Source organism: Apodemus sylvaticus, chromosome 1 (assembly GCF_947179515.1).
Source record: "Apodemus sylvaticus chromosome 1, mApoSyl1.1, whole genome shotgun sequence".
Classification (NCBI taxonomy): Eukaryota; Metazoa; Chordata; class Mammalia; order Rodentia; family Muridae; genus Apodemus; species Apodemus sylvaticus.
Genome location: NC_067472.1, coordinates 18091909 through 18231949, shown reverse-complemented (window position 1 = coordinate 18231949; position 140041 = coordinate 18091909). Strand labels below are relative to the sequence as shown.

Sequence of the window (140041 nt, the reverse complement as noted above, 5' to 3'; positions counted from 1 at the left end):
ATCTGGCCTAGCTCTATCGCTTCTACTACCTGAATGGGTTACAGGCATCAGTGCAGGGACAGGACTTTCTACATTTGTCCTGGGGCTCTGAACTCAGACCCTCATGCTTCTGTGGCCAACAGTTTACTGAGGTATCTCCCTAGCTCCAATTTCTCCATTTTTAAATTGAGAAGATAGATTCTATATGTGAGGAAGAGGATTGAAAGAGTTGGCAAATGAATATTGCTGAATACAAAGTAACTGCTATTTGACTAAAAGCTGTATTTCTGTTAATCATCTACCGAGAAGCTTTTAGATTATTTTATTATTAATAAATATGATATAACAAGAGTCTGTGTTCTTATGGATTTTGTAGTACTTTGATTACTTACCAGTGATTGTTAGTGTTAAATGTCAACTTGGCAGAATCTAGAATCATCTGGAAGGTGGGTCTCTAGGTATGCTTGTGGGAGTTGACCTAATTGTATAAATTGAAGTGGGAGGACCATCCACCATGGGTGGCACCAGTTCCCAGGCCTAAGATCCTGGATTGTATAGAGACAGGGAACTGAGCAGACTCATTCAGTTATTGCTGTCTTTCCCTGACTACCTATGTGATATGACTAGCTGCTTCAAGCTCCTGTTTCTTTGATTTTTCCACTATAATGGACTGTACTCTTGGACTGCGAGCCCAACAAATAAACTCTTTATTTCTTACATTGTCTTTTTCTTAATAATTTAAAATTTTAATAAAGATATAATTACACAATTTCCCTTTCCCTCTCTTCCCTCCACACCCTCCCATGTTCCCCACTCATCTGTAAAGAAAATTAAACCATGACATTTCCAGGTAAATGAGTGCAACTAGAAAAGAGCATAATGAGGAAACCTAGGCTCAGGGAGACAAATGCTTTTTTTCTGTTCTCTCCAATGAGATTCCTAGCTCCAGATCTTCAGATGCAAGTACATGTCCTGGACTAAATGCAGAAAGTAGGAAACTAAAAAAGGGAGAATTGCCAGGCTCTGGGCCACACAAGCAATCGAGAGGGAAATAGCTGGTCTAAGTGATCAGAGAGAAGAGAATGGAGGATGGGGATGAGAGCTCTAATTAGGGAAGGGCAAGACAACAGGAAGGAGGTCTGGAACAGTCATCCAGAATCATAATATTAACTATCTACCTAAAAATACCTACAATACATATAAGTCGGTTTAAATATAGTTTAAGTGAAAAATTTTCCATCTGGACTCCCTCCAAGAGACAAAGATCATCTAACAAAAATCCTAACATGAGGCTTGAGAAGCCTTCTTTTCAATTGTTGGTGAGGGTTGTCTAAACAAGACTCCCATTACATAGGCTATTGCTATTGCACTGGGTTGCCCCTCAGAGGTGGAAAGTAAGTCCCCATTGCTAAAGTTAGCATATAATTCAGACATGGGACGCAGAGGTTCCTGAGCTGGAACTTGTCACATGCACTCGTAATACCTGAATATGTAAATACAACATGCTGAATCCATTCAGTGTCTATTGTGTGTATATGATTCCAGGACTGACTGCTTGATATTACATAGCCAATCAGAGGCCTCATTCTTGGGGAAAACTTCACCCTGTCTCATCAGTCTAGGTGTGGGCCCCTTGATAGTTCTCCCTTACAGTTCAGCATGTCTGGTCTTGTTTAGGCAACCATGTTGTGGTACTGTGTGTGGGGTTTGCTTTCTTGTCATTTCTAGGAGATATAATCTCACAGCAGGATATATATATATAGTTTTAAAATGAAAAGCTTTTGGACTGGGACTTATCATAATGACAAAGCATGTGCTTAATTTCTTGAGGGACATACATATACACTCTTTCTTCATCAGAGTGAGAGGCAAACCAGGGCAGTTTAATGCTGAGGTCTGCTAATTTCAATAATTACCCATTATGAATCTTGAAAACTGTTGATTTATATTCTTTTTTTCTTTGTGGAGGGAGCAGGTTAAAACAAGGTCTCCTGTGGCTGTTCTGTTGTAGCTCTGGCTGATCTCATGTAGTTCACAGTGGCCTCATATACCTGAGGTCTCCTAATTTCCCAGCCTGCACGTCCCAAGTGCTGGGATCACAGGCACATAGCACGATGCCTTGTTTAATGTGAAATTGTATTATACATGCTTCTTAAAAACTAGAGTTCTCTTATCAGACATTACTGTTTTATTTCCCTGAGATAACTATTCCGAAGGAAGTCATGTTCTTGCCCTTGTGGTTTTGCCAGGAGGCAAAGCTTGAGGAGGAGACCTGGCTCTGTTTGGATTTATGTATGAATTAGAGTTGCCCATCAGTATTAGACCAGTACCAGCATTTTCCTACAAATGTGAAAAAGCATTTTGCCTGGGGCACTTATGCTCACTCATGTCTTCATCTGTTGGTCCTACCTTGTACACATTTTCTTCTCATTGCTCCTAATTAGTGTGTGTATGTGTTTGTGTGTGTGTTCATTATTTTTAAAAAAAAATAAGGTGGAGAAGCTAGAGGACCAGAGAGCAGTTCCCAGCACCCATGTCAGAGGACTCATGGTCATGCAGCTTCAGGAGATACAACTTCTTTTTCTGGTATCAGTGAGCACTTTCAGTCACATGTACAACCCTTAACTGTACACACACACAATTTAAAAAATAAATTTTAAAAACTAAAATTAAATTTAAAAAAAAAAGATGACAATGAATCCAGGTAGACCACTAGATGTCAACCTCTGGCTTCCACATGCACATGTGCCTTCGAATGAACATGTGTGTGTATACCAAAAATTCACATGCACAAAATATTGGTTAATTTAAAGAGGAAATCATACAGTTAAACAATAGAAGAACCAGGATAAAAACACAGATAATCTAGAATCTGTGTTCTTAACGGCCACACTGTACAGCCTCTCAGCAAAACAGAATAAAGGTACTGTTTGTCTATACAATATATCATTCAATATATATTAAATTATGTTTATGGATATTACACTAAAACTGAAAATATTTATTGTAAAAACCTGAAAGAAATTTCATCACCTTAAGGAAGATATGTCCTCATCTATAAACAGGGATCTACATTAACCCTATGGTTAACCTGAAGATAATTTGGAAAGCAACTTGATACAATTTCCCAGTTTGGGGCACTGACCAAAATAGCATTTATGGTAAACAACACTGCCTCCAAAAAAGAGTTCCCTGACTCTCCAAATCTAGCTTTTTAACCATGGTTTAGTCTTTACAGCCTCCTAAATATAATTCATGTCTCATACTGCAGTAGTCTATTGAATTACTTTTTGTTGAAAGTAGAGCTTCAAAAGTTTGTTTATAATATCTTCCAAAGGACTTTCCTAAAGCATAGACCTCCTAACTCTTGCATTTCCGTGTAGAATGAAGTTCTCTGAAATAGACAAACAGCACTTACAACTAAAACTGGATAAATGGCACACAAGAAGTAAGGCCACCAGAAATCTGCAAACACAGTGAGAAATGCAAGGCCCAAAAATCCAGAAGTATGTTTAAAAGCCTTGGCCATTTCTGAACACAAGCTAGTTGCTGAGGCCTGTGACTGGAGTTGGAGAAATGATCAAAATCTTTTAGAGTTACCTGCCAGGAACGGACAGCATAACCGAGATATCAACATAACAGAGATATGGCAAACCGCAAACACTAATTTTCCTCACAGAGTATTTTCTAAAATACAAAATTAAAACTTTGCAAAATAAAGTAAAAGTTTCTAGAACCTATAAACACTTAGGATACAAGCTCTTGGTGGCATCAGGAGCCTTAGGCAAGATCAATAAAGGAGACGGCCTTGGAGATGATACTAATATCTACTACATTCTTCTTCACAACATACTCCACCATGGATGCCTTGAAGCTAAGAATACAGACTTACCAGTAGAAAAATAAAGAAACCAGAAGAGTTTTGTCAACTGTATAATCAGAAAGTTGAGTGACCCCTAACCCACAGCCATTAATTCCTCAAGACATCTATGAGACAATGAGGACAGTGTAGACTGCCTGTAGCTCCAGATAGTCTAGATTTTTGGGCTGGTCAATCTTTTGATCCAAGAGATCAAACAGCAACCACACAACAAGAGCCCATGTCAATGTCTTTTTAAGTAGTAATGTAGTGTTAAATATGTTATTTATGCTCAATCTAGCTTACAGACCATCAGAATTCTAATGTTAAGAATTCCTGGTTTAGGACCAACCAGATTAGGTAAAGCATTTTTCGAACAAACCCTGGTTTCCTGAGTTCCCCACACATGACCCACATGGTAGAAGAAAAGTACTAAACCCCTCAAGTTGTTCTCTGATCTCCAGGGCAGAGAGAGGCATGCACATATGTGAACATGATAGAATTTTTAAAAGATTTCCTGAAGTGAAGGAGAAACAAAGCCCGGGGAAGGAGAATCTGGGGAGCCAGAAAGGGAGGATGGGTAGGACGGACGGACCGGTGAAGTCGAGCAAGCAAGAAATTAATCTGTCTGGGCTCCAGCTAGGGAAATAGCTTGGGCTGTAGCTGTTTCTATGGCGACTTTACAGTACCATTTTTGCAACCAAGTTCTTAGGTTGGGCCCTACTCTTTCGTTATCCTCAGTCACCTGGCTGCAGCAACTGAGGGTCCTCAAGGAGGGTGGTACTCACCCTCCTTCTGTCCACCTGCTGCTCTCTGTCCCTCCCAGGGACACTGTCACTGAAGGCCCTCAGTCTCCTCTCAGGCGACTCAAGTGCATCCCAACTGCTGGAAGAGGAAAAGGACACTGCAGGTGCCCTCTGTGCCTGTGGAGCCTTCCTCACTTGGAGATGGAGTTTTCTCACTCCTTCGGGTATGACTCTTGGGTTTCCTCATCAGAGGCCACAGCCATGCGGCGCCCAGCATGGCAGCCGGCATAGAACCACACCGCCCTCCATAGAGCCCTCGCGAGGCAGGGCTGGTCTCCTCGGGGGCTTCGGTCATCTGACCCCATTCTCTGTTAGCTCCGCTGGCTGTCAAGCCTGCCTTTTCTTGTCACAGAAAGTCAGGGCAAGGCCAAACACGTGGTTCCAGAAGCTTGATGCGCAGAGGACTCCGAAGACCTGTGAGGAAACTCCCGACTTGCCTTGCGGGCTCCGGAAGACCAACTTCCGGGATGTGCGGAAGTTCCGCCCCCTGGCTGGCTGAGCCTCGCTGCCTTCCAACCTTCTTCAGGTCAGTGTGTCTGTACTCTCTGACCTGGCTGGCCGAAGCACAGCCAAAATACTGGCGCACCAGCAAAGGGCCACAGAGGGGAACACTAGGAGAAAGGCAGCCCTGTTTTCACCCTGCTCTGGGTCCTCGCCTCCTTCCTAGCATAAGGATGAAGTCTGGTGGTAAATCAGGGCTTTGTACAGGCCCTACAAGAGAGTCAAACAGAAAGATACAAATTCCCTTATAGATGCCACACACCCTCAATTCAGTTCCTGAAGATACCCTCCACCCCAGAGTAGAAGACCCTAGTCAGAAGTTTTAAATCTTTGTTCATATAGTCTCATATGTGAACACACACACACACACACACACACACACTCACACACACACACACGTTCTCAGTGCCTTGTGTTGAAGATGTGATGATGGGTCCCTGAAGGGCCAGAATCCAAAGCCTTGTTAGGAAAGTAACTAAACTGACATTTATAATTCAGACGTGCCCCGAGGACAACAGGGTTGTATCTGTGTGATAAATTGAAAACACTGTAGACGGAAATGTATTTAATACACTTAATCTATGGAACATCGGTTTAGCAACTCGGGACGTGAATGAGGAGCATGAAGAGAATCGTGCTGTGGCCACTATCAAGAAATATAACTCGGGGATTCCTGAAGTCCATCTTGAAGAATACACCTTAGAGACTTTGGTGGCCTTCTCTTAGTTGCACATGCGTCCTGGATACCCTCCATAGAAAAAAGTTCCAGGAGGGTTAGGACGAGATATCCCCCATAGAGTCAGGCATTTGAATCCCCGGCACCCAGGTGGTGACACTTTTTTAGATAAGAAGGTGTTCAGGTTTCAAAGCTATGTGCCATTCCCTATTTCTTCTCTTTGGTTTATGCTGTGGTTCAAGATGTGCACCTTCAGCTTCCTGGCCCTGCTGACTTGGCATCACTTCATTATCCTGTACTCGAACCTTCTGAAACCATAAATCCCAAATAAATGTTTCTCTATAAGTTGTCTTGGTTGTGGTGTTTTATCACAGCAATGAAATAGTAACTAATACATAGAGATGAGACAATGAATGTATTGGTTAAGCATTTGGCAGTTGAAGAGAGTCAAGATGAGGTGTAGGCGGTGGGAAAGGAAATCACTGAAATGACTCAGTTGTAGCTAGGTCTGTGATGTGGAACTTTGAAGCTACCTAATCCACCACTAATTTGGGATATTATAAAGTATTGCTGGTAGATTCCTTTTTCATATCAACAAAATTTTATTCTTGATGAGGAAACATTTAAGGTTCACTGTGCCAGCTTACAGATGCAGACCAGAGGGCTAGTGGAGATAAAACTGCTCAGAGGTATACTTAACATATACATAAATTACAAGGGCTCTTGTGACATAGTTCATATGGACTTATGGTATAGTTCAATACCCATTTTCAGCCTTGTTTAAGATATTTCTCAGAAAAGGAAGTTCAACACTTTCACAGATGGTCTGCCTAGTTATGTCAAAATTCCTGTGTGTCTGCCAACAAAAAGAAAATCAGAACCTTTTTATGTCACCTCTATTTCCTAGCTAGCTGTCCTGACGCAATGCCACAAATTGCTAGCCCATAAAATAAAAGTTAAAAGTGTACTAGCCAAGCACAATGGCTGTACTTCTCTAACCCCAGCACTTGGCAAATTGAGGCAGGAGGATAACAAGTTCAAGACCAGCATGAAAAACATAGAAATACCCTTCTGAACCAAATCAGCCTAATGAATATGTGTATCACTTTTCACTGCCACAAAGTCAAAACACCATAAATGGAACTGTCATGAGCTGGAAATATCTATATAATGAATGCTAGATGCCAAGAGACAGGGATCTGTTGTAACATAAGGCAGAGGATTTTGACTCACTATGAGGAAAATCACTAGAAGCATCTTGATGAATGTTCCAAGATGAAATCTGATGGATAACATTATGAAAGCACTTCTTTTTTGAAAGACTGCTTTTGTAGCATGAGTTTAATGGATAAGGACTAGGGACAAATTACCATGTTTAGAGAGAAACAAAATTTAGCTTACCCATCACACCTTCAAAACCAACGGAGTATTTTTTAAAAGAAAAATCAAGTAGTATAAAGTCCTAGAAAACTGTCTATTGTCAATAAACAAGCTTAAGAGAGTGATTTTTAAGCAAGAGGGTGGAAAACAGGGGTTGGGGTGTTCAGGCAGAAGCAGCAATGTGGCAATGTTTGGCAAAACTTGAAGACAAGAGAACATGTAACCAATAGAAGAAACTGGAAAATGTGTTCAAGATGGCTGAATCCTGAGGCAACGGAGGCAAAGAAGGAAAGATTATTGATGCGTGCCTTTGATCCTAGCATTGGAGAGGCAGAAGCAGAGGCAGAGGCAGGTGATTCTCTATGAATTGGAGGCTAGCCTGGTCTTCCAGGACATCCAGGGTTGCAGAGAGAAACTTTGTCTCAGGGCAGGGAGAGATTATTGTCTCTGCAATGAGAGAGGAGACCCAGTGGATAAGAGAATTGACTGCTCTTTCAGAGGACTGGGGTTTAATTCCCAAGCACACACGTAGTTACTCTATAATTCCATTTCCAGAGGATCTAAAGTGCCCTTCTGACTTCCGTGGGCACTGCACCCAGCTGGTACGCATACATGCACATAGGCAAAACACTCATACACAAAAAATAATAATACACTTTTTAAAATAATATTGGTTCTGAATGTAGCATATTCTCAGATCAAATCTCAGCTCTGCCACTTACTAATAAATAGAAATGAAACAGAAGGCTAGACAAAGCAACCCATGAAGGATTTTGGTTGGCCCTTGTAAGTAGTTCACATTTCATTCTATGAGCAATAGAAAACCATTGGAAGGTCCAAAACAGGACAATAGGTCTATGTTTTATAAATGTTACTCTGGAATTTGTCAAAAAATAATAATAATGGAGAACAGAAACAACAAAAAAGAACTTGTAGGGAAACAAGTTCTTCATACAGGGAAATTGTGTGTGAAGAAACCAAGGCCATGATAGTGAGCTAACCAAGTTCCTTATAAATATGTTTTCATTCCTGTTAATCAAAAGAAAAATGCTGTTGGTGATAATATTCACCTACATGAATAATAATTTCAATATACCTCCATGCCTTTCTTGTTGAAAGCCTCTCAGTTTTGACAGGGTATTTACAAACTCGCTCTGCATAGCAGCAGATAGCATGCGAACTAAAATGTTATCATGTTCCTTCATCAAAATACCTTTCTGTCGTATAACATAGGGTTGCCCTTGGATCCCATAACCTTGCCTCCACAGATAATAGACACAAAGTCCCTTGAATTTTTCATCTTCAAAAGGCATTGGAAAGATCAAGGGTGTGGCTCAGTGGCACATGTACACCACACACAAGATTTGGGTTCCATCCCAAGGAAAAAAAATTAAGGCTCAATTTTGGAAACACAGTAGCCTGTTTTTCCTAGTTAAGCAAGTATTTCTCAAGTCTCACTCCAAAATAATTATAAGATTATGTTTTGACTTCTGATAAATAATCTCTTTCAAGGTGCTTGCTACCGACCCCTTTCTTCCAACCCAATTCTCCACTTCCTAATAAACCAGTAAATACAACTCTTGTTTTACGTGCCTCTTCCAAGACTGTATCACACAAAGCACAACTCTAGTTCCTTCGTATGTTCTGCATCTATTTTGATCCTGGTTGCTCATTCCTCAACTATCCTCCCTAAATTTTCTATTTTCTACAATAAGAATGACTGATGAACTTCCACGTGTGGAGAAGAATTCCTTGCTTCAATTCTTCACTGGGGAAAAGATAGCATATAACTATACAAGTAATTGAGCTTCAGACCCTGTGCAACTTACTGTCAAGATATAATCCCAGCTCTGCCTCCTAGTTTCTGTGTATTGTGGGCCTGTTATGATGGAGCCAATGATAGTGCTACTGCATAGGATTTCTGTAATAAATGGGTTGATTCTTGCGAAACAGTGAATAATGTCGGGAATATTGTAAGAATACACTATTAACTAATGTCACCTGCTAAACTCTGTAATCAGGAATGGATGAGATAAGAAAGATGTTTTCTCAGGTCATCTAGAGACTGCCCTACCTAGGGATCCATCCCATGTGGAGACACCAAACCCCCACACTATTGCAGATGCCAAGAAGCACTTGCTGACAGCTGGTATAGCTGACCCTTGAGAGATTCTACCAGCACCTGACCAATAGAGATGCAGAAACTCACAGCCAACCATCAGACTGAGCCCAGGGACCCCAGTGGAAGAACTAGAGGAAGGACAAAAGATGATGAAAGAGATTGCAACCCCATAGTAAGAATAGTATCAACTGACCAATCACCCAGAGCTCCCAGGGACTAAACCAACAACCAAAGAATACACATGGAGGGACCCAAGGCTCCAGCTGCATATGTAGCAGAGAATGGCCTTATGTGGTACCAATGGGAAGGAAGGCCCTTGGTCCTGTGGAGATTCAATATCCCATCATAGAGGGATGTTAGAGTGGTGAGGTGGGAGTGGGAGAGTGGATGGAGGTGCATCCTCATAGACACAAAGGGGACGGGGTTGTGGAGGGGAAACCAGAAAGGGGGTATCATTTGAAATGTAAATTAATAAAATGGTTAATAATTTTTTAAAAAAAGAAAAAGGTCTTTTCTCAAGGAATAAAGATATAAAAATGAAAATTACACCGTGTGATGATACAATAAATAGGATAGACATGGAGACAGGAAATGCGATACTCACTGAAGGAAGAGACATGGGAAGGAACCCACAACTTGAGAAGCTGAACTAGGAGCATGGGGAGTTCTAGAAGCCATTAAGGAGGCAAAAGATTGGAGAACTGAAGGGTGGAGGGTTAGTCACCAAAGTCAAGATTCAGGTAAAGATGACATTCAGCAGAATCTTCTGGGTCCCTGAAACATGGATGAATTTATTTAAAATGTTGTAGGAAGCTACTGAAGTTTTAAAACAGGTAAACAATATTAATATTATCAAGTCTATGCTTTGAGAAACCTTCTAGATGTCTGTTCAAAACATAGTCAAAGGGCAACATTCCCTGATAACAGAATTTTAGCCTAAGAACTTTTAGGTCCCCAAAAGCCATCTCTGAAGTCCCTCCCCAGTTCAACAATCCATGATTCTATGCTCAATTTAAAATGAAGAGACTTTGGTTTTTCAGCCACTCATGCTGAATTATCCCTCCGCACCACTAGATTTGAACGGGTGAGTCACGTCTAATAAATGCTTTTAATTGTTCTTGTTTCTTGCCTCCAAATTCCCAAATGCTAATCAACAAGTTTCTCCTAATGAAGTGTCCAAAACTAAAAACAGCATCCCAGGTGCTATCTGTCATCACGGCCAGATGGAAAGAGACATTATTTCCCTGCTTTATGACAAGAGGCCAGTGTCATAGTTTTCTCACAATATTACACAGCAATCTTGTGTCTGATTTGCTGTTGAGCATCACCCTGGGGTCTCTACAACCATTACTGTTTTGCAGATGTTGCCCTCCCTGGAAAACCTTTTCCTTCCAATCACTTTTCCCCAAGTACCTGTACTTGACATTTTTCCAAGTCGAGTGTCAGTCTCTTTGCTATATTCCTAATGTTTTATATTCCTTTGGCTTGCCCTAGGTTCTGCAACATGTCTTCTTGTAAAGTCATCTGAGAATTTCATTAACATATTTGTGAACAGGATGTGGCTAGAAAAGAATTGTTGAGGGATCGTTCTTCTGTTTATTAGCCAGGTACTGTTTCCTAAAATGTAGAATAAGAATAAAGAATGACAAAGGGAAAAGGGAAGGAGGGAGGGATGGAGGGAGGAAGGAAAAGAGGGAACACTAAAATTATAAGGACATTGTAAGTACACCATATATAAAACTATATATGTAAATGAACAAAAGGCACAGTAGATGGTACAGTTATGACATAGTGTAAAATGTTGTGTGTAACGGAGAAATCTTGATCAGCCAAGTATTTAATCACTCTCTAGCTAAACTTGCCTCTGCTACAAATAGAAATGGTAATGATACCTATGCTAAAGGTTTTTCTGAAAAGAACTGAGTTACTTTATACCTAATGCCTAGTAAGCCTTCTGTCAATGCTGTCTGATATTTCCATGCCATATTCATAACTATAGTGATTTGAACATGCTTAGCCCATGCAAAGGCTATTAGGCACGGACACTATTAGGAAGTGTGGCTTTGTTGGAATACATACGTGTAGTCTTTTGGAGAAAGTGTGTCCTGTGGGGGGTAGGCTTTGAGAGCCTCCTCCTGGCTGCCTGTGGAAGACAGAAACTCTTCCAGGCTGCCTTTGGATTGAGGTTAGAACTCTTGGCTCCTCCAGCACCAAGGCTGCCTGCAGGCTGCCATGCTTCCTGCCATGATGATAATGGACTGAAACTCTAAGTCTGTAAGACAGCCCCAGTAGAATCTTTGCCTTTATAAGAGTTGTCTTGGCACGGTGTCTCTTCACAGCAATGAAACCCAAACTAAGACACTAACTTTATTTTTTTATTTGCATGTATTCATTATTTATTTATTCCCTCCTGCACATTTTGTGTGTGTGTCTGTGTGTGTATGTCTGTGTGTGTGTGTGTGTGTGTGTATGTGTGTGTGTACACACATATCTTTGGGTGCATACAAGCAACAGTTTGCACATGAGGTAAGGTCAGTTTCCATGTCTGCCCTGTCAGAGGGGAACAACAAACGACAAAAAAAAAAACAAATGACAAATGGGGTGGATGGTACTTGTCAGGCAGTGTGTGGAGGCGAATCTCTGGTGGAAATCTGGATATTTAACCAAAGGAATCTAAGTCAGCATATCTTAGTCAGCATATCTCAGAAATACCTGAAAAAAATCCCCATTTTTGTGTCACTATTCATAATAGCCAAGATATAGATCAGCCTGGATGACCACTAGCTGATGAATGGGTAAACAAAATGTGGTACAACCACAATAGAGTATTAATTAGCTGCCCATAGAAAAAAGATAATAATTTTGAAATGCAATGCATATGACTGGAGATCCTCACATGAAACAAAGTAGACACAGAAAGAGAAATGCCATGTGGAATCTAGATCTAAATATACATAGTATATGCATGTGTGGCATGAAAGAAGGGAACTGTTTGGGGTCAGGAAGATTCAGAGAGGGAAAGAAAAGGGGTGTCCAGAGAGGTTAATGGGAAGGTTAAATATGAGCAATACACAATAATATACATGCTTGATAATATAAACAAAAAATCCATGAACTGTGTGCTGATTTTTAAAAATATCAAAGAAGGAGGCCTGGAGAAATGGCTCCGTTGTCAGGAGCATGTACTTCTCCTGCCAAGGACTGGAGTTCAGTTCCCAGCACCTATCTCAGGTGGCTTGTAACCACCTGTAAGTCCTGCTCCAGGGACTCCAACATCTCTCTGTCTCCACAGGCACTTGCACTGAAGTGCACAGTCTTCCCACACAGAAACACACATGTATCCACACACTTAAAAATAAATTTAAATATAAAAACAATAAACCATAGGCTTTGGAGGGCTGGCAAGATGGCTCAACAGGTTTAGGGGGTTGCCACTGGGTCTGACAGCCTGGGATTGATCTGAGGAACCCTTGCACTGAAAGGTGTCCGCTAACCTCCACATGCGCATTATGGCGGACACACCCACCCATATATAAACACACAAAAATAGATGTAAAAAAATTTAATTGTAGGCTCAATGCAGATTCATTAGCAGTGTATTTCAGAGACTCACCCAACCAAATAGTTTTTTTCTCAATTATTATGAAGGTCATAAGGATGATGGGTATGATGCAGAGGGAACGTGTTAACAGATTATCATTAGGAATGTTATTAATATGTTTCACAGTTGTAAGAGTACTATAAAAAGAAATGGAAGACAGAAGACAATATTTTTTCTTGATCTCCAAATTTATAAACTTCTGTTTCCACTACATCTCATTTTGAGACATCGTTTTCTAGACTCTTCTCTGCAGATGGGTTTGAAGATACATCACTCCGTGGACTTTGAATATCTCCCTAGTTCAGTTAGTAAGTAGTTTCCATTCATGCCTGTCTTCTGGAACCTAAGCTCCAGTGTGTCGAGGATGGTGTCAACATCGAACCCAGGACCTAGCACTTCGTGAGTTAACACTTTTTTTGTTGTTGTTTTTCAAAGATGAGCAAGTAATGGCATGCGGCTAAGCATTCTAGTAAGTCTGTTCTGAAACAGCACATTTATGGCATTGGAGGCAAATATTATTTCCTCCCTCTCTCTAGGAAGTGGGGAATTGTTACCTTACAAACAAGGAAGACAGGGGACATTGGTTTCTGGGAGCTATTTTTGTAGGCTCCTCCTTAGGACAATCAGGATAGCTAAACCTGCCCCCAAGGATCCTTGCAGTTATAGCAGAGCCCAGGAAACGCAGTACTTTTCCAGGACCTCATGCTCAGCTAAAGGAAAAGTACTCGGTCTCTCTAGATTATCTTCACCTGGGGGTCATTAGCCCTTACATGCTGACTCACGAAGGGCTGGAGAGCTGAAAATTCATTTCACAGATGAGGAACTGGGCTCAGAAAACTAATTGATTTTCTAAGCCTAACACTTGTTTATAGATCTGATGAGACAGAGGAACAAGTTCACTCTTATTCCCCCCTCCCCCTCCCTAAGCCCTTTCCCTCCCTCTTCCTCCCCTCCCCCCATCTCTCCCTCCCTCTTCCTCCTCTTCCCTTTCCCCCTCCCCTCCCCCTCTCCTTCTCCCTCTCCCTCTCCCTTTCTTCTCACTCTAAACTGACTTTTGTGAGGGGCTGCAATGTAGCTTGGCAGAAAAACTCACACTTTGTGTGCCTGAGGCATTGATGGGGTACTTGAGAGCAGAAAAGAAGTGGCTAAGAGCAAGCATTATTATTTCTGCAAGAATTTTACATCAAAGGGAAAGATCTGGAATTGTTAAGTGACAGAAACAGTAGAATTTCGTAAATAACTAGAAAATATAGAAAATACAGGGAGCCCGAGTGTGTGTGCTTTTCTTATCCGTGTATAAATTTTCAAAAGAATATGCCTGAAGATTGCACACTTATCTCCGGTTGTTCTACAATTTATTTTATTCATGCTCGTCTGTGTTAAAATTTTATTATCATGAGCTCATGTATCAGAAATCTAGGATTTAAATCCCTAGTCTAATCTTTCTGGAAGAATTCATTTTGTTTGCTGCTCCATTCTTCATGGTGGAAGGAACATGAACAGAGTTCCAAAAATGTCTTACTAGCCATTTAGCCTACCCTGTAAAATGGACATAGTTATTTCTACTTCACGGGCCTCTCGTGTACACTTGATAAAAGTGTTAGGTGATTCTGTTATGATGATCAAGTCTTTGGCTTAATAAAGGTGCAAGAACCTTTATGATAAACCAGTGTCTTTGTGTTAGAAAATTCGGTTGAAGAGGAAAGAAATTTGCCAAGAGAGACATGAGAGATTTTGGTAAGAATGTATAACTTTGGGTCTACATAGAGAGAAAAGCTTGTGAACTTAAACACACACACACACACACACACACACACACACGATGTAAGTAGAATAGCTTATGCATTTGAAGAATTGGGAAAATATTTTGTGTCTTCCATTTCTTTTTAATATTTTTATTGCTTTTAACTTTTTTAAACTTATTTTTTAAGCTTCAAATATGTGGACTATTCATATATTCCTCCTCCTCTCCTCCCACCAACCCCCTCCGTGAAGATCCCACCCCCAGCCTGCGCCCTCTCAAATTCATAGCCTCTTTCTCTTTAGCTATCATTGTTATTATGTTGTTATTGCATTGCTAATATAAGAATTATATTGTTCATAACAAATAAGTATATAAGTACAATTTTCCGAGTTTATTTAATACTGCTCACATGTATGTACCTTTAGAGCTAATGGGCATGGATTAGATAGCCTATCAAGGTCCTCATTCTCCTCTCAACAGTCATTGATTGTCTGTTGCTCTTCATCTAGGGGTAGGGCCTTGTGAGACTTCCCCATACAGACTGTCATTTCTCGGGTTTCATTTAGGGAACTACACTGCTGAGATGTGACTGATGGGGTACATCTTCCCTGTCATATGTAGAAAACACTAACTGGCAGCAGACACCCTGAACCTTTACTTCCTACAATCTTCCCCTCTTCATTGGTGTCCCCAGAGCCTTAGTTAGACAGATGTAAGGTTGTATTACAGGTGGGCACCCCATGCATTTTAACCCTTTCATACTACTTTTACACTTGATCTTAGCCAAAAGGCCAAGAAGCGATTTCATACTTCTTTTAAAACTACCAAAAAACTCTATTAATGTTCCTAATAATAAAATCTGTTATCATGTGTTGAGCTCTTATCCTGTACCAAGCACATTGTTTCCTGTAGTTTTCATGAGTAGAAAAAAAAATGAGATTATATTTGGGTTACTTTATGACAGTCCCATGATTAATGGGTAGTGGAGCTCGGTTAGAAGAGAGAAGTGAGAGGCTGGAGAGGTGGCTCAGCCTTAAAAATACTTGTTGTTCTTTCAGAGGAGAAGACTTCAGTTCCCAGCATCCATGTGGAGCAGCCCACAACTGTCTGTAACTCCAGCTCCAGAAGGTCTGACATTCTCTTCTGGCCGCCACCTACCCCCACATGCATATAGTGTGTGTGTGTGTGTGTGTGTGTGTGTGTGTGTGTCACAACCACACAAATAAACCATGCAAAATCTAAAAATACACATGTGATCTAAGAAAAAAAGAAAGGTAAGGAAAGTTCCAACTGATGGACACTGAGTAGAATGGTGTTTATCAGCAGCCACTGAGGAGGCTGACCTAGAAAAGGAGATGCTACAAAGTGACAGCTCAGAGTCCAATGGCTGCAAAGTGACAGCTCAGAGTTGTTCAATGGCTACAAAGTGACGGCTCGGTGGGAGGAATAAGCCAGGTGCTGATATCCAGAACACCTCCAAAACATTAAGCGAAGATTTTAAGTGCTTTCATTTCTACAAAGATAATTGAGGTGACAGATGGCAATGACCTTAATGTGATCATTCCATATCTATACCTGTACCAACCATTCCCCATAAATAATGACATCTGTCAACTGAAAGCAAAACCAGAGCTGTAGCACAGGGGCTGCTTAGCACTCAGGGGGCTCTGAGTTTAATCCTCAGTATCAAAATAAAATAAAAATGAACCTTGAAAAATGTGACTTCAGGAGGTGGGGATATAACCCAGTAAAGTGCTTGCCAGGAAGCATGGGGGCTAGAATTAGATCCCCAGATATAAAAAGGGTGGGGGGGGCTGCTAACATTTGCTTGGAATTTCAGTGCTGGTGAAGTGGAGCCAGGAGGATTCTAGGGGCTTGTTGGGCAGCCAGTCCAGCAGAATTAGACAAACCAATGAGAAACTTTGCCTCAAAAGCAAAACAAGATGGATGGTACAGGCACACACATACACACGTGTACCCATACAAAGATGCACACACACACACACACACACACACACACACAGATGTGACTTCAGAATAAATGATTATTTAAATCTTGTACAGATCTATGGTATAGTTACCCAAGGGATGAAAACTGCTACCAAATGTCTAGCGCTTTTCATTAGAATCGCCAAAAAAGGGAAGTAATTCAATTACCCCTTAACTAGATGAGCAAACTGTGTCTTATCCACATAATCATTTCTGCTCATCTACAAATGGATGGGTTATTGGCAAATGCAACCTGGATGAATGTTAAGTGTACACCGTGAGCAACAGCAGCTTCCAAACGCTGCTCGCTGGCCATTCATATGATTCTCTGGAAAAGGAGACTGCAGAGGGAAAGGTGGATGATGGAACCACCCTCTCCAGTGCATGTGAGGGGAGGCAGGGAGGAATCCAGGACCTACTGTGTGCTAGGCAAGCAGGCTACATCCCCAGTCCAGAATGGAACTACTTACTATGATGGGTACTAAACATGCATTGACATGTATCTAGCATTGCAGAGAATAGTGACACATATGTTTAATCCTGGAATCCGGGGTGCAAGGTCATTCTTAGCAATCTAGTAAGCTTGACCCAGTCTCAAAACATAATGGGACATACATAGCAATATAACAAAAAAAAGTGAATTTTGCTACATACACTTAAGAATCGAGGCATAAAAATAAAGCAATACTAGCAGATGGTGGATAGAAATAACGTGAGCGATTCAGTGGAGGAATATCTCCCAGATCTTGCTGGCGAAGAGTCAGATGTGTATTTTTACTATGGTGATGGTGGTTACACAAATTTAGATATGACAAAATGATATGAGTTTTACCCCAATATCGGGTTTCCTACTTTTGATGTAAACCGTGGAAGGAACTGAGTGAAAAGCAGAGGTACTTCTGTGAATTTTTTAAACAACTTCTTGTTAATCTGTACGTCGATAGTAATCCTGTTATTATATTTCTTGAACATCCCATTTGAAACCTGATATTGACATGCACAAGCACGTGCATAGACTTTACTCTTGAATACTTTTAACAAAAGTGGTATAGTGCATCATTGTTCTGAACCTTACTATTTTTCTATTGTTTTGGTGACTTTTGCATAGACATTGGGTATTGTACAGTCTTTTCCTGGATGCACAGTACTCTATCCCAAAACGGTCCCATAATGCATTTCAATTTATGGATGAACCAATTGGTATCTTAACAAGGAGTTGATCTTAAACAATTTGGAAATTTTTACAATAGGAAAGATTAGCTAGAATTGAGGCCAATTTTTTTCACAGATTTCCTAGACCCAACCATCAGAATATCTTTTAATTAGAAGCAACAACACCAGGAGAGACAGAAGGAAAACGCTGGGAAATTTCCTGGGTCGATTAGGAAGCAGTGAGCATGCAATTTGGAATTACTGCCAGGAACTCGCCATAAGGGAAGGGAGTGGAATGGGGGGAGGTTGAAGAGGAGGAACGACAGATGTAAGAGGCCATGCTCTATACCCAGCCTTCCCAGGGCTCAGATACACTCAAGTGTATCCAGTCTAGGCACTGTGATGGTGCGTGGCCATCCCCAGCCGCCCGCAGGGGACCCCTCTCGGGAGGGTTCCTACCACTCCCACCATCACCTCCCCCACCCCCCGCCTCCAGCCCACGCGCGCAAGGGGAGCACACGTGGTGACCTGCCTGGGGCCGGATTCCCGGCTCCAGCTCCTCCTCCCTCCCTCCAGCTCGCGCTCGGCTTGCTGCAGTATCACGTGCAACCGCGCCGGGTGCAGGATGGCGGCGGCGGCCGCGGCGGCAGCAGCGCTGGGTGTCAGGCTCCGGGACTGCTGCAGCCGGGGCGCCGTACTCCTGCTCTTCTTCTCCCTGTCCCCTCGGCCCCCGGCCGCCGCTGCCTGGCTGCTGGGTCTACGACCCGAAGACACTGCTGGAGGCCGCGTGTCCCTGGAGGGGGGCACCCTGCGGGCGGCCGAAGGCACCAGCTTCCTCCTGCGGGTCTACTTCCAGCCCGGCCCACCAGTCCCCGCCGCGCCCGTGCCCGCACCCTCCCTGGCCCCGGGGGAGAACGGCACGGGCGATTGGGCCCCGCGGCTCGTGTTCATCGAGGAACCCCCCAGCGCCAGCGGCGCAGCGCCCAGCGCGGTCCCCACGCGTCCCCCGGGACCGCAGCGCTGCCGAGAGCAGAGCGACTGGGCGTCGGACGTGGAGGTCCTGGGGCCCCTGCGCCCCGGGGGCGTGGCGGGCTCGGCCCTGGTCCAGGTGCGGGTGCGGGAGCTGCGGAAGGGCGAGGCGGAGCGCGGCGGCGCGGGCGGCGGCGGGAAGCTCTTTTCGCTGTGCGCCTGGGACGGGCGCGCTTGGCACCACCACGGCGCGGCCGGCGGCTTCCTGCTGCGCGTCCGCCCGCGCCTCTACGGCCCGGGTGGGGACCTGCTGCCGCCCGCGTGGCTGCGAGCGCTCGGGGCGCTCCTGCTGCTGGCCCTGTCCGCCCTGTTCAGCGGCCTGCGCCTGAGCCTGCTCTCGCTGGACCCGGTGGAGTTACGGGTGCTGCGGAACAGTGGCTCGGCCGCCGAGCAGGAGCAGGCGCGCCGCGTGCAGGCCGTGCGCGGCAGGGGGACCCATCTGCTCTGCACCCTGCTCCTGGGCCAAGCCGGCGCCAATGCCGCGCTGGCCGGCTGGCTGTACGCCTCGCTGCCGCCGGGCGTCGGGGACCCCGGGGAGGACTCCGGCGAGGCGGGGGTTCACTTCCCGTGGTTGCCGGCGCTCGTGTGCACCGGCGCCGTATTCCTGGGAGCTGAGATCTGTCCGTACTCCGTGTGCTCGCGCCATGGGTTGGCCATCGCCTCGCACAGTGTGTGCCTGACCCGGCTCCTCATGGCGGCCGCCTTCCCGGTGTGCTACCCGCTGGGCCGCCTCCTGGACTGGGCTCTGCGCCAGGAGATCAGCACCTTCTACACGAGGGAGAAGCTGCTGGAGACGCTGCGGGCCGCCGATCCTTACAGCGACCTGGTGAAGGAAGAGCTTAACATCATCCAGGGTGCCCTGGAGCTGCGCACCAAAGTGGTAGAGGAGGTGCTGACCCCTCTAGGGGACTGCTTCATGCTGCGCTCCGACGCCGTGCTTGACTTCGCCACTGTATCCGAGATCCTCCGTAGTGGCTACACCCGCATCCCGGTGTATGAGGGTGACCAGAGGCACAACATTGTGGACATTCTGTTCGTCAAAGATTTGGCCTTTGTTGACCCAGACGACTGTACCCCGCTGCTCACAGTCACCCGTTTCTACAACAGGCCTCTGCATTGCGTCTTCAATGATACCCGGCTGGACACTGTACTGGAGGAGTTTAAGAAGGGTGAGCAGTGGTCTTTATCCTTCCCCAGCTCCTATCCCCCTTCAAAGATAACTGGGATGCTTCAGGTACCCAAAGCAATACCTCTGATCTACGGAGCCAAAACCCCAGGAAGGCCAGCTATTGGCTCCCTGGTATCTCGTGTTTCTCCACCTGCCTGGCAGCTGGTTGGCTGAGCCCCTGGCCTCTTCCACTTTTACTAGGCTCACCAGCTAACTCATGTTTCTGATCCATTTTTTTCTCCCACCTGTAATTCTTTCTGGGGTCTACCAGGTGCCAGATATTATGAGATTGAGCCCAGGAGAGCCTTAGGAGTTTATTGCATACCTCACTACACACTACAGAGTTCTACTGAGTCCCATAGTCTTTGCCCCAAATTCCTAGAGGTGGAAGTTCACCATTTCCAAAGAGAATGAACTCCATTGCTGGACAGCTCCAACTGCTGACAGCGGCCTCCATACACAGAGCAGAAACACAGGTCTCCAGCGTTTCTAGTTCTGCCCCTTTGAGTGAGGGGGAATAGGAACCGGGCTCCTGAAGCATTCTCCACTTTTAACTTACAAAATGACATACAAAATGGCCAGGTCAGAGATTCAGAGTTAGCCACTGCAGTGGAGTGTTTGTACTGGCAAGAGTGTTTGCTCTTCACAGCAGGGTTAGGTAAAATTTACTTAAGTAAACACTTCTTCATAGTGAAGATGAGAAAACTTGCACCAAATGAATGGGTTTCTTTCAACACCATCTCCCCATCCCTGCTAACCTCAAGTATGTTGCCACAGCAACTTGAATGGTGCTAGACTTCTTATTGGGTTTCTCTTTGAATGATACCTTCTGGGCCCAAGTACAAATTCACTCAAGAAAAATCCACCTGCTTACCTTAGAGCTAGCCAGATCTCTAGGCCTTGTGTTTGCCCTGACCCTTGTTCATCACATCTGTCCCAGAACTGCCACATGCTTTTTGTTTTTAATCAGATCTACTTCCAGGGTCACCATTGAGAATATTCAGAACACAGTCTCCTGTTGCCAGTCTTCCTTGCAGTTGCCTGAGCCCCCGGCCTCTTCCTCTCTGCTTGGCACCTGGGTTGCCATATTCTGTATCCATTCTCTCCCACTTGGAGTTTTCCCCTGAGACTTACCAAGGATTACCATTCTACTGAGAGCAACTCCAGTTAGTTTGGGGAAGTGTCGCATTGTCCTGTAGTGCCGGAAGACATTTTTAAAAATTAATTTAATTTATCCTTTGGCTGTTTTATATCAGGTATTGTGATCATATTCAGCCCCATTCTTTCTCTTAACTCCTCCTGGATCCACCCCGCATACCAATTCTCCCAATGTCTTGTCCTCTTTTCCCCCATATCCACAAGAATAGGGTCAGCCTATCAGGGGTCATACCATGAAAGAAAACTGAACCTTCCTGCCTCCAAAGCCATCAACTGTCTATAGCTCAACTTAAACATCGGCTTAAAGGTGGGGGCTCCGAACTTCTTCCTCCCTAGGTTTAAGTGATCAGTGGCTTGATCTTGTCCCATCAGCAGCTGTGAGTTAATGAATGCAGTGGTCCTGTCGTGTCCCGGATACACACTTTCACTCTGGTCCTCCCCAAGCCTTGACTTTTACAATGTGTCTGCCTGCTCTTCTGGGATGCTACATGAACCTTGGTGTGTGTGATGATAACAGATATCCCGCTGAGCACTCAGCTCTAACATTTGTTCTCTGTACTTTGGACCAGTTGTAAGCTTCTGCATTAACCACTATCTACTGGACAAAGAATCTTCACCGATAAGGTTGGAGAGCTATGCTATCCTACTGATAGAGACACAAATTTAAAGGGCAGTCTGATACTAACTCTGTTTAGCAGAATAATTGGTGGTGGGTTTTCTCTCCCCTACCAGGGCCTGTGAGCTCTCTAACAATGAGTTCTTGACCAGATTTATAGGACCAGGCACATTTCCTCCTGTAAAGTGGACCTTAAGTCCAATCAGAAAGCAGTGTGTTACCCCTATAGCAGGCAGGCCACTATTGCAGCCATAGGCATCCTACCACAACAGGTCATTATTTCGACTCACAAGGTTCACAGCTGGGTAAGACTGCTGATGGCTCCCCCCTCTCCAGGAACCAACATAGCATCTTCCAATACTCTGAAAATAACTACAAGGAAGCCTCCTAGTCAGCACCAATGGGATTCCCTCCATAGCTTGTGAGCAAAGTATATGGTGTCTTCAGCAATCGGATCTTACCATAAAATTGTAGTGAGCAGTCAGAGCAATAGCAGTAGCCTGTAGTGTTTGGGTGGGGTTCTCCAGGATACCTCTGAACAACCACTCAAGGGGTGGTATCCTGTTGTGGGAAATATGAAAAACGAGCCGGCCATCCCTCCTGCCCTGCCAGGCCACAACATCATGTCTTCTCTCCCAGCTAACTCCCACAGCATCCCAGCTGTGTTCCTTCTCCACCATAAACCCCTGTAATTGACGGACCCACATTCCAGTAACCAAGTAAACCAAAACTCTAAAGCTGAATTAACCAATCAAATTTATGTATAAATAATATTATAATTTACAAGATGTTAATACAATAATTTTAGAGCCAATTGGCAATGATAAAAGCTTTATCCCAATATTTCCAACCTTATAAAAACATATTTGTGGCTAGTAAATGCCACGCAGGTCCACGTCAGAAGCCATCTCTTTTCTCCTCCCTTCTCCTGTGACCTCTCTGTCTCCCCAGCTCCTAGCTCCACCTCCCTTTTCCTGTCCAATCACAGGCCTTCCACTGCCCTAATGTGACTGGACAGGGAAAAATCCTGCAATAGTATCCCATTAGAAGTACAGCCTCTGACCAGAAGACTTTCTTGATGAGACTCTATGGTTCCTTTCATTCATCCCCTTAGTATCTCTTGATACGCAGTTGTAGGTAACAGTGGAAGCAAGACTGCCTTCAGGAACTGAACAGGATGTGGTGTATACAAGGTTAATAAGAGCAGTCTTTAGAAGCAAACTTGGTATTCCAGGAAATTGTTCAAAATAGTTGATACTGATTTGAAATGAGTTCATATGCAGAATTTCCGAATCTGGTCCGAAACAAGTTTTTTTCCGTATTCTATGAATAGTCTGTTATTAGGTAGATCATTAAAGAGAAGTAGGTCATGATAAGAAGCACTAGGCCAACGCCGCCAACGATATTTCTATGACTGCTCAGCGCCTAGCCACGTCCTCAGAACGCCATCCTTCAGAGTCACAGGGGAGCTCACTGGCAATGCAGAATTCCATACCCTACTCTAACTCTCCTAGATGAAAATCTGCACTTTTAACAGGCCCTCCGGTGACTTGAGTTTGTATTAGAGTGGGAAAAGAATTAAACACCCTCAGAGAACCCTTGTTAACACTTCTTGGAAGACCTACTTTGGGTGGGAGACAAGGGATCATTAAAAGGGAGGTTATATCAGGCTCTAAGCCCTAGAACAGTGGCCAATTTCTATGACTTATGCATCCACCACATGTTAGAAGAAGCAAGCCAAGTTAAACTGCTTCTCTTTATATTCAAAAATAACTTTTAAGCTAGTCTTTAATAGCTCCTCCATTTCCCACACTTCCTCAAATCTCAAGTAACTTAACCATCTAGACAAATCCCTTAGGAGGCAAAAGAAGGGAAAGATTACATTAAAAGGAGCAACCATTGCCATTAATTGAGTGACACTTCTGCCAGGCACCGTGCCAAGCCTTTGTTATACTCAGAACAGCCCTCCTGAGTGGGTACCGTCTAACTTTCCGTAGACGGTAACTGGCTGAACTGTTGTTGAACCAGGTAAGTCTGTAGCTGTCCAGAGCCTGTTTGTCTGCTACTCTGACTCCTGCTAACCTTGGACCTCCGACCTAGAATGTCTGCCGCCTAGTATGTTGGTAAAAACCAGCTTTTTTCCTGACTTACTCCCCACAGCCTTCCTCTCTCTGGGTTATGAATGCAGCTTTAATAATTGCAATAACCACTGACATATATTCCACTGTAGGATCCTATCCACCTTTCCTTATCTGATTCTACAGTTACAAGGACTGACCCTAAGGCTCAGATAGTCATTCCTAGATCGCCACTGAGCCCGTATAACCCAGATTCAAGTGCAGATCACATGACCCACAGCTCTTGCTCTGTATAAGATACTGTCTATCCTTGTACTTAATGGTTGCCAATCTTTAGGGGTAGAGAAAAGGAAAACAGGCTTTCCAATGGGCATGCCAGCTTCACAAATGGAATGGTATTTATTCCCACAGGACCGAGTTCCTTGACCGCAGGGAATGACTCTTAACTGCTTTCCTCAGAACAAGAGACTTCTGTGTAATTATAAGTAAGCATTGAGTAAGTGTTGTAAAAATGTGAAGTTCACATTTCTATATTGACTGAAGGTGAAGACAAAGTCATTGGGGTTGTTCGCTGACCCCTGCAAATGCCTCTTCTGTTTCCTCCAGTAGAGACAGCATAGTCCCTCCAGTGTGCCAAGACAGAAACTTCTCCTTCATTACTCATCCTTATCGTATTAATCTTTTTGTTTGTCTTTATTTAATTTTATATTTTTTACTTTTTCACTTTACATCCTGCTCACTGTCCCCCCAGCCATCCCTCCCACCATCCTTCCCCCATCCCCCAACACCTTCTCCTCTGAGCAGGTGGTGCCCCCGGATATCCCCCGACCCTGGCACTTCAAGTCTCTACAAGACTGGGCACTTCCTCTCCCATGGAGGCCAGACAAGGCAGCTCAGCTAGAAGAACACAGCCCACAGACAGGCAACAGCTTGTGGATTAGCCCCTGCTCCAGTTGTTCAGGACCTACATGAAGACCCAGCTGCACATCTGCTGCATAGATGCAGGGAGTCTAGGTCCCATCTGTGTGTGCTCTTTGGTTGGTGGTTCAGACTTTGAGAGCCTCATGTGTCCAGGTTAGTTGACTCTGCCGGTCTTCCTGTGGAGTTCCTGTTGGCTTTGGAGCCTGCACTCCTTCGTCCTTTTCTTCCATGAGCGTCCCCAAGCTCCATCCCCTGTCTGGCTGTGTCTGAGTCAACTGCTGGGTGGAGCCTCTCAGAGGACAACATGCTCCTATCTGCAAGCATAACAGAATATCATTAACAGTGTTAGGGATTGGTGCTTGCCCGTGGTATGGGTATCAAATTGCTCCCATTATTGGTTGGTCATTCCCTCAGTCTCTGCTTCATCCCCCATGCCTCCAGGATAAGTTTTGGGTTGAAAGTTTTGTGGGTGGGTTGGTGTCCCTATTGCTCCGCTGGGGTTCCTGCTTGACTACAGGAGGTAGCCTCTTCAGGTTCCATATCCCCAGTGTGGTGGGTGAGTCACAGCTAAGGTCACCCTGATTGATTCTTGGATGACTCCCTTATCTCAGGTTTCTGTCTCATCCTGGAGGTGCCCCCCACCTCTTCACCCCTGTCCGTTGTATATTTCCAATAATTTCCATGACCATCTAGCCATCTCTCTTGTCCTTCCCACACCTGATCCTGAACCCCCAATTCCTGTCTCCACCTTCTCCCTCCCTGCTCCCTCCCCCATCTGCCTCTTATGACTGTTTTATTCCCTCTTCTAAGTGAGATTCAAGCTTCCTCTCTTGGGCCTTCCTTCTTCTTTGTCTTGGTGTATTCCTTAGGAGCTGCCATACCCAAATCCTGTAGACTGGATGGCCTAAACAACAGAGACCCCTCTTCCTGTTATACTAGATGGAAGAAGTCCCAGCTCATGGTTCTGGCTAGCACAGTTCCTGGTACAGATTCTTTTTGTGGCTTGCATCTGTCTGCCTCCTTCTTTCTATGTCCCCATGTGACCTGTCCTTAGTGCATGTGAAGAGATAGCAAGAGAACTCTGGTCTCTCCTTAGGAAAATACCAGTTATCAATATTGCATCCAGACTCTTAAATCTGCAGGATTTATCTCACTATTTCTTCCGTGTAGGTCATTCAGTGTTGCATTCAACAAGTAATTACTTTGTCCTCAGGGTGTAGACACAGTGGCTAATACTGCCAATGTGATTCCTTGTCTGTATGGAAGCTTCAATCCAATTGAAGAGATGGACATTAAACAACTGAGGCTGAGATTAACAGCAGAAAGTATGGTGCCAGATACTAGCATGGTACTGGTTCTGACCAAATCACTTACCTACATCTATCTCATTAGCTATATAACAAAGATAATAGTATTTAGTCATAAGGCTGTTGAGCATATTAAGACTATTGCATTGTAATTCTGATTTAGTACCTATCACAAGTGCTAAGTATTAGCTTTGGTTAGCTATTGCCCCTTTGTGAAAATGTCTCCTAAGAAGTTATGCTTCTTCAAACCATTGTTTTCCTACAGTCTGTCCTCTCTAGTGTCACTAAAATAATCTCCAGGTTTTAAATCCTCTGCTTAAAACCCTTTGGAAGCCTCCACCATCCAAAGAGTGGAGTCTAAGCAGAGATGGGGCTGTCGGTACCCTGGTGACCAATGTCTGACCACATTAAAGCCTCAGCACTTCCCACTCTCTGCTAGAGCTTTAGGTGCCCACAGCGGCACAGGGCTATGCCTTCTCTGTCCCCTGTCTCATACTGTGTGATAATAGGATGGACTGCATAGTCACATCCTGACTACCCAGTACCAATTCCCTCTTTAATACTCAGGTTAGGGGATACCCTTTCTAGAATCATCTCTTGTGAAGCTCTGCTGTATTCATCCAAACTCGTTAGATGAATGTGCATGTTTATGTGTGTGTTTCAACATGAGAGGACAAATTTGGGTGTCATTCCTCAGGAACACTGTCCACCTTATTTTGAGGGCCGTATCTCTCTCTCACTGGCCTGGAGTTTGCCCACTAAGCTAGGCTGACTGACTAGTGAGCCCTGAGAAGGCACCTGCCTCTGCCTCTCTGCCTCTGCCTCACCAGCGTTGGGCTTACATGTGTGGGCCACCATACTTAGCTTTTTCTTTGGGCCTAGCTATTTAAGTAGATCCTAAGGGTAGAATTGAAGTTATCTTACTTATGAGACAAGCATTTACAACCTGAGCTATCCCCCATCCCCAGTTCATCATGTCTATTGTTAAATGCTTGATATGAAGTAGGAGTCTCCCTGTGTTGGCCTTCAAAGTTATGGCATTCACCACCATGTCTTGCTTAGTACATCATAAATGGTTTTTAAAAGGGTGAATGGATTACCAAGGATCTAATATAATGTTAATAGACGAGTTCTGCAGAGCTCTAGTAAATGAGTCTTTTATTATCTTTAACCTAATACCTTGGACTATAGAGCAAGACATATTAAAGTTTAAATAGTAGAGGAAAAATACTACCTATATTGCTTTTCTCTTTCTTTAGAAACAATTTTTACAATTGTTACAATTGTTTTTAATATCCAAAATGCTGTTTTAAGACAAGGTGATGCAAACCTGCAGTCACTCAGAAATAGAGACAGAAGGACCTCAAGTTCTAGGCCAGTCTATACCACACAGACCGAGTATATGAAGTATAAAATCTACTCCCAGAAGCCAAAAACCTAAGGTCAGGAATAATTTTCTTTTTTGCAAGTTAGAAAGCAGGCTAACTCATTTTCCCCATAACTTTCAATGACATTATTCCCCATAACTTTCAATGAATTCATGAGTCATAGCTAAATATATAAATATATGTATAAGACAAGAACCATTACAAAAACCTATACAAAAACCATTAAGATAAAAATGCTATAATGGATAAGATAAGATACAACAGAAACACAGTCAGAGCAATTGATTAAATGACATATTTTGCTTTCATATGAATTGTACTGAAGTTTATAGATTTCTATACTTTATGTAGAAAAAATTAGATATAAAACAACAGAAAAAAATGTGAACATATCTGAAAAGAATCCCATTACCATGAAATAACCTTTTTAAAAATTATTTTCATGTGTATGTGTGTCTGCCTGCTTGTCTGTATGTGCACAGTGTGTGTGCAGATACCCACAGAGGTCAGAAGAGGGCATCAGATGAGAACCTAGAACAGGCAGATATGAGCAACTAATATGGGTGCTAGGAATGGTACCCAGGTCCTCTGAAAGAGAATACTCTTAAATGCCGAGCCATCTCCCCTGCCTCTCATGAAACAATCCTTACTAGTATTTTCTTTTTTCTTCTTTTTTTTGATATAATTTATTTACATTTCAAATGATTTCCCCTTTTCTAGCCCCCCCACTCCCCGAAAGTCCCGTAAGCCCCCTTCTCTTCCCCTGTCCTCCCACCCACCCCTTCCCACTTCCCCGTTTTTTTTGCCGAATACTGTTTTGCCGAATACTGTTTCACTGAGTCTTTCCAGAACCAGGGGCCACTCCTCCTTTTTTATTGTACCTCATTTGATGTGTGGATTATGTTTTGGGTAGTATTTTCAATACATAACTGCACATAAGCACAGCCTTACATTTTTTAAAAGAAAATAAAGGGGAAAAAACAGGATCCTGCTATGATCTACAAATCTAATATTGTAGTATAATCCCTAGAGTGATTGTCTCATATATCAGTTTTACTACAGTTTTCTCAAGATTGTAACTGTAGGAAGTGTAGTTTGTGATATGGACACTTTGCGGTTTATTTTACTTAGCATACAGTTTACTCCCTAGGAGACTGTTTTAAGAGAAAACTAACCCTGTGTAGACACAGAAGAGGCATGAAACTGTATTCTGACATCAGAATGGGCTTTAGAGTGTTGATGGTTAATTCTCTTAAACGATGCATTGCCAAGTAGTAGCATGCTCTTTGCAACACCACCCACCTACGCTTGTTACTCCACCTGCAGACTAGCATGGCTAGAAAAATAGCCTATTGCAGTCTTTACTCATTCATTTCTTCGTTTAAACGTTTTAGTTGAACCCTAAAGCCTGAGGATACAATGGTGACAATCCACTATGGGACTGCAAGGTGTGCCCTCTTCAATCCTGGGTCTTCTCGCAAGGGATCTTTACCTAAAGGATTTCATACCATGGAGGAAACGCTCCTGCCTCACTTACATATTGTAATCTTTTCACTGGTGAATAATCTAAAAGTCAGTGTTTTACCTCACACCCCAAATTCTAATGTGAGATTTTTCAGTAGGAAGAATTATCATCTCATTGGTTAATTCCAGTAGAGGCCTGTCAAAACATCAAGGCTTCAGTTAGTGACATTGAGATACAATATTGAAGGGCACTGGTTAAAATTAAGGCTAGATGTTATTAAATGTGTTAAGTGTTGCTAAGTAATTCGTGAAGTTTGGAATGAGCTGTGAATCTTCCGCATCGCCATAGCCAACAGTAGACAATGCAGGGTCTGTCATGCACAGGAGGAAAATAAAGGGAAACAAGAAAAATGAAAATAACTATGTATGATGACAAAAATGTGGGTTTATTTTTTTAATATTTTTCAGTATGGTCATTATAATGTTTTCCTGCAGTATTCTCTCTGCCCATTCCATCCCTCAGCCTAGTCTGGCAAAAGAAATAGATAACAATACAACCAGGGCCAAAAGGAGCATTAAGGAGCCTGAATGAGATTCTAATTCCTAGTGTTTTCTGGTTTTAGACTTAGCCTTCCTTTCTAGGCCATCCAGCCCTCGTGGTCAGGCTGTCTTTTTATCTAATCTAAATCCCACAGGCTGCAGTGAAATTCCACTTCTTTTTATCATCTCTCAGGAGTTCTCTCTTGTTCAAAAGATACTATGTATTGTAGCTTACCTCAGTTCTATGTTTTAACCTCCCCAGATACATGTGGCCTGCACCTAACTCCTTTCAAGACTTCGGGTTTCTCAAGGAGGTTCTGCATGTTCTCCTGATGTTCTTCAAAACTGGCTTGCCTCTAGGCACACTCTTAGGAACCTGGAATCTTCAGCCCTCTTATTTCCTGGTTCATGTTGCTTATCAAACTGAGATTCTCGCCCCCCTCCCCGTCCCCCATTCTTTCATGCCTACCTTCCTCGTATTGACGGGGCTTTGTTCTGCGTGGGGATATAGTAACATGTAAACACCACTGTGGGCTCTCTGGTCTGCAACTAAGAGGGGAAAAAAAAGGAGCACTAGCTGACAAATTATTACAAAATGGGATTTTATTTAAACATGCTCAGCTGGTTTGTGGGTAAGTGTAGACTCCTTAGTTCCCAAGTATTTGAGCTGAACCCTAAAGGACAGGAAGAAGTTTCTCTAAGCAAAAGATCCCCCAAAAGATGGCAGTAAATGTGTAAAGGCTCTGAGTGGAGGGAAACAGGCAGCAAGACCCACTGTTCCCTCTAAGCTGTGTTCCACTTGTCAGGGAAACCAAGTGACTTTCCTGTCTCCCCGTGGCCGTCATCATTAGAGCTCAGTTCAGTACTATTCCCTACAGCACCAGAGCCAGGACAGATAGACACAGATGGAAATGTGGAAACACAAAGGGAGAAAGGGCCTTGGTTCAAAGGATGGTAAGCGACAGCCCGGGGTACAGGCAAGGACGTGAAGAAAGGAAGGAGTCCTTGGGTGATCTGAGAACATTTCTTTGAGGAAGTGCAATTTGTACTTGGCCTTGAAAGGACTGTGATCAGCGATTATGAAAGAAAAGGGCATTCCAGCTGAGGCAGGAGTTTGAGCTAGAAAAAGAAAGGCAGAACAGGGACGGCTATGCACGCGCATGTGCCAAAGCCATTCTCTATGCCTGAGTCTCTTCTACCAAAATCGGAAACTCGTGAAATGAAGTATCTGTCAAACACAATTTTTATTCCCCATGCATGCCAAACCAGCATTTCTTATCATTTTGATGGTGACAGTCCTAAAATCACTTGTACCCACTCTTGCCTCTACTAATGATCCTAAATATAACTCCGTCTTTTTCTCCATGACGCATGATCACGGTCATGAGAATATAGTTATTTTATGCTGCATTATAACCGACTCTCTTTTACTCTTCACAGTTCTCTCTGTCCTCTGACAGTCAGCTATTGGTTCTCTTTGAGTCCATCACAGGCAAACCCTGACCCACCATGCTTCTGGCAGGACGACTCTTGCTCTACCCGGCATTTCACAGCTTCCGTTTAGCAGAATCCCTAAGTAAACTGTGTGTTATGAAACCATCTGCCTCAGATGCAACAAGCTTTGATTAATGGTGGTTAAACGAGTGATGGATTAGACTTGGATTGGGGGCCTCAGGATCAGGTTGATGGAGAGGCCTGGGTAGTCCCTTCTGGGACCAGATCCCAAGCAACGCAGAGTCAGACCTGCACATAACGAGGCTCTGCTCTGCTATTTTTGTGGTGTTGCTTAGCAAGCCAAATTGCCAACTGGCTTTGATTCTAGTGACTAACGACTGTTTTTTCATGCCCTGGTGATGTTGGTTACCATGGTGCTCTGGATGACACAGTCAGCTTTTTTATAATTGCCTTTTAGTGGCTCAACAGATTTTTGTTTTCTTTTTTGGTGATAAAGATGTCGCTTATTATTCCTGTCGAGCAAGACAGTGACGTCAAAAGGTGGCTGCAGCTCCTTGTTTTTTTTAATCAGGAGAAAAAAGAGAGAGTTTTTGTTTCTTCAATTCAATGTGGTTGGTGTAAGATTTATAGGGGAATATCTTTGTGTTTTTTTCTGGATTTCGTTAGAAGATGAATGTATGGAAATGATAAGAACCTCATAGCCTGTTTTACGGTGGCTCCTGTTTATCTTATTCCAGTGGAGTGCTAGAGTATTAAGATAAAAACACTAGGAGCTCAGAGCTCTTTGTCAACACAGAGGCTGTAATCGTTGGCACATTTAAACGATAAGATGGGTCGATAAGATGGCTCAGCATGTAAAGGTGCTTGCCACCAAACTAATGACCTGGGCTCCTCCCCCTGAGTACATCCCTAGGTCCACATGGTGGAAGATGAGAGTCAACTCCTGCAAGGTGTTCTCTGACTCCGTATAGCACCTGCACCATAGTGCGTGCACAGGCATGTGCCTCTCCCCCCAATTGATCAACCAGTCATCAATAAAAAAAAAAAGTCTTAAATATATATAATCAAGAAGAGGTACCCTGTAAAGTCAAACTGCTCTTGTAGCCTGCAATTATTTAGACTTATAACAGTATTTTAGAAAAAAGTTTAGAAAAAGAACTTTGATCCAAACTTTTAATTTTTTAAACTATTTTGGTTTTTTTGAAATTGGGTTTCATTGTGTGGTCCAGGTTGACCTTCAACTCCAAATCTCCTTTCCCTGGCTTCCTAAGTGCTAGAATTTTGTTTTGTTTTGTTTTGTCTTGTCTTGTCTTGTCTTGTTTTGTTTTTTTCAAGACAGGGTTTCTCTGTATGTCCTGGCTGTCCTGTAACTCGCTCTTGTAGACCAGGTTGGCCTTGAACTCAGAAATCCATCTACTTCTGCCTCCCAAGTGCTGAGATTAAAGGCATGCACCACCATGCCTCCACCCCCAACCTTTAACTTTAAGGTAGCAAAAAATCAAAGTCTTGAAAGAAAAATAGCAACAATAATCCCTCTTAGTTACAAAGCATTTACATTTGTAAAAATCTTTTCAAAACAGAAAGTTGGTTTTTCTTGCTATGACTAATGAGGTCAGCGTTTTTTAAAAAATCTCTATTATCTGTGTGAGGCATGTGGTACCTGTCAATCAAGTGTCAAGGATTAGGCTTAGGGTTAGTCCAGGCCAGTTTTTCTCATACTCAAATTCGAATATGAACCACCTTAGTGAAATGCAGATTCTAACTGGAGAAACCAGGTCGGGTCTGAGCTTTGGAAGTTTGCAGGGGCTGCCTGTCTTCTGGCCATGGACCACACATTGAGTAGCGAGTGTCAAAACCACTGGTCCCCAAACGTCAGTGTGTGTAAGAACCTTGAGCAGAGTTCATCCTTCTAGATTGTCTGACTCCCAGCTCACCCCAAGATCCTGATTCTGTGGGTCCCAGAACAAGTACCCATGTAACGTTCTTGCTGTCACTCAAAGGAACTCTCACACTGGTAGCAAGTCACAGAGTGCTGTCCACCAGAAGAATAAAGATGCCAGATTCGGAGATGGCAGAAGGGGCAGAACGGGAGCCTCGGTGAAGTGAAGGTCGTGAGTGCAGGGTTTCTGCTTTCCTTTGTTCTCTGTTACCAAGCAATACACCCTCCTCCTAGCTTCTATTTTCAGTGCTGGAAACAATCACTTTACCAAAGTGCTGTGGCTATTTTTGAAACTACGAGGAATCAAGTCAATTATTGGTTCCTTTCTCACGGCAGAGGACGTAATCTAACAAGGTCCATGAAGGCTCCCTGAGGGTCGTGCCTAAACTATATATAGCACAGTGCCCCATCTTATTCAGGCCCTTAAAGGACATGTCAGCTTCTTCCAACAGACACGTAATGTGAAGTTTCTTTAATTACCCAGCTTGCCATCTCTTTAAAGCAGGGCTTCTAGCCTCAGCTAGATTGAATTCTGGGACCGTGGTCTTGTACATCATAGGATACTTAACCTCATCCTTGGTTTCTGCTCACTAAATGTGAACCCCAAGTTGTCACAGCCAGCTCATCTCCAGGAATTGCCAGATGTTATTCGGAGATAGGGAATTGGCAAAACCTTCCTTCCCTACCCCCTACCTCCTACCCCCATTGGTATCCAATCTTTCAATTGCTGTCTTAATATATAGTTAACCAAGTGATCTGCCTTGTACTTTGGGTGGTGATGCCTGGTGATGATAGAAACTTATACAAAGAATCACCAATGCCCAGCACTAGGAGCACCCCTTGAGTTCTGAGTAACAAGCAGAAACTAACTGACTTACAGTAGAGCGGAAGGTAACTAACCTCAGATAGGTCAAGAGCCTTATTGTAACCTGTCAAGGCTCTCTCAGAGTGACTGGCACAAAGGCCACAGAAGATGCCTGGCTTTAACATGTGTCACACAATATTGTGTGAGAGAATACAGCACTTAACACTACTGCCATTCTTTGTACATTCAGGAAGCTCTTCTCCTTCCTGTGAGGACTTAGCATTGTACACTAGATGCACTGAAAGGGTCTAGGGTTTCATGGACATCTCAGTATTTTACCTCCTCCTTCTTCATAGGTGTCAGACAATAACTATGGTGACACAAATCCTTCCTTTAAATTTGTGTTTTAGCCTGTATGAAAATAACCCATAAAGCTTATCGAACCACAGATCCTTGCGATGGACCCCCAGAGATTCTGACTCAGAGAGTTGGGGGAGGGGGGGTAGTACCTGATAACTTATTTCCAGCTAGTTCACTGGCACTGCTGCTGCTGCTCCTGAAAACAGAATTTGAACGTTGATGTCATCACTGTACCCTCAAACCAGTCTTGAGTGTGAGCAGCATTGGAGCTAGGATATCCGGGTGTGGAATCTCTTATGCAGAATGTGTCTGATGCTTTTGGAGTAATTCTGCCACGGAGCTAAAAAGTGGAAGCCATTGAATTAGGTGAAAGGGCTCAAAGCATTCAGAGCAAAGGGATCTCACCTGTTTTACTACTTAATAGAGAGAAGAGGGGCCGCCATAAATCCCACTTGGTGCTACAGAAGTGTGATTTAAGTCCCTTCATATTCATTAAGGTTTATGTCTCTGGCTTCAACAAAACCACCCTGGTGGTGTGCTCCATGCAAGGGTCAAGCCGTAGGTATGTGTTCTCTCTTCTGTGTCTCATTGGGATGTGGGCAGCATTGGGTCTAGAGATTGTAAATGAAAGAGAGGAAGGGGGCTTCAGACAAACAAATCTCTGGATAAAGGAGTCAAGAGCTTCTAGAAATCAAGAAAAAACAAGGCCAGTGAGCTGAGCCGTCTGGGTAGAGGTAGACTTCTGTAGTGCCTGGAAATACCAGGTTCATACTGAAGCGATGGCTCAGTTAGTAAAGTTCCTGCTACTGGAGGATCTGGATTTGGATCTCCATCCCTCAAATAAAGACAAAAATGTGTGTAGCTATGGCAGAGGCAGGAGGATTCCTGAGGTTGGCTGGCTGATCTTACTGAATTGATGAGAAGCTCAGTGAGGATCCTTGTCTCAAAAGAATAAGGTGAAGAAGAACAGAGGAAGATACTCAGTGTAGACCTCTGGCCTCCGCGGACGTGCATATACACATACACAAACCAGCATCTGCATATGGCAGCGGGAGACCATGCATTAGCCTAAACCCCACTGTCTTTCACTCAGCCCAGAGGTTTTCCACCCATGTCACAATTGTATGCTCAAGGGACATGTGAAAATGCCCAGCCGTAGTAACTAGCATTGGAGAGCTTTCTGTCTGAAGAATGACCTCTTGCCTCTCATGCACCAGAATGAGATACAGTATACCCATGGGCTTAGCTGACTTAAAGATTGTTACATTGGCTATTTTTAGAAACAGAGGGGGGGGTAAATGTTCCAGGCCCCATGGCTTTGAACACTGCCAAGGGAATGCAAAGCAAATCATCCGGGTTAGCCTGCTCCTCCGCAGCTGCAGCTCGGCGTGACTTCGCTTTCGTGCACATGTCCTCTTCGTAGCAGCCATGATTCTAAAAGAACACTGCCTGCCCTAGGAATATGGCCGCCACATGACAGGGGACTATTCAATGGAAGTCGAAAGGGGGAGTTAACTTGTTAAAGCATATACATGGGACGCATATGTCTCGTGGGTTCGAAAGCAAGCTGGGGCCTATAAAACCACTTCTCCCTCATTCCTTAGGAAATGTATGTCATTCTCAATATCACCTCACCCATTGCATGGCTCTTCTGAACCATCTAGCGCCTCCTGACAAACTGGAAAGTTCTATGTAGTTGTGATAGTTGTTCACCTAAATTGTGAACAGATAGCCCACTTTTCTACAAAATTAGGGACAAACTGAAAGGAATGGGTTTGTCAGGATAGGATGTCATTTGAGAGTCCCTAGTCAGTACAGGCGTTGCCCAGCAGAGGAGGTCGCAGTCCAAATTCATGGAATCTCAACAGGAAACAGAAGCGGGAAGTAGGCAACTGTAAACCCCTCTTCCTAGCACAGCCTCAACCCACTGAAGGAGAAATAATACAGGCTGAAGATCAGCATTTGCTGGGAACAATGAAAACGGCCACATTAGGCTATTAGAGCCCTGTCACTCCAGGCCTGCACCATTCTGTGACCTTTAAGCACTCTTAAGCAATCCCTGAGAGCCAATGAAACGTCTGATAACAGCGATGACCCTCCCAAGGCTCAGCCTTGCCTTTGTCTGCCATCTGTAACCAAGACCATGCCTCTGTTCATGATTTCCTCCTCCACGGAGGTACACAAACGGTGTCCTCTCCTCCTCTGCTCTCCATGGCCTTTCGCAGGTCCACTGTTGACCACCACATCCCAGAACACAAAGTGACAGAATGCTGTCAGCAGCACTCACCAGCACAATTCCCCAGCCCCAAGCCACTATCGCTCTTCCCTTCACATCTGAGGTGCTTCCCTTACCAACCTGCTTCTGCCTCACACCTTCAAGTGTAGCTTTAAACTTTACTAACGTACTGCACCTCCAGCCATGAGCTATTGGGGCTTTTTATTCAAAAGAAACTTTCGTAGAGATATAATTCACATGGCATAAAAATAACTCTTGTAAATGTTTAATTTACATCTTTAGCATACTAACAGAATTATGTAGGCATCCAGGTCATCTAAACCTAGAATAATTCCTCATCCCAAAAAGAAATTCTGAACTCAGTAGCTACCTATTTTCTTCTTTCCACCATTTCGGACAACCACTAATCTATTTTCTTCCTCTGTAGATTTACCTATTTTGGAAATTTCCCATGGATGGAACCATACAGCAGGCAGCCATGTGTGCCTTGCTTCTTAGATTTGCTGTGTCTTCAAGGCATGTGTGTTTGAGAGCATGACCTTTGTGGTCACAGAACATTCCATTGTAGACTTACCATGTCTTATTTGTTTGGAAACGTGGGTTGTGGATACTTCTAGGCTATTGTTAACAATGTTGGCCATACACTATCAGTGTAGGAGTGGAATTGCTGGGCTGTGTGATAGTTTATGTTTAATAGTTTAAAGAACTTCCAGAGCATTACAGCAGTGATAGTGGGTCCTTATTTCCTAAATCCTCTCCAATACTTGTGATTTTTATAGTCATTCTAGTAGATACATAATGATATTCCATTTCTGTTCAATTTGAGTTTCCCTAATGCTTATGATGCATGTTCAGCATTTTCCCATGCTTATTGATCAATTATATATAGCTTCCTTACAGAAGCACCTATTCAAATCATCTGTCATTTTTGTAACCAGGTTGTCTTTTCATGAGATGTAGTATTTAAATCTTCATATATTCTAGAGACCGATCATTGTATAATGATGTATGTCTGATGCCTAGCACTAGAGAAGGTATATGGCAAATAGTGGCTTCTATAAAAACAACAACAACAATAATAATAATATCTATTGTAAAAACAACAATAATAATAGCTATTATCCTAACTGTAAATGAGAAATATTCACAGAGTACCATGGCAGGAAAGAAGGGAGTGAAAGTGTTCCGTATCTCCAGATTGGCTTCACATAAGACTACCTACGACACTCCCTCCTGAGCCTAGGCAAAGAGGGATGCTGGGATAGGGCTCTGAAGAACCAACTTTTATAAGCGAAGGAAGGACCTTAGGTGTGTTTACCATGGAAACAGCTGGCTGTCTCACTGTTGCATTGGCTCAGAACGAGGCTTTAGGATTGCCATCCTGTTTCCTGCCCCAGGCTGTCCCTAAGAAGGGCAGCTTCCTTGGTTGGTTTGTCAATTTCTATGGCTGTGAAGGGAAATCCTTACCTCTTATTAGTGTATATTAAATGCACAAAATGATGGACTTCATTGTGACTTTCATACATACACATGATCCTATCCATAACCCTGAAGGGTGTCTCAGAGGCTGGTTGTAAAATGTTTCTAAATGGATTGCATAGGTCCTGTGTCTCGGTATCTTGATTAGCATAGAAGTAAACCTTAAAACTCCTTTGTGACCCTAAAATTGACCTTATAAAATACAGAACCTCACACACACACACACTATAGATAGATAGATAGATAGATAGATAGATAGATAGATAGATAGATAGATAGAGATAGAGATAGACAGAGATAGATATATCTTTGCTGGGGTGGGTATGCATATCTTCCTATGTACAAGGACAACTTTGGGTGTCCATATGTAGAAGTTATTTGTCAAACAGTAAACTGTCTAGCATATGAACTAAGCACATGAGCTGTGGAGTCTGCCTATGCTGTATGCAGCCTGAGCACCATAACACGGAGGACATTCAGTTACAGCAAACAGTTCTAAGAAATCGGCTTGCCTAGATTTTCCATGATGTTACTCATTTGTTTTGTCATCTGTAAGCACATGTTAGCAGAAAAGTGAGAACAGGTGCCATAAGTTTAAGAAAAAATGTGTTGGAAATTGTTTTAATCTTTAAACTGCACACATTCTAACAATTAGCATAATCTAATTTAAGGTACAAAACACTTCAGTCCAGTCGGATAGGAAACAGTTGTTTCATAGAGTAACTTTCTAGAGCTCCAAGGGAAGTCATTGAAACCTATAATGCGCTATGAGAAATTAAAGGTTCTTGGTAGCATCTGTCATACCAGCTTTTTGTTTGTATTTGGTCTCCAGCCTAGTTCAGTTTGTCAAATATTCACCAGGTGTTGGAGAGGTGAAAGAACCTGTTTAAAGATGTCACCCTTTTCCTGAAGGAGCTCACCCTCCTCACACTAATGTAGGACGCATGAGTCACTAGTGACAAGAAGCAGAAAGCTGCAATGGTACCAAAGGCTTCAGAGCCCAAGGTAGCAGGAGATCGGATCTGACTCAGTGGGGTCAGTCTGTGAGAGCGTCTCCTGAAGCCGTAACCTGAAGGGTCAGCAGTGATGGGGTAGGGGAAAGCCACACTGTGAATCTTAGAAAGAGTGTCAGGAAGAACCTTAGGAAGTGGAGTTTATCTGGAATACCCAGAGGACAGACTGCTGATGGCATTAAGTGGGGACATTGGAAAGAGTCGAGATGTACAGTCTTGATTTTACCAAACAACTTGAGTTTAGACTTGATTCTGTAAGTACTGTGTTAGTTACAGTAGACACTTTTCCTGTCACTGTGACAAAAGAGTTGCAGGAGCAAATTAAAGAAAGGGTTTTTTTGGCTGGCAGATCCAGGTTACATATGTGTCCACCCTGAACAGAAGTCAGAGGCTTAATGTGCTTGGCCACAACGAATCTTCAGCTGGCAAGCAGAACGTGCCAAAGGCTGTGCCCAGCTCCCTCTCACTTTAAGTCAATAGGAATTTCTCTGGCTGATTTCTCTGACATACCCAGAGGCTTGTGTCTCAGGTGATTCTAGATCCTGTCAAGTTGACAGTCGATATTAACCATTACATGGAAAGTTCCTGAACCTGGCTGGCACTGCTAGAAGCATAGAAGCAGGTTGAAGTTTAGGTAGAAGATGGGGAAGTTTTAGGGACCATTCACAAGTGGTAAAAATACTACCTTTCAAATATCATTTACATTTCAAATCCCAAGAAGTATATTTGCCTTTAAATTTTGATAGCTGTGATGGTTAATCCCAATTGCCAAATTGATGAAATTTGGAATTACCTGGGAGATGATCTCCTAGGGTTACCTGTGAGGGTTTATCTTGATTGGGATGGTGGGAGTAGGAAGAGCCACCTTAGGGTGGCACAACTCCCCAGGCAGAGGGGAAATTGAGCTTAACACGGGCACCTATCTTTCTCTGCCTCTTGATGGAGGATACAGTGGTCCTCAAGGTTCTTCTGCCCTGGTCCTCACTATGATGGGCTGGAACCTCAAACTGTGAGCCGAAATAAACCCTTTCTCTCTTAACTTGTTCTGGTCACACATGTTTTATCACATGTTTTATCACGTTTTATCACATGTTTTATCACAGCAACAGGAAAATTAAATGAAAGCTAATTCTGCTTCTGAAAAACCAACTGCCCCTCTTTATTCTTGAGTGATTCCTTTAACAATAAACAAGCAAAGGCTACTCTGGGGAATTTTTTTTTCAACACTAACTCATCTGAGTCGGTACTTCAGATTTTCTCCTCATAAGTGTCACATAGTCAAAAAAGAAGAACTACTCAGGTTTGCATTTTAGAAACGGGACCAGGAAATGTATCTGTATTATAAAAGGAAACAAATTGACCTGGAAGAAGGCAGAAAATACTTCAGCCAGGCCTAATGGCACAGGCTCCATAAGGCTTCTTGGAAGACAGGAACATCGAAGTCCAAGGCCAGCCTGGGTAACTTTGTGAGACCTCATCACGAAATAAAATGTTGGGAGGGGTGTTTGTTTAGGTTTTTTCTAGGTTCCTTTTTTTCCCCAGGTTCAGTTCTACCTGGAGAAAGGGGGAGGGGGTAAGGAAAAGGAAGGGTGGGCCTCAGGTTAGGACTGAATGCAGTTATGCAGCTGCGATCCAGTTTGGCCCCCTTTGGTGCCATGCACTTTGAGGCTTATCACTAACACAACTTGTGACCCAGTTCTTTGTAAAATGAGTGTAATGCTGCTACCTACTTTCAGGCTCTTTTAAGGATTAAATCATTTGACGTGTGTCTAGTGTTCCAAACACTGTCTGGCATGAAGCAAGCTCTCAACAAATGTTAGCACTTGTTAAGTTGTTAGGCAGTGAAAACAAAACATCTGCAACATTCGTCGTGATGTTCCCAACATAAACACCTTAAACAAGGAAGGGTTTCTCTGGTTCCTGGTTTCATCCTGTCCCCATGGGGAGCCATGGTAGCCAGGAAAGAGCATCTCACATCATAGTAGCCAGGAAGCAGAGAGAGAATGGTTGTGGAAACAAGCTTTCTCCTTTTCCCCCTTATATCCCATCTGGGCTGCGGCACATTGATGGTGCCACAGGCACCCAGAATGGATCCTCCTCTTCCTCCTCCTCCTCCTCCTCCTCCTCCTCCTCCTCCTCCTCCTCCTCCTCCCCCTCCCGCTCTTCCTCTTCCTCTTTTGTTAAGGGAAATATTAAAAAATGACCCACCAACTCTCCTGCCCCCGCGAATACCTCTTGCTTACACTCATTAGCCAGTAGAATCAAGACTCTTAAGTCCTAATTAATCAATCCGATTTATGTATAAATATATCACAATTTACAAGATGTCAGTGCAATAATTTTAGAGCCAATTGATAATGATAAAAGCTTTATTCCAACGTTTCTAATCTTGTGAAAACTTAGTTACTTGTGGCTGGTAATTGCCACGTGGGTTCATGTCCACTGCTGCTGCTCTTCTTTCTACTCTCTGGCACGCTCCCTCTCCCTGCCCCTCTTAGCTCCACCCCCTCCATTTCCCTGTCCAATCACAGACCTCCTCTGCACTAATGTAATTGGACAGGGAAAATCCTGCGATGGTCCCCCTCCCCATCCTCTTCCTTCTCCTCTTCTTCCTAGAATTGCCTTCATAGAAACACCTGGAAGAATGCCTTACTAACCTCCTAGATATCTCTCAATCCAACCAAGTTGGTAATCAAGATGACCATCACATTTTGCCAGTGCTGCATTATAGCCTACTAAACCTTTTTACAAATCTACCAGCTGTGTGGCAGTTCATGGGCACTGGCTATTCTAGCTAGAGTATTGCTAACAAGTCATCCCCAAGACAGAGATACAAAACAATTCCCATCTTATTACATTAATGGCTTCTAAGAAAGGCATGATAGGAGAACTTTTCTCTGCTTTACAGTACTTAGGCCATCACTAAGGAAGACAAGAAAGCCCAGGTCAGCTGAGACTGAAGCACCCGCTTTCAAGCAGCTTCTGGAACCATGGTGGCCTCGAGGTAGCCAACAAACGTCTCTCAGGGTCTCTACAGCAGAAGTTGTTGTCTTTTATCACCCGGCCTCAGGGGTACAGAACAAGCCCACCCAGGTTCAGGGGCAGGACATATAAGCTGAAGCCTTCCATGGAGGCAGTTCCAAAACTCCGTAGCCTCGGTTTTGGTCCCAGATTCCACGTGATGGTGGCAACTCAGCGGCAGTTAAATAATTTACTGGAAGGTAATAACCAGTATGCCTAAACCTCAAAACTGACTTTTAATCTGATTCTCCTCCCGTCAGTCTTACTTTTCCAATTAGGCTCTGGAGTCTCCTTCAGCTAATATATTCTTATCAATGTGTCAAAGTTCAAAGAAAAAATGTAACTGGGTTGCATTTTAGCTACATGTTTCAGAAGCATGAAGCAGCTGGAGATGGGGAAGGATGGTGAGAATGTGGCTAACAGGTACTGTGGTGTGCTAGATAAGGGGAGTGGCTTCTATTGCTCAGAACACAGTACAGTACCCTACTTGACAATGATTAACTGCATATTTCAAAACAGCTAGTACACCCAGACCTGATTCAAGGACGTGATGAGAGTTGGGATGGTAGACATGCTGATATCTTCATCTGACCATTATGTATTATGTAAACATTTTCAAATGTTACATTGTACCCTATGTGTCCAACCTATATGCAAACTAATGTTATAAAATATAATAATCAAGTGCCACGTGGTAATGTATGGCCAACAGTAGACTATGTCTTATAAAATTGTCATCTAGTGATGACATAACCATTAGTTTGCATAAGTGCTATCTTAGTTAGGGCAGGACTCAAATAGGGCAGGAACCTGGAGGCAGAGGCTGATGCAGAGGTCATGGAGGTTGCTTCCTGGCTGGCTTCTCATGGCTTGCTAAGCCAGCTTTCTTATAGAAGGCAGGACCACCAGTCCAAAGACAGCACTGCCCACAGTAGGCTGGGCCCTCCCCCATCAATCATTAATTATGAAAGTTTCCTACAGGCTTGCTTACAGCCCCTATTGTATACAGACATTTTTCTCCATTAAGGCTCTCTGATGACTGTAACTTGTGTCAAGTTAACAGAAAACTATGATACTCTGTGATAGTCACACAAAATGAAAATATCTAACAGTTCAGGTCTGAGAACCTGTCCCTATCATTTGAGCAGCATACATCTGTATTTCTTCTGCATATCAGGCTCCTGTCAGTAAGACCTTGCACACAGATTTCCTATTTCCAGATGGTCCTGGGGTGCGTTCAGTCCTGATGCTGGTCAAACAGAAACACTGCATTGTTTTCTCACAAACAGCAATCATCTCTGAAAATGATCCCAGATGCTTGACAGTGGTTTCATTTGTTCTCCAGGAAAATCTCACTTGGCCATTGTCCAGAGAGTCAACAACGAGGGTGAAGGAGACCCTTTCTATGAGGTGATGGGCATTGTCACACTGGAGGACATCATAGAAGAGATCATCAAGTCGGAGATCCTCGATGAAACCGACCTTTACAGTAAGTGTGTGTCCTTCCTGCTCCCGTGAGACTCCCAGGAATGCATCAGTTTGATAAACAGTGGGAAAGGGTGTCAAGGCAAGTCTGTGCACTGGTGTGTCATCTACGGCCATGCTGTGCTAGCATGGCAGGATGCCCTATCCCACATTATCCTGAGTCACTGGGGACATGCTGGTGAGGTGTTATCAGAAGGGAACTTTCCAGAACACAGTTAAAACTGGGGAAAGATAGCTTGGCCTTCAAATGGAAAAAAAGTGGCTAAGGGAAAGACAGTGTGCCCAAGAGGAGGCCCAGGGGGCCCCTGCATTGTTCCCATGGTGGATCTTTGTCTACCTAGAGGCAGAGCCTAGGTCCCCTTGGAACTCCTCATCCTTGACCATCAGTGAGCAACGCATGAACTGTGTCATGGCACCGTCCTTTGCTCAAGCCAAAAGGTTAAATGCCCCTGCTGGATGCTGTTCATGGCCCTCATGTCTCCTGCCCCCTGGATCAGGTCCCTGTGTGGCTCTTGTTCCTGCTTCTGCCTCTGGTCTCTTCCTCTCCCTGTACCCCTCAGGAACAATATGACCTCCTCTTTGTAGTGAGTGACAGCTTTAGGCCTATGGGCCTTATCAACGCCTTGCTTGCCAGCAATACAAGGGCTTGCTTTGTCTACGGAATGTTATCTAGGTCCATGGGAGTCTCTGGCCAGACAATGTTTCCTCCCCAGAGTTTCGTCTCCTAGGATGGCCACCCCATTCCCTGCCCGGGGATAACTCATTTGAGATGAGCAGCCTTGTTTGCCAGAGCAATCTTCCAGAAACTGTTTCCTCACGGCAGAAGCCTGTGATACCATATGGCAATGGTACCAGTGGGCCAAGAAGAGATCAAATCTAAAACATGAGCCAGCCCTTACTGAAAACAAGCTGAGTGTCACCACTCCTCTCTTCAGAGACCTAGGGATGCAGTGCTGAGCATTTTCAAGCAAGGTTGGAGCTCAGAAAGGACCTTCCCCATCCCAGGCTCCCTTCTCGGCCCAACACCCTTGCTCTTCGACTCCCAGGATCCTTAAATGCAAATTGACAAAGATTACACTGAAATGTTAGTAGTTGGGGGAAGGCTAACTTAGTAGTCTCTTCCTGAGGTAGTGATTTAAATAACCCTAATGCTTCAAGTACCCACTATTAAAATCAAAGTAATAAAGGGAGAGACTGTAGGGATGTCTGCACTAGGAAAGGTTCATAACACGCTGGCAGACAGACACATAAACAAATATATCATATAAATCAGAGGTCACTTGCTAGTGACAGCAGAGAAGGTGGGGTCTAAATCTCTCCTTGATGCTCGCTTTCTGGGTCAGCCCCTACCTGGAGGAGAGGACCAGCCGTGCCCACACGGATACCTAAGGACCTCGAAAAGGTGGAGAAGTCAGTGCATTTCTTCTTACGTGACTGTGATTTGGATAGCTGTGTCTGAATCTTCCAACTTTCTCAAACAGACCAAAAGTAAGGTTGAAGTGGGAGTCAAGCACCCGCAAAGGCCCAGAGGCAAAGGCAGGCCCACTAGAGCTGTGTAGATGGGAAACAATCCAAAGGCCGGAAAGAAACAACTTCCAAAAGAAGAGGGTGGGAGAGAAGGAAGCTGGAATTTGAGGCCCCAGTTTCCTGCTGTGAGGACACATACTTTTGGTCTCTAGTGTATCTAGTCCACTATACTGCAAGCCCTGAGGCCCTGCTGCTTTCCAGGCCAAGTTTGAATGGAACAGAGACACATATAATGTAAATAAATGTGAATTTACACATGTGTATACATATGTAGACTTTTCCCTTTTTTTAAAGATTTTATATGTGTGAGTATATGTCACTGTCTTTAGTCGCATCAGAAGACAGCATCAGATCCTAATATAGATAGGTGGTTGCTGGGAATTGAACTCAGGACTTTTGGAAGAGCAGTCAGTGCTTTTAGCCGCTGAGCCATCTCTCCAGCCCCCTAGACTTTTCCTTTTTAAGAAGCAAATAAAAGGGCTGGAGATATGTCATATAAATCAGAGGCCACTTGCTAGTGGCACTGACTGCTCTTCCAAAGGTCCTGAGTTTAATTCCCAGCAACCACATGGTAGCTCACAACCATCTGTAATGAGATCTAATGTCCTTTTCTGGTGTGTCTGAAAACAGCTACAGTGTATTTAGATATAATAATAAATAGATTTTTTTTAAAAAGCAAGTAAACTAATTAGGAAAAAGTGCATTTCTCACTGCATAGACTCATGCCCAGTGTACAGGCTCTGAAGTTCCAGGTTCTGTCTGAGTCCTCAGCTGAAGAATCTGCTTTTAGAAAAATTCTATACATTTCATCTCCTTGTATTTTCCCATGATCCTCTCTCCAGAGGGTTCCGAGGGAAGCAGGAGAATTGTTAGTGGGAAGAGAGTGACATGGCTTACCTGCCACCCCAGCGTGGCTTAAACCCACAGAAAAGAGACTAGGTGAACCCTACTCTAGGGAATGGAAGAGGACAGAGGGAGAAACTCCAACCCCCTTAATGCTAAGAATACCAGCAGCGTATGTCTATATGACGTTGTATAAACACTGTCATGTAGAGTGGCCTATTAGAGTCTTTAAATAACTGCACAGGTAGAGAAGTTATTAAATGTCTTGTATGGAGTAAAACAATCAAAAACTTTTATGCATGGAGAGTTTGCACAGCTCTCAGGTAAGGGAACCAGCCTTAGAACTCTGGGTGTGGTTCCACTCTGGGTGTGGAACCCCACGCCCCACCAGCTTTCCCCACCCCCCCTCTTCTACCACCTAAGCACAAACAACACTGAACCATCTGCTGCCTGCCTGCCGGCTCCTACTGGGAGGGAGTTGGCGAACCTCCTACAGTTGGCACTGCAGACAGTGTGTGTGGTCCCAAAGACTGTGTAAGCATCCAAAGACCAACAATGATTCTAACTGTCATATTTCCCCTGTGGCCCTATAGCTGACAATCGGAAAAAGCAGAGGGTCCCACACCGGGAGAGGAGGAGGCATGATTTCTCTCTGTTCAAGCTTTCAGACTCGGAGATCAGAGTCAAGATCTCGCCACAGCTGCTGCTCGCCACACACCGCTTCATGGCCACAGGTAAGACCCACCCCGCCCACCCCCTACCTCAGCACTTCTAGTAGAATCTGGCATGATACCAGGCATACTTCTCTTAATATCCTCCATCCCTGTCTGGTGTGCCACTGCCACTGAGGACCAGGGTTTGAGGAAGAAGGCTGCTTGCTGTGGGGTTAAGGCTGCCTGCTGACTTGTGGAGAGGAAGTGAGTCCTCTGTACCAGAAAAGGGGTGAGGAACCCACGGCAGAACTTCCATTTCCTCTGAAGCCTGAAGCCAACCTCCTCCATCCTACTGGCATTGGGGTGCTCCAGACCTTTGTCCCAGAGAGGAAAGCATCATCCTACGAAGCAACAAGCCCCTGTGTTGTGCTCCCCACCAGGAGTCTGGAATGGGAATCTGGGTGCCCTTAGAAAGAAAACCAGCTATGGGAACTGAGATCCTTTTTATGAAGAGGCTAGGATTTGCCTCAAATGGGCAGGCAGTCCATGTCGGTCTATTTTTAGCTAACACAATATATACTTAATGAGGATATAGTGAGTGTAAGCCAGAGCTGTCCCAGTGCTAAAAGGTGGGTAACTATAAAGTGGAACCTCCTCACAGTAGAGTTTCAACATGCAATCTGAATGTGATTTTTTTTTTAAATCATGGATCAATTTCCCAAAGCAAAGCAGCTTCATCTGATTAGTATAATACTACAAGTATCAATATATAATACCTATTAATAGTTAAGTATAACAAATGATATTTTACATTACTGACAACGTATCATTTAAGTCATTACCTCTCTATTAACTTGGGATTTCATTTCAGCAAGCAGGTGAATGTTAGCCAGATAAGCCAAACTTGATTCTCTGTGTGTCGTTCTACTTATAAAATTAGAGACCTTGTTGTGTCCATGACTTAGCTGTCCAGGTCCAACTCTAAATAAAATCATGGAGAAAAATAACAAAACTGACATTTTTCAAACGCTGATCCCAGAAGGCATAGGGAAGGCCTCAGGATACTCACTAGGGATTAAAATTCCTGCATCTGAGGGATTTGCAGAACCCCCAGCCTTCTTAAGTGTCTCGGTCTAGATGAAACCCCAGATGCTGCACTCGCCTCCTGCCAGCTTTTGCAGCTGGAATGGAGGAGGTGCAGAGGTGCAGATGACCACCCCCCCCCCCTGCTGCCTTCCAGAAGTGGAGCCCTTTAAGTCTCTGTACCTTTCGGAGAAGATCCTGCTCCGGCTTCTGAAACATCCCAATGTGATCCAGGAGCTTAAGTTTGATGAGAGAAACAAGAAGGCCCCGGAACACTACCTCTACCAGCGCAGCCGCCCTGCGGACTATTTTGTGCTGCTTCTACAGGTGGGTGTCAAGGTCAGGGGACTTCCAAGAGCACGAGGAGGGCACCTGTGGGGTGAAGGGGAATTCCTCAGCCTTTTCTTCCCTCGCTGCAGGATGCCTAGGGAGCAAGGCTAGTGAGGTGGGCATCCTTGTATTGCCCTCAGGAAAGTCATGGTATCCTCGGAGCTGTAGCCTCTCCTGCGGTCTCTCATCTGAGCATTCGACCATGTCTGGGGAGAGTGAGAAGTCCCTATGTTCAGTGAAAGCATTCTGCTTCTGAACTGAATGGGCCTGTGGAATCCTGATATCTCAGGGTGTCTGTCTGCTTGAGTATTCCCCACTGCCTCCTGATGTGGGGATGCTTCTTCTTTACCCCTCTCTTCTGTTGATCTGACTCTCAGTATCTCTGACTTCCCGGGCCACATGAGATACATTTATTCTCTGTGGTTCCCTGAAACATCTCCCTCTGCAGAAGTCCAGGAAGGAAGGCAAGGACTGAATGAAAAAAAGGTATCAATTGCCTTCCCTGGGTACCTGGACAGGCCTGCCTTAAATATATATATATATATATATCATAGCTGGGCATGGTGACACATGCCTGTTATCTCAGCACTCAAGAAGCAAAGGCAGGAGGATAGCTGTGAGTTTTAAAACAGTCTGATTTACATACTGGGTCGTGGGCAGGCAGAGCTACTTGGCAAGACTATGTCTAAAATAATATAAATTAATTACTTAATTAAAAGTGTCAGGCATAGTTCCACTGGAACACAGCTTAGCCTGTCCTGGCCCCCACTGTGAGCTCCCTCACTGGCTCCATGTCTCTTCCCAGCAGAGTTCTATAGAAACAGTGATGGCCTTAAGATCCTAGTCAAGACCACACTGAGTTAGAACTTGCCTCTGTTCGTCACGGTCCCCTTTAGCCTGTCCTTTTTATGCAGTGATTTGTCTCACATGTATCATTCCAAGTAACCTCAGGAAAATGATTGTCCTATCCCCATAAATGGGGTCATTTTCTTCACCGTTAGAAATGGATCGTGTTATATTGTGTATATAGTACAAGGAAATATGCAATCCTTCATCTTATGCGTAACAAAAAGTTTTCTTTTTTCTTTTTTCTTTTTTTTTCCCCCAAGACAGGGTTTTTCTGTGTAGCCCTAGCTGTCCTGGAACTCACTCTGTAGACCAGGCTGGCCTCAAACTCAGAAATCCACCTGTCTCTGCCTCCCAAGTGCTGGGATTAAAGGTGTGCACCACCACTGTCCAGCTAACAAAAAGTTTTCAAATAAAAAAGCTGAAGGGAATAAAATAGAAAGAAGGTAGTCTCGGAATTGGAAAGATCTTTCTTTAAAATGTCATTGTTTCTATTTGCTAGCAAACCTTGGCTAAGCCAGTGAACCTCTCTAAGCCTGAATCAATTCATCTGTCAACCGGACATAAAAATGTTATAAATGCCAGGAAACACTGTTTATTTTAAACATTTTATCATAGAAAATTAGCCAGAAAGTAGAAAGAAGAAATGTAACTATTACCTAGCTTCAACAACTGTTAACATTTTGTCAAGAAGTCATAACCCTCCCACTTGCAAATATTTATTCTGAAAAATGCAAAGGTGCCAGGTCTGGTGGTTCACACCTTTAATCCCAGCACTTGTGAGACAGAGTCAGACGGCTCTCTGAGTTTGAGTTCAGTCTGGTCTACAGAGCGAGTTCCAGGACAGCCAGGGCTACAGAGAGAAACCCTGCAGGGCTGACTGTGAGAATCCACAAGCATATAACAGCATCAGCTGCATAGATATAGCTATACATCATGGTAGTTATCACTACTATTGACAATGAATATTAGTTATCACTGGTACCGATGGTGAACTCAACAAGAGCAGATTCTATCTCGGCCAAACCCAGATGAAACTTCATCTCAAGTCAGTGAAGGTGCACACTAAGCTGCTGCTTTAGGCCTGTGTTCTTGAAAGGCAGCTACAGTGTAGCAGGAAAGCTCGGCTCTTCATGACCAGGTGCTGCTTTAGGATGGATAAGGCAGTGAACTGACGGCAACGGGCTTCTAAAGTGGGAGCTTGTGTTTCTGTAAAGTAAACCTAGGCAGAATTAACACTGCCCTGTAATAATGTGAGTCCATTCGTCGATGCCCACAAAAGTCCTTAGAGTCCTTAGAGCAGATGCAGGACCTGGAAGTGCCCATCCCAGCCTCCATAAGCTCCTTTCACTCCTTCTCTCTCCAGGGGAAAGTGCAAGTGGAGGTTGGTAAGGAAGGCCTTCGCTTTGAGAACGGAGCCTTTACCTACTACGGTGTCCCAGCCATCATGACCAGCGCTTGCTCAGGTATTTTCTCAAGCCGCAGCTTATCAGGGAAGCAGTGGGGTCTGCCATTAAAAGGCTCAAGCCATGTCTCGGTTTGACTCCTGTTAAAGACCTTCAAAATAGCTATTTCACTTCCTTGGCTCTTGCTTCATTCTGGGCAAAGAGGGCATAAAAATAACTTTTCTTCAGATTTTGTTTGGCTTTAAGAATAAGCGGAAGAAAACGGGAGTGGAAAAGGTAATCATGTAGCAAGTGGGGGGGGGGCGGGGGTCGTGTGGTTTTCAGTGAGAAAGGACAAGTTGTTTCACTTTTACCGCTCTTCAAGAGTGCTTTTACCGCTCTTCCTTACCCTCCTGCTTGTCTGCCCGATTCCCGCAGGGCTAATTGGTGCTGGGGTGGAGTAGAAGGGAGATTTCCAAAAGATGTTATGTTTTCTGAATTACTTCTGACACCCACTGAACCGTTCTGTCCTTAGATAACGATGTGCGAAAGGTTGGGAGTCTGGCTGGATCCGCTGTCTTCCGTATGTATCTCTCAAACCCCTTCCTCATGCCTTCCCTGCCGTGGTCCTGCCTCAGCCCACTTTAGGAACCCCAACCAAGCTATTTGAGCATGGGCTGGCTTAATGTGAATGCCTGCAGCTTCTTTGTAACGCTCTGCCTGCAGGGAACACTGCCTCCCACCAGGTTCCCACAGAGCACGGAGGCTTAGCTTTTGTGTGTCTGGAACTGTGTGCTGTTGGCTTCTCTGTTCATGTACCAAGTGTGGCTTGGGTAGTGTGGCGGGGCAGGGGGGTACCATGAGTTGCCACCTGCCAGGGAATGCAGGCAGTTGATGCTCTGGTGACCGGGTCAGTCTTTCCTTCCATACAATGGTAATTCACCCTTGGCCTTTATCTGAAGTGCTATAACTTATTTTTGTCTGTGATGTTTGTCCTCAGGAAAAGGTAACTGTGGCATTCGGTGTTGTAAATCAAGACTGGTCCAATCTGTTGCTCAGCCCTTGCTCTTTCCTTGCCTACAGCCTTTCCGTCGGCGTCGGCCAGCTGGCATGCATGCTGCTTAGGGTTGCGGACTGGCACAGGGCTGGTGGCTGGCTTGATCTGCCCTCTGTGCTCCACCTCCTTGCTAGTTTCTGTGCAGAATTGGTGCATTTGTGTGTGTGTAGAAAGCATGGCTTCAATTGTGATCTAAATGTAATCTAGAAAGAATTTTCTCTAGAATTCCTTTAGATTCATTGGTTTAAACTTTGCAGTGGCCACTTTAAGGTCAAACGGGGTATTTCCTTTCATCATAAAAGAGATTTTACATTGTGTTTTATATTTGAATTTATCAGAAGGCTTTGAAGTATCATATGCCAAGAACAGCAAGGTAGATGTCACTTCAGAATGAGAAAAAAGGGCTGGGTGTATAGAGCGGTGGTCAAGTAGTTGTCTAGCAAGGGCAAGGCCCTGAGTTCAAATCCCAGCCCCACAAAAAAATAGATAATAAATAAATAAATTTATTAATTAAAATTTTAATAAGAAAGGGTGAAGAAATGATTTGTCCCAAATCACCTAGCCAATTGATGACTTAATCCAGATGAGACATCTCCTCTGTCATGACTAGTTCACAAAGCACAATAGATACAGATTTTAGATCCATTGTGGTCCAGAATTCAATCGCTGTATGGACATGATAGAATAATTTACCACACCATTTTACTTTCTAGTCCACAAGCTAGCTGAAATGAAGTCTTAGGTATCTGTTCTACTGGCAGGGATATGGAGCTTGAGTTGAAGAATATTTGTTTTTTTTAAAAAAGAAAGAAACAAACTGTGATATAATATGGCATTTATGTCAGTCAATAACCATTGAGCAAGGTTGGTAGATAAGCATCAATACTCAGTATAGAGCATAGAAAAGATGAGAGACAGGTTCCAGGACCAGGTAAGATGTAACCCCTTCAATCTTAGGAGGCGCTGTGCATCCCTTTGGAGCCTGCTCCTAGGGCTGTAAGATGCTACCTTCAAAGACTGTAGGTGACTCTGCTCTAGCTCTTCAAAAAGAGCCGTGAAGAAAGAAAAACAGAAAACAAAGACTTTCATAGGTCTCGCCACCCCCTCCCCTCCCCAGTTCATATGACGTCTTTTAAAAAGGTCCAGCATGAGGGTTCCTCAGGAAGGGCCCTTGCTGCTGAGTCTGATGCCTGGGTTTGTCACCCTGGAGCCCACATTGGAAAAGAAGATAACTGGCCTCCACCCACATGCTATGCCACGCCTACCCACAGACACACAAATAAATAAAGTAAAAACAATGTCAAGTAAGAAGACACTCTCTGACTTCCTCAGATCCTAGTTCTCTCAAAAATCCTTCAGTCTTATCAGTGAGAAGAGTAAACTTGCAACCGCAGTCTTATTTCTTCCTATTTTATTAATTCTTTTAAGATAACACACAAAGTGATGGGTTTTTCCATGGCATCTTCATATACATAAGGTATTATACTTCGTATTTGACTAACTAAAGGGAACCATTAAATTCTCTTTCCTTTCCCATGCTTTTGAGCCTTTGCACATACATGTTTAGGAAAGACAAAGAACATTGCCCAGTAGGGGGAAAGAGGTTGTCCATACCCCATCAAATCCTCCCCCCCCCCAAGTGAAGTATGAGCTAAATGCAAAGTCTGCCCCCACCCAGTGCTGTTCTCTGAGCTGGTGTTGATGCCAAGGCTCAGGAGCTCCCAGCTCCACACTGGACCAGCCAGGAACGTGGTCATGAGGTTGGGAGGTGAAGCCTGAGCCCAAACCACACCACACGACAGTCAGCTCTCACAGGGTCTTCACCTAGTAGGTTCAACACCTGTGATTTGTGTCTCAGTGTTGAACCTAAGGTTACAGACAATTCTCACAGGTGTTCCTGGGTGTGGCCCAGGAAGAACAATCCATACTCTGTTCTCTGACCTCCCCCCTTTGAGGCAGAGTGTCACTGTGTAGCCTGAATGGCCTAGAACTTGCTAGGTACACCAGAATTCACAAAGATCTGCCTGCCTCTGTCAGCGTGCCACAGTGCCCGATTCACACACCTTTCTTTATCTTGATTTTGATGGCCAAGAAATCCATGGCCCCTGATGAGGGAGCCTGGCTTTCTAGAGGAGCCTCACATGAGCTCAGGTACCACAGGAACCCACAGAGCTATGCAGGGGGTAGGAAGAAGGAGCCTTCCATTTGCTTAGCAGAGCAATTATTAGACATTTAATTTAGGAAGAACTGATTGTCCTAGAGACTTAGATTTCTTGCTCCAGTGAGTCTCCAAACAGAGGCCCGTTCAAACACTCGTTAACATCCTGTGGTAGAATGGTTACCAGGTAGGTATAAAACCCCCTCCTCTTCCCTTGCTTGGATAAGTAATTTCAGATCAAATCCCTTGCTGTAGGAGATAAGGACCCAGAAGTGCCTGTTTTGTATACCTTCATCCTATAGATTGGTTTCATTTGAGTCCTGGGAAGGGATTCTGAGAATGATCAGATGAGACAGAGTTCTGTGTAGACAGAACTGTGTATATCGGGATTAACATGAAGAAAGGACTGAAGTCCTGCGCAGTCTACCCCACCAAGCCATGAGTGATGGAGAGCATCATTTCTGTCTCTGGGAACAGAGAAAGGGGGAAGGCAGAGAAAAGAAAGAGGTGCTTTGAACACTTGTGCTCTGTGCAAACCACCTGATTTCATTCATAAAGTTGACTTGCAGTTGAGCCCATAGAATCCTGCCCTGCCTTTGCCTAAGGTCTCTGGCCAAGCAGTAGCACCTGGAGCCCAGGCAGGCTCCAGCCTCCAGGCAGGTGCCCTCACGGGAGCATCCTAGCCTCTGACTGTCTGCCTGAGTGCTCTCCTGTAGTTGAACAGGCTACATGTGACCACTGGGAGAGCAGAGGGCAGGCACAGTGCTGGGCTCTAGCAGACTTGCCAGCTTAAGGTGGGCACCTCAGAGAGAAGGCTGCTTCGGTGTTCTCTCCAAGGGCACTGGCGGTGCCAGTCGCTGGCATCTGTGAGTCTCGCTGAGGTGATTGCATATCCTCTCAGGAGACCGTCAGTGGAGTTCATTTTATTTTGTCTCTCTGGAGAGTGACTCCATAAACAGAAGTCCTGTGCTTCCCATAGCAAGGCTTATTTTTTGCCAAGAAATGTGATATTGTGAAGAACCAGGAAGAGATGGTCTCACCCCACTTTGCTCTTTGTCTCTCTTCTTTTGTGTTTATCTTCCCTTTGCCACTCACACGCCCTTAGTGCCTGTCTCTGTGTCTCGTACCTTCGCCTTCAGCAGAGGGGACTCTCTGGCAGGATCCCCAGGTAAACATGCATGAGTACTCGGGTCTCTGTAGATCCAGTCGGGTTAGCAGGGGGCATTTGGTCCCTTCCACTGTCCTGCATGAGAACTGGTCTCTATCTGCAAGCACATCGATGACAAAGACATAAAGCATCGCACAAATAATACTCATTTACATAGTGCCAGGAATTTTCCTGCCGGGAAATATATCTACATTTCCCTATATATCTGTGTATATGCGTGGAATCATGGTTGGGGTGAGAAGTGATGTAAGTTCTCCCGCATAATTTGACTCTTGCTGAGTGGAGGGATAGAAAGCACAGCAGAAGAGCCCGAGGATGTGAGGATATGCCGGAACACTGTCTTACCTTCCCAGCACCTCTTCTTCTTCAGCCTTTGCTTCCCCGTAGTTAGCTACTATCCCATTCCCCTCTTCTTAGTACTCTACTGGGTGATAGTTACATTTCCACACATACAAAGGTATGTAAACGTCCGCAAATAGCTTTTCATTAGGTGTAACGCCTCATGTTAATGATATAAAACTTGATAGTTTTCTTCTTAAATCTAGTGCAGCCTATTACTCAGTAACCCAATGACTGCTTTGGGCACAGCAAACTGAATAATTAAATAGCTATTTATATTGTTTCTATCTTTAGAAGTTGATCTCTTAGTACCGTGGAGTAAAGAGCAAAGTAGGAATGTATTAGATAAATTTTACTGAAGTTAAAACATCCATTCCCTCCCTCTCCCCTCTCCTTCTCCCTCTCCCCAAGTGTTCTCTCTCCTCTCTCTTTCTGTCCTTCTCTGTCCCCTTTCTTTCTCTACCTCTACTCCCTCCCCAGACACCAAGTAGATTTCCTTCTGTGCTAGGAAAAAAAAAAAAAAGGTCCATTCCCTGTGGTTACTCAATCTATGCTTCCCTCCCCAAACCCTCTGTATCCTCAGTGACCCAAAACTTTGTTATGTCTGGTCAGTTGACCTTCTACATTGGACAGGCCACGTCCCAAGACCTCAAACCTCATATTCATAATCTTAAACACAGTTATTTTAACTTGTCTCCCAAATCACATTTTCCCATCAAAAAACCATCTGGTTCCCATGTTTATCTGTTCAAGACAACTTAACCACCTTCTCAAATTTCACCGAAGTTTTCTGTCTCCGTGGATGGTAATTTTCCACTAAGAAATAAAGCTCTTCTTGCTTTGTGAGAATTCATGCCTTCCCAATGGCTACAGGCTAGAGCAGTCGATGCGAGATGCCAATCTGGTCTCCACACCAGCTAAGCGCTCTAACCCCCGCATGCCAGCAGAATTAGAAATGACCACATCATGGACCTTCAGATCTTGGTGAGTGCCAAGGCTGCATTGCAAATGAGCTGCAGAAAGGGGGTGGGGTGTGTATTTTTACAAGATTTTAAACCAGAAGAATCAAAGCAGGCATATATTTTTCTTTTTAATTAACCCCTAACTACCCAGACAAACCAGTTATAATTTCTCAGTGTAAAGGACAGTGGTAGTTCACAATATTTATTATGAAAAACATCTGTGTCCCAGTGCAGAGAATAAACATCCTCACTGTGTAGCCCTTCTCCCAGCAGGGACAGAGACTTCCTCCTGCTGTGGCTGACATGCACCCCAGGGAGTTCTTTCGATCTTTGCCCCATTCTCCATGACTGTGGATGTTTAATCCAACAAGAAACTGCTTTTTAAAAAAAAAAAAGTTGAGAACAAGTCCATCCTTTTCCCAGTCTTGGTTCAGCTCTGCAGAGTGGACTAGTCATAGGTACAGCAAGAGAAAGCTAGAAGTAGCCAATACCTTCTCTTTCTCCTCTTCCTACCATTCTTTGGACAAACGCTAGCCCCCATGATAGCTGGCTGGCATTCTCGGGACCCTACACCACAGCATTACCTCTTACACTGACTCTTGTTTCTGTCCCATGTTAGCAAAGATGCCTGGGAGTTTTGTGGCAAGAAATTATGGGTTCCTTCTAGCCCCAGTCTTTATTTCTGCTCCAGAAATATAAGCTTATATACATATTAAGCCTTAACTAGTCTCGCACAGGGAAAAAGATAACTCCTAGAAATGAAAGCGTTTTAAAAACAAATCCAAGTTATGGAAAGAGAGATCAAAACTTAAGAGCACTGACTGCTCTTGCAGGGGACCCAGGTTGAGTTCTCAGCAATCACATGGCAGCTCAGAATCCTCTGTGACTCTGGATAGTGGGGATCTAGCGCCCTCTTCTGGCCTCACTGGATTCTAGGCATTCTACACGGTGTATATATACTTGCAGACAAAACACTTGTACACATACAAGTAAAATTTGAAAGTTAAGAAGAAATGTCTTAAATCATCACTTTATCCTAGTTTCAGAGCTGTTCTGGGAGACAGGCAGGGATTGTTACAGGGAGACAGACTCACAGACAGACATTAAGCCAGCTGGTCAGTCTTGTATGTGTCATAAGTAGGTAGAGGAATCCAGGTCCCTAGACCCTGCTTTCTCTTGCCTGGGACAGTTACTGCATCTCTACGTGTAGCTATTTTGCGCCCCCTAGAGGGCAATGTTTACATTAGCCATGCTAATGAATATGGTGCTCACGTTGGACTGAGTCCAAGAGTTCTTGTACCAAATATTTCAAAAATACTGAGCATGTGACTGTAAATCATTATCCATGAGGCAGTTCTTTGAGTCTGAAGTAAGGAGAGCTTAGTGGTCCGTGGATCACCTCCAGAGAACAGTGCAATTAGCTAACTTAGCAGGTGCTTTTGTTTAAAAATGAGACTTCTCCTTGGTCCACTGCAGTTATCATTCCCTCTCACCAAATGCATTCCTTCGTTCTTCTCCTGATGGAGACAATATTGACTTTCCCATGGCAATCCTCCTGAATCCACAAAAATACAGAGAAAGAGACACCACAACCACGGCTATTGTCTTTCCATAATGTGCTTTGAGATCAAAGATGATGTCGTTTTCTCCCGGAGTATACACGGAGTTCCTAAAAATAATCTTCCAGCTTGGTACAATGTGGCAAGTGGAAATATTCCTTGGGGTTGGCTCTTGTGCAGTAAACATTTGGGAACCATTAACACACTCCTTGAAACGTGAGCAAGTTCATCTGGGAGGGCTGGCTCTTGGCATTTGGTTGTCTGATGTTAAAAAAAAAATACTACCAAGAATGATGAATTTTAATAATCTTAGCTTGTACTCTTATAAGCCTGTGTAATTAAACCCCACCCCTATCTAATTTAGGGAACACAGATGGCCTGCGTAGCATGGTTGTGGTCGCAACTATGACCAAAGGAAAGCTGTTCCCCCTCATCCCTCTCTCATGACCCAAAAGATGTAAACAGGCGGGCACAGAGCCCCCAAATCTTCATGCTCTAATGAGGAGTCAAGAATTATGCTTGTGGATTTGGGGTTTTGTTCCCTGTGAGGATACCCTAGATAAAGGTAGACACAAGAGAGGCAAGAGTCCCAGAGCTGTGTGGCAGTCTTCAAGGTGCCTGTGTATTAGTACAGATTAAAGGAGATTCTATCCAGCATCAATTTCTATATAAAATATTCCTCCATTCCTTCCTCTACCTCCCCAAATTTTACTGCTATGTCTTCTCCACCCAACCTCAGCCAAGCTAAGCTGCTAGCCCGGACAGACGGCTCTTGCAGGATGACCACACCAGGCAGGAGTGCAGTAGATGGAGGTCTACCAGTCCTCCAGACCAGTTAGTGGTCCTAAGTAGAAAGCAGTGTTCCCTTCTGCCCAGTCACCCTGGAGCCAGCTACACGGTATAAGGCCAAAAGCAGGCCAGAGGCGTGTTGGCCACTTGGCCCGGCTCCTACTGGTGTCTCTGTGGTCAGCAGAGATGTGTTCTGTTGTCTGATCTGATGCATTCAAACCCCCTTGCACCACACTTCGGGTTTTCTTCCCACTTTGCTTCATCCCCCAAGCCGTGCCTCTGTGCTCTTAGGAAATGTCAAGGGGAATTAAGACAACTTGAACTAGTTTGCCATGCTGCTGGGACACTCGTCTGTTACTGATTTCTTCTCTTTTTTATTAAAAGCATTTCCATTTCCATCTCCCTTGCTCTGGAGCCTCAGAGTATGTGCACAATTACCAAACTGCAGAGTCATCAGCGTCCTACCTATTGGGGAATGTCAGGCTCTGGGCACTGAAACAGCCATCTTGTACACTCAGAGGAGTTGGGACTTTCTTTGTCACGAAATAAGGGTTCTTCTTTTTTTTTCCTCTTAATTTCTTTTACAAGACAGTTGTATCTTTTGGTGTTGAGAATCTTTGGGATTTTATAAATAAACATCCAGTGGTGTATTTACTTTTAAAAAAATACTAAAACATGTTTCTCCTTCCAACACAACAGTGATATATCTATATATAGATATCTAGATATTTATATATATATTACATATACATATACACATGTACACATACACACAGATATGTATATGTGTATATGTATGTGTATATGTATATGTACTTGACATATACATATACACATACACATTTGAGTCCCTGAATAAAAGCAGGGTGATCTCCTTATTCTAGATGCTCCTCATGAGAGCTTACCAGAGAACTAGGACATATTTGCCTCTATTGCTGCCTCTCTTCCCTATAAGGAATGGAAGTGATTCAGGCAGCTGCGTCTGCAGATGGAGAAAGCTCAGTAGGTAAGATAGGTCCTATGTCCCTGTCATCCTTTCTAAACAGTGTATAGAAATGTGACCTAAGATCAGGATGTGGGGCAGAGGCTGTGGGCTACAAAGCCCGTTTGGTCAGGAACGGCGAAGATGCAACCGTGAAGTTGCAGGCAGAATTCCCGCCTTCTCCCCTGAGCTATGCCTGACTCGGTTGGTGCCGAGTCAGTTTTGCAGACCCTGATCACCTGCCAAAGAAGCTGCCCTCCTGCACAACTACCTACTACTGGCACAGCTACCCCAGAGGACTGGGTTCTGGCTTTCTTAGCCAGCAGCTACCATGAAGAGCTACAAGTAGATTTGGCCAAGGCAGAACCCATCAGTTTGTTTCCAAGGGACCGAGGTCTTACAGCCCACAGCCACTGGTGCGTGTGTCCCTGTGTTCTCGGTCACTGTCGTGTCAGCCCTTAGTCACTCTGGACGATCTCGTCCTCCAGCTGCTGGGAATGAGCCACCAGAGGCCGGCCTCCAGGGCCTCTGGTCTCACACACTGTTATTAAGGAGAAGGCAGAGTCTTGATGCTCCCTGGCCTCCCCCTAAGCTGCTAGGTCAAGGCCTGAGGCTTCTTGGATTTAACTATATAGCAATACTTCTGTCATCCTGCTATCTGTCAGCCCTAGCTTCTTAGAGAAATGGGCTTCCCCCGGTGACTATAGTCCACAGAGGAAAGGGAGCACTAAATACCTCCCCTTAAACAGGATTTAGATTCTAAGTTAAAATCCCTTCAAGGCCTGATGATAGCTACTTATCTGTCCACTTTGTATTTGTCCTGAGTGCCTGCCCCAGGTCCGGCTCGGTGGATGTATCCTGATGGTGGCCAGGAAACGCAAGGTCTCTACCCTCACTGAATTTAGGGTTAGACAGATCTAACGAATATGTAATTAATTTTTGTAAACAGTGCTTTTTGAAGGAATGGAAAGAGGCAGTAACAGTGAATGTCAGGAAGCTTCTCATGATACCCAGACAAGGTCTTCAGAGAAGTAAGCATCTCCAGAGACAGCTAGGGATTAAGAAGGAGGTTGCCTTGGCAGGCAGGCCTGGGAACCAAGAGACTGGCATCTTCTCAGAGATGGGCACTTCCATGATTGAGGGTACCCAAGGAAGCCAGAGGCCAAGAGAAAAGAGGGGAGCCCCAAACTAAATCAGTCATGAAAGTGGGGATCAGCAAGGAGTCTGGATTTGCTCAGATAGAATCAGAAATGAATTATGAAAACAGATCTCAGTGGTCTCTGTCCATCCACACTTCCACAATGTATAAATGACTTTATCTAGTGTATATTATAATTCTATTTCGTTAGCTAATACTTAGTGATAAATGGTCTCTTACTGTATCTAAATTGAGAACTATCATGTGTATGTGAGAATGGGGAAACCCAGTGTATAAACTGGGTTTTTACTAATGGAGTGTCTGGCATCAGCTTGGAGTCGTGGGATCTCACACACACACATATCACTCCCCCAACCCCAGATAAGAAGCTGCTGTTTGAGATTAGCAAGGAGAACAGATTGTGACCCAGACAGAACTGATGGTAACTGTCCTTGAATAGAAAGAGAAACCTTTGGGTTAGAGAAGAAAGTCAGTATTTCAATGGCAGGTGTTGATGCGGTCCTGAGGGAGAAGGGGAATCAGGGCTGATCCCAGGTTCTGGGGGCTTCAAGCAAGTCAGCGGCATCTTCAGGGATGACTAAAGTGAAGGTGGCATCCTCGGGTCTACAGTCACGAGGTTGGTGAGCCTGTGGTCCTAGAGAGAGCGTGACTCAGCCGTGTGGTTAAATACTTCCGCCGTGTGGTTTGCTGAGCTGTAATGGCTTGGCAAACAGACCAGTCATCAGACTCTGACACCCACTCCAGCAGGTGCTGACCAGACATCTTGATTGACATGAGCATCATCACCTCATGGGGCGGGATTAAACCCCTAAGGTTCTACCCTGAATGGACTTTGAAGACTCTTGAGTCTTCACTCCAGCTGAGGTAGATCTGAGTTCTGAGAAGCCAGCAGCCTCCTTAGCGTCTTGGGAAGACGTGCAGGCGGCATCAGTTGGGAAACGGGATGCGATGCAATGCGAAGGGTTCTGCATTCTCCGGTTGGGCTGGTCCCAGTGTTGATCACCTACAGATCACCTCAGCTTTCCTCCCCGCATTGGTCCTAGGGAAGACCAATCACTGTCCATTTTTAAACCAAATGGCATAGTCTTTACTAAATTTAAAGAAACTATGGCGATGTTCAAGTCTTTGGCTGAAAGTCTGTGAATTATTCCAGGTTCTATTTATGCCAGAATGAGCCTCTCTAAGACCCACATTTTCAAGGGCCATTCGCCTCAGTGCTCCCCCTCTGATAAGGCAAGACATTCATGATAGCCAAGCCCTGAGCCCATGTTCTTCCTGCTACATATCCCAGACATGCAGAATTCTATAGTTCCACAACCAAACATTCCTGAAAGTGACTGAGTCCAAGAACCCTAAGACCAGAGCACCCCCACACAATCCTTTTTCTGCTGTAAAACTCAAGGAGTTGAGCCTTGCTTTACCGGTTGGCATAAACAGGTGTAAAAGGCAAGGAGAGAACATTTCAACTGCACGTTAACATGGTATATAGCTTGTAACTATTTACCCTTATGGCTCATGGACTTACCGCCTACCACTGCTGAGGCAGGCCATGTTAGCCCCACTAAAATATGGCTACGGTGAAATGACAGGTGATCCTGAAGATAGACCTAAGGCATAGCACCAGGTACAGTACCTTGTGCCGGCAGAGAAGCACTATCCTGTGTATTTGGGGGTCCCCCTACACCTAGCTTAAAGACAAGAGCCAAGACAGTCTCCGACTTCTGCCCCCCATCTAGGGAAATGGAGCACTCTGGCTTCTTCCCCAAGCTTCACAGGAGACAACACTGACAAGCCACCCCTGCTTGGACTCTAGTGGGGTGTGGGCCCCTGTCCCTACAAGGCCATAGCTAGCTGCCTGGTAGTGCCATGGGACCTCAGTAAACAGCGCCTTTCTCTCTCTCTTCATCCTTCCTCTCTTTTTCCCACCCGCCATTCCTTGTCTCCTCTCTCTGTTCCCCTCCCCCCCCTCCTCACCATCTGCAGTAAACCGGTCCCCTTCTCGCTGCAGCGGGTTGAATCGCTCCGAGTCTCCGAACCGGGAGCGCAGTGACTTCGGCGGAAGCAACACGCAGCTGTGCAGCAGCGGCAACAACCTCTACACACCCGACTACTCGGTGCGCATTCTCAGCGATGTGCAGTTTGTGAAGGTAACTCCTCCAGGAGGGCAGCGGGCTGCGGGGAGGGGGACAGACCTAGGCATAATACATGTGCCATTTCCCTGCTGCACAGCATGCTGGGTAACAATTCTTCCCTGGCTGAACAAAGCTCTACCCTTAGTAAACTTGATCGTTACTGTGTATCAAAGTTATTGTTAATCATTTGTCACAGTCGAGATCTCTGACTCCTTTATTTCCTATGGAGCCGCTAAGGCACAAGGGAGAAGGCTTGTCTGGGATGTGTTTCTAACAGAACTGCCTCTTTTGAACCCCTGGCATGAGCACCAGAGTGATTTTATTCATTTCTTTTAAGATCAGTTGGCAAGGGATAAATAAACCAAGCATATAGAAAACTGTGGTGATCTTCTATGATAGTGTATTGACTTATATGATGGAATTTCTAAACCATAATAGTAAGTAGATCACCACTCTGAAAGTGCATCACGGACAGATGTGCCACACCCAGTGGCCTGCACTTAAGAAAGGCTCTCTCTCTTCTTTCCTTAGCAGTGCAGTACACAGGAGTCTTTACATTCCCTCCCTTACTCTACTGGTTTTTATTTTATTTTATTTTATTTTATTTTATTTTATTTTATTTTATTTTATTTTATTTTTTGCCATTCAGAAAATCATGATAAACTTGGACTTGAGACCTTAGCTAGAGTCTCACTTAGTCCAGTCCAACAAAACATCCAGTGAATACACTTGACGACTGTACCAGCTGCTGAAATCGTACAGCGGGAGAGAGTAATTTCCTTCCACCCAGAACACTGGGTGAGCTGGCTGGCTTTATATGTCAGGTCTCTACAGATACTTTTAGTGATGGCCAGCCAATAAAAGTAGCCATGAAAAGAGGTGGGGGAGGGGGAATCATTGGCCATTACCAGCAGAAGGGTAGAACTTGCCAAATGAGGCAGGGTGTGGGCTACAGGATAGAGTGCTGATGCAGACCTTCCTCCAAGGTGAGGGATCAGGAGGGCAGGATAAAAGAACTACCATGCTAGCTCTGCTCGTAAATCCAGGGCACAGATTGTCAGCTGTGTCACCGATGTCTGCTTTGTGCTGGTATTGATGAGACACTGTGACAGCTGCTTTTCTACACGGCTGTGGGGGTAGTGAGGGAGACAGGTGAGCACACAGTAACCCAGGTACCTTCAACTGCTGAGGGCTGAGCCTAGCCATCAACAGACTGGGCAGAGGAGACTTGGCTACCTTGGAAGTGGCCATCAGAGCAGGCTGAAGGAGGGACACTTGCTGGGGAACAGAATAGGGAGAGAGGGGTGGAGAGAGAGAGAGAGAGAGAGAGAGAGAGAGAGAGAGAGAGAGAGAGAGAGAGAGAAGAGAGATCAGAATAGAGGCTACAGCAGTGTGTGTGTGTGGAGGGGGGGGGATCAGGGATCTGAGCCCTGGCCTGTGACAGGCACAGGCAGATGCTGGTGTGATGCTATTGGAGCATTAGCAACAGAGCCCCTGCGCCCTCTGGGGCAGCATATGGAATTTGGATTCTATTTTTAATACATTTTCCCAGCAATGGGGGAAAAAAGTTAAGTGGGACTAAAAGTTTTCTGAAACCACAGGTTTAAGGAGAGTTTGACTAGTGCTTTACTTAACCACCCACCTCAACTTTAAAGTGTTTAGATGCGGGGAGGGGGGGGGTCCCTTTTTTTCCCCTTGGGTCTTCCTGTTCAGCTAAGTCAATTCAGCCTGCTGTCACAAATTACCATAGAATGTACAGCTAATAGGACAATCAGACCCGGGTTTGGCAGCTCCTCAGGGGACTAAAATGAGGGCCTCTGAGAGAGAGGGCATTTGTAATGGCTCCCTAAGTCCCCGTCCCCTGGAACAAAGAAAAGGTAACTTCCCACAACTGACACTGAAAACTCTTTCCCATCCTGAGAGAGCAGTGGCTGGAACCCGAAGCCAGGCAAACCTCTGGAGAACTGAGAAGTAGACAGTCTTTTTGTCACACCAGAGGATTGTGTTCTGGTCCAAGCTGCTGGGAAACACACCAAACAGTCCTTGTTTGTTTGTTTGTTTGTTTGTTTGTTTTTGTTTGTTTGTTTGTGTTTTAACCTAAACATTTTAAAATTGAGAAGGATGGCTAATTGAAGCATTAGTCAAACTCTCTTCAAACCTGTGGCTTCAGAAAACTATGAGTCGTGCTGAGGGGCACTTTCAATTCAAGACAAATGTGTTAGGGTTTAGTTTCCTCCCTTGCTGTGTAATGTACGATTTTTCTTAAATCATAAGCTAAAAATCACCTCCTCCCAATTCAGGGGATGCTTGGGGCCTTGCTGAGGCTACTCCTGCATTCCTCTCCCAGTCTCTCTCTCTCTCTCTCTCTCCCTTGCTCTCTCTCTCCCCCTCTTTCTCCCTCTCCTTCTCTCTCTCTCCCTCTCTCTCCTCTGTCTCCCTCTCCTCTCTTTCTCCCTCTCCTCTCTCTCTCCCTCTCCTCTCTCACACACACTCTCTCTCTCATGCTCTCTTTCTCTCCCTCTCTCTCTTCATCTTTGTCCCCCCCTCCTTCTCTCTCTCCCTCTCTCTCCCTCTCCTTCTCTCTCTTTCCTTCTCTTTTCTTCTCTCTCTCCCTATCTCTCTCCTTTCTCCTTCCCTTCCTCCCTCCTTCCCTCCCTCCCTCTCTATAGTGCTAAGGATTGAATCTGGGGTCTCAGACACCCAGTCAAGTCCTCTACCTTATAGTCCCTGGGGACATAGAGCAAACACTGCATGCAGAAGTGCTTTCCCAGGCCCAGATCCCTGCTGCTGACTGTAGAAAAGGTCCTACGTGACCTTCCTTGTCCAATAAACTAAAGTTCCCAAATTATGATGTTCGGGAGTAATATGATTTCAAGACAAGTTTAAAGTTACAAAGGCACATCTCATGGGTTTTATGGGTAAGGTTTTAAACAAAGCCATGATTTGTAGATGTTTATACATTGTGAAGCCCCGAAAGAATGCTTGTGAATTTATTTATTTTTTATTTAGTCTCTGTCCTGTAGGTATCACTGTTAAGAACATTTGTCAACTACCTTACGGTGTTATGTAACTTTGCCCTGATTCTCATCACCATCTAGTGGTAGAATTCCTAAATTGCAGGGTCCTGTTCGGAAGGCGAGTAAGCTGTCCCCAAGTCACAAGTTTATAAAAAGATATCCACCAGCCTAAAGGTTAAGTTCTGGATGCATTGGCTGCTAAGTCAACATGCCAGAAGGAGAAATATTACCTTTTATTAATCTCAAGATAATAATTTAGGAAATGCTTCGATTATTAACTGATCAAAGTATGAAAGACAATCTAAATTCAAACTATTGCAAAGCACGTTGCATTGCAGCAGAGAAGAGAGAAAAGAAAAAAGAACGAAAGGTTGTCTTTTTTAACATGCTGAGCTCCATCAGTGGGCATTTCTTGAGCATTAACAATGCTCTTTCGGCACCGTGCAGTATGTTAAATATATTTGAATATAAGATACGAAAATGGGGCCTGGGGAGGTGGTTAAGAGCACTGGCTGCTCTTCCAGAGGACCTGGTTTTGATTCCCAGCATCCACATGGTGGCTCACAACCATCTGTAACCCCAGTTCGAAGGGATCTGGCTCCCCCTTCTGGCCGCACAGGCACATAACACACACGCACCACACAAACACACATGCAGGCAAAGCACTCAAGATATATTAAAGAAAAAAATTAAACTAAGACAAAATTTCAAGATATAAATATGTAAATGTTTCATATAAAACTGCCTTGGAAGTCACTAAGAGGAGAAAAACAAGTTAAATGATAATGACCAGTGTAGGCCACTAAACTATGTGGCTTTTTTTCAGGCCACCAAATTATGTGGCATTTTTTTAAAGCACTGTATTATCTGGATAATATCTGGACCTTTAAAAATTGGGAAGGAACCAGAGGTGGGTTAAATGTTGTGGCCAGCAGATGGAGCTCAGCAAAGGGACCTTGAAAACAGTCTGGCTGCCCAAGTTCTGGGTTAGTAGCCATGAGAACTGTTAGCCATCAAGGCCATGCTGAGAACACTATTTTACCTGTTTCTCTTTTTTGTTTGTTTATATTTAGACAAAGGGTGTCACAATATAGCTCTGGTTGGGCTGTTTCTATTTTCTTTACCTACTAGACAATATTTCTATTTAGTAGTAACGTGCTAAGCTGAACCATTGCTGGGGTTTGGAGTGTAACTAAGCAGCACCCCATCTCTCTGGCATGTACCAGCCCTCGATTTACTCCCTGGCATCAGAACCAAATCTTGCCCAACGGGAGAGAAATAACAAAAAGGACCTGACCCTGAGTCAGCTTTTCAGAGCAGAGTGTCTGTCCACAGCTTATCTTTTTTAGGTTTTTGTAGGTTTAGTTATTTTATTTTATGTGTAGGAGTGTTTTGATTACATACATGTCAGTGTGCCATGTGCATGCCTTGGAATTGAACCCAAGTCCTCTGCAAGGACAGCAAGGGCTCCTTGCTGCTAAGCCATCTAGCTTTCTAGCCCGTATGTCAACAGTTGTTTTCTTACAGTGATGCATCAGCACAGCAGTACTTAAAAGTTTAAAAAAAGATATCTATCATTTTCTTAAAGCAGTGTGAAAGCAAGGCCATGAGACGAGAGATAATGGATCTGTGGTGCCTGCCCTTCCCTACAGCCACCCCCTGACAGGCGGACGCTGCCCCCAGACTCTACCCTGTATCCAGGGTCCAGGACAACCATTCCCCTCAGCACATGGGCTCGTGCACACATGTGCATGCGAACACACACACATACACACACACACGCACGCACACACACACATGCACGCACACACACACATACTGCTCCTCCTAATGCCCAGCCCTGGCTGTAGCTCTCTGAATCATCTCTTTATCAGGTGCATCTTAGTTCTGGTTTCTTGCTGAGATAAAAGCACCATGACCAAAGCAACTTGGAGAGGCAAGGGTCTGCTTGGTTTACGCTTCCACAGCACTGTTCTCACCAAAGTCAGGACATCGTCCTTGGCCTGGCACTAGCCCCTTCCTGCTGGCCTCGTGAGCTGCTTCCTTACTGAAGGCTTTAACTCTACCAAGCTTCTGGATTTGTCTTCCCAGCACCACCATTCACACTGACTGAGGGCCACTCCCCCTCCCTCTCCTCCCCTCCTTCTCCCCCTCCCCCACCCCATGGCCATTTAGAAGGAAAAAGATGATGAGTTTGACACCTGTCTTTGAAATGTGCGCCTGTTACAAAATCCAATTGAGAGATGTGTGTGTGGGAGTGTAATATGTTTCTCTAGGCATGTTTTACAAACTCAGAGGGATGAGTGATCTGGCTAGTGTTACCCAGCTCGGAAGTGTCAAAACCAAGACTTGAACCATGGGTGCTGAACAGACAGAAAGTTTACTGCTATACTCGCTGGGTAAAGGATCCTTTTGCCTTATTTGATTAAAGTAGAAGACAAATATAAAGTAATATTTTAAAGAACACATCTGGGGGCTGGAGCGATGGCTCAGTAGTTGAGAGTGCCTACTGTTCTTCCAGAGGACCTGGTTCCCAGCACCCTGTGGGACAGCTCACAACCACCTGTACCTGCAGCTGCAGGAGATGCAGCACCCTCGGCAGGTGCACACACATGACATACACAGACACACAGAGACACCACAAGCCCATCTCACACACACACACACAGCCGCTTTCTTGGGCTTATCGAGTCTCATGGAGGAAATTTTCCCGTCCTTTTGGAAACCCGACTTCAGGCTTCTCGGTGAGGGAAGACGGCAGGGGCTGGGGCATGAGGTGTTCTTAACAAGAGCACTGACCGTTGAAGCTTTGGGCAGATGGTGAGTTGAGGCCCACATTTCCATGTTATGAAGTATAAAACGTCGGTTTTGCCTGAAGACTACCAAAGCCAGTTACAAGCTTTGGTACAGGTTTTACAGTTACAAGTGCTGCTCCCTTTGAAGTGTTTCACAGGGAGGGAACTGACAGGGAGCAGAACTGGTGCCTTGATTAAGTAGGTCTCAGCCGGTGGGTCCCAGAGTGCCACCGTATCTGTAGCCTCACGTGGGACTTGCTAGAAATGCAAATTCGGTCTCAGATCCTGACCTAGTAAGTTAGAAGCATTCAGGGCCCAGAAACCTGGATGTAACAAGGCCTTTGAGTCTAACACCAAGGTGTGAGAGTGTTCTGTGTGGCCCACATCCTCTGGTCTGGATATGGCTTAACCGTGTTCCCCAATGGTTACCAAGGTGCCCAATGTAACCATATTAGGAGATGGATCTTCCGGAGGTGGAACCTAGTGGAAAGTGAGTAGGTTTGGGGGAGCACCAACCTTGGAGGTGATTAAGGTATTTTTCCTAGGGCTGGATTGGTTTTCGTGGATTCAGGTTGTTGTGGATCAAGGCTGGCCTATGTGTTTAGCCCCTAGCCACAGTCAGCTGGTTCCCTTTGTATATCTCTCACCTGTGGTACAGCCGGGGGGCTCTCACCAAGCTCCAGCCCCGTGCTGTTGTACTCTCCAGCCACCAGGACCTTGAGCTAAATAAACCTCTTTTCTATACAAAGTACAAGGCATAGCTATATTGCTAGAGCAACCCAGAACAGGTTCATGCAGGTTCTTCCAAGGACACTACAAAGTCTATAGCAAATCAAAATTAATTGCGAGATTGGCCACAGTCGCAGGCAGCAAGTAAATGATCTATTCATTGTCTTTCTGCTGCTGGGTTTACCATGGCTTGGGTAGGATTCCCGCTCCATTACCTCAGGCCAGGCCTTCCGAAGCATCCCGGTGCAGCTTGTCTGTGTACCGGTGTACCGGTGCAGTGTCTGTGAGGCTCTCCTGAGCCTCTGTCCACTTCCTTCCAGATCACACGACAACAGTACCAGAACGCCCTCACGGCCTGCCACATGGACAGCTCGCCCCAATCCCCGGATATGGAAGCCTTCACTGATGGGGACTCCACCAAGGCCCCCACCACCCGGGGCACACCCCAGACTCCAAAAGATGACCCAGTCCTCACACTCCTGAGCAACAGGACCAGCCTGCCCTGTGAGTCAGCCTGGCGGATGGGTTGGGCTGTGCTTCGATAAAAAACAGCCCTACTTTTCTCCTCCCCTTCTGCCCAGCAGCCGCTGCCCGAGGTCTCCTCCAAGGCACAGAGGTAACATACTCACTGTCCCCCGTAGGCAGCCGCTCAGACGGTCTGAGAAGCCCGGGAGAGGTCGTGTACCTGAGGATGGAGGAGATGGCCTTCCCCCAGGAAGAAATGCCTAACTTGGAGGAGCACAAGACACAGCAAGTCTCGCTGTCCCCTGTCACTGTTCCTACAACAGCAGGTCAGGGCTGGGTTCAGAGCAGAAAGGGAGATCACCATTCTGGGACACACGTGCGGGGTTCAGAGCAAGCAGGCTTGGGGAAGCCCTGGGTCTCCAGCTCCCTCTCTCTCTCTCTCTCTCTCTCTCTCTCTCTCTCTCTCTCTCTCTCTCTCTCTCTCTCTCTCTGTGTGTGTGTGTGTGTGTGTGTGTATGTGTGTGTGTGTGTCTGTCTCTCTCTGTGTGTATCTGTCTCTCTCTCTCTCTCTCTCTCTCTCACACACACACACACACACACACACACACACACGCGCGCGCGCGCGCGCGCGCACACACACACACACGGGGGTGGGGTCAGCATCTACCAAGCACCATCTATATATTGGGCCCATCTAATTCACCTTTCCAGGAAAACCTGGGCAATGGTAGGAACATTTTCCACCTGGATTCAGACTCCAACCGTCGTCCAATTCAGGATTTTTTTTTTTTTTTAGATGAGGTATCTTGTAATCCGGGCTGGCCTCAAGCTTACTTTGTACAGAGAATCACCCTGAGCTTCCAAGCCTCCTGTGTCTGCCTTCCATTGCTAGGTTACAGGCATGTATGTAGCACCACAGTGGGGTTTTAGGAGCTGTGCAATGTTAAGTAAATTACTCAACCTAAGGTTCAGTTTTCTTAGTAGGTAAGTTTCTTTGAGTAAGTAAATAAGTATAAATAATATAGTTATATCATAAGGCAGTTTCAAGTGACATAGTGTCTTTATCGGGCACATCAGAGTACGGTATCCTGCTCTATAGATATTAGGACTACCCTACATTAGGAAGATTGACATCAGCCCTTACCCCCACCAGTAGGGCTCTTCCCCTTCCTCTAGACCGCAGCACAGGCCGCAGTCTTGGGGTGGGGGGAGTCCCTGCATCTCAGATCCCTTCATTTGAGACATGGTGCACTTCTGTTTTGACAGCGGAGTTGCTCAAACCCCCCCTGTGTCCCCATAGCAGTGAGATCTGACTTGCTTCACTGAGGCAGACCCCAAGCGTTTGACACTCCATAAACCAACCTCTTTCTACCAAGTTACTTCAGGCCTGGCCTGTTCCACACCAAGTATACAAAGCAAAGATGTGGAAAGACTCCTAAGGTTGTAAGATCAGAGAGGCAGCATGTGTTAAACCCAGAAAACTGGGCATATAAGTCCCAGGATTTGGGAAACAGCTCACCCACACCCAAAGACCATGTTAGACGTGGTTAGACATGTTAGCCACATTAGGGATTCTGGGGCAGGTCAGTTTCCAACACACCACCCTGCCTCCCAGGGTCAGATCTCAATAGGTGTGAGGCTTGGATCCTTTCTGGGCTCTGAGATTCTAAGAAGACACAGGCATGTGCCCTGTTATGGCTGAGCACTTGCTTTTACAGGCAAAAGAACAGGACATTCTGTGGCCCTAGCTGTGCTTTTTGATACAAGGTAGACACTTAGTGTTTTTCTCCGTCTCCTGCCAGATGGTATTTGAGGAGATGTAATTATTCTGACTTTGAGTAGACTGTTGGATTACAGGTTTCTGTTGTCTGTCTGTTCCTTTTGTGGCAGTAAAATGTCATTTGCCAATGTCTTAGTCAGGGTTTCTATTCCTGCACAAACATCATGACCAAGAAACAAGTTGGGGAGGAAAGGGTTTATTCAGCTTACACCTTCCACATTGCTGTATATCACCAAAGGAAGTCAGGACTGGAACTCAAGCAGATCAGGTGCAGAGACCATGGAGGGATGTTTCTTACTGGCTTGCTTCCCCTGGCTTGCTCAGTCTGCTTTCTTATAGAACCCAAGACTACCAGCCCAGGGATGGCCCCACCCACAAGGGGCCATCTCCCCTTGATCACTAATTGAGAAAATGCCCCATAGTTGGATCTTATGGAGGCACTTCCCCAACTGAAGCTCCTTTCTCTGTGGAAACTCCAGCCTGTGTCAAGTTGACACACAAAACCAGCCAGTACAGCCAACTAATCAACAACACCTTTCAGGAGTCTGTCTCTGTCTCTGTCTCTCTCTGTCTCTCTCTCTCTCTCTCTCTCTCTCTCTCTCTCTCTCTGTCTGTCTCACTCTCTCTCTCTCTGTTTGACACTGTCACTCCTAGAATGGTCCCAGCCCCTTACCCTGTCACTCACAGAGAGGCCTCACCCTTCAACCCTATCACTCCCAGAAAGGCATCCCTCAGAACCTCCCTACTGACATTTAGGGTGGAGGCCTGAGTCTACTCTCCCTGCAGCTTCTGACCCTGAATGCTGTAACATCCACCTGGACCCAGAGGCCAGCCCCTGCAGCAGCGACTCTGAGGAAACCATGGGCAAGAAGCTACTGAGAACCTTGAGTGAGTGTCTTCTCTCAAGCGAGGCTGGTCCTCCCGGGGAGGGAGGGCGCCGGGAGGGGGGGAAGGCTTACAGACTCTTATGAGACACAATTCTGGAAATGCACAGCAGAGCCTGAGCCAGTGCCACACTTATGATACTGCTCAAATCTGTCCCATCGCACTGGTGACCCCTAGGACAGGAGTCTGCAGACATGTCTTAAAGTCAAATCCTGACCTCCCTCACCTGTTTTTAAAGTAGGGACCTTTGGGTCATAGGCCCATTTGTCATATGTAGCCACAGTGGCAAGGCTGAACAATTGCAAATGTAAAACCCATAATATTTACTATATAGTCCTTTAGTGGGTGGAGGGCTGTGTCCAGGAGACTCCAAGAAAGGAAAGCGAAGGGCAGGAGATGCCTCTGTGGGTGAGGGTGCTTGCTGCCAAGGCTGAGCCCCTGAGTTTGATCCCAGGACCCGGGTGGTGAGAGGAGAGAGCTGACCTCATTCACACAACCACACACATACATACACTCATGTGCAAATGCACACACATGAAGCAAATGTTCTTTAAAGAGGGGAAGGAGAATATCCTCCTCCTGAGACAGAGGTCAACAACAGAGAAAGCAGGATGAAAATGCTCCTGAAAACTCCCAAGAGCTGGAAACCAGCCAGTCTCCCAGGGCATTATACAGTCAACATCATCTGAGCAGTCAGGAGATGCTCTTAACCAGGGCCCCTGGGAATGGCCCCCAGCTCTGGCCACCAACTGTGGCCCATGGGAGGCCAGTACTCTGTGGTGTCTGGGAGTCACTTGAGCTGGAGCCTTCCAGGGAAGGCATTTCGGTGAGCCCTCTACCATAGGCTGGTGCTGGGGACTGCGGCTTTTCCGAAACGTTTCACTTTGGGGAAAGTGCTTCAAGGTGTTCACTGCTGACAGCAGCACCATGGTTTCACTGCATGGGTCCCAAGGCAGGGCTATGTCTCCCCTCCTGCATCTGTGCTGATGGGTGCTCGTGCTGCTGACAGTGCAGGAACATCACATCTCCCTCGCCACAGATGGACGCTGACAACCTGTTTTTCAGGTGGCCGGAAAAGAAAGAAGTCTGCAGATGGAGAGAGAGCCTCTGAGGAAAACTCCAACTTAACGCCCCTGATCACATGACGAGGTCTTCCCTCATTGGCTGAGTGTGAGACTCCGAGGCTTTGGGGGAAGACCCACCCTCCTGTCACTCGCTCCCCGCCCCCCAAGGCCTCCCATCGGTGACAGAACATTCCGCCCTCCACCTTTCACCCCTCAGTCAGTCTGGCAAGTTTTATCAGTTGCCTCCAGTCTGACACAGAAGGAGATGTCTGTGATGGAAGATGCTGGAAGTGATCTTGTCTGTAGCATAGCCTAGAACTGGCCGGGGACGACACCAAGCTGACAGTGCCATTCTGAGGCTCCCAAGGATAGTCTTTGTCCTTTGGTGTCCCTGGGCCACAGGAGACCCAGGTCCTGGGATTCACCATTTTTTTCTTCCAGGACAAAATCATGCTTTCTACCATAGTTCATGCTCAGTGTTAGCTCAGAGAGTGATGCGGGCAGAGAGATGGACGGAGTCTAGAGGAGCCAGTGTGGAAATCAGCTCCAGGGATGGACGGATGGACAAGGATCCTTCACTGTTAGTGAGTGGATTCTCCCCACAGCCTGGGGAAGAGCAGTTCAGCTGGAATGAGGAGAGAGGAAGCCCTGAGCCCCTGTACCTCCCAGGGATGTCAGTTTGAGCTTTCAGAGATTAATCTCTCTATAAGCTTGCTTCAGAAGAGAAAGTTCAGGGAACAGAGAGACCAAGTTGTGAGCCAGACACAGAACTTCAGGTTTTAAGTGAAAATAAAAGCAGGAAAGAAAAAAAAAAACAACTTACATGAAAAACTGTAAGTTGTTACAGTTTGTGTAGCCATGATAAACCAAAGAGTGCCCAGGTCAGCCAGGAAGGATGCTCCGTGCTGTCACGGACTTCACTGCGCCTGACACAGGAATGTTGAACGCTCACTTTTCTTTTTCACATACCCCCACCTCTTACTACACCCCTTGCTGGTCAGCTAAGTATTCCAAAAGCCTACCAGATCCAAGGGTTTAGTCCCGGATGTTGGGGCAGATGCAATTCTAATCCTAACCACAAGATGGCAGAATGACCATGCCTATCTACTCCTAAGACTAATGTAGGTAGGAAACACAGCCAGCCCAAGGGAAGATTTAAAAGTTGAGTTTCTGATTCATTTCCCATACCATCCTCGCACACCCCCAGTCAGTGCCCAGAGATCCAGTACTGCCTGCTGAATCTCCAAACCCTTCCCTAGCCGCCTCCCCGCCCCCTATCCAGTCACAGGAAAATATTTGCCCACAGGACCTTTAACTCAGGGGTTGTTGACCTGGGGCCGTTACCCCAGGGGAGTCCGTAGTTTGACTCTAAGGGGCTAAAAAGCCCTTTAAGTTGTCAGAACTTAGTGTTTTTTGTGTGTTTTCCAGAGACTTGAAGCTTTCTTAATATTCTCAAAGTTCCCAGATCCACGAAGGCTTTTTAACAGTTTTAAATAATGGAATGTTGAGCCCAATGTTTCTGCAATGCAGAGGGAATGCTGGGACACTTGAGAAGACTGTTTAACTATAAGTGGTCAAGCATTCTGGTCAATGGGGGAAGGTTGGCACCCACCAAGACAGGGTCCTCAGAAATCCCTGGCACACCACACAGTAGGGTCACAACCTACATCCCATAAAACTTTTGCCCCCTGTCTATCAAAACCACAGTAGGTATTGCCAAGAGGGCCAGAGCCCACGGGAGGGGAGATTGGAGCCAGAGGTGCCTCTTCTGCGTCTGTCACTGACTTCACATGCCCCGTTTAGCCTGGCTGCCCCGAGGCTCAGCCATGCATGTATTCTCCCTAAGTCCTCTGCCACCTCACCCTGCCTGCTTCCGCCTGCTCAGAACACAGCGCCAGCACTCAGTGCTGGGTGTCTCAGACCTAGGCCAGTAAGTGATGAGTTTGGAACAAGATCTCACAAGGGAGCCTGCTAGGTAAACAAAGTTCCCTCTCATTAGCCCGTTGGCCACCAGGCTCAGGCCACTACTGTTGCATTAACTCCGCCCTCTGCAGAACCTTTAAGGGACCTGTCACCATTCCTTTCCCTAGCTCCCAAGCCCCACCTCCCCCAGATTTTCTTCAGGTCAAAATACATTTTAAAAACAAAGATTTTAAAATAAAGCATTTATGAAGACTCAATAAATTGTAAATAATTTTTAAATAAAATAAAAATGTGTTTTCCTGGACTAGCTGCTTTGCTTGCCCGTGGGATTCTGGCGTTCTAAAGCAGTTTCATTTGAAATGCGTGTTAGGCAATGCACAGGTGTCAACATGCCACCTGTGGATCACCTGTGGCCCACCTGCGGCTCACCTGGGCTCACCCATGGCCCACCTGTGGATCACCTGTGGCCTACCGGTGGCCCACCTGCCTACAAGGGTGCTTCTCCCCTTGAGGCAGGTGCGTGGCTGAGGTAAGCTTACAGCAAAGTTTAGGCACTTTGCTTGGGAAGCCAGGTGGGTTGGATTTTTCTAGGAATGAATGGCAGAATAGGGAAGTAAACACAAACCTGGGTGTAAATGGAGACAAAGGGGTATTAAGAGGATAATGAGAAGGGCCGGTAGCTGCTGAACCCACGTGACCATGAGAAAAGACCAGGATGCTGGAGGCCAGACCCTACACCCCTGAGACTGCTGACCTCACTAGCGGGCTTCTTCAGACCTTCTGGAACATCGAGATGGCCCAATTCCAGCGGTTCCTAAGCAAAGGCTAGAGGCAGGAACAAGAGCCTGGGCCAGAGGCTCCACGTGCACTGCAAGGTAGCTCCAGAGGCGGACCAGGCAGGCAGCTGGAAAGCTGCGTAACAGGACCGTCAGTGGGTTATGCTGGAACAATGTAAGATTCTTCTCTGGAGGCCCAGTCAAGGCTATTCATTCCTTAATACGCTAACAATCGTTTTCTCTGGGCTACACTTACCAGGTGTTGTAATAAGGACTCAATAGTTCATTTCTCAAAACTGCCTCTCAAAGGTGCTGATAAGGCCTGAGAAGTTGGATAACTTGCTTGAGGTTTTCCTGCCAGGAACTGGCAAGTCGGAGTTTCCTGTTTGCCCACCTCCGAAGTCTACCATGCACCCACATCTGAGAATGACCCCAAACATCCACAGAACCCCAGACACAGTACAGGACATGCTAAACAAGATGTATAAGCACACGAGGCCAAATTCCCTGATTCATTTTTTTTATTTAAAATACTAAAAGCTTTTTTAGCATGTTGTTACTGGCATTGAGACTTAAAGCTGTTTCCTTAATTTAAATAGCTTTGGCCCTTCCCCTAGAGAAAAGTTCTCTGTCCCTAATAAGAAAAATACACCCTAGTAAGAGTTTACTGGGTAGGACATTTTTGGAGGGCCACATTGATCAAAATTATTTTTTAAGATTTATTTATGTGTATGCCTTAGCATATGTAGGTACTCCTGGAAGCCAGAAGAGGCATCAGATCCAGGCCGTTGTGAGTTGTCATGAGGTGCTGGAAACAGAACCCAGGTCCTCTGGGAGAGCAACAAAGCAATCTAAAGTGCTGAGCCATCACTCCTGCCAAATCAAGGCTCTTTTATTCTCAACAGCCAAGTCCATCCCCAGCAGAGGTATTGTGGGATGGCTTAGGGCTACCTAGGGAGAACGCATCCTGGGAAGGCAACATCCTAAAGTTAAAACAAACCTTAATAAAGGATACAAATGGAAACAGATGACCAGCTAACCTCTAATAACCTTTACCTCATCCACTCCCACCAGCCTCGGGCCCCTAGGGAGAGCAAGCCCAGATGGTAGGATCTGTGCAGTAACGCTGAATGAGGGCTGGGAAGCCAGACCAGGGATAACCACGACTCCTCTCAGGAGGTCGGAAGACAGTCTGTTTCAGTACCAACAGATTGACGGATTCAAAGAAAGGAATAAGGAACGGCAAAAACAGACTAAAGTCTGGCTCATGGTCAAAGTTCTTCTTTTCAACTAAAAGGCCCTCCTAACAGAACAGGGTGTCTTGGTAAGTTTGGAAAGAATTCCGCACCACACCCAGAGGAAGAAGGGTGAGTCAGGGTGGACAGGAAGCAGACTGTTTCACTGGGGCAGCCAGGCCGGACCTGGTGACTTCTGGAGCCAATCATCTTTAAAACCGTAGGATTTCATGCCTCACAGGAGTCCCAGGAAATCCTGAAAAGCCACTCTTAATATTTTGAAATATTTTGAAAAGTGGTTACTCTGTTGCTTAAAGTAAGGCATAACCCTACCGATTTTCCACAACCACCGTTCGCAGAGTTCAGGGACTCTGGAACTTTGGATGTTTAGGCAACTGTAATTTTTCCAATCCACTAAGGACACAGAAGCTCCAGCAGTGACAGGAAGAGCTGGTATCCTACAATCCCTCTAAATGCCAGTTTCTTAATAAGAAAATGGCTGGTGTCTAAATGATAAACCTACAAAAGTGACATGGATTTATAGTTCCGATCCCACTCGAACTTTCAATTTCCCAAACACATTTTGTTTTGGTTTTTCCTCTACCTTTTGCCATAAGCAAATCCCTCTAAAGACTTCAGTCTAAGTTATCGGTCGAGACTCATTAATGGATCACAAACTCAATTCCACTTGTCTTGATCAGTGTTTTTTATTTTTTAAGTAAAACAGAACAGACTAAGAAAATATCACAATGTGCCACATATATCACAAGGGCAAATACCGTTTAGTGGAACCTTCATTTCAGTTAAATATGCAAATATTTGTGTGTCATGATTTAAATATTGGCCACGGTTGCCTTAAAAAACTAAAGTTCCAGACCAAGGGACACAACCATGCGGGAAGATCAGGGGACGAGACAGAGACAGGTAGTGATGATGAGTTTTAATGCCCTGGAGCCAACAACCAGTCACATCCGGCTCCTCAGACAACTTGATCTTTGAGACTGGTCTTTGTACTGAGTCAAGCAACACACAGAAGCCCACGGCTCAATGGGTATCACTCCTGCAGAATGCTAGAGAGAAAGGCAAGGTGATTGCATCTCATATCGAAGTACTTTTTATTCTTAAATAACTTTAATCTGCTCTGGTTTCCAAAAGGCTCTAACCCCAGGACCTGCTAGGTTCATTTCAAGAAATGTCTTCTCATGTGAGGCCAGCTAAGCAGACTCCCCATGGCCATCTCTAATAAAGGACATGTACAGCTAGGTTTGCGCAAGCAGGAAAGTTATGACAAGAACTGCTTTGGTTGTATGAACTACGTGGTGTTTCTTCACTGGATTTTGGTGACGGCTTCGTTGATGGAGGTAGCGACGTAGTCTAAGTTCTTGGTGGTCAGGCCGCACATGTTGATCCGGCCGCTCGGCAGCAGATAGATGTGCTTTTCGTTGACCAAATACTCGACCTGCTTGGCTGTAGAGGAGACAGGAGGGCAGACACTGACTTAAGCAGTGGATACTCGAGAGGTCACAGGACACATGCCATCTTCCTTCTTCCTCCTTAACACAGAGGGGCTAAACAAAAGCAGCTACCGTGTCCTTTTGTGCAATCAACAAACAGAAAAGTACTCACTAGATCCTGAAAAGACTTCTCAGTAATTCATGTTCAATTTTCAGGACGTTGACAATATGACTACAGCAGCAGAAGGAGGAGCTTTGAATCCCAGATGGCCTCCTAGCCAAACCTTGCACATCAGATACCCCTCTCAACTGACAGCAGCCATCAGACACAAGGGAAATACCCTGATAGGGAAAACTGGTTACCCGACACCAGCTCTGGGTCTCCCCCCAGTCTGGCTGCTCAGTCCTGAGCATCCAACAACCTCCAGTCAGCATTTCACCTCACAGTACAGGAGCCCGTCACTGTGTACAGATAACCGACATGTGAGTGAACCAACAGGCTGTGACCCTATGACCCAGACCCTGTGACCTAGGACCATCACCTCCTAGTCTTTGGACCATTCACTCCTCAGCCTCCCTGGATGCAGCAGGGATTCCATGTTTGCAGAAAAACCCCACGCCTGGAAGCAGAAGGGGACAGACAGACACCTGCACGTCCTCATCACTACAGTGATTTTGTTTCTCTGCAAAACTGTGATAGAATTATAGCATATTTTTGACTTAATTAGCACATTAAAAACAGAGTAGAACAATAAATCACACAAACTAGTGTGAAAGTGTGGCATGCTAGACAGTGTTCTAAGCGCTTCAGTATTCTTGGTGATCACCTATCATTCCTATTTCACAGATGGGGCATAGGGAAAGTTCAACACTCTCCTCTGCCTCCTGAGTGCTGAAAGAAAGGCTGCAAACCACCACAAATGGCTGTATGCTTTCTTAATAAAATGAGTGGAAGGAAAAAAAATAGAACAAACTCTGTCATTAAAAATCAATGAGTGAAGCCGGGTGGTGCACGCCTTTAATCCTAGCATTTGAGGGGCAGAGGCAGGCAGATCTCTGAGTCTGAGGCCAGCCTGGTCTACAGAGCAAGTTCCAGGACAGCCAGGGCCACACAGAGAAACCCTGGCTTGGAACTCCCTTCCAACACCTCCAGAAAACAAACAAAAATCGTGAGGACACCCACAGCTAACAGAGCCATTCACCACTTTCGGAGACAGCCTCATTTCCATACAAATCTATAATACAATCGCGATCACATCTTTCTATTTATCTCCTTTGGTTTATTGCCTCGCCCATTTCAAGCTACAGATGACAGCCCTGACATTGGCTGGGGCCTCTAGTGTTTCCCTGACAACAGACCGCAACACATATCCCTCCCTAAAGCCACCAGGCTGACAGGGGTGTGGCCACTCTATACCAGTCTAATAGCAGGTATGCAGCAGGCACTCAGAAATTTCTTATTAAGAGATGGCTCCTCTATCATAACGAAACTCTACTGACAGCTAGCCAAGATCAAGCCTACTGGATTTCCCATCAGCTTTTAATCACAACTACCTACCCAATTTTTAAATTTATGACAAGGAGAGAGAACTTTGCAACATCTTTTCAAAAGCACTACCTGGAGACTGCAAAAGCCCCTGCTAAGTTTGGTTCCTAAGGAATCACATGTAGCAGTTATACTAATTAAGCTAAAGCCAAAGGCACTTGACAATTTATGAGAAACTGGTTACAAACTAAAGATCTAAGTTACAAATCCTGTTACTTCCCAGCTAGCTCTGACCCACTTTCCTACCTACAAAACTGAAAGTAACAAAATCCTGGGTCAAAAGGCCAGACCACAATAACGCTTTTGAGACTAAAGGAGGAGCTGGGGAGATCAGACTGAGAAAACCTAACTTGCTCTGGTCCAGAGTGACCTTACTCCACCTGTGTGCATGCACGTGCTGGGGGGGTGGGGGAGGAGAGGTGTGAAGGGGTCGGGGAGGGGCACTTACGGTTTAACCCAGTGAAACTGAACATTCCGATCTGCTCAGTGATGTGTGACCAAGTCCCGGGGGTCTTGAGAGCTTCTAACCGTGCCCTGAGTTCCGATCTCATGGTCAGAATCCGGTCAGCCATTGTCTTCACATTACCTTTCCTGGGACATGGGCAAGTGGTTGTCAGTTTCCACGCATGCAGAGAGGCTTCACAGAAATACATAGGTTTAAAAGCTCTAATTTAAGCAGGGTAGTGGTGGTGGTACACGCCGTTAACCCCAGCACTCGGAAGGCAGAGACAGGAAGATCTCTGTGAGTTTGAGGCCAGCCTGAGACGGACACACAGCCAGACCCCGTGCCTAAAACAAACACACAAAACCACCCTGCAATTCAGACTGAAAGCTTAGCGTGAGCTTGAAACCTGTCTATTGTGGTACCTGGGTTTCTGGTGGGGTGAATGAACAGACACACAGACACAGACACAGACACAGACACAGACACAGACACACAGACACAGACACAAAGGGGAAGAAGCAAGGACTGTGCTTGCAGATAGAGTCCAGCTGTAATACACTAACACCAACAGTATCATGTACTCCAATAGAACTAACTGATCTATTTATCATGCACTTAGCCACGACATGAAAGCCCTGGTCTTCTTAAATAAGATAAAAGACAGGTCTTCACCCTTATCGACCTTTCCGAGTCCGGTGGTTTCAGCTATCTTTGGTTAACCACAGGCAGAAAACATTATTTGGAAAATTCTAGAAGTAAGGATTTCATACGATTGAAGTAGCTGTTGTTGAAGTGCATGCTATCACAGCTCCACTCCTTCAGTGGTTACTATCAGGAGCCTTTCTACTGCGTCATCTATACACTAAATTTCATCATCTCTGCACAGGAAGAGAAGGGGAGCCCAAAAAGGGTCACACTGCCTTGAAGTCAGATGGTCTATTCTGTGGGAATCCCTGTCCTCCAGCTTTACAGAGGAAGACGGCTGTGGAGGAACCGACATCCACCACAGGGCTTCTCCACACTCAGATGCTGTGCTACCTGGCACAGGTGATATGGGTATCAGCACCCCTTTGAGGAATTACCTGAATTTCAGAGAGGCTAAAATAATCGCATCCTGAGGCTGGGGAGATGGCTCAGCGATCAACAGCACTGGCTGCGACTGAGCATAGGGTCCCCAGTGAAGGAGCTAGAGTAAAGGACCCAAGGATCTGAAGAGGTTTGCAACGCCATAGAAGGGAACAACAATATGAACTACCCAGTACTCCCAGAGCTCCCAGGGACTAAACCACTAACCAAAGAGTACACATGGAGAGACCCATGGCTCCAGCTACATATGCAGCAGAGGATGACCTTGTTGGGCATCAATGGGAGGGGAGGCCATTGGTCCGGTGAAGGCTGGATGCCTCAGTGTAGGGGAATGCCAGGTCGGGAAATGTGTGTGTGTGGGGGGGGTGTTGGTAAGCAGGGAGAGGGGATATGTAATGGGGGTTTTCAGAGGGGTAACGGGGAAAGGGGATTACATTTGAAATGTAAATAAAGCAAATATCTAATAAAAAAGCAAAACAAAACAAAACAACAACAACAAAAAACACTGGCTGCTTCTACCAGAAATCCTGAATTCAGTTCCCAGCACCCACATGGTGGCTCACAACCGTCTATAAAGGGATCTGATTTGGCATGCAGGTATCCATGTAGCAGAGTGTTCACGGAAGGAAGGAAGGAAGGAAGGAAGGAAGGAAGGAAGGAAGGAAGGAAGGAAGGAAGGAAGGAAGGAAGGAAGGAGGGAGGGAGGAACGGAGGGAGGGAGGGAAGGAAGGAAGGAAGGAAGGAAGGAAGGAAGGAAGGAAGGAAGGAAGGAGGGAGGGAGGAAGGAAGGAGGGAGGGAGGAACGGAGGGAGGGAGGGAAGGAAGGGAAGGAGGGAGGGAGGAACGGAGGGAGGGAGGGAAGGAAGGAAGGAAGGAAGGAAGGAAGGAAGGAAGGAAGGAAGGAAGATAAATTTTAAAAAATTGCATCCTGCCTCTCTAGGGATAAAAGGACAAAACCTAAAAGGCAAATGCAGCAGAGCAACTCGGCTATGCACTCCTGATTCCCGCCCTCCCCCATCAGGATCCCAGCCCCTTACCACTCCTTAAAGAGCTCAGGGTCAGAGAGGGTGGCGGCCACGATCCGAGCTCCCTGGGCTGGGGGATTGGACCACGTGATTCGTACAATCTTCTCCATCTGGGACAGGACCCGTAGGATGCTGTCAGACTCTTTTCCGACCACGGTCAGATTCCCCACTCTCTCATCTAAGAGGAAGGTAGGAGAGCCAGGCTCAGGCGCTGGCATGGTGTCAAGGGGCAGGGAGGCAGGGCTGCGACTCTGGAAAGCACTCACTGTAGAGCCCGAAGTTCTTGGAGAAGGACTGGGCACAGAAGAGCTCGAAGCCTTCAGACACAAAATAGCGAATAGCCCACGCATCTTTCTCTAGGTCTCCAGATGCAAAGCCCTGATAGGCTGAGTCAAAGAAGGGGAACAGAAAACGGCGCTGCGGGGAAGGAAAGCGGAGGGAGTCAGGGTAGGGCGTCCTCCGGAAGCGGCCTCAGACGTGGGCCCTTCCTTCCCACTTGGTGCCTGGAAGGAATTGCTACCCAGAGCCTTCCTTGTGTTTTCTTGTCTGTACACAGTCATTTATCCGCCCTCCACTCTTCACCCAGTTCCGTTGCACGAACTCTGAGCAGCAAACACCGGTTTCAGTAACCCTTCCCTTTTTTTTTTTTTTTTTTTGGTTTTTCGAGATAGGGTTTCTCTGTGTAGCCCTGGCTGTCCTGTAACTCCCTCTGGCTGGCCTTGAACTCAGAAATCTGCCTGCCTCTGCCTCCTAAGTGCTGGGGTTAAAGGCACAAGCCACCACTGCCCAGCTTGATAACCCTTAACAGTGCGCGCTATACTCCAAGGTCAAGATGCAGCTTGAGCAACGGGGCCGCTCCTTTCTGAAGCTTAGAGGTTCTGGTGTGTCAAGGATCCTTCTGCGGGAATTCCTGGGATGATTAGCTAAGTAAGTGAGGCCTGGCGACCCCAGGCTCCTCAGGTCAGTGCTGCCTTCCTTACTTACTAGCGTCTCAGGAGGAAGCAGGCTCTCCAGTCTAATCACTCTCACACTGTGAGGACAAACCTCTTCCCTCTCCTGAATGTCCAAACAAAAAAACCCGAGAGTGTGCCTCACTCACACCCCTGCAGCTCCCCCCATGTCAGGTCGGATCCTTGTAGCTCCCACGCCGACAACACCTAACTTCTCTCCCAGCTGACTCAGTGAGCTTCCCTCACATCTATTCCACACTGTCTTACCAGAGTGGACACTCCCGTTCCCCACCCCAGAACTCCAGGCAGTAAGGAGAATCAGTTCCTTAAATGCACATACTCTCCGCTTGGGTGGGGCTGTAGCCATGCCCCCCCCAACCCCCTGGACAATGCCTTATCTCCTCCTTTGAAAGAAGCCCATCACCAGCAATAAAATCTGCGCTGTATACCCCATAGAACTAACCCAAGTCTTAACTCACAATATTGGAATTCTTGAATACTAACCCCTTAGATCTTCCACAAAAGGCTATATGCTCTTCAGGGCAGGAGCTATATCTGCTATGTTCACTACCAGACCCCAATGGCACTCAACACCTAACAGTTGCTTAGTAAGTGTCCCATAAGCACGTTGATGGAGAATATATACTTTGAGCTAGAAATTCTCCTTTAGAAAGCAATCCTAAAGAGAGAAAGTTTTGCCAGGTAGTGGTGGCACACACCTTTCATTATAGCACTCAGGAGACAGAGGCAGGTGGATCTCTGTGAGTTCAAAGCCAGCTTGGTCTAGAGAGAGAGTTCCTGGACAGCCAAGGCTATACAGAAAAACCTTGTCTCAACAAAACAGATTAAAACAAAACAAAACAAGAGAGAAAGACTGTGTGTGTGTGTGTGTGTGTGTGTGTGTGTGTGTGTGGTTTACTACATAAATAAATCCGGTAAGAAATTTAAAATTAAACATTCCTCAACCTATTTACCCAATCCCCCAAGATGGCATATCTCCACAAAAGGATCATAAGGTATGAAAAATGATGCTACAAACCATTAAATATTGTGTAGATAAAGAAATAAAAGGGGGAAATGCTGCAAAATAAAATTAAGAAACTGATTCCTCCTTGTAGAACAGATGTACATTTTAAAAATCATGCACTGATACTCCATCCACCAAAACACTTAAAACTAGTGTCTGTAGGAGTAATATGATTTATAGTTAATATCTATAATCAAACCACAAGTGTCTGTAGGATAATAAGATTTACAGTTAATATCTATTTTCTTCTTTGAACTTCTCTCCATTTTCCGGATCCTTCAGAAAGCAGGCTGTACTTTTAAATAATTAAGAAATAACAACTCAATCAAATGACTCCACGCATGCGCCTTAACAGAGATGCTCTGTAAGAGCCGTTACCTTCATGACAGCAGCGATCTGCTTCCACTCCTCTGGAGTTGGGTCGGTCCCTGTTGGGTTGTGTGCACAGGCATGGAGGACAAAGATGGAGAACTCGGGAGCATTCTGAGGAGAAGAAGGATACGTCAACTCCGACAGAGCAGGGACACCCGGAGACACAGGGTCAGAGTGCAAGGGCAAGCATTAGCCATAGGGCAAGCAAGCATTAGCTATAGATAGATCAAGCATTAGCTATAGGGCAAGCATTAGCTATAGATAGGGCAAGCATTAGCCATATCCCCAGTGTCTCTCTCAAACACCTCGCTCTCTTTGCTACCTCAGAATCCACTCTCTGGTTTGGAGAAAGTCTCAGGTTCTCACTTATCAATGGATCCAAATGCTTTTCCTGCTACTCCTAAACAGAATTCTCTACTGCTCATCTGTGTCACCCACCTCCAGATCATTCAGGAAACCCTGGAGGTCAAGTCCTCTCTTCTCTGCATCCCAGTAGCAGTAGGGCCGAATGTCTTTAAAACCGGCGGCAGAAAACACAGCATTATGGTTCTCTGCGAAGCAAAGGGACATGTGTTAAATGTTTTTCAAACACAAGGGGGCAGAGTCAGGAGGAACACAGGTGAGCTTTGGGCCCTCAGGCTCAGTGTCCACTGGGTGTCATAGAGGCTAACTATTGAGTTATACCAGGAACAAGTTCAACCAGTTATAAGAACTCCAGACTTGCAGCCTACGACCGGGCTACCTGGCTCTTACGTCCACCTTTATGCAACCCTAAGCATAGAATACAATGCAAGACTACGGAGAATCTGGGCAAAGGTGTTCCCAGTCGAAACTGGAGCAGTAGCTTTCTCTGGCTGCTGCTATAATCCAGTGCTCAACGACTCCCCAAAGCTAGCCCTTCCAGGGATTGATTATATTTTCCATGCAGTCACTAAGTGTCATAGAGACAGCCCTCCCAGCTGCCTGGCTCGCCCCTCCACAGCTGGCAGGCTCACCCCAGGTTGGAGACGATACGTAGATTGGTGTATTCTTGTTGTCTGTACCATTGTACCATCGCCCTAAGAAGTCAGCTCCAATGCGAAGTGCGCCTGTCCCTCCCAGAGACTGCACACCTCCAACCTGAAAGAGAAGACCTGGGGTCACAGGTTGTTGACAATGGTGAGATCAGCTAATATTCAAAAGAGTAAGACAATCAATACTTTGTCTTTTTTCTGTCTAAAGACAGTGTACGAGTTCATCAGAACTTCCAACAATTACCGAATGATCCTATTACGCGCTCATATTTATATGTGGGGAAATGGAGAGACAGATGAGGTCCCTGCTCAGTCACCAATGGGCAGGACAGCCAGGTCTTCAATCTCACAGTTCTGACTCCAGGAGGAACTTCCATTCTGGGCACAGGTAGAAGGACCTAGGCTGCAATAATGTGTGTCTTGGAAGGGAACCTCATCTGTTGAGCGCCCATCCCAAGATCACTCCTCTCAGTAGGATCCTGGACATTTACTCCAAGCTGGCCCCTGACGCCCATCTAGCTATGGAATGCAGGCATATTAATCCCTGGAGACGTGTTCTCTCAAACACAGATGGCAGGCAGATTTCCCCTCCTCTGTTCAGTTTCCTCTCAGCCCAAAGAGACCTAATACAGGCAATAATGAAAGTCCTCTGCTTTACCATTTGGAAAAGTACCTTCACCTAGAGTCCCATTTGTCCCTCACATACTCTACAAAGTCCTATGTCCCCAGTTGACAAATAAAGAAACAGGCGGGGAGAAATCAATGGTTCACAAAAGGACAGACAGCACGGATGGGCGGGAATGGGGTCTCCCAGCTCTGGACCTGCTCACTCTGCATGGCGTCCATCACCTGTCTTTGATCTGACCCTTCAAATCCCAATGAGGCTTCAGCATAACTCTTTCAGCAGAGATAAAAGACATAAATTAAATGGTGCCTAATATGCCTACAAGATTAAGGAGAACAAAAGGATCACGTAAAAAAGTCTGTAAAAAAAGGGAAGCAACTAGGATGTTGTCTTAGTCAGGGTTTCCCTTGCTGTGAAGAGACACCATGACCTAGGCAACTCTTATAAGGACTGGCTTACAGTCTTTAATTTAATTTAATCGGGGCTGGTGGTTCAGTCCGTTATCAACAAGGCAGGAATCAGGCAGTGTCCAGGCAAACACGGTGCTGGAGGAGCCAAGAGTTCTACATCTTGATTGGAAGGCAGCCAGAAGACTGACTCCCACATAGCTAGGAGGAGGGTCTCCAAGCCCACCCCCACAGTGACACACTTCCTCCAACAAGGCCACACCTCCTAACAGTGCCACTCCCTAGGTCATGCTTAGTCAAACCACCACAGATGTAATACTAGAACATTTCCCTAGCTCAAGAAGGGCTCTGGGTCCAATCCCCTAGAAAAAGAGAGGCTGGGGGAAGAGACAGAGAGACAGACACAGAGAGAGACAGAGACAGAGAGACCGCAAGCACCAGGCAATAGAGACACACACCTTTAATCCCAGCACTCAGAATGCAAAGGCAGGTGGATCTCTATGAGTCTGAATGCCAGCCTGGTCTACAGAGGGAGTTCTAGAAAGGGCTGTTACAAAAAGAAACCCCGTCTCAAAACAAAACAACAAAAGAAAGGTGTGGTTTGAACACCACAAACTGAGGAGTCCCAGAGCCTGATCCCAGTTGATGGCGCTGTGGGTGGGGGGAAGGACAAGGGATATGTAACCTTTACCAGGTACAGTTCTGTGGGAGGAGTACTCACTGGGGAAGGGCGTTGAGGGTTTATGCCTCACTCCACTTCCTGTCCACTCTAGGCTTCCTGCACACCACTGAAGAAATAACTCTCAGCTCCTACCACCCCTCCCTTTCATGAAGGACCCGACCCCTCCAGAACCATAGTCCAAAATGAAGTCTTTCTCTATAAGATGCTTTTGGTCCTGGTATTTTATAATGGTACCAAAAAGTAATTAATGCCAAGAGACACAGCAATTTCCTAACAGTGGCAACTTCAAGAAAGACTCTAGGAATAGTCATAGTAGAAAAAGAGGGACTTTGTTCTGTAAATTGGTTTTCTTTAAGGTGTGTGTGTGTGTGTGTGTGTGTGTGTGTGTGTGTGTGTGTGTGTGTTTTGAGGGGGTCTATGTGTGGGTGTGCATGCCTACAGAGGCCAGAAACAGGTTTTGAAACACTTAGAGCTGGAGTTCCAGGCACCTGTAAGCCGCCCAGTGTGACTGCTCTAGGATCCAAATCCCAGTCCTCCAATAGAGCAGTAGGAACTCTTAACCATAAGTCGTCTCTCCAACCCTACGTGATGATTCCAAAGACACACAAAAAGATACATTCCTGTGTTATTTGTAAAACTTCATGATTAAAGAAACACAGTCAGCTATCTTGAATTTGTTTTGGCAGTGGTTCAATCTTATACAAAATTCACAAATACAGATGACCTTGAAGTAATGTGATGTAGGCATGGATGCAGTCATTATAGTATTTGAAATAATAAAAAGGTTAAAAGAAGAAAATCTCCCGTTAGAGGAGAAAAGTTGCCCGAAGTTGTTCTAAAACTCTAAGCTAACACTAATGCTAAAAGACAGATAGGAAAATAGTCCAGGGAGTAGAGGTCCTGAGGTTAGCCCTGCCCTCCCTCCTGTTCCAGAAGGACGGTGTGTCTGTCAGAACATGGGTACACAGGCTACACAGGACTAAAAACGATCCTGGAAACGATAAATTATAAATCCACTTCATTAGCATGTGCTTCTTTGACTCATATGACACATGAAATACTGAATTCTCAAACCGTCATGCCCTAAAAATTAAACACTAGATGGCTTCTGTGATACATGGGTTACTCTAAATATCAACAATTAACAGAAACTGCTTTTTGTGAATAAAGTAGCAACTGGTCATTGTAGAAACTTTTTGGCCCAGAGAGTCCTATATTTAGTAAAAAAGGAAAATCATTAATAATCTAAGGAAATAAGTTCAGACAATTCATGGACTCGCTCACTTGGACCAAAGTCACTAGACAGGCATCCAAAACAAGGAGCCAACCAGTTAAAACTGGGCAAGACCGTCTGCATCTCCTTTCTATGGTGACACGTGACTGCTGACATGTCAGGAACCCTAGGAACATATCAGATATCATAATTTGCTCATGTTGTTTCACTGTGAAGTGAGCAGAGCCCACCAGAAGCTGAATGAGGCTAAGGTCACACGTCACGTGATTTCCATAGCAACTCTCACCATATCTGATACACACCACCACACAAGTTCTTGCCCAACTGACTGAAGAAAGAGCCTAGTGCAGAAAAGACACATGGCAGGCCAAGATCCCTGGACTCCTTGAGGCAAGGGCCAAAGTAGGAGGCTGAGAGGAAAGGCATCAAGTCAGGTCTACTGTGGCTACCTGCTGTGCCCACAGAGACTCAGTAATGGCAGAGCCTGGAACACAGCTCTATGGACATTCTTTCTGAATCCTAACGTCTGAGAATAGTACAGTAAGAAGCAGCCGTGAGGGTCCCAGAAACTGGGCTCCTTCAAAGAAGGGGGTAATGTTGAATTTCAAGAGGAATGCTGTTTAAGAAAGACGACCTTACCATTTGCCTTCCTGTTCGTTCTTCACGCCTTGTCTCCACTACCCCTTCTCCTATTCTGGCCACTCCAGTTAAAACTGGATCCAGCCTCCCTCCCTTCCCCATGGCTAACAAAGCTCCACCCCTCTCTTTCTACAGCATTTGACAAGTTTAACACAGAAAATGGAAGGATGGGGCTGTCTCTGCGGTCATAGGTATGTTTGGTCACTGCAGGGTCCTAGCATCTAGCAACCTGCCCAGCTCTTCTGACAAGTGACTAAAACATCTGAGACCCTTAGAAGTTCTGTGAGCTAGCTGTGGAACATGTACAAAATGAATAAGCAAGCCATGATCCCTAGCCAGGATCACAACTTATGAGAGAAAAAAAAGCCTTATAAAGTCAGACGTTGTAGGAGCTGGAGCTCTTGCACAGGACCTGGTTTCAGCTCCCTGCCCCCACATGGTGAGATGACTCACAGTCATCTGAATCTCCAGTTCCAGAGGATCTGAAACATTCCCCCGACCTCCATGGGCACCAAGCATGCCCGTGACACATGTATGCATGCAGGCAAAATACTCACATATATAAAGTAAAATATTTTTAATCTAGGTACTAGAGTAAAGCCATAGTGAGTTCTGTTATTCCCAGACTTCAAACAGCCATGTCATAATTCAGAGAACATAAATAACCAGCCACGCCTGAGAAAGTGAACGATTCAGCAGAGAAGTGACCCTTGATCAGGCCTTGAAGGTCTCAGAGGAGCGGACTAGAGAGTCGGTGAAGCAAGGAAGGACATTCTCAGCAGAGGGAAAAACCAGGCATGGGTTCTGAGTCCTGACAGGTCTGTGGGTCTGCGGAACAGCGACACTCTTCACTCTTAGACTGGCAGGAACCTAAAGGACTAACACAGGGAGAGAGACGCCAAGCTCAATACTGGACCATACTCTGGAGGCAACAACGAAGGTGCGCCTTGTGGAGGAAGGGGGCAGGTGGCACAGTTCTCTTTTTATGAGGAGGAGCTCTCTACTTGTAGTGTGGAAGATGCTGTGAGATGAAGAGGAAGGAGAGTGGAGGCAGGAAGGCCAGCGAGGCCACTACAGCTCATGTCAGCTCTACATCAGCTGACGGACGGCTGAACGTGGCCCAGGGACGCAGAGAACTTCCAGGAAATAAGAAAGGCTCATAGCTCAGGAGTAGCTGGTACCCAGGGTAACGCAGATGCAGCCAAGTATCCCAAGACAGGATTTACATATCTGATGCCATAAAGACTGTCACTTAAGTCTGCTCTGTAATCAAAACACAATGAAGACGAGCTAGACCAAGAGAGAAGAATACGTCCCCAGGTCAAGGCCATGCACCGCAGGCCAGGCTCTTACAGCCTTAGAAGGTCAAAACCCAGATCCATAGACAGAGGAACACTGGCGACAAAGTAGTTGTGTGGAGAATACAGTTTTCTTAGAGAAGCAGCGCCCCTAATATGGCCTCTGTTTGCCCACAACAACCTCAGCTGATTAATCTACAGTGGATTCAGAGAGAGATAACCCATTCCCAGTTGCTCAAGTTCCCCACTTTGAAATTTCATGTCAAACTGCAAAGAGCAAATGTCAGAGAAATGCTGAGCCACAAATGGGACATCTATAACACACACACACAGAGACACAGGCACAGACACACACACAGAGAGACACAGGCACAGACACACACACAAAGACATACACATACACACAGACACACACACACACAGATACAGACATGCAGACAGACACACAGTTACAGACACACACACACAGGCACAGACACACACACAGAGACACAGGCACAGACACACACTCAGACACACACACAGGCACACACACAGACACAGATACAGACACGCAGACATACAGTTACAGACACACACACACACACACACACAGGGCTCAGGGCTCAGGGACCACTGAGGAGGGAATGGAAGCTTGGTTGGGGAGGACTGTAACACAACTGTGTGCTCTGGACAGGACAGGGTGCTGGCACTCACGGAGACACATCGGCCACGCTCTCCAACCTAAGACCGAGCAAGTCATCACTCCAGCATGGAGTGGGAAGGAGATCAGGCGGTCCCATCCCTAACTGGGGAGCTATTGAGCGTTGCTGGCTTCTGTGGGAAGGAAAGGTCAGCTTCTCTTAAGGCTGTGGCTCCTGGTAGGCAGCATGGTTGGCCTCATGCGCCAATGGATGGCCTTACACCTATGAATTTATGGGCAGCACAAAATGAACTCAGTGTATAGGTTTGTTTTTGTTTTCGGTTTTTGTTTTCAGTTTTTGAAGACACAGAGTTGGGAGGGGGTCTGTGAGAAACGGAGATGGGTATGACCAAAATACACTGCATGACATTCTCATAGGAGCAGTGAAATGTGTACATTTTAAAACAGACTGTCCACCTTCCGACTGGGAAACACAGGATTTTCTGGACAGCTCTCCCATACTACCCCCCCCAGACCACCCCACCCCCGGGGAACACAAATCCTACACTTTCTATTTTCCAAGGCAAGATGAAGCCTTACACAGAAGTCTAGCATGAACTTTGATTAATTACTTGTTTCATCAGTGACCTGGGTTCCAGGCCCTTCACCAGAGCCTCCCTGCTTCCGACACCTGTGGGAAGCGAGCCTGTGAGCTGCCTTTACTTCACCCTGTCATTCGGCTTATCAGCGCATCTGGAGAAGAAAAACCTGCTGTAAACAACGGGCGCGAGGACACCTCGAATGACTCCACAATGTGGACCTCACCACGTGTGAACTGTGGCCTGCATGCCATGTGGCCTGGCGGGGGTGTGTGTGTAGTGCAACTGATTTCACTTACACAACACCTAACCGGACTCTTGCTCTCTCTCCCCTCCCACCCAGCCGGCCAGGTTTACCTTGCTCAAACAACGCTTTCCTTAGGTAACCCCTGCACAAACTGTAGTCTTCCGGTGAGTCTCAATATAAGTGAGACCTGCTTCTGCCCACCGCTGTCCCTGGGCCACCTCTGGACCCCACCCGTCCCAAGAACAGGATCAATGTTTTCTTATCTTCTCTACTTTGTGGTTTTCCAAACCTAGATATAGTTTGGAGTCAATGTGGGCACCTTTTAAAAATACACCCATGCCAGGTAGATGGTAGTCTGCACACCCTGATCCCAGCACTTGGGAGACAGAAGCAGGCGGATCTCTGGGTGTGAGGCCAGCCTGGCCTACAGAATGGATTCCAGAACAGCCAGGGCCACATGGAGAAACCCTCTCTTAGATAGATAGTAGATAGATAGATAGATAGATAGATAGATAGATAGATAGATAGATAGATAGAAAAGAGAAAAATCTTCCATTGGGGTTGTGGGGAGAAAGAGGGCAGTGCCCCTCAAGATTCTGATTACCTGGCTTGGCGGGGGTTCGCAGGATCTAGCTTACAACTTGCAGGTGATACTAATAATATTTAGCAAGAGTGGAGAGCCAGAGTCCCACTGGGTACAAATTTGTAGCCCAAGGGTCTCCCTGTCCCCTGAATTTCACCATCAGCACTTCCCACCATACGCACCCTACCTCACGGTGTCTGCTTCTCACACACACCCATTCTCGCACACCTCTATAGTTCTAAGACAGGCAGTTCAATGAAAGCGCTTGAGGGAAACACTACAAGAATCACCACAGATAAGGAAGAGCGGGGAATTCTGGTTCTTGAAGGTTGAGGGATCACTGACACCTGAGAATCTGGGGAAAATTGAGGAAACTTTTCCCCAGAAATAAATAAAGTTCTGCATATAATTTCAGAGGAAAGGCCCTATGCAAGAACCCCTGATGGGATTATGAGCTACAAATTCTTGTCTTTCTAAATTCAAGATACAGAGATCAAGTAGGTAAATGATTTGCCTATGGCCAAAAGTAGTGGCAGAGATGAATCTATACTCTGAACTCTTCAGGGTCCATTCACTTCTCTTTGCTTGGCTTTTCCAGTAATGATGTCAATGCCAGGGGCTGAAATCTGATAATATACAGGACAAAACTGAGTAAGTGAAGCTGAGTTCCCTATACGGCCATAATTATCCCCTTACATCCTTACACTGACTAAAATATTTGGTGGGCTGGAGAGATAGCTTAGTCATTAAGAATGGCTGCTCTTCCAGAGGATCCAGGTTCGATTCCCAGCACCCACACAGCAGCTCACAGCCATCTGTAACTCCAGTCCCAGGGGATCCAATGCCCTCTTCTGGCCTCCTTGGGCATCAGGCACTCACAGAACAGCACAGGCATTAATTACATGCAAGCACAATGCTCACACACATAAAATACATAAAAATTTAAAAGAGGTCAACTTACCTTCAAAGAAATAAGTAACAAAAATGTATTTTCTGAGAATTCTCAAGACATAACTTTCAATGCCTTCAAGCAAACCGAACTTTTAATCTTTTATTTTCAGACATTTATCAGTTGTGTGGATAGTGATGAGAAACTATCCGCACCCCAAACTCACCCGATTCTCCCTGATAGCTGGGCTATTGTCCCCAAGTACTAGGCGAGAAGCACAGCTCCGGAACTCTGCCAGGCCCAGGATGGGTAGGTACTCGTGGTTGAGGCTATTGTCGTTAGCAATCTTCTGTTCGACCTTCCTCACTACTGGCAAAACCCAGGGCTGAGAGTCATCTGTGCGGTATGCTGAATGGAAAAAGAGATGCACATGAGCATCAGGCATTGTCCAAGCCAGCGTGTGTGACTACGGACAGAGAAATGGCCACCACCTTCTAGCCAAAGCAGGACAGAGACAGAAACACAGAGTGCATTCACTCACTTGATGCATCGAGTCCTGGGTTAGTGCTGGGCACACAGGACAGCCTCGCCTCCCCCCCCCCCCACTCAGATCATACAGCTTTTAATGTGATCTCCAGAACTGGAATGCTGATATAAAATTGGGATGCTATAAACACTGACAAAGCAAGAGAGGGGCGGTGTCTGTGACTAGAAGCCATTTCTGCGATCAACTCTCTATCATCAACAGCCCAGAGATTCCCTCCCCATGCCTCCCAAGAGCGTTCCAGAAAAGTCTAGGTTGGACGTGTCTAAACTGCAGCCCCCAGCCTGGATAGCTATCAACATGACCCAACAGGTTTGCAGACAATGACAATGTCATAATGCAATGTCAAAAAGGTTGAATGCATCTGGCTTGGAGCTGCTTCACAAAATTCTCTGCATCTCCAAACACAACCACGGAGAAAGGAGGAGAAAAACCAAAGAATGTCCCCTCCTCCAGTTGACGTAAAAATGCAGAAGTGTGTCACCACACAGGAAGCCTCTGTGACAGCCTGGTGCACACCCACTGGTTACACAATGACCAAGGATCCATTTAAACGCATCTCTGTCCTCTCTGCATATTTTGAAATCAGCCGTGTTTACATTTTCACTGTTCGGACACACTCGCGGCCTCCCATTACCTTGATCTGATTTTATCCATTCACAACATTTAATCAGGCTCCATAGTCAACTTCTAGGCACTCCTTCAACATTCTAGTGCATTTAGCACACTCTCGGGCTGCTCTGACCTTGTCTCCTTCCCATTTCCTCCTACACTGCTCTGAAGTTAGGCTGGATTCTGCAGGCAGCTGCTTTGGCCTTGACCAGAACCAATAATCTCTGAGCTGATCCCAACCGGGGTCACTTCTGTCTCTACTGAGTGAAGTAGCAATCCTACGTCGGTGCAGGTGAGACCAAGCTCAGAGTGATTTGTGTGCATCTTAGGGTGTCTTCCTGAACAACACGCATTAACTCTAAAGACTAGCTTAGCCCAAAACATAAACACTTAACATTAAACAACACAGTCCCAGCATTCTGCTCCCGGGCATGAATGCACAACCTCCTCATCTCTACTGCCAGCGTGCATATACTTTTATTAAACACGGATCATACCATCACAGGGTTTCCAACATGCATGTTTCTTTTTCACTTGATAATATTTTATAGGTATATTTTTAATTAGCTTGCTAAGCTAATGGGGCTTCATTTATTTAATTTTATTTCATGTACACTGGTGTGAGGGTGTCAGACACGTTGGAACTGGAATTACAGACAGTTGTGAGCTGCCATCTGGGTCTAGGGATTGAACCCGGGTCCTTCAGAAGAGCAGACAGTGCTCTTAACCACTGAGCCATCTCTCCAGCTCTTGTGAGTATCTGTTATCATCCATATCATTCTGACATGTGATGTATCTTCATGCCCCCACTCCATCCTCTGCATCTGCCTAGTTCCCAAATCCCCCACACCACACCCAAATATTGTTAGTTTCACATGCATCTGTCTAGAATCTCCCTGTAACACACAGGCAAATCTGGCTTCCTGCATTAGGTAATCTACAGCATACTACACATTGTACCATCCCTTGCTTTTGCCACTGAAGACTCTTCATGTATATGCAGAGAAGGATTCTTTGTTCTTTTTCACATCTGCTTAACCGATGAATAAACCATTATTTTATTTTGACAGCCTCACATTGGACGTCCAAGTCGTTTACTGTACAGGCTATTAACACAATCGTTTACTCTGTGGGCTATTAAACAACACTTCAGGGAACCACCCCATATACATGTCGTCTCATGTGTCGACAAATACTTCCGTAAGATGCAGACTGGAAACAGACGTGCTGATGGATGCGTGTTTGGACAGATACTTCCACATGGCTCTCCAGGGCCCTCCATGACAACATGGACAGGCAACGTGAAGAGCGTCCGCTTCCCCACAGCCTCACCTAGTAAATTCCCAGTATGAATGTGCACTCTGTGTCAAGGCGGTTCCATTTGCATTTCTCTTATTACAAATGCAAGTGGAAACTTTTCATATGCTAAGCCATCTACGCCATCACCATGGGTGAGATAACACTCTTTCCTAAGCATGAATTACTTTAACCGTCATTTCAATTATCTGCTACTAGAAACACTGTGTTGAATATTCCTGTACCACTAAGCATGAATATATTCACAGAAAATACTTCTAAGCGTAAAACTACCAAGCCAAAATGTATACAACAAACAAAATACGTTAGCATTTATAAGACCATTTTGGGTCATGTATTTTTAATAGAAATAAGTGTTTTCTATTCCATCAGATAACTGTATTTTCCAGAAATGAGTCATCTATAAGTCCAAGAAATATATCAGAATAAGTCCAAGAAATATACCATATTTCTGCATAACAGAAATGTGGACTGGAACCGCCCCTCGCTACTATACTCTAGTCTCTGGGCTAGTGGTTGACTCTGGTGAATCAACCACAGAATATGACTCATAGTCTTTATATACTCTAACTGCCTTCAACAAATATTAAAAGTTTACTTAACCAGGTGGAACCTGGTTGGGTTTCTTTAAAGACGTATTAAAATACCTCCTTCTGAGAAAGAGCTGTTCTGGGTACAGACCACCCGGTCAGATCCGAGGCTAACACTGCCAACGTGCTCCTGGAAGTCTCTGGGGGATTTGATTTTAGATGGGATGTTATTACTGTGAAGGTCCTTAATTCTACCAAATCTTCTTCCTTTGAAACCCAATATAATGTTGGGAAATGTGGTGCCTGTACCAGTCCCAGCAAGCAGAGCCGAATAAACTGGATGGTGTGTACAGAGACAGTTATAAAGAGATGCTCTCCTGTTGGGGGTCCTACCACTCCGGGGCATTTCAAAAGGGGACTCAGGAAGTCACGGAACGGATGCATGTCTGAACCACGCAGAAAGGATAGCATGCAGACTCACCACAAGTATAGAAAAGTCAGTCCTATTAACTTTACATCTGTGACTGGATATTGCATACATGATATGACATAGCTATGCCACATGTTAGTATCTATGATGTCATTCCTAAATTATTGTAAAACATGTAGGAGAAAGAAAAAGCCACTGTGCTGTTGTTCTTACCATTGTTATACACTCTGACCATCACCCTGCTCAAAAGAAAACTACGCTGAATGCTCAAGAGTGAGGCTACCTATACTGTGAGAAGAGGAGAATTGCCCAATTTAGCGGCTCCCTTCCCGATTTCTCCCGGGTTCCATTAAGGGCATAACCTAGTGCGCTGCCTGTGGGTAGGGCAGGAATGCTGACTTCTCTGGGTGACTGGAGCGAGGAAGGCAAGCATGAAGGCCGTGCCTCCTCTCCTGCGGAGTGCTTGTACCTGCCCTGTTTTGTTCCCATTGCCCAATCCTCCTGCCACCCACTCACATTTAGCATTCAACAAGCACTCATCCCCTGTGCCAGGCTACACTGAGATATCCCATCTTCCAGGAAACAGGGCATGCTGAGCCTTTAACTCTCCATGGTAGGTCAGGGAAGATCTTACAGAGGATGAAGTTTGAACAGTGAATAAAGGGAGGGTTGAAAGGGCAGACAGGGGAAGAGGGATGTTCCGGTCTGAGGGACACTTGCACAAGGTCCTCAGTAGTAGGACAGCATAAGCTATTTGAGACTCTGCAATTCCACGTCTCCTGAGCAGGCTCTGTGGAGAAACCACTGGGAGTTTACGGATTGGGGAGTTTCTTTCAAGAACCTTCTGTTTTAATGGGAACACCCAAAAGGGGTGACACCAACCGCTGTACATTTACAGACTCGTCTGAATGACAACAGAGTCAAACCCCAGAGGACCAAGAGCAGAAGGCTCCCGAGGTGATCCAGAAGAAATAACGAAGTCCCCAAAAAAGGCAATGATGGCGGGATAAAGGAATGGGAAGAAAGCAGGCGGACACCTCTGAGGACGTGACAAAGCCAAGAACCCAAAGCAGGTGGGATGGGGGAAGGGTGGCTGGCGATTCCAACATCCATCGAGTCTGGATAATGTGTGGGTGGTGGGTAGGGAGCTGGCGAACATATGGCCGTAAGAAGGGCCCTAGAAGGAGTCTCAGGATAGCGAGCTCTCATAATTATAGACACTCCTGGAAACAGAAGCCAAGGTAATAACAAGGATTTACTAAATACTTTGTACATTTTCTTTATTCTCATTTAATTATTTTAACAAACCACAAAATACATAGGTATTAGGAATCTGGAAACTGAGGCCAGAAATTATTTGCCAAAGATCATAAAGATAGTAAGAGTTAGGCTGATACTACTGAATTCAAGAAAATTTTGCACTTGGGCTCAGTCGGTCTCTCCCTCCCTCTCCCGCCCCTCCCCCACCCTTTCTGTAACAGGTGATGCCTAAGGAAATTCTAAAGCCCTCAGCCCAGAGCACTGTTCCAGGAGCCTTCTTATCAGAACACCGCTGAGCTCTGTGACCTATGCCTGTCCTTTCATCCTGAGCAGGCTTCCAGGGCAGTCACAAGAGTTACAGACAAACCCAGGAGTCCTGCTTGCAGAAAGGAAGAACAGAGAATTAAATGGCAGAACTAGCGCCTTCATCCCCCTGTGGGGTTCCCCTTCCCTCACCTACCTGCACCCAAGAGCCCATGCACACAAGCCTCTAAGTCCTTCTCCAACTTCTGTTCTGAGATACAGCGCACCTAACCAACAATCCCATCTCAAGAGGTGAGAAACCACATCAAAAACTACTAAACTAGACCAAAAGAAAGAGGGATAAGTTCTCATTTTAAAAGGGGGAAGAGGGGAGGAAGAAGACTGGCTATTTTAGAGAGAGAGAGAGAGAGAGAGAGAGAGAGAGATGGCTCTGCCTCTGAGTGCCTGCCACACATGTGAGACCTGACTTCAGATCCTGGGCACACACATAATGGGGTGGGCATGGGCATGTAACCCTAGAGCTCGGAGCAGTGGGGACAGGCAAATCCCTGAGACCACTGGCCAGCTAGTCAGCTATCAGTGAGCATTAGGTTCAGTGAAAAGAAACACTGTTTCAAAAGATAAAGTAGAAGTAGTAGTGTAACACACTCAGTGTCAACAGCTGGCCTCCACATGAATCATACAGGCTTATGCTTCTCACACATACACAGAGTAAATTAAAAAAATAAACAGGACACTTTGTATCAAGTTGGACTTGTGTCTCGCTGTCCTAAAAAGCTTTAAGAAACACTAAGCCCACCAGCTCCATAAACTTAACAGTGGAAACTGGGGCCCGCTGCTCCGTTTACCGACAAGAAAGCTATTGAAATCAGTCCAGCAAGAAGAAAAATCTCCCGGGGAAGCTGTCTGCAAATAGGAACTGGCTAATGAGATTACAGTTTATTCTAAAACAGCCCAGCATTGCTAGCTAGAACCTGAGAGGGAGCATTTCCATTACCTTTGGCCTTGGGAGGAGCAACCTTCTCAATCAGTAATTAATTTCCTTTACAGAGAATGTGCTGAGCACGTAGAAAGGGGCCTTTTATTCCCCTGTTTTGATTACTCCTATGTGAGCATCTATCACCCACACAGAACAGGTCAACGTAATGATCACATAGGACTATATGCAACCCCTTTCATTACAGATCACACTTCATACGTAATTGTTCCTGGCTTACTAACCCTTGGTTAATTGACCAGGTCAATACAATTACCCCACACTGTAGCACTATCCTATTAATAGAATCCTAAAGGTGCTGGGGAACCTTGGAGTGGGCTTTTGAAAGACTTTGTCATTCATTCCCCGATACCTCATTCTTCCTCAGCTTCTACATCAGAGCTGCAAGGCACCCAGGTCCCAAGCCTCTTCTCTCTTCAGGTTATATGGTTACCCCCAGACCAGCTGAAGGTATCCGAAGCAGAGAAGAGTCCAGAGACCCTGAGGCCTGAGCCCTGCCTAGAATCCCAACTCTCCCATCTAGGAATCAAACTATACTTTCTCCCTGGGCTTCAGCCACCTTCCTTGCAAACAGGAGAGCAAGAAAGCACTCTCCCAGAATCCCTTACACGCCTAACTCATTTGCATGTTCTTAGGTTCCCGGAAAGAGTGACAAAGACTGGTCCCTACTGAGATGAGTATCTGAACCAGAGGCTCACTCGGGTCATCTGGCTGGAGGTTTTCCTGTGCATGAATATTTTATTTCTGAACAGATGTCATAAATTTCATTTTTCGGATCTTAGGCTGAACATTTTTATTCAATGTCTTTCAAGAGACCCACCCAAAGAAACGACAAACAACAACAGAAATAGCTCACACTTACATAACTCCTACTTATATATCAGACTCCACACAAAGCACTGATTGCTTTAAGTCACCATGAAAGTCCTGACCATGAAAGGATGGGTCAAGCAATCGACCTTGCTAGCTAGCTCTTCTAGCTTTATTAGGCTGTAAATAAACACTTGGAGGTTCTGGGCTGGATTTAAATAAAGAGCTTATAGGGTAATTGTGATTTTTATTCAAGACAATCTTTCAGTATTTCTCCTGTTCTGGGGGCTGCTAAAAACATCAAAATTCTCTCCATTGGCAAAACAACGGAATACTGACCTTTTTATGTTTTCTTTTGAAAACTTTCAAACATACATAGAAGTTGAGAAAATAGTATCTATCATTTATGTCCAGACAACAACAATAAAACAGCACTTTAGGATTTTTCACTCAGCCCTTCCCATTCCTTGATGAAGTTTTGTGTGTGTGCGTGTGTGTGTGTGTGTGTGTGTGTGTGTGTGTGTGTGTGTGTGTGAGAGAGAGAGAGAGGGGGGGGGGGAAGAACAGGGCTATGTTTGCACATCCTCTCTAAGAACCTAGACTGTGAATCCCCTTCACCCTCTGCTTCAAAACAATTCCATTTCTTCTTTCTAACCTTCTAGCGCTATCAGTTCGGGTTGGTTCCCTGCTGAGAACATCTTTCCGTTCACCTTTCTCTCCTTGGTCAGCCTCCGCATGTGGCCAAATGCAAACTAAACATCAAAATGCCAGCTATGACAAAGTCGCTAGAGGCTCGAGTTAAAAGGGCTTTAGAGACTTAATAACTCAAGCGACCTTGGCAGAAGGCTAACTTGGTTCAAGGCAAACAACCAGGAAATGAAGACCCAGATGTGTGAGGCCCGAGGTGGGACACCTCATCTGCTCCACTTGGGAATAAACCAAGCCTACATCTTCCCTGTGTGCGTTTACAGACTTCCCAAGTGCTACTCGGTCAACCCGGACCACAGCTCCATTAGGCTAACAGCTCTTTCATTCCCAGTTCCAGCTGACTATGACACTGAAGCTACCAGACTTCTCTCTCCCTCCCCATCGTTGTTTTATTACAAGTACTAGAAAGAACACAGGGTGGAGAGACAAAAACTGCATTTGTGTCCCAGATGTTACATCTGTTCTGCGTGACCTTGAACACCACCTCTTTCCAAGGACTCTGCATCGCCATCTGCAAAATGGGTAGGTCGATGATGTCCTCGTGGTCCCAGACTTCTCTCCTACGTCCCCTCTCAGGGAGGCACCAAACTAAGTCTCAGCTCCTCCTACGCCCACCTCCCCTCAAGGCTGCTCGCATTCCAGGGTACTGCATCCTTACCTCCAACGCCGAGGTTAACCTTGCGGGGATCTGGATCATCCCGGAAGTCCGCAGTGAGCTTAAAGACCAGAACCGGCGGGGCTTGTGGAATCTGGGCAAAGACTGATGGAGGTGCCATCGCGACAGAATGTGCCGAGACCTCGAGCACGAGCCGGGAGCTGCTCGGTGCGGTGCGGGGTCCGGTGACTGGAGGAGACTCTCACCTTCGCCGGCAGGCGGGGCAGCCCGCGGCTTCCAATGGCCGAGCCGCGTCCGGAGCTTGGCAACGCGCTTAACCAATCACACCCTTCCGACTAAGAAGGGTCAGGCGGGACAAGCCTCTGCTAGCCAATTCGGGAAGAGGATCTTATCGGAGGCTTGTATGATGCAACCAATGCAATGTACACCGGAGGAGGTGTAGGCAGAGACTAGGATGATTGGCGTAGCGTGTTCCAATCGCTGAGGCTTTTATTCCTTGGGGTGATGAGGATGGTGCGGGTGGCGGGAGTCCCCAGAGGACAGCCTCCTGACCTTCTGGGGCCTGGAGACCTGGGGCGGTGGCCTGCCCGTGGGAATAGTAGAGAACAGGTCTTTCTGTACCCGCTGAGCAGGTGCGCACGTTCCTGCATTGGCCAGGCCGGGCTGACAGCCAAGTCCCCGGCACTGGGCTCTAGTGGTCCGCCTGGACACGCTGTACCCGATCGTGGGTGACCTTGACCATCTCCACTTAGTGCTTCCCCAGAAAGAAACCTGGGACTGTTGTCTGCCTTGATCGCAGGCAGGAGACCCTGCAGAAAGGGATGAGCACATGCCAGTTTGACAATTTTACCACCACCCCCACCCCACGCCCCGATAGGTAAGCGGGGAGGGGAAGTCTAGCCCTAAAGGACCTTCAGGGATCTGCTGATGCCTCCCCCTGCAGCATTCCTCCCACGCGAGCTGTCATCGATTGGCAGATACCCAAACTGCTGCTTCTTTTTGTCAGGTCAGGCTGCTCCTTCCCCCTGAGATTCTATTTCTGTCCAGATCCTTTCTCCACCTGTTGACCTTGAAGATTCACATCTGTCAGCCAGCCATAAAACCTCTTAACACTCTGTCTGGTTAGATGTCTCTCTTTCCTGTGCGTTGGACGTTACAATTTTAGAAAGTCTCCTGATGAGTAGGAACCTAACTCTGGAGCCATGCACGTTAGATTTAGATGCTGGCTGCCCCTGACCTACTTCGGCAGGCCTGTTCCTGCTCTGAGAGAGGGAGATAATAGTGTTTTCCTCCGGGTTGTTGTGGGGATTAGGTAAGTTAAGACGCATAAAGTGTTTAGTTGCATACAGTAAGTGCTCTCTAAATACTAGCTTTGTTAGAGCACAGGGTCCACACCCCCTTGGAGATGGTATGATGTTTTGCCTGGGATCTGGCAAATGCTGGAAGGAGCCAGTTCCTTGGTATTTTGTGAGAAAACAGTATCATGGCTTCCTTTGGTTAACATGATAAATCTTCCCATGAGTTTTCCATTCAGAGGATGAACTTAGACCATCGCACCTTAAGCAGTACTTGCTAAGTTTTTCTGTTTTTTTTTTCTTTTCAAGAATATCGCCTTGTTTTTTTAAGGAAACTGCCCACAGCATTTCCATTAATGTTTTCCCCTGCCAGTCACAAGCTAATACTGAAGGTCCAACAGCAGTGTCATGTACTTTCAGTACTTCCAAAAATCACAGCCGGAGGGCAACTCGGGAGGGGCGTTCTGCAACCCAGCCTTCCTAGAATTTCTTTTGGAAGTGTGGTCTTCACAACATTAGGCAACAATGTCACGGTCACTCCCTGCGTCATTCCCAGGGAGAAAAGCAACCCTGGGTTACCTAAACACTGTCAGTTCGGCTAAGAACAAATAAATATCTGTGTGTGTGTGTGTGTGTGTGTGTGTGTGCGCGCGCGCATGCCTGTGTTTAGTTCAGTTAGGTACACAGAAAGCAGCACTTATGGGCAGGGGCAAATACGCACATGTCTGCATCTGGGCGTGGGGACCAGAGGTGAATGTCAGGTGTCTCCCTCAGTTGCTTGAAACTGGGTCTCTCACTAAACATGAACCTCACAAATTCAACTAGACCCTCAGGTTAATGAGCTCCAGAGACTTGCCGGTCTCTGCTCTCCAGCACAGGAGACACTATTGGTTTGCACATGTGTCCTAGGGTTCCAAACTCACGTCCTCCGTCGGGCTTGTACAGCAAGCACCTTTACCAAGGAGTCATCACCCCAGCTTCCAAATAAATGCGCATTGACGGCCTAAACAGCTCCACAGTCAAGCCTGTGGTGACAGGGTGCTGGATAGTTTTATGTCAACTTGACACAAGCTATGAGAGGAGGGACCTCAGTTGAGAAGAGGCCTCCGTGAGATCCACCTGTGGTACATTTTCTTTATTTAGGATCAAGCAGGAAGGGCCCAGCCCGTTGTGGATGGTGCTGTCTCTGCAATAGTGTCCTGGGTTCTACAAGAAAGCAGGCAAGCTGAGTAAGCCAAAGGAACAAGCCAGGAAGCAGTTCCCCTCCATGGCCTCTGCGTCAGCTCCTGCCTCTAGGTCCTAACCCTGCTTGAGTTTCTGCCCCAGGTCACTTCAGTTTTGGACTTTGATGTGGAAGTGTAACCAAAATAAGCCCTATCCTCTCCAACTTGCTTTTGGTCCTGGTGTTTCAGCATAGAATTAGAAGGCCTATTAGTTAGACAAATAGGGACAAAGAAGGTGCTATATACGGTTGTTCTTCCTGTCCTGTACATAACACCTGAATTTTAGAGCATTGGAAAGGTGGGAAGGATGCCTAAGTTATAAGATCTAAATGTCTTCTTCCAACCTCCTGCCCCCAGTAATGTGAAGTTCTTGGATTTTTTTGTTTGTTTGTTTGTTTAGAACTCTTCTGTCTTGAACCTTGTAGGCTACTCCCTGAGTAAAATACCAAACTTGAAATAAACAAAATGCCTTCCAGGTCGTTGCTAATTTTAAAGCTTTGCCTTAGAATTGACTCAACACTGCCCCCTTGCTGAGGAAATGATCCAAACTTATGAAGAGTAGAATCAGGCAGGGAAAAAGAAAGGGCAGCGGAGGTCAGAGGACAGAATCTGGATAGTCCCATCTGCTACCCACGAGTTTCTAAAACTGCTCAAGGAAAGTCCTACTGTCTCCTTTCTGGCTCCCACCCCACCCCATCCTCACCTCTTTTCTTCATAAAACAAAATAAATCTGCAGAAGAGGCATTGGGAAGCCACCTGGCAACCGGTGTATCTGGATCATTTCCAAGAGGCAGGGTGTCGGTGGCAACTGTCCGGGACTCTTAAGCGAAGCCATGCCTAATTAGTTCACTCCATCTTACCCCTGAATGCCCAAGCATGTCTAAACTTAAGAACAAGTTGGGGAGGTAAGAGTTTATAGCACTTTGCACTCAAACACAAAAATGCTTTGGGATACTTACATGTATGCTGTCGCTAAGGGCACTTAGAAGCTGAGTTTTATGCTGAACCAATATTTCTTTAGAAACCTAAGCTGAAAGCTGGGCATGGTGGCGCACGCCTATAATTCCAGCACTTGGAAGGCAGAGGCAGAGGCAGGCGGATTTCTGAGTTCGAAGACAGCCTGGTCTACAGAGTGAGTTCCAGGACAGCCAGGGCTACACAGAGAAACCCTGTCTCGAAAAAAACCAAATCCAAAAAACAAAAAAAAGAAAAAGAAAGGAAGAAAGAAAGAAAGAAAGAAAGAAAGAAAGAAAGAAAGAAAGAAAGAAAGAAAGAAAGGAAGGAAGGAAGGAAGGAAGGAAGGAAGGAAGGAAGGAAGGAAGGAAGGAAGGAAGGAAGAAAGAAAAAGAAACCTAAACTGCCACTGTGTGCCAAATGGTGGGTCCACCAAGCACAAAGCTCACTAAATGGTTGTATTCTGGGATGGATGGTAACTGGATTCTCTTGCTAAAGAAAGCGGACAGTTTTCTGCGTCTCCCTCAGATTAACTAGCTGGGTCCCGGGTAAGCCTGAGTGGAAGCTTAACTCTGCCTAACCGCACTAGGTTGGTCTGCCTTATGGACAGCTCCTCTGCCAGCACATCCCCAGACCCAAGCCCCAGCTACCTCATGGTTTGTGCCAAACCAGGATGTGTTTTGCTGTGCCTTATCTCACAGAAAGACACACCCAGCGAGGCCTGGAGCCGACGGCATCTAAACTTAGTTCTGGGCTGGATACTCACATGTGCAGGTTTTATTTAAGGCTCCAAAGATACCAACAGGCCTGAGTGCTGTGAATGCTACCCTCTACTGTTGACTGTAATTAACTCCCCCAGCACCATTTAGAAATCGTTGTGCTGTGTAATTTTTGTGCTTAAGAAGTATCCTAAGTACAACAGTTAAAAGCCTGACCTCTGGAAGTGGATTTCCTCTGCATGTCTCCGTTTCCTCACCTGCAATATGAAGGTAATGATAGTTCTATCACAGGGGGTTGCCAGGAAGATTAACTTGTTTAATGCAGTTGAGCGGTTCTGTGTGAAAGCCCTTTGAATTGCATCTCACAAGAACTCCGGCAAATGCCAACGGTGTTCGTCAAGTGTTAATAAGATTCGTCATCGTCTCTGATATCACAAACTCTGCCTTGAGAGTTCTTTAGGCTTTTTAATTGAACGATGAGTAATGCAGGTGAATTATATCTAAGCTTGGATTCAGAATAAAATTCCAGTTTTGCTCTGGGTGGGAGTGGTGGTTAGCCCCCAGCGCTCGGGAGGCAGAGGCAAGTGAATCTCTGAGTTCAAAACCAACCTGGTCTACAGAGCCAATTCCAGGCCAAAATACACTGAGAAACCTTGTCTCAAAAAACAACAACAACAACAAAAATCCAGCTTTGCCTCTGACTAGCTTTTGAGACATTGAGTTACTTAATGTGTCTGAGTTCAACTCTTTTTTCTGTTAAGTTGTAGCATATAGACGTGTTTACAGTTAGCACGTGGGTAGAAGTTATTATTATTGTCATAGAGATTACACTTTAGTCCCTAGACAGCGGAAGGTGATGGTTGAGCTCCTCTTTGAAGTCTGTTTGATCTGGCCTCTTAGTGCCTATGCTCTCTGAAATATATTCTAGATGGAGAAGAGGCCAGGTGTGGCAGTACATGTCTATAATCCCAGCATTTACAAGGTGGAGGGAGAGTTTGAGATCAACCTTAGCTACTTACTAATTCTAAGAAGTTTTTGTAGCAATCTATAAGTGCTTAAAAATGTAAAGGAAACAAGATATGTTCAAAAATGAATTAAAATATGAACATGGTACTAATAGCCTTTTGCATCTTTCTTCCCAAGAGAAAAAAATCTTAGAAACCATCCCATAATTCTCCTACCATCTGGGGGAAACCTTCAATTCCACTTAAAACAGTGGTTCTCAACCTCCCTAATGCTGCAACTGTTTAATACAGTTCCTCATGTTGTGGTGACCCCCAACCATAAGATTATTTTGTTGCTACTTCATAACTATAACCTTGTTACTGTTATGAATTGTAATGTAAAGTCTGATATGAAGGAAGACCCTGAAGAGCTGAGAGGTCTTTCACCCATAGATTGAGAACCACTGACTTAAGATAGAAAAAATAAATAAAAATGCATAAATCACAAAAAGAACTATACTGCTTAAGCAAAAACAAAACAAAACAAAACAAAAATACTTCAGAATGGGCCTTAAAATCTAAATAGATTTCTCCCATGCTGCCCCGTGTCTTTTGGTTTTTTTGTTTGTTTTGTTGTTGTTGTTGCTGTTGTTGTTTTGAGATTTAATTTCTTGTGTTTTCATGAACGGATGCTACTGCATGTGCTCAAAGAGGCCAGAAGAGGGCATCGGATGCCGCGGAGCTGGGCTTACAGGCAGGCTGGAAGGGATCTGATCTGGCAGCTGAGCCTCCTCTCCAGCCCCTTTGTATCTACATGAGCTGTATCCTTTCCCCTCTGTTTAGCTGGACATGATCTCAAGCCATAAGCTTTGGTACAAGGTGGATGCAAACGAAAGGTAAAGAAAGGGCACGCTCGACGTCTTTGCCGGAACACAGTGCCTGTTAACTCCTAAAGCAGTATCTTAAGACACTGTAGCCAGGCAGTGGTGGCGCACGCCTTTAATCACAGCACTTAGGAGGCAGCGGCAGGCAGATTTCTGAGTTTGAGGACAGCCTGGTCTACAGACGGAGTTCCAGGACAGCCAGGGCTACACAGAGAAACCCTGTCTCGAAACCCAACTTCCCCCCACCCCCCGCGCGCGCGCACACACACACGCACACACACGCACACACACACACACACACACACACACAAAACACTGTAAACACTATAGTCAATCAATGGCTTTTGCTCAAAGCCAGCAGACTTGCTTCTAACATTTCAATGTTTGGCAGTAGAGGGCAGCACTACCCTCTTTTTGAGAAATGTTGAGCATCTAGGAAAGAACGGAAATGTTTCCAACAGTTGCATTTTTTGTTTTAATTTTACTTTATCCATACAAATTCTTTTAAAATTCATTTTTCTTATTGCTTATTGATCTTATAGAAGGAATCCCATATCTCCTATTTGCTTAATAATGGAAGACGAAGATGGAGTAATGATTGAACAGCAGAGTTTCAGGTGTTCTGCTGGGTCTGCTGTCTGGTAAGCAGTGGCTTGACCTTAGGTAACTAGATAGCAGTATTCTGTGAACACAGTAAATGCTTCTGAACTTTCTAGATAGTCTTTCTGAAGCAGGATGTGGTTTTTTTAATGTGTGTAAATCATATGGTCATAACCCTGATGATGACTTCTAAATTCTTACTCACTGACTTCATTCCGCTGTGTCAGTGTTCATTTCCAGCACGCTTGGGGTGGATCAGGGCAAATGCAGACGGATCCCAGGTATTGTGACTTTAGGGAACGATGTTCCACGGAGTGGGGAAGGAACTTCTTTGCTGAAGCTGCGGTTGCCTGAAAGTTGTGCGCAAACAGCTTGTTGCTATCCCAATTCTATTACCTATGATTTGAATTTCTCTAAAGCAATAAAAGGGGGGGGGATCTGTGACTTTTGTGTCAGGTTTAGCTTAATCTCTTTGTCAGAAGGACACAGAGGAGGGAATAATCCTAATTTTAGAAAATACATAACCAAAGTGTTCTTAGTGTGTTTGGGTTCTGTCCTGACCCTGGAAAGATTTTTGGTAGCGAATCTTCAGCACTAATTTAAACAAACCTGAGGAGAAAGTGGCGGCAGACATTAAATCTAGCCCCAGCCCTGCCTTGTCAACTGGGCGAGTTATAACCTCTGAGGCCATTTCCTCCACTCTTAAGCAGAGATGCCTCTGGGATTTATTAGAAGAACTAATTTAGAAAATGGCATTCCTGAGGATCCTGGTTTGATTCCCAGCACCACATGGAAGATCACAACTGTCTGCAACTCCAATCACAGGAGATCTGATGTCCCCCCTCTTCTGGCCTCTGTAGGCACTAGGCACATGTGTGATACACAGACATACATGCAGACAAAACACCCATACACATAAAAATAAATACATGAGTAAAATTTTAATTGCTTTAAAAGCTATTTAGATACCTAACATTGTAGCCCAAAGAGATCAGTAACTGTTCTAAACACATAAGACTTCTGTCTCTTCTCATCTGGTGTCTTTACATTGTCTGGCTTGGTAGTTAATTGTCATGTAACCTCAACTATCCCCCTAACTTGACTGCTAGTTTCTTAAGACCCAAATCCATTAGACTTAACTCTTTGCATTTTCCATGACAAAAAAAAAAAAAGGTATTTGGTGCCTAATTGGAACATAAATATTTGTTAATTGATTAAAGACAAGCTCTTTAAAATTACATAATTAGGGGCTGGAGAGATGGCTCAGCAGTTAAGAACACTGTCTACTCTTTCAAAGGTCCTGAATTCAAATCCCAGCAACCACACGGTGGCTCACAACCATCCAAAAAAGAGATCTGATGCCCTCTTCTGGTGTGGCTGAAGATAGCTACAGTGTACTTACATATAATAATAAATAAATCTTGTCCCAGCACTTGGGAGGCAGAGGCAGAAGGATTGCTGAGTTCGAGGCCAGCCTGATCTACAGAGTGAGTTCCAGAACAGCCAGGGCTACAGAGAGAAACCCTGTCTCGAAAAAACCAAATACAAAATAAATAAATAAAAATAAAAATAAATAAATCTTTAAAAAAAACAAGTTTTTTTAAATTACATAATTACAAAATTAGCTCTTTTGCTGTGTTTTTTTTAAGTAACATTTACTATCTTGACCATTTTAATTACACTGTGCAGTAGGGTTAGTCGTGTATGCACTGTGGTATAGCAGCTCTCTAGACTTTTCCATCCAGGATGGACTCTTCTACTTTGCTAGTTCCTAGTTCCAAGAAGCTCCCTTGTCGACTGAGTAAAACAAGAAAAGAATACATGAGTTTTTAGGAGGTTGGCTGTTTTGGGGGGAGGCATGGATGTGGTCACCCAGAGACTTCCATCCTTACCTTGTGGATAACCTGCACTAGTCTCTCTAAGCTGTGGATTAGCCACAGGCTATAAGGCCTGGGCAGAGGCACGAGAGAAGAAGCACTGTCACGGATGGTTTATGCCTGTACATAACTGAGAATGTTCAGTTATTAGTGTTCTCATGAACACTAATGAGAAGAGAACTATCAAGGTAAAACTATATATTCACTTTCATAATTATTTGATTTTCAGAATAACTGGATATTGTTACGTGGTAAAAACAGTGATTTTTTTATTTGCATGAGTCTTTCTCCTGCATGTTTTTGTGTGCATGGTATGTGTGCAGTGCCCTCAGAAGTTAGAACATGGTGTTGGATGCCCCTGAACTGGAGTTACAGACAGTTGTAAGCTATGATATAGGTGCTGGGAACCGAGCCCAGGTCTTCTACAAGAGGAATAAGTGGTCCTAACCACTGATCAGTTTCTCCAGAGTTCCCCTCCCCAACAAATAGATAATTGATCACAAACAGAAGCAGCCAACAAATATCCCTGAATGACTCTCATTATTAAATTGGGGTCATACCAATTTATCGATGCTTACCCACCATGCCGATAAAAATGTAAAATACTGATTGGTGTTGGGGAGAAAGAACATTGACATCACTGTTGAGTACAGTGTCACTTCACAGACTCTGAAGAGAGCATCTCTGAAACATTAAGGTGTGCACACCATGTCTACTCCAAGAGCCTACCCCAGTGAAATATAGACAAGTCTGCAAAGACACGCAGCTACCCAGGCAATGTGCAATACAGCACTGTTTGAACAAAAAAAAAAAAAAAAACTAGCAAATAATAGTATTGTTTTTATAAACTCTCAATTATACTTTTGTTGAAAACTAACAGATTTGAAAGGAATTTCATAAAGATACAAATTAGTGTAGATCCTAAAAATAGAAATTGGATAGAAAGGGGGGAAAGTAAACAGGTACTGTCAACTCAATGTATTTCTCGGTAAAGTCGATAGCCATGTTACAGTCTGAGGCTGGTTTGGAAATTAAGTATGAAAGTATGCAAAGCACTTGCTAGCTGGTCATGGTGGTGAGAACCTTTAACTCCAGCACTCAGGAGACAAAGGCAGGTGGATCTCTCTCTGTGAGTTCAAGGCCAGCCAGTTCCAAGACAGCCAGAGCTCCACGGTTTTGAGACTATGTCTCATCAACAAGCAAACAGACAGAGCCTTTGCTAACAAACTGGTGGCTTCTAAAAATATAAAGGGCAGTAAGGTGGTTCGGCAAGTGAAGACATCTACCCCCAAGCCAGACCTCCTAAGGTCAAGTCCCAAGAGCCACATGAATAGGAGGGGAAAACTGATTCTTGTCATCTGTCCTCTGACCTCCACATCCATGCTGTGACACGGGGGTGCAACTGCACACGCGCACACACACACACACACACACACACACGTGTTCATGCACAAACACACATTAATAAATAAACATATATTCCAAGGGACTTCATCCTGTAGTTCAGATCGCTCCTGGTATCTAGTGGCCAGTCAAGAAATAGTTATTACAATAAATGAGCGTCACTGTACTATGAGAGCCTTAAGAGGAGTTGATGCCAGGTCTCCCAGTGCCCAGCGCCTACCAGACACCATCATCAGTAGGTAGCAGTGGTTCAGCATTTTCCCGGACCCATTAGTGCTTCTAACTGCCTCACCCATTGTGGGGCTTTATTTCTTTAACGACATTTATATAGAGCTTACTGTCTTCCAGGTACCAGCTAAGTGCTTTACAAACACTAACTCATTCTAATTGTATAACAACTGAAGTAGGTGGTCTTATCCTATCTAACAGATGAGATCATTAAGGCAAAAAGCAGTCAAGCGATTCATCCAAGTTGGCTCAGCTAGTCAAAATAATAAGGCTATGAGCACAGGCAGCCTGGCTCCAGAGTCCCCAGTTCCACCTTTGCCAGGCCGTTTCCCACGTGATAAACGTGATAAAACATACAGAAGGCACACATTGCTGGATAGTAAACTCATACTGCGCATTTGTCGGAGATCTCGGAATGTTCTATTCTGTCATGCCTGGAAACCATTCCCATAGCCTCCCTTTGAGAGAGAAAAGATTTTTGAAAGATAACAGCATGTGATTAGTTCATCATTTGTGGGTTTGTGTAAGGATGGCTGGTGGTAGTTTGGGTTTTTGAAATAGCTTCTCACTTTGTAGCTCAGGCTGACCTCAAACTTAGGTCCTTCCTGCCTCAGACTCTCAAATGCCAAGATTAAAGCAATTGCTACCACACCCTGACGTTGTGTTTGCCAGGAAAGAGGGAGGTCCTACTCCCGGATGACGTCACTGCATTTGCTCTCTGACATCACATTAATTTCTAGGACAACAGTTCCAATTTCTGGGCAGAAAGAAAACTGATCTAGAAATGGAAGAAACATGCTGGAACTATTTATAGACTAAGATGTGTGTGTGTGTGTGTGTGTGTGTGTGTGTGATGTGTGTGAGTGTGTTTATGTGATGAATGTGTGAGTGTGTATGTGTATGTGATATGTGTGTGAGTGTGTGTATGTGATATGTGTGTGAGTGTGAGTATGTGATTGTGTGAGTGTATGTATGTAGTTGTGTTGTGAGTGAGTATATGGGTGTGTGTGTATGTGATATATGTGTTGTGAAAATGTGTGTATATGAGTGTGTGTATATGAGAGAGTGTGTATGTATGTATGAGTGTGTGTGTGTGTGTGTGTGTGTTTCCATGTAACTAGAAGGACCAGTAATCCTCTAGTGCTAAGTTTGAGTAAGTTTGAGGGACTTCTTGGGAGTTTGCATTTTTCTTTGTTTCATTTCATTTCCATTTTACTTAGTTTAATTTCGTCCATAACCTAACACCAGTGTTTGTTTATCTTCATGACTTATTCATCCTGTCTCTAGATCTTTGCTCAACATCTACAATGTGCCAGCATTGCATTAGGTGATAAAATGACATATTCTGGAAATAGGCAGAGCTCCTGTCCCCAGCTAGTCTGTACTGTAATAGGGGAAGACCAATAACAGTGATGTGTCGCAAATAATGCGCTAGGTTGTCTGTGGTGTGTGCTGCCTTCTTCATAAAGGCAGAAGACACTCATGGGGTGAGGGCGAGCGAACCTGGGCAAAGCCAACTCTCCACTAGCGACTCTTCTTCCGGCAAGGAAGCGCATTAGTTCTGATTCAAGCCAAGGAGCACTTGGTTGCCTGCTTATGTTAACCTAAAGGTTCTGCATTCTGTTTGGGCAGTCAAAGAGTTTTAAGGGAAAACATTAAAAGTGTTAATATTTATTAACGAAATTTTAACTTAATATGATAAAGTATCATTTTTGACTTATTTCGTTTTACTATTGTTTTTAACTCCTGTTCCAAAAGGCAAAAGCACAAAGATATTCACTTCACATATTATAATTTGGAGTAACAAAATACAAATATTTTTGTCTAATTAAGATTTGTAAGGAAGGTGCTGGAGAGATGGCTTAGTGGTTAAGAGCACTACATGGTCTTTCATAGGATCTGGGTTCAACTCCCAGCCCCCACACAGCAGCTCACAACTGTAACTCCAGTTCCAGAGAACCTGAACCCCTACACCAATGCACATAAAATATAATTAAATAAATTAATTAAAAAAAATATGCTGGGCATGGTGCCATTCACCTTCAGTCCAGCACTCGGGACGCAGAGTGGATCTCTGTGAGTTCGAGGCCAGCCTGGTCTACAGAGCAAGTTCCAGGATAGCAACGGCTACACAGAAATCTCAAAAAAAAAAAAAGAAAGAAAGAAAGAGAGAGAGAGAGAGAGAGAGAGAGAGAGAGAGAGAGAGAGAGAGAGAGAGAGAGAGAAAAGGAAGGAAGGAAGGAAGAAGAAACAGAAAAGAAAGAAATGTGAATAAAAATCAAAATGTAAACATAGCATAGGTCTTTCTAAGTTATAGAGAGAAATAGGCAGGTGCGGTGGTGACACCCACAACCCTAGCTCTCAGGATAGAGGCAGGAGGATCTAGAGTTTTAAATATTTACCCTTAGCTACAAAATGAACCTCAGGTACCCCAAAACTCTCTCCCAAACAACAAAAAAAAGGAAGAGGAAGAGGGAGGTGGGTAAAGGGAAGATGGAAGGCTGGGAAACAACTCAGTCAGTAACAGTGTTTGCTGCTTAGGCATGAGAATCTAAATTCAAATCCACAACACCCAGGGTGACACACATCCATAATCTCTATGTGCTGGAGAGATGCAGACAGGAAGTTCTCCACAGCTCGGTAACCAGCCAGTCGAACTGGCGAGCTCTAGATTCACAGAGAAATCCGTCAAAAAATGAGGTGGACCACAGTTGAGAAAGTCAGCAAATATCAGTTTTCCAGCCTCTCCACATATGCACATACCCACTAAACATAAAAAAAAGAAAGAGGAGGGAAAAATAACTGTGTTGATTATTTTCATTCTGCATAGGATCCGTAAAACAGTGCAACAGAATATTATTCATTAGTGCCCAGAGAGTTGGATGGGCATGGGAGCCAAGTGGGGCTGCAGATTGTCGCGTTGGAAAGAATCAATGACGGCAGAGACAAGGTCACAGGTGGCACCTCTGGTTTCCTAGGGGAGGGTCTGGCTGTGACTGAGGCAAGAAGGGTCGGTGAGGAGCACTAGAGGGTTCATTGGCTTCTGTCAGGAACCCCAGAGGGAGGTTATTATCAGAGGCAAGAAAGGAAGAAAGCCCCCAGCATCCTAGCCCGTCAATGGCACAACAGCCAGCATCTCAGATGTTCTTGATGCTGCTCCACACCATGTCCTTGTTTAAGGCATGGGACTCGGGGATGACGGCCTCTCAGCTGAAGAGAAGGAAGCCTTTCTGTTCTCTATCTTTCTGCCGGTGTTCCTTTCTTCTTTCACCCTTGTGTTATACAAAGTGCTTACTATTTCTGTCACACCTAGACTTTGGAATATAGGTTTACATTGTTCCGAGCTCATTGCGTTTTATCTAGATATTAGGCTCAGGGTATTCTCGGGTCAACAACATAATGCCACCTAAGTGCTTGTCAGAACTGCCAAATCAGTCTCGCTAAGTTAGAACCTGGATTTTATGATCTCAGCATTTTTAACTAAACAAACACACATATTCACGCGCATACATCATTTATATATACAACTACTGCTTATAGTAATTATTATCATCATCATCATTATTATTAATAATAATAATAATTTTGAAACTCCTCAGGTAAATCTAATATATTCCCAGGATTGACCATCAAAAGAGAAATATGGCCGGGCCAGGTGTAATGGTGCAGGCCTGTAATCCCGGCACTCTGGAGGAAGGCAGATCTCTGTGAGTTTGAGGCCAGCCTGGTCTACAGAGTCAGTTCCAGGACAGCCAGGACTACAGAGAGAAACCCTGTCTCAAAAAGACTGAGAGAATGGGCATGGGATCTAGCGAGATGGCTTGGTAGGGAAAGCATTTGCTGTTCAAGCCCAATGACCTGAATTCAGTTCCCAGGACTGACACAAAGGTAGAAAGAGAGAACCAACTCTACAAAGTTGTCCTATGACATGGCACATGAACATACACACATGTATATGCATGTGTGCACACAGTAACCATAACTTTAGAGAGCATCAGAAGAGGTGTGTGGGGGGGATACAGGTCTTTGCTAAGACACAACATATAACAGACAAATGGGCAAATAGTGAACTGAAGCATGGTTTGAGCCTTGTCACGGACCCTGCAGTTCTAGCCCTAAGAACCTATCCTACCAACACATGTGTACAAAGACACACATGCACAAAGAGTCTCTCTTTTTTCTTTTTTTTTTCTTCGATATATTCTTTATTTACATTACAAGTGATTTTCCCTTCCCTTGATCCCTCCCTCCCCGAAAGTCCCATAAGCCCTCAAACGAAGGGTCTCTCTTATGTTGTGTGTAGTGGCAAAGGTTTTGGAAACAATTTTCTTGTCTACCTATTGGTGAATGGTTTGCACAGTAGGCTCCTCCTAGAAGACTTTGTGGCACTAACTCTAAATGAATGGGGCAGAACTGTCTGTACCCCTGGAAGCAGCTCCAAGACGTACCATTCACACAAAACAAAGCACAGCCGCATGACAATATGCAATGGCACAATCTCAGTTCTAAACAAGGGAACCGTGTATATACATGAATAAGTAAATGCTTACACAGACACAGAGGATATTCACCTGTTTGTTGAGAGTGGTTCCCTCTGGGAACACAGGAGGGTCAGGGCAAGGGTGAGTATTCCTAACACATTTCAGAGCTGTTGGTCCTCATGCCGTCTGCAGTCCTTGTTTATATATATATGAAGTAATTACCATCTTGGTGTTATAATATTAAATGCAGAACTGGTAGAGTGGGTGGATAAAAATAAAACAAATCTACAATAGAAATTCAAAGTAAAACCTGCTAGGGCACCTCTGACTTGGCCTTAAGCTTGTTGGTTCTTAACTAGGGAATAGCGGGACGGAGTCACTCTGGCCCCTCTGGCCCTCCTTAGGCCCGCATGGATTCTGGTTCTCTCTGGTTCTCCAGGTAACTCACCCATTCAAGCAGCTCAACTCCAGAAGGATTTCTATGACAGACTTTGTAAATTCAGGGGACGGAAGGCCACCTACCTGCCTGAGTAGGGCTCCCCCATTTGCAAGTAGGTAAGTTATGTGATAATGGGGAGGCTCTCGGTCCTGTCTTGTCACCTGTGGCTCTTAGCCTGTAGAACAGTGAGCCCTGGGCGTGCATAATGAGAGCAGCTACTTAGGAGTTGGCACCTCCTTGCCCCAGGCCATCTTGTCAGCCCTGAGAGAAATGAGGATATCACTCTAACAGCAATGAACAGAGTTAGTGCTGAGGCTGGCTAACAGGGAGAGGCTTCCAGCCCTCAGAGAGCCCAGTGGACAGCTCTTTAGGGCCTGCCCTTCACCCTCTCGAGCTCCCCTTTCATTTCAAGTTACAGAGCCTGACAGAGCTTGACAAGAAAACTTAGGTAGTGACATTCCCTGAGGGAGGAGAGTCCTGCTCATTTATCTGTGACAGTCAGAGTAGATGTCACTGACACAACATTTCTCTCACCTGAAACAAGTACTCCGGGACAACCCTGTCACCCTCAAAAGACCCAGAAGGAAGATACGAGACCACGATTCATCTACCACAATTCAGATGTCTTGAGAAATAAATTCGCTTTTAAACAGACCGTTCATGAAAACAAAGTGTTCGTTTTAATTTTCCTCAGAAATGTACTACCTGGAGTGTCAGAGAACACAAACATGTGAGCTTTGATTTCCACATGTTTTCTGGGTCGTTCCCTCCGACTAGCCTTTCAGGGCTCATGGCCATCTAAGAGCTGAGAAATCATCCCAAGGCTCCATGCTGGGGAGTCTGTGCCTATGATTTTGTGCCTTACACTGGAGGGTAAAGGAGCAAACACACCTGTCCACGCCCCTACAGAGGCAGGGCTGGCCAGCACTGCCCAGTCTTCAGAGGATGCTCCTTGTTCCCTGATTTTGACATGCCTCAGAAATAATGGAGAAATCGATTTAAAATACAGAGCCTGATTCAGAAGGCGGGGTGTAGAGCCAAGGAATCTGCATTCTAGCATTAACTAATTCTGAGCATTTGTTTTTGTTTTTGAAACAGGCTGTTATCATAGCCCAGGCTACCCTCAAACTGGATGAACAAGTCCTTGAATCCTTCGCCTCCTGCCTCCACCTCCTGAGTGCTGGGATTACAGACCTGCATGCATCACCTCACCTGGCTTAGGCAGTACCGAGGATCAAACACAGGGCATTGTGTATGCTACACAAGCATGCAACCAACTGAGCTCTAGCTGGTTCTGGAAAGGGTGATTCTAGGCCCTTCCAGAAGCCCTTTTAACACCCTCTGGTACCTATGGTGATACCTTTGGCAAAATTCCTAATGGCACTTCCAATCACACCTCTTGGCGAGAGTCCCTTCTCCTTGCCTGCTAAGCCTGGAGCTGGCTCTCCGTGGCTGTCCTCGTTTAAGAAGAGGGCAGTTAATCATCTGGCACCCACCACCCTGAAGGTAACCACAGTCCCTGGAGATGGTACCAGCAGCAGAGGTGTCTCCCAGTGTCTGCTGTGTGCTCTGTTCCCTCCAGGAGGCTACTCTCATGAGCTCCCTGATGAGCCATTGATGCTGAGTGGTTTTCTCCTGTAGCTGCTGATTTGAACCAATTCTTAAAAAGTAGCTCCCAGGTCCTCAAACCTTAGAATGAATCAGAATTCCCCGGAGTGTGATTAAAGTCTAAGGCCCAGGCCCCATCCCAGAGCCACCCTGGGGCCAACTGCTTAGTACATAGATTATTAGCCAGCAAGGGAGACTCACACAAGCCAACGCTTAAGAACAGGGGAAGGGAAGGGGGCTTATGGGACTTTCGGGGAGTGGGGGGCCAGAAAAGGGGATATCATTTGAAATGTAAATAAAAAATATATCGAATTTAAAAAAAAAAGAAAAAAAAAGAACTGCCACTTAAGCAAAAGTCACAGAGATAATATTACTTTAACTGAGTGTTTCATACATTCATATGATGCATTTTAATAAAATCTGTTCTCCATTCTCTCCCCTCCAGCTTCTCCCCTAGTCCCCTAACCACTTTTCCCTCCCAAATCCATGTTCTCTCAACAACTAAGTCCACTGTGTGCGCTTGGGTGTCAAACCATCTCCTGGAGCATGGGTAGTCTTTCAGAAGCCGCAACACTGAAGAAAATGTGTGTGTCTGTGTGTGTGTGTGTGTGTAAGTTATATATGTATGTATGTATATACACACACAGACACACACACATATGTGTGTGTGTCTGTGTATATATATATTTTAAGATAGGGGACATAGACCAGCCTGGCTCCAAACTCATGGTAATCTGCCTTCCCAAATTCTTGGATTAAAGGCAAATGCCACCACATCTAGCTTAACAATACTCTTTTCAATGTCCAACCAATGTATTGCAAATACAGAACTCTCAAACGGTATTAACAGAAAACCTAATTGCTTGTTTGTCTAATTTTCCCAATAATCCTCCATCTAAGCATCCAAATACCTTCCTAGAGGAAAAAGCTCCAAGAAAATGTCTTCTTAGTACGAGGCCTGTAATCAAGAATTTTAATTGTTATTGTTTTGACAAAGGTTCTTAAACTGCAGCCTCAAACTCACACAATACAATCATGTCTGAAGACAAGGCACAGCTCATGGGCATGCACTCAAACTTGACCCAGCACTAGGATTACAGACGTGAGCTAGCACCCTCAACCAAAACTTGAACTTTGTGAACTAACTAAAGGTTATTTTTAGCATTATGAAAATTATAGTAGTGATAGTAATGAATATTTATTAGGCTATTTAATTACAATGTTAACACATTATAATTAAGATAGAATCATATCACTCCCCCCTTCCCCCCACCGCATTAAGGGTTGTCCTACAAATATACTGCCCCCGCCTTTGGTTCCCACAGTGCAGTGAGCAATCCTCCTGAAGTACAAGCTTTCTGTCAGCTGCAGAGTGAGGACAGCCTAGACAAGGAGGGCTGAGGGAGGCATCTTAGAAGAACTGTGGGTCAAGCTGCGATCTGAAGTCAGGCGTGGATTAGCTAAGAGAACTGGAGAAAAGAGTGGCGTTTATGTTAAGAGAATATAAAGCATGTGAGGAAAAAACCTTCATAATTGTAAGGTAAGGCTAACACAGATGGAGAAGGCGCTGAGTCACGAGCTTAGACTGGGAAGATACAGGACTCCCGATTTCGATGGACCTTGTAAAGAGTAAAGGTGGCTGGGCTGGAGAGATGGCTCAGCGGTTAAGAGCACCGACTGCTCTTCCAGAGGTCCTGAGTTCAATTCCCAGCAACCACATGGTGGCTCACAACTATCTGTAAAGAGATCTGATGATGCCCTCTTCTAGTGTGTCTGAAGACAGCTAGAGTGTGCTCATATGAATAAAATAAAATCTTAAAAAAAAAAAAGAATAAAGATTGCATGGGTGACTGAGCTATTAAAGTAGTGGGCAGAGAATGTTGCTGGGTAAGGAAGGGTGTTCTGGCCTGATCCGTGCACAAGACACAAGTCATACACGCACATGCAGAGGTGCCTGAACCCTGGGAGATCAAAAAACCCAGGGATAAGAGCCAAAGACAGCAACGAGAGAGGTGGAAAGAGAAGGAGACATTCAAAAGAGACCCAGACAGGTGACATGGGTCCCCCAGGCAGGACTACACTAGTCGTAACCAGAGTTTAGAATTCAAACTGTGTCTAATCTTGAACTCGGTATCTCTAATATGACTTTTCCTTAGTATCTAAAATTACAGCAGATATAAAATATCTGTATCTTTCAGGAGTTCATTCATAAAACAAAAATCTGATGTGTGATTATTGAGAACACTCCCTGAGTTCTGCTGAGGAAGCAAACTCCTGTCTCCTGGCGGCTAGGATCTGCCTGTGTGGCAGCCAGGCCTTCTGTTGGGCTATACATCCTGTACCTCCATATGTCCCCTAGGGGATGCCGTCCATTAATAGACACTTAGGATTTGCCCCTAGAAGTTCTCCCATATGGCACTGGGGCATCTACACACATCCAGAAATCACTCCGGCTATCCACAATTCTCCAAGGAGCAAATGAAATGTTAGCAGTGATCTTGTTTTCCTACGCCAACATATATGTCTCCTTCAAAACACAGATTAATGGACACCATTGCTTCTGTTGTTTATTGTTTTATTAAAATGACCCATTATCGTTCTTAAACATGTAAGTGTATATGGATGGATGGATAGATAGATAGATAGATAGATAGATAGATAGACAGATTGAGAGAGAGAGAGAGAGAGAGAGAGAGAGAGAGAGAGAGAGAGAGAGAGAGAGAGAGAGAGATGATAGACAGGGAGATATGAGATATAAAACATTCCAAACAAGGTTTTTTTTTTTGGTTTGGTTTGAGGCTTTTTTGTTTGTTTGTTTGTTTTGACTTTTTGCTGGGTTTGGTTTGGTTTGGTTTGACTTGGTTTCTCTGTGTATCCCTGGCTGTCCTGGAACTCACTCTGTAGACTAGGTTGGCCTCAACCTCTGAGATCTGCCTCCCTCACCCTTCCAAGTGCTGGGATCAAAGGTGTAAGCCACCACACCTAGATGTGTATACATTAAAAATAACAACAAAAAAAAAAAGCAAATACAAAACTTTAAACTTCTCCTTCTACCTGTTTCCCACCCCACTGATTTCCTATAACTTCATTAATCTCAATCCAGAACTACTCATTGTTGACAATTAGGCATATATCCTTATATGTATTTTTCTATGCATACAGGCACATCTAAACATCTTTTTAAATGAAAAGGTACAAACTGACTATATTATTCTAAAACTAGGTTAGCCTGGAAATGTTTTAAGTTAACTTTAAAACCTAGCATAGAAAGTGATGGGTGTCATTATGGCATTACCACACAGCTGTCATTGTGCTTCAAGCCACTTGGAAGTGGGGTGCAGGAGTTTGCACACCACATGAAGACTCTCATCAGGAGACTGCACCCCAGCCTGAGACTTGCTTCTTAAGCTGTGCAATGACCTTCCTGACAGGGTGACAGCTTCTTCTGCTCCCTCCTCTCTGCCAACCAGTTTGTGAGGTTCAAAAGCCCTTGGTGCTTTAACCACCCTTTGAGTCCACTTGAGCTGTTCCTGGGAGTCTTTGGACTCCTTTTGTTCTGCAGACAGCAGCAAGGAGCCCAGAAGAATGTTGCCTCGCTAAAGTGTTAGACTAGGAATTGGCCAGGTTTGTCCTCCTCTCTTTGAGCTGGTTGGGTGTTTCCCTCCCTGCCTCTCCCTCTAATCCTGCTGCTACTCAGAGTAAGGGATGTTTGTTGTTTTAATGCTCTTCTTACAGAGTCTAAGACTCTGGAGGGTGTAGGTTCAACAAACAAGCTATTGTCTTCGCATTACATTCTTACTCTACAGGATTTAGGGGGTACTGAGGCCCGGCTCCTGTTAAACAGGAACCAGCTTCAAAACTTTAACTCATATTTAAATTGTGCTTTTCGATCTCTTTAAAGAGAATTCTGGCTAGACACTGGTTGGCCACATTTAAACTGCAGCTATATCCTATAGCCTCAAACAATTCTGTTAAAGAAGCAAAGGTAGCATTGGGGAAGCAATTAGAGAGGGGATGGCAGCCCTATCTGGAGCTACAAGCCCCTGAGCAATAGAGTGAGGGGGAAAGCCAGATTCAGAGTAACTTGGCCTCCAGGGCAGAAGTGGAGATACGCCTAGTTTTGATGATGATATGAAAAGTTTAGGCAAAAGGTAGGAGGGTTTGCAAGTCCCTGGTAACCAGGAGAGGATTCATATCTTCTATTTGACATTTTAAGTTTTACTGCCTAAGGTAAACTTGATGAATGCAGAGACCCTGTCATGTTTGTTCACTAATGAATGTTCAGGTCCTGGAACAATGCCTCACATATAGGCATCCAATAGATGGGTGTGTGGGTAGATGGGTGGTTAGCCGGATGGATGAATGGGTGGGTGGGTGAATGGATGGATGGGAGGATGGATGGATGGATGGATGGATGGATGGGAGGATGATGGATGGATGGATAGATGGGTAATTAGCTGGATGGATGGGTGGATGGATGGATGGATGGATGAATGATGGATGGGTGGATAGGTGTGTGGGTTGATGGGTAGTTAGATGGGTGGATGGATAGATGGGTAATTAGCTGAATGGATGGGTGGATGGATGGATGATGAGTGGATGGATGAGTGGGTGGATGGATGGATGATGAGTGGATGGATGAGTGGGTGGATGAGTGGATGGATGAGTGGGTGGATGGATGGATGGATGATGAGTGGATGGATGAGTGGGTGGATGAGTGGATGGATGAGTGGGTGGATGGATGGATGGGTTTATGGATGGATGCAGAGTAGATAAATGAACAAGCAGATTACTATGTTAAAGCGAGTAACAATGAGAAGATTAGCTTGAGTCCTTCTCTCTTGATGAGGTGTTTCCCTCCAACAAACTACTTGAGGCACAGTCAAGAGAACCAAGAAGGTTCAAAGCTTAAGAGAAGTAGAAGCAGCCAAGCAGGGTAAGAGAACTGCCCATGGCAAAGCTTGTCTGCATAAATTACAATAGAGGACTTACCCTGACATCAGCTGAAACTCAAACAGGATAAAATTATTTTACACAGTCTTTTGCACTACCTGCCTGGTTATTAGGCAACTGAGAGAGAGAGAGAGAGAGAGAGAGAGAGAGAGAGAGAGAGAGAGAGACAGAGACAGAGACAGAGACAGAAACAGAGACAGACAGACAGACAGACAGAGAGAGAGAGACAGAGAGAGAAACAGAGACAGAGAGAGAGAGGAGGAAGAAAAGAAGAAAAGGAAAATAAGGAAGGATAAACAATTAAATTTGTTCTGTCCCACTTTACTGTACCTTGTTAACACTATTACTATGACAGTTGTTTTTATTGATGCCTTCTATAATTGTATTCACTAGTTAAGCTCATAGAGTCATTGCCCCAAAAAATTGCCCCAATTTTTTTCTTTTCCATAAACTCATACGTTTTCCATTCTATAGCTGAGTAACTGATTATTGAAGCAAAGTACCATGTTTTACGTTCATCCCCAGTGCGTTTTCTTATCGATCTGAGATCGTCTTTCAGTTTGCCCAGTTCACTTTAAACCTTGATCCTATCTATCATCAATCAATAGGGCTCCTTTCCTATTGGTGTGGCCCGTATAGACAGATGGTCTGCAAAGGCCCCAACGATCTGAACAGCTGAAGGAAACTGGTTAAGTTCTAAGGGATGTGTGTGAGCCAAGCGTCAACTATTTGGGAAAAAGAGAATGTTTGAAGCTAAGCTTGGACACATGGGGCAAACCTGAAGGTCTAATGGGGAACGGAAGACCTGCCAAATTCTTCGTTGAAGGAAGCCAAAGTTGGAGCTTCCTACATAAGGAAGGACTTATGTGGGGAAGGAGGAGGGGGAGGGCAGATTTGAAGCAAGTAAGGAGGGGAAAGGGCATGTTGTTCTGCTTAGTAGCCAAAATGGGATCAGAAAAGAAGACCTGGTGGTGTCTATGAGAACACGGGGCTCCCCCCAGGGGCGGGTATTAAGTTCTCTAGAAGTGTGACTAGGTGTTCCCCTACACTCAAGCCCATGTTCCTCCATCAGGTACTCTAGATCATTCCAGTCAAGCCTGCATCCTTGCTACCTTTCCTTTTACTCTGTCTCTTGCAAAAAGTCGTTTGCAGTGCGCTCCCATGTCCAGGGGGTTGATACATTTTCCATCTGCTCCAAAAGTGCTCTGGAACTCACCATTATGGCTCCTCCCACCTCCCACAGATGGGCTCCAACACAAGGGCAATTTCCCCAGTGTGCCTGTGTGTGAGAGCTCCAGGCACCATCTCTCTGGGGGGAGAGAGAGAGAGAGAGAGAGAGAGAGAGTAAATGTTTTCATTCCAAACCCTCAGGGTCAGGTCTTGTTTGTCTAAACTGTGTTTGTTGTCGTAATTATCAGATTAGCTGATCTCTGGCAGCAAGCTGGGGGGGGCAGAGTGGGGAGGATATTAACCCGCGAGCAGCACGGTGGCTCTGCTTTGTTTTAAGAATACCTCTGAGAGGAGCTGTCGTCTCCTCCAACCTGAAAGATTTGCCTGGAATTCTTTCTGCCTATCAGGCCGGCCTTCCGGCCTTCTCATGGCCTGTTCTGAGTAAATTCGGCAGTCAGTGATGCTTCTGCTGGGATCCAACAGGCATTCAGCCTGAGATGCGGGGTGAAAGGTCATCTCTCTGGAGATCTGTAGAGGGAGGGAAGATGGAGACTCTAAGGAGTAGACAGTTAAGTGGTTTCATGAAGGGTGTATGTCTCTCAGACCTGACAGGGAACCAGGAGCTCGTGTTCGCCCACCCGGGTCGCCCAGTCACTTCCCCCTGGTATGCACAGAGAGCACAGCAAGAGCCTGGTCCCATACAGTGTTTGGGGATTTTCTGTTGTTTCAAGAATGTTTTGGCTGGTTGTCTCAATTTCAAGATGGTCCCACTTGCTCTTCCCTCCCACCTCCCACACCTCTGAATATCTGTCTAGTCTCCAAAGTTAAAGACAGATTCTATTCCTCACTCCCCCCCCCAACTACAAAAATAGGAATGCCTTTGTGTCCTCATGACCTGATTTACAAATGTAGAAATCTTGTCTCCGTGGGTTACAGGCTCGTTCAGGGTGAGTTCTGCATCCTGATAACTTGGCAGAGGATCCCAAACGCACAAAGACGGTCTCAGCATCTTCCCTACATCTCTGTGATGGCACTTTCTCATTTCGTTTCCTTTCTGATTTTGTTATTGTTAGTGGTGGCTGTGGTGTTGATTCTGGTAGTGGTATTATATTGGGGGAAGGGGCTCTCTCGGACAGTGTCTTGCTATGTAGCCCAGGCTCGACTCTCAATATCCCTGTCTCCTCCTCTTGAACAATGGTATTACAAGCATACACTACCACACCAATTCTTTTTTGGTTTTGTGTTTGGTTCTTAATATATACACACACACACTACACACACACACACACACACACAAACTACTATTTACTGATTTACTGACCATCAACAGTACTACAAGAATTGACTCCACATGTAATGTCTTCCTAGAAGGTCACCACGGCTTGTGAGGTACATGCTGCCACATTTATGGAGGCTGAGTCTCTAAGACTGAAGCGGCATAAACAAGTTCCCACAACTCTTGGTGGTAAAATGAAGACTGAGCCCTGCTGTGTGTGTGTATGATTTTAAAACCCATACAATCCCATCTTATTAGTTACTAACATGAAGAAACATTTGGACAGTTAGGGAAAATAAGCTTTCGCCCAAACCCAAATTCAATCAATCAATCTCTGTGTATTCCTACCCCGCCCCCAACAGATCCAGCTATAGTCATTTCTTCATCCAATTTGAAAGCATTCAAATGCAATAAACAAATTCCAAATAACATTTTATACAACAAAATAGTTTTTGCTATGTTGTTATTGTTAGTTTTAAATAAATGTGACTCATTTGTCCACGTCTATACTGTTTAAAAATCCGTCGCCACTGGAAGCAAATATGATTTTTCAAATGTTCTATGTAGTTCACATGGATTCACAAAAGCCCTGTTGAAATGCAGCGTGACTTAGACTAACCATGTGCTCTGATGTCTCGCTTCTCTGTGTTGCCAGAACAGAGGCTTTTGAGAAGAACTGTTCAGAACCAGAACTGGGCAGGGAGTTTCCATCTGGTGCTTCTGACCTGTCTAGGGGGGGTGGGTGTCCATGGGTGGTGAACAGCGGTAGAGCTGATCTGCTCTGTGCTGAGAAATGTTCCTTCGTTCTCTGGCCAATCAAGCAGCCATCTACAGCTCCTGTCTTCCCTGGGTCCCCAGGCCTGGGACTTATCCTCCTGCTTCCCACAAGCCACTGCGGAGCCAGCTCAACAGTTCTCAAATATGTGTTCGGTCAAAAGCATTGATGGCAGAGATATTTAAATGTCCATCTTACTGCCAACCCAGAATCTCTGTCTTACTTCAAATAAACACCTGCCATATTAGGAGGGCTTGTTTTGTTTTGTTTTGTTTTGTTTAAGTATGAGAGTTTTAGAACACCTGCTTGTAGTCCTTGCTACAGCAAAAATGAATTTAGGGATCCTAAAATTCCTTGGCTGATACTGGCCATGAGTGGCTAGCTTGCTCCTGCTGTAATGGTGGACATGACTGGAATGTCTTCTGGAGCACAGTGTTGGAGACCTGACAGACAGTTCTGAGCCCCTCCTTTGGGCTTCTCTGGAAAGGTGGGGTTTGTGTTAGGTAAGTGGAGAGCTCTTCTGTTGTGCCATATTCCGTGCTCTTACAGACCTGCATATAGGACAACTAGTTTGGAAATGTGACGTTGTTCTTGATTTAGTGTACACAAAATATTCAGAATAATGCCTGGCACATTAGCTTTGTCTATTGTCCAGGGACTCATTTTTAGACACGCACCTCTGGTAATTTCATAAAGAAACAGTCTGGGACTGGGGAGATGATTCAGTGGGTAAGACAGTTTGGTGCATGAGCACTTGAGTTTGGGTCACCTGCATCCACATAAAAAGCAAGCACAGTCCAGGCTCGGAGGAGGAGGAGGTAGAAACAGATGGCACTCTAGGGCTTGCTGGTTAGCCCACCCCCCAAAAAACACAAACAACAAATGGCCAGCTATAGGTTCCTTCCCTGTCTCAAGGGAATAAGGGGGGCTTCCAGCCTCCCTAGCCTCTGCACATGCATGGGCACACATACCTGTTCAGATACACACACAGATGCACACACTCATGTACCACAGACATACAAACACATGCCCAAGAATGTGCACATGAGTGCACCATACACACACACACACACACACACACACACACACACACACACCTTTTAAGCAAAGAAAGACTCTAGCGTCCAGATGACTTTAAAGCCTTTCTCTTAAGACCCCGATAGAAAAGGAGCAAGCTGCGGCTCCTGCAATCCAGACCAACCACCCAATGAAGGAGAGTTTGCTAAGCAAGAATTCTTCATTTGAAAATGTAGTCTGTATTTGGCCACAGAATGGAATAGACCGTGTTTCCAAGTAGCTAGTTTTTCTGTCACCCGGATTTAGGGGTTCAAACACCACATCGCTAGATGAGCTCTGTGCAACATGAAAGAATTTAGCTCCAGAAGTCTCTGATTCCAAAGGAAGCACATAATTAAGTGTTCCCACGGGCTGTGAGGGGCAGAGCAACAGAGAGTGGGCTGTGACCAAAGCATGCAGGTCTGTGAGAGCATCAGATCCACCTGCCACAGCAGTGGGGCCATTTGAACCCAGAGCCTGCCCTGTAAATAGTGAAGCTATACTTTCTAAGCCTCCCATAGAAAGGTGATTTGTGAGTGTATTGTGACTCAAAGGTCTTGATTCCTTCTCTCTTCAACTCTGAGGCTCAGAACTGAAAGCATTAAAGGACTCGCAGATCCACACAATAAGGGGAGGACCAGAATCCAGAAGGATCCTGAATTCCTGCCTTTGAACAGAAGGGCAAAGACACAGAAGATAGAGAAACAGTGGAAATAAGGAAACAAAGGAGATTTTTAACGATTTTTCTTATACTCTGAATGCAAGAAGGATGTAGAAAAACTTATCATTAAACTAGAAGGATGGATTGCATAGGAGAATGTTAGCATGAATCAAGCACTATAAATATGCAAAAGGCCAATTAGGGAGGAAACAATTCTTATAATTAACCAGTTATATGATACAAAGATCCACAATAAATGTCATCTGCCGATTTGAGAGGGGGGACGGGAGATGAGGGGGCGGGGTAGAGCTTTAACTAGAGACCTCATTATCTGGGGAAGAGTTTCTCATCTTTTCCCTAGGCACCTTGGCCATCCAAATTAAAAAAAAACAAAACGAAACAAAAAAAAACCTATAAAGTGGTAATAAAGTGGTACATGCCTATAATCCCGCATTTGGGTGATGGGAAGCAGGGCAGAGGCAGGAGGATTAAGGTCATCCTTGGCCACATATGGAGCTGAAGGCCAGTCTGGAGAACACCACACTGTCTAACCAGGAACAAGGCTGAAGTTGACCCACACTAAGGTTTTGGACCCTGCCTCAGGTCATTTGTGAAGTCACTGTGCTTGAGAGGAGTGGGCGGTCCCGAGAGCCTCCAAGCTCCCTTCCACTTTTCTGAGTCAACACTTGTTCACTTCGTCTGTGATTCTTCTCCGTGCTCCCTCGGCCTCCCCTTTACTCACTGAAGTTCAGGCAAGAGCGATGACTCACGTGATGAAATGGCGGAGCCATCTCTTCACCGGTGGGGAGAGCCTGGAGAAGCTGGCTCCAGGCCCACAAAGGAGTCGTTTGGCATCAGATCTTACTCAGCACTGCAAGCGGAGGTTCTATCTCCAAATACCTAAGCATTATCTTGCTAGCAACAATGAATGAAGACAGATGAAGTAATTTAATGAGTCCTTTAATACTTTAAGTTAAGCCAGTAGACATTGGCCTTGAGCTCACTAACCAATCAGGGCAGCTCTAGATCCTACATGTGGAATAATGGCCACTTCTGCCTGGCACTCGGGCAGCAGCACCACCTAGGTGCGGTCTGCCACATGTGTGTGAATCATCCTCAGAGCACGCCAATGAGGTGAGACCCGTCACTGTCATCCTAGATTGACATTGGAGGCACCAGGAGTCACTTGACCAAAATCACTCAGCTTATGACAGCCTGGGATTAAAAAATGTAGGGAGGGACTTTGCTGACTGCTTTTATAGGTCCACTTTGTATCACGCAGGGTCCACTTAATAACTCAAGCTTGACTCTAAGAGACATAAAGTCCCAGACCCATCTCTCCTCTAACCCTAATTTTGAGGATTTGTTGCAAGACCTGATCCTCTGTGCCCTTTCTCACTGGGTCACCTGAGAGTCAACCTGCTTTAACCTGTCTGCTCTCCTGTCTTGACCTGCAGATGCCCACGCTGAGGGACTCTTGCCCTGGGATCCGCCCCTTCTTCACCCATCCCCCTCTCATCTGTCCACAGCCCTGGCTGCAGCATGTCTTCCCAGCCACTGTGCTGTTAACCCCCTACAACTCACAGCACGAGCTCCCGATCTCTGTGATTTCTACCTGTGCTTCTTGCCTGCTCCTAATCCAAGCAAATGGCCCAGGCACATAAGCCTGCCAGACAAGAATCTCTCCCAACAATCATGAGCAGGGCATCTTCTTCCGAACACCTTCTGCACACAGCAACTCCCCAGTGTGAACCTCCACTTGATCTACCAGGACTTTAAAAAGTTATTAGATTTTTGGGGGGTAACAAGGATTTGAGGATAAAAGTAGATAAACATGTTTTCAATATAATATTATAATTATTACAACTCATATTACACTACCATTTTCACTTTAGCAATACTTTTTACTCCAGTTTAAAGATTAAGATTACCTGAAAGGAAAGAATTAATACTGAAAATTATAATTCTGACTTTTTCAAGAACAATTTTCCCATCTTCTCACTGCCTTTCCCTGCCTTTCCCACTCCCTCTCGGTGTATAAAGCAATAGAATCTGCATGAATAGGGGAAGACACTGTGAATTCTCAGTAAATATTAGCCAATGACTAAGTGAATCCATCTAATAGCCTCTGGCATTGTCCTTTTGCTGTCTTCCAATGCAAATCATTTCCTTTCCTTTTACTAACATCAGCATTCATGCACTCAACTCAAACAGTGGTTTGCTTATGTTTTTCACAAATGCACAGTCTGCTAAGTGCAAGAAGACAAGAGGACACTTGCTCAGGTGATCCAGTGATCCAGAGGACACTGACAGACATGAGTTCAAAGCCCCCCCTCCTCATGGGGCTGGTGAGATGGCTCAGCGGGGAAGAGCATTGACTGTTCTTCCAAAGGTCCTGAGTTCAAATCCCAGCAACTACATGGTGGCTCACAACCATCTGCAATGAGATCTGATGCCCTCTTCTAGTGTGTCTGAAGACAGCTACAGTGTACTTACACATAATAATAAATAAATCTTTGGGCTGGAGCGAGCAGAGGTCCTAATTTCAATTCCCAGCAACCACATGATGGCTCACAACCACCTGTACAGCTACAGTGTACTCATATATGAAAAAATTAATAAATTAATAAAATCTTTTTTAAAAAAGAACAACAACAACCAAAAAAAAAAGGGACAAAACAAGCCCTTCTTGTGGGTAAAATGAGCACGTTGTCATGACACTCTGGGAGCATTAAGGACAAAACAAGAACCTCAGGACAGTGGCTATCAACCTTTCTAATGCTGTGCTCCTTTAACAGAGTTCCTCATGCTCATGATGCCCCCCCAACCATAAAAGTATTTTGTTGCTACTTCATAACTAATTTTGCTACTGTTATGAATTGTAATATAAATATCTGATAAACAGGATATCTGATATGCAACCCCCAAAGGGGTCATAACCAACAGGTCAAGAAACACTTCCTTAGGGTTTCATGGACCACTGTGCCCTCTGACCTCAGTTTCCCCTGCCTACCCTGAGATCTCACAGCCAGTGAGATTCTGGAATTTGAACACATTCCCAACTCTGAGGATGCTTTATGGGTCAACCTTGACGGTTAAACTCCCATAAGTTCCCCTCTCACTGAGCATTCAGCACATGTTGAACTCTCTGCCGCTCCACAGGAAGAAGGGACACTAGGTTCCAGGTATGGAAGTTGTCTATTGCTACTTTAGTCCTGTAGAGATAGATGTGAGTTACCCACTGAAGCTGGTGTCTGACCAGCCCCTCAGAGCTGCTCGGACCCAGGGAGGGGTGATAATGGAGGAAGGATTTGCATCCTTCTGCTCATACATGGACTTAAGGGTATGAGGGGGGCCTGCAGTTAATAATGATAAAGTGGGTCACTGTTGTTTTGTCTTGTTTTGTTTTCTAGTAAAAGTTTAGTTTAGCTTTATCTTACTTTTGTAGTATATATTCCTTTTTTTTTTTTTTTTTTTTTTTTTGGTTTTTCGAGACAGGGTTTCTCTGTGTAGCCCTGGCTGTCCTGGAACTCACTCTGTAGACCAGGCTGGCCTCGAACTCAGAAATCCGCCTGCCTCTGCCTCCCAAGTGCTGGGATTAAAGGTGTGCGTCTCCACCACCCGCCCCCCCCCTTTAATGCAGTCCTTGATTCTGCTGAAAAAAAAAAGGTATTTGGCTTAAGAAGAGAATCAAAGTGTCCTTTGGGTGTAGTACTAATGGGTTAAACCTCTTTGGCTCCCAGAAGGTGGCATGCACACATCCACCCAAGAGCTATCTGGGTTCAAGAATGAAAGACACACACACACACACACACACACACACACACCAGTAAAGTGCCTTTGCTAGCTCAAAGGCTGGGCAGTTCTAATCCTCCCCATGGCTAGCACACATTTCCCTCCTGTAATCCTGGCTTAATGCCCTCTAATTCTCTATTTTATCTTTGTTGCCCTGGCTCCTTCTGGGCAGCTCCGTAGTCTTTGCTGCCCAAGATGCTTCTGGACAACCCTTCCAGGAGCTGCATTCCTCCTCGCCTACATCTCAGATAATCTTCCTTCTGCGGTACGTCTGATCCCCCTCCCTCCAGATCGTGCCAATTCTCTCTCCTTCCAGTTCTTAGCCTACCCAATCCAAAGGTCCAGCCTCAGTCTTCCTGCCCTGCCATTGGCCATTGACTCTTTACTGATCTATCAAAACCAACTGGGGACAAGGACCATCAGCATTTGGACATGTAGATTCCTAATTTTGGGAGTTCAAAGCATTAGAACCAATCCTCAACATTCGGGTTAGGAATGGTGATGTCAGTCGAAGATCTGAGAAGCAATTCAGAGAAGCTAGCACAAGGCAGAGGGAGAAGAGAAGATGGAAATATGGAAATGAAGACAATAACAACTTATCCCATACCATGGAAAAGTGCCCCCATCCCACCCCAAAAGTTCTTCCCAGGAGGCCTTGCTTGGCTCCAACCAAAAGTAGCCCAGACCCTAAGAGGTCAAAGATGAAATCACCTCCAGTCTTAGAACAATCTGAGTGCAGGCAGGGCAGGGTAGGGAGAGCTTCCAGCTGAAGGTACCAGCTCCTCTAAGATCAGAACATTTAATTTCTTTGAGTACCCCATGGGTGATGGTGATGCTAGGCAGTTCTCAAAGGAAACTGTGGCCAGATATTCATAAAGGACCTGGAAGATTAAGTGGCCTGCAGCCCCACTAAGTGTTAGAATTTGTATAGTTGAATCCTACCCAAAGTTCGCAGGACTGCTCTGATCTTCCAAGGAAAGTATTGCAACGATGGGGGGGAGAGGAGGATTACTAAAATTAGTCTTCTGGGGAAGAGAAAATAGGGTTGCAGAAAGAATTTCCCTCAGGTACAAATGGAAAGGAGAATTTTAGAATAGCACATGGTAAATCTAGAGCAGAATATAGAAAGTCTCAACACAATGTTTAAATTTAATCTTTGAAAAGGTACCTCGGTTCCTGGGATCAGGGAAAGTCATCTTGTTTGCCGACTGTTAGAAAGAGATGTTTAGAAAAGGAACAGGAAGCAGAGCTTGGTGGCACACTCCTTTAATCCCAGTACTCAGGAGGCAGAGGCAGTGAAATCTCTGTGAGTTCAAGACCAGCCTCATCCTCAAAGCAAGTTCCAGGACAGCCAGGGATGTTACACAGAGAAATTTCATCTTGAAATACAAAGTCAGAACAACAACAATAACAAAAACAAAAGAAACTAAGAAAGAAACGAAGAAGCAAAGGAAGAAACAAAGAAATGAACAAAAAACAGAAAGAAACAAAGGCACAAAGAAACAAAGAAACAGGAAAGAGCTTCTAAGAATACAATGGCAGACGTGAGGTTGAAAAGAAACCACCCCGTTTATTTTGGCAGCAGAGAAGCCAAGGGGCCATGCAAAAGGGATGACAGCCCACACTTTCACAGGCGGTGGAGCCGGTCTCTCTGCCTCTCTGGGATTTCTGCTAAGTTGCAATGTGAAGAACAGGGTCAGAAGCCAGATACGTGTCACAGGTGTGTATCTGCTTCATGAAGCTCTCTCAGAAGTTCCAGCCACAAACTACAATCTATCACTACCTACCTCTGGGACACATGGTCCGAGGAGCTGGTCGAGAATGGTGGTAATTGATTGGTGGAAGTGGGACCCTGCTTCTCAGTGTTGCCTGCTTCTATGGGTTTGAGCTGCCATTGAAGACACCAATTTAGAGGAAGCATCTGGGTGGCCTCAAGTGGCTCCTGTCCTTCACTCCTCAAGTAAAGAGCTTGTGTGTGTGTTGTAGCCTTAAGCCACACAGCTCACCACACTCTCTCCACAGGCCTGCTTGGTCATCTTGGAGGTATGTGGAGTCCACAGTGCTGGAGACATTGAGTGGCCTGTGACCCAGACCCAATCCAGGCTGCCCTTGGGAGATGCAGCCACTAATCCAACAGAGAAGCCAGGGACAGCTTCCTCTTTTGTGCCCTTTAGCCCAGGAAACATGACTTGCTTGGTTTTGCAGGAGAGAAAAGTGAAGCTCTGGGGACAGGGCTGCTCCCAGGACCACCAGGTACCCAGTTTCTGCCCTCAGGTCTCTAAGACCTCGTGACGCTTGACTACTTACTGGAGTTAGGCGAGAAGGGGAGCTGCAACACACAGTTGGACACGTGGGCACTGCTGATGCCTGCTTCTCCATCAGTCCTACAAAGGTTTAGGGCCTCAGCCTAGGAAGAGCCACCAGGAACAGCACAAATGTCTATGAGAAGCAGGGACTCCACCAGTGAGGGCAGGGAAGCCTCTTTAGGAGGCCCTCCTGGTACTGAGCTGGGCACACAGTAGTTGCCTAATGACTCCATTTATCCCTTCCCTCCTCTGGGGAAACTGTCCCCACCACAGGCCTCCAATTCCTAGGATGCCAGCTAACATTTTGCTAAACACCTATTAGTGACTTTACCTCATTTAAGAAGAAGAAGGAGGAGGAGGAGGAGGAGGAGGAGGAGAAAGAGAAGCAGAAGGAGAAGCAGAAGGAGGAGAAGGAGAAGTAGCAGCCACACATGACTTCTAGTTTTTGTGTGGTGAAATACGCATAACATAAAAATTACCATCTTTTGAGGGTGAGGAGGCGGGAGTGGATGGGTGGGTGGAGGAACAGCCTCATAGAAGCATGGGGAGGGAAGGTGGGATAGTCTGTTTCCGGGAGGGGGGAACCAGGTAAGGGGATAACACTTAAATGTAAATAAATTAAAATAAATAAAAATTACTGTTTTACCCACTTGTAAGTACATAGTACAACAGCATTAAACCAATTCAGGTGGTTGTTCACCCACCTCCAAGGAATCTTCTCTTGTGAAACCAGAACTCCAGATCTATTCTCCCTGTCCACCTCCCACTCCGGCTCCCCCAACCACTGGCCTGCTTTCCTTCTCTATGAAGATGGCTACTCCAGGAACATCTTTAAAGTAGGACCACAGGGTATTTCTTTTTGTGACAACATTTCACTCACAATAAGAACTCCCAGTTTCAAAACTAGATCTATTTTGAAGTCATTTGTAAGACGACTTAGACATATGTCAAATGTTTAAAGTGAGTACCCAGGGGGCTGGAGAGATGGCTCAGCGGTTAAGAGCACTGACTGCTCTGCCACAGGTCCTGAGTTCAATTCCCAGCAACCACATGGTGGCTCACAGCCATCCATAATGGTGTCCAATGCATGTTTCTAGTGTGTGTCTGAAGATGGCTGCAGTGTGCTCATATAAATAAAAAACAAATAAATCTTTAGAAAAATAAAGTAAGGACCAGTTTCCATATAGAAGAAGAAGGAAGGTGGTTTTTCCTAGATCTGAGAGACGGTGCCAGTGCAGGGGAGATGTGGTCCCATTGGCCCCAAATGCAGTGTTGGTACTTCTGCCTTGTCTTGAATTCCTCTGTGTTGCCACAACATGAGTTCAGAGAAGAGCTGACCTTAAGATTGACAGCCTTTCCATTTGTGCTTTCTATAGCACCTGCCCCGTCATTACCCATTCCCAGAAGGCTCACTCACTGTAGCTTTAATACCTGGGCAGACATGCAGTTAGACAACTCATATTTACCGAGAACTGCTATATTGCAGACATAGCCAACAGTTAAAGTGAACATTTTTGAGGAGAAAATTGAAGTGAAGAACAAAGTTGCCTCCCATAACTTCTATCCTCCCCTTCCCCAGATTATGAAGCAGTTGGATAATTTAGATGCTTAGTCCTTGAGCTCTCAAGATTTAGGTAAATTAGTGTAGCCCATCATCCTGGCCTCAGTGGCTGGTTTGGTAACGAGCTTATGACATAATTCCAACAAATGAGACGTGTCCATTTGTTGAGCCAGGAAGCAAGAAACCTAGAATATTCTAAATACTAAGTCTTACTGACATTTTCCTGAAACAGTATAATTTCTAGCTGTATTCTAAATCCCTGCCCTCAGCTCCACAAATAAGTGCAAATCCCATTCCCTCATCAAAGAAGGCCAAGGCTTCTACGGCAATCTACAATTGGTCAAAACTCAAAGCGTAAGTTACTTTGGGTATCCAGCCCCAACTCAACCCTGACACCCCGATCTCTAGAAACACTGAGGGAGAGGGTGGTAGGATGGTTTTAAAACACAGTAAATTACCCACTATGAGATCCTGCCTTCTAGACATGACAGGCATGCCGCTCCAGTGATATCACAGATATGTCCAGTTGCCTATAACAAGACCTATGCAATGACCATAGCAGTCAACATGCCGGAGTGGATAGGGAAATCTCACAAGACCCAACTCCTGGATGAAGAACTACAGGCCGGTGACTGCTGAGGGGGAAGAGAGGGCTGATTCTCTCCCAGGACGAGTCCCTGTGGGTTATCCAATCCCAGTGGTTAGTCCTGAATACTTGTACATATGAACAACTTTAAATGGATACAATTGTGTGTGTGTGTGTAACAACAATAATAAAAAGGGATTATTAATTCCTGAGAGTTGTGGAGGACATGGGAGGAGTTGGAGGTGAGGGGAAGAGATGGAAAGAATATAAATACACTGTACTCATGTATGAAAATTTCAAAACATAAAAAATAGTAATTAAAAAAAATAACAGATTGGTCAGTCTTCAATTGAAACTCATTCTGGGAATGTCAAGAGTTTTTAGTGGCATGCTACCAGCTGTTCCTGACGCAGCTCTTCCTGAGGCCCACCCTAGTTTGCCTGCAGCATCTGGGTCAACAGAATCCCTTTGGGGCTTAACCCCCATTGGGTTGGTTCTAATGTTACCTATAACTTTAACTGTCGTGAGTTTCTGCTATGTGCTAAACTGTATCTCCCTGCCCCCATCCCTATCCCCACTCCCACCCCCAAAGTCTTACCCTGAAGCCCCACTCCCCAGTGTAATGACCTTTGAAGACTGAGACTTGGGACTCTCATAGAGGAAGAGACAGTAAAGCCCCTCTCTTTCTTATAAGGACACAGCAAGAAGGTAGCGATCTACCATCTAAGAAGACAGTTTTCACCACAACCTGGCCATGCTGGCCCCTTAAGTGATCCCAACTTCTAGCCTCTAAAACTGAACTATTAAACACTTTGTAACAGCAGGCTGGGCTAACTAATACACCTGCATGGCTATCTTGGAATACATGCTTGAGCAGAGCAGTTGGACTTCAGGTACAACTTTACCCAGTGATGATGATTAATCCCAGGGCGTGGCTCGATCTCTCCCCACCCCTCCCTACATGGCCCTGGGAAAGCTGGCTCTTCCCATAATAGCAGTCCTGCCTGCAGCCTCAAGCTTCTGGAATAATCTTATATGCAAGCAGCCTTGGGTGCTGGGATACTGGTGACACCACCACCACCCACATAAAGGACGATAACAAAAGAATGAGGAGGAAGAAGAGGAGAAGGAGAAGAGAAGAGGGGGAATCTGCAGGAACACCACGTGACATGAAACACACCAGTCAACGTGACCAGAAAGGCCAGCCGCTGGTATCGGTGTCTTTGAAATCTTGCATGCTTTTATAAAAAGTCACGTAAATTATGCATCCTGCTTCGTAATGCATCATGATTTCTGTAAATAAAAATGTTCCCTTTAAAAAAAAAAATCAACAAGAAGTTCCATTTTATCCCAAATGTTTGAGATAATTTTCTGACCTCACACTGACTGCCTGACGTTGTTTACATCTCGACGCAAGAAGCACACATACATCAAAAAAAAGCACTGGATGGGGGAGTTTTCAACCCAGCTTCATCTTTCTGTTCTATTGCTTCTGGGACACACAAACATCTCTCTCTTTTCTGGGACGGATCTCACTGTGCAACACAGGCTAGCCTTGATCTTGCCAACCCCCTGCCTCAGCGTCCTGAATGCTCGACTCTTGCCACCTCCTTGCCTTCTTTATTTGCATTCTCTTTGCTCTCGGGCAGGAAGGAGAAGGCCTTCGTTGCCTTTTCCACTGAGCAGTTTAGCTCCAAGGAAGCTATATGAGACCAAGATCCCCTAACCCTGCGGCCACGTAGGGGTGACATCCACATTGTCCCAAGATCGCTCTAGACATTTCCCCAGCCCAGACACGTTCTTGCTCTATACTTTCCAAGTCACTCAAGTCCCTTCTCTCTGACCCTTGTACCTGTGCTTCGGACAGGGTCACAGGAGGCAAACAAGTGAAGATTTGCATTGACAATCAACTGTTATGTCATTGAGGGTGGGAGAGGAGTCACATCTTTAAAGATTTATTTTTCTCACTTTAAAAATTACATGTATGTGCATGTGTCTGTGTATATGCATGTGTCTGTGCATGTGCACGTATGTACAGGTGCTTTGTGGAGTGTCAGAGACCCTTGAAGCTGGAATAACATGTGGCTGTGAGCCACTGACATGGGTGCTGCTGGGGACCCAATGTATCTGCTCACCTAACCACTGAGCCGTCTCTCCTTTTATTCCCACGTGTTTCTACATCTCAGATCCCTGATCGCCTCTATCTGCTGTCTTCATTAAGGGAACTCTGAGCCTGTCCCTCATACTTGCCTCATGAACACATCACCTACAAAATAGGGCCAAGCAGAAAAGGGAAGCTGATTTTGTTTTTAGCATCTGATTCATTGGTTGCTTGGAGTGCTGTCTTAAGAGGTAAACACTTCTCAGAGGAAAAGAATGCGGTGATGGATTAGAGATGTCTGCCGCAGGCACAGAGAATGAGAACAGAAGCTTGCGTGCTGCCACTGGCTGTGCAGCTTAGAGATCCAAGAGTAGTCGATTTTAAAAGTTCCAACAGCTATCAAAAGCTGGAAGGTTTTCAGAAAAATCTCAAATGTTGAAGTTCCTTTCCTCAAAGACTTGAACCCCCAAGGCAATTACAAAGTCAGTCAATAAGGGTTCGTGTCTTATTTTTGATAGCACGAAGGCCCAACTCCCTATCTATGCTTGGGTTGACTGGGTTAACTGAATGTCAAGTCTCTTTTTGAATAGAATAGTATCAGCTGTATTCACTGGCCCGGGGTGTATCAGACTGTCAGTCACTATGATTTACATTCGCTGACATCACAGAAATTTCTGGAATGTTATTGGTCATCCTGACAGTCCGGCATGCCCATTGAATTGAGAACCGTAGACAGGAACAGAGGGTGACAACCTGAGATAAATGAATGACTGCAGAAACACATTTGAAAAAGGACCCATTGAAAACTGACTGGGGCCCACTGCTCTCATGAAACACAGTGTCAGTCCTCACACAGCTACACCACACATTAAACACTCTAGAGGCTTTTAGATCTGGGTATGTGTGCCCTGATTTCACTTCAAAGTGTCTCTTTCGGTTTTAGTGTCAGTTACTTTGAGAGTTTTTTTTTTTAAAAAATAACAGATAACTTTATTAAATAATTATCTCGTTGCTGTGGAATTCTAAAGACATCCTGAAGCATTGAAGAATGCAGTGTATTTCGGCTTTTAGGAATTTATCCGGCTGCTTTGGAGGCTCTGTGTGCTACAAAGAAGAACCCAAGGTGGAGTCCCACGGCTGCTCTTGGGCAAGAAGCTTCCTGGCTGAGTGGAGGATGTTTCATTCTATTTATTTATTTATTCATTTATTTATTTAATGTATATGAGTCCACTGTAGATGTCTTCAGACACACCAGAAGAGGGCATCAGAACAGATCTTATTACAGATGGTTATGAGCCACCATGTGGTTGCTGGGAATTGAACTCAGGACCTCTGGTAGAGCAGTCAGTGCTCTTAACGGCTGAGCCATCTCTCCAGCCCGACCTCTTGCCTTATTATGCCT

General features: G+C 45.2%; 2 protein-coding genes across 2 annotated transcripts; one reads left to right on the top strand and one right to left on the bottom strand.

The window, feature by feature from the left end:
* The first annotated feature begins 18424 nt into the window (after positions 1-18424).
* Positions 18425-75148, top strand: Cnnm1 (cyclin and CBS domain divalent metal cation transport mediator 1). The gene is made up of 11 exons (XM_052185542.1): positions 18425-20007; positions 43132-43275; positions 46235-46375; positions 47535-47704; positions 49920-50019; positions 50474-50521; positions 62095-62258; positions 69105-69288; positions 69426-69575; positions 71816-71917; positions 72980-75148. Exons 1-11 carry the CDS (start codon positions 18435-18437, stop codon positions 73057-73059), a joined length of 2856 nt encoding a protein of 951 aa, XP_052041502.1. The 5' UTR covers positions 18425-18434; the 3' UTR covers positions 73060-75148.
* Positions 75149-77600: 2452 nt separating this feature from the next.
* Positions 77601-101994, bottom strand: Got1 (glutamic-oxaloacetic transaminase 1). Its single transcript, XM_052185508.1, has 9 exons — positions 101786-101994; positions 93882-94063; positions 85813-85936; positions 85256-85368; positions 84824-84928; positions 82735-82885; positions 82481-82646; positions 80361-80503; positions 77601-78379 (listed from the first exon to the last, which is right to left on the bottom strand). The coding sequence occupies exons 1-9, from the start codon at positions 101901-101903 to the stop codon at positions 78240-78242; spliced, it is 1242 nt and encodes a 413-aa protein (XP_052041468.1). The 5' UTR covers positions 101904-101994; the 3' UTR covers positions 77601-78239.
* Between the last annotated feature and the right edge of the window lie 38047 nt (positions 101995-140041).

Bases quoted from the DNA above. Each gene is read 5' to 3' on its own strand.
- Cnnm1 (XM_052185542.1), top strand. From the start codon at position 18,435: ATGGCGGCGGCGGCCGCGGCGGCAGCAGCGCTGGGTGTCAGGCTCCGG. The intron at 62,259-69,104 runs GTAACTCCTCCA...ACTTCCTTCCAG, and splicing joins GCGATGTGCAGTTTGTGAAG to ATCACACGACAACAGTACCA. The intron at 69,576-71,815 runs GTCAGGGCTGGG...CTCTCCCTGCAG, and splicing joins CACTGTTCCTACAACAGCAG to CTTCTGACCCTGAATGCTGT.
- Got1 (XM_052185508.1), bottom strand. From the start codon at position 101,903: ATGGCACCTCCATCAGTCTTTGCCCAGATTCCACAAGCCCCGCCGGTT. The intron at 85,369-85,812 runs GTGAGCCTGCCA...TTTGCTTCGCAG, and splicing joins CGTATCGTCTCCAACCTGGG to AGAACCATAATGCTGTGTTT. The intron at 82,647-82,734 runs GTGAGTGCTTTC...CCTTCCTCTTAG, and splicing joins CAAGAACTTCGGGCTCTACA to ATGAGAGAGTGGGGAATCTG.